The following is a 144,179-nucleotide window of genomic DNA, read 5'->3' as shown; positions in this document are numbered from 1 at the left end:
TTTAAAGCGCAATTAAAAATAAACATTAAAGAATTTTCAGATAATCAACAATCGTAAACGTCACTAGTAATAAAAGTTAGTCATTTTGGGAGTCTAGAAGAAACAAAATAACGTTTCAGTATCGGAAATAAAGAGTACAAACCAACGGCTTCCAGCAGACATGCAAAACTTGAATCAACAAAGTATGATTGATAGTGTTTTGATGTGACATCAACTCCGACAACCTACCGTAAATGGATCCTGAAACAAACAAAAAAGAAAATTTAGTAAATTCCATTCGAGGGAAAATTCAAAGTGCGAAAGAATAGCAACATTTCGATTTACGGTCTCGGACCTTCTCAGCATAAATGCATCATGGTCGGCAATCTTCTGTTCCAAATTACACGAACTATTATTAAATGCATAAATATCGTCACAGTACACGGAACACATAGATTGCTCTCTGCTATTATGGGAATAAATGAATTCGCACGAAGCGTCGATCACCTTCGGAACCCGAGAGACGTGAAGAATTACATCCTGAAAAACTGTGATCGTGCTAACCAGACTTCCAAGCTTTGGAAATTCGCAATTACGGCTCTGGAGGACGACGTGCAACCACAGCTTCCGCCGCTATGCCTTGTAATCAACGCAAATCGAACCATTATTGGCAATCAATGATCCGATAATAAACGTTTACTGCACCAGATTGCATGATTTAATGAAGCTCCACGGCGCGTAATTCGTTGATCCGAAAACGACAACCCTTTCGCTCGGAATCCGATGGTGAATAATGGAAAAGGACGCGGATGGGGTGGAATTGCGAGAGGAGGAAGGAGGTTTTATACTGTCTATATACCATCGACAAATTTTGATTTCTTCCCATGGGTGTGTTGAGACCCATTTTTAATTAGTCTGGCGACACATGTCACTGTCCCAGGGCATTTAACTTTACTCATCACCCATTGATGATGGTCGGACTAGACCAGTTGGATCAAATATGGATATCCGAAAGGTAGTGCAAATTATTAATAATAAGTTTGGTTATTTACATGGGAACGCAGTTGTACCGGTCAATTGCAAATGAATGTTTAAGTGAGGACTAAAATAGTCTTCCTGGACATGTTCCTTTTGCTAATTTATTTAATTAAGCGTCCGAAAATTTCAAGCCTAAAAAATTCGGTTATATCGAAACGTACGAATTGCTTCTTCAGTTGCAGAAAAATAAAATTAACTGCTCAAAAGTTAATATGGATGTTTTATTATTACTCCCTAAGTGGATTAAATAAAAAAAATAACCAAATTAAGAAAAGTGAATATGTTAACAACCAAAAAAAAACTAAGGAAGTAAAAAAACGATACTAGTAATCAATTTGATTATAATCAGTGCTAGATTACAAAATTCAAGAACCACAAAAACAATTTTCTATTAAATTACAGTGTTCATCCTAAGGCATTAAAATTTGAAAGCGTTCCGACTATTTTAGAACAAGAAGTAAATTTTTGTAAATTTTCATTTTGGGGATCATTTTCTTTTCTGTTAAATTTTCTATAAACTTTGGCAACACTAGTGCTGTTGTAAACGTATATTACGTTTTGCCATTTTTCTCAGAAAATGTAAATGATAAGAATTTACAAATTTTGGGGACAAAAGTAAGCGGTCTTTCAATAGAACCCCTATATTTTACTCTACAGGGTGATTTTTAAAAAACGGCAGGCGTTGTGGAATTTTTATTTATGAACCGATTTCAAAAATTTAAAAAACAAATTAAATGGTTTTTAATTTACTATAAACTGATTATTTTAAAATTTTTTGAAATGTCAAAAAGCAGCAAATAACAGAAAGGATTGGCAATCTTTTTTAAAATTATTGATAACAAAAAACAATAATAATTACAAATTAAAAAAAACATTACCTAATTTAATTAAAATACTGTTGAAACGCCATCCCGTTTTTTTCATTGCACAATTGACACCATGCACTTAGATTTTATTAACTTTTATTGCCTATTTTTTTGAATTTCGATAATTTTTTTTTAAATATTTTTTGGTTAAAAGTAGAACATATTACACATTTCTGAATCAAGAAAATTATTATCTTCCAAATTATACAAAAAACAAATATGGGTGCCAATTTAAAATAAGAAAGTTGAATATCGCGCAAAAGATACTAAGAAATTTAGAAAAATTCTAAATTTATCAGTTTATAGTAAATTAAAAAAAATTTAATTTGTTTTTAAAATTTTTGAAATCGGTTCATAAATAAAAATTCTACAACGCCTGCTGTTTTTTAAAAAATCACCCTGTATATGCAAATTGAAGATGACTGTCTATATACCTTACTATACCTAAATTGTATCATTCCTAAAATATCTCAATTTCTCAAAAAAATTAATTAAATTTGCAAAACAAAAAAAACATTTTTCCACAAAATTTTTTTATTTCTATTAGACCACCAAACCACAAAAAATTGAATTGTCACCATTGGAAAGCTTGCTTAAAAAAATTAGAAACAAAAGAGTAAAAACACTTGTTTTTTCTGTATTTTTAGTAGGAAATTGGTGTCCAATACATAAAGTTAACGTAAAATTTTATTGTACGTTTGTATTGTGCTTAATTTTCAATTAACGTGGCGATTTTGAAATAGATTATAGGCTACTTATCTCGGAAAGAAAATTTCACTTCAGTTGTGCAATTTTGTTACAAAAATCAAGATTTCTCTGAAATGGTTCAATTTAAGTATAGCACATTATACATAAAGTCACCTTTAATTTGGATGTAGAATCCGAAAATGCAATAATATATGGGTTGTTCCATATTAAATAAGCAAATTGACCACTACTTCCGGCATAACCGGAAGTGTCACAAATACGTAAATATTGTCATTCGATTTGTCTTATTCGATTATTTTAATTCCCAAAATTTCAAATTTTCATCTTTTGTAGTTTGTGAGAAAAATGTTAAAACGTACATATACGTTTATAACAGCTAAAGGGTTAAAGAAGATACAAATACAATTTGAGAAGTGAATGACTTTAGAAAGATTCAAGTGGAAGAATTTTAACCAGGAAAATTTTGGAAAGGTCCGAAAGATCCATTCAAAACATCAATAAATTATAAACGATCTAAATAATACAAATATGTACTTAATTAAAAGAGTAAAAAATAATAATATTCCTAAGGACGCTTTTGAATAATCTAAAAGGTCTGGATGATCAAAAAGAATCAAATAGTAAGTAAAAAGAAACATTTAGCATAAAAAACTTCAGTCTTTCAAGAGATGCAAATATCTTAAATAAATAAAGGACGAAGATAAATCTATAAATAATCTATAAATCTGGCCATTGAACATTAAAAAAATACAAAAACATAAAGAGAGACAACACAATTTTGAGACAAAATGCAGCAAGTAATTCCAAAAATCTGAAATAACTGAAACAATAATAGAGTTAACGAGAAACCGAAGCATTCAGACGTTCCCAAGAGTCTACAGATGCAGAAAATAACAAGAATCAAGGAAGTCTAAGAAATAGAAAAGTCGTGTATCCTCAATCTGCAAGGCCTCAAAATAAAATAAAGAATTTAGATACCTAAGTAACTATCAATTTGGAAAGATGGAAAATTTGACGTACGTAACTAGAAATATGAATAACGACAAACTGTATAACGATCGCAAGACATTTTGAAAAATCTAGAGAATTTAAAACATTCAAAGAGTCCAACGTTTTCAGAGAGTTTCTTACAAAATGATTCCATGAAAGTAACGAAACGAAAAAAAGCATTTGAAAAATCAATCATACATGTACTATTTTTAATCATTGGAAATCAGAGAAGCGAGCATCGACAATCTCTCTTCAATTCAACTACTTCCAGCCCTCATACATCACAGCCGCTGTAAAATAATTCTTTCCCTCCTCGTTTTTCACAAAATAACTCCTCGCTGGCACATAACTTATAATTTGAATCCGTTTAAGCAGTAATGAATCAATCACAGTCGACCTTATCTTCCTAAATACCCACGTAAACAAACATGTGTAAGCTACAAGTCGACACCTTATTTTCAGATGAGTTAAAATAAATCCCGCGGCTATCGAAAAACAGCGTGCTATCGCACAGACTGTTGTCATTGACAAAGTGGTGAACTGAAATAAAGCCGAGCAGCTGCTGAAGAACGACGCGACGCGCCCGTGTTTGTCTGTTAACTCGCGACATCGAGAGTGTGGATATGAAAACTATCCACGATGACATTACTTGAAACAACGCGATATCTTAAATTTTACACGTGTAGAACAACGGTTTGGATTGAGGTGACATGAAAAGCGGCGTGTTGCGACGATACGGGATTATGCGGTTGGAGGACATCCTCAAGGGTCCGCTACTTTTCTATCAGATGAAACGTCTTCGTACCCTCATAAGATAATAAAAAGCGCCCGATACCCATGGTATATTTAGTCCGTCCGTCACGTGGTGTGAACAGGAAATAGAACCCAGGGTGTCGTAAATCAGGGTGTAGGTGCGCAAGGCTAATTGGTTCCCGTCTGGGACTGGCGCCACCGCTCCTTGGCACTCCCTCATCGTCCCAAGATCCGTCCGTTGACCATTTGTATCCCTCATCCATCCATCAGCAAAGCACCACGGCGATTTGCAGGAAATCCAAACGACCTTTTCTCGACGACGTAATTATAAATTAGCATTAATAAAACGACGATCAGAAAACATAATGAAAATTATAACGTGGGGTCGGTGGCGGTTTCGTGTGTCGGCGAAATTAATCACGCAGCATACGAGTATGATTTTGTCGACACAGGGCTACATGCATCATTTACATAAATGTTTAATTTAAATTTTATCACCTAGCTTCGAGAATACGAAATAATCGCGAACGGTGCAAAAAGAGCTCTTGTTTACACGGAAATCATGTCGTTCACCTGCACCAAGACAAAGATACAGTTTAACAAACGCTCTAGTGCGATTATGGCTTTGACTTTTTAAATCGTTTTCAGCCACCTTACCGCAAACCCCCATAAACATAATAACCGGTCTCATCTAATAAATATTTTTTCCCAGCTGGTCAGTCTTACAAACCAACTCCTTAGATGTCTATATTTCGAGGTGATTTTGTTACTCAACTGACCCAAACTTACTGAAATTGATGATAAACGCAATTATATTAATTGGGGATTACTAAAGAAAAAAACCATGGATTCGAACATTTGGAAATTTGTGGAGTTTATAAGTCTTGACTGTCTTATTAATAGTACCAATTTAGAATAATTTAAACCCAAAAGGCGTATATTTAGAAATTTTTATTTGGACAACTGAAAATGTCAATTTTTTCAACACTGTAATTTCGTTATTTCTACTGCGAGAGGAGCGAAATTTATGCATATTGTTTCTTTTGTTTGTTTTAGTAATCACTAATTTAAAAATTTAGATCAAAAAATCGAATTTTTACAAATTTTCGTTTTAAGACCAAAAAAATGCCACCAATTTTTTTTAATCCTGCAATTGCTTTATCTTTTATGCGATTTCAACGAAATTTGTGGAGATTATCACTCTCGACTGGCTTATTAAAAGCGTCGATTTAGAAAAATTTAGACCGAACAAGAGAATTTTTAGAAATTTTGATTTCGAGGAGCAAAGAAAAATGTTTGTTTTTTAACCAAAAAAAAAGTGACCAAAAATTTTAAACGACCTGTTCTTCATTTTTAATGCCACTGTAACCAATTTTGTGAAGTTTATAAGTCTTAACTGTCTTATTAAGAGTTTTAGAAAAATTTAGACCAAAAAAAGAGAATATTTAGTAATTTTTATTTGGACAACAGTGAAAATGTCAATTTTTTCAACACTGTAATTTCGTTATTTCTAGTGCGACAGGAACGAAAATTATGCATGTTGATTCTTTTGTTTGTTTTAGTAATATCACGAATTTGCAAAAATTTTAATTAAAAATTCGAATTTTTAAAAATTTTCGTTTTAAGACCAAAAAATGTCACCAATTTTTTTAAGATCCTGCAACTACTTTATTTGTTATGTGATTTTAACGAAATTTGTGGAGATTATCACTCTTGACTGTCTTATTTACAGTGCCGATTTACAAAAATTTAGAGCAAAAAGGAGAATTTGTAGAAATTTTTATTTCGAGTAGTTAAAAAAAAATTACAAAAAAAAACTTGAACGCGGTTTAATTTCCACATTTTTGGTGTCACAAGAACGAAATTTGTGGGAGTTATTTTTAAGGTTAAATAGTCCATAAAAATTGTTGAATTTGGGTTAATTTTAATATATCTTTGTTAGCCATCATTTCTAATAACGGTATTATCTTTATTTTTGTAAAAATATTGTTAATTTTTTTTTAAAGTCTCTAATATTAAGTGAGACTTAGGTCCAGATAATCTAATTTTTCTTAGAAGCATAAAGAACCAAGTGTAAAAATATGCCCAAAAAAATATTTTTGGATCAAAAATTACGACTATTTCGCACGATTTGAAATAAATAGTCATCAATAACTCGCAATTCGCTTTTAAATTGCATATTTGAAACGAGATTGAGAATATTTATTGCGACCCAACCACACATTATGATTATGGGGGTTTGCGGTTAGGTGGCTATAAACGGTTTAAAAAGTCAAAGCCATAACCGCACTAGAGCATTTGATAAACTGTATTTGAAAAGAATATGCAACTGCGGAGGTTTTTCATTGATGGAAGAAATGTTAACGACGTAAATACTAGGTCTAGACCACGTAAGTCGTTTTTAAATATGAGGTTGAGCAACCGTTTGATTTGAACAGCCACAATGCCCTGACTCGTTTGAAAATTGATTTATAAAACTGCTTCAAACGGCTGTTAATTGATCAATCATTTTCTGTAACGGATGTTTGACTCTTAATGTTTCATGAGAATCCGACACCTGCCGGTGTCAAAAATGGGCTCCGATGACACGTTTTTTTCCCTTCTTTTTACTCAGTCGATGGAAGTGATCTTGATGGAGACGAGGATCTTACGCTTAATTAGCTACATATGTTAAGTATTTTGTTACAAGTCGTTTATTTTTCATTAAGTGTACACAAGAATGGATGTTTTTCCCAGAAGGCAACAGTTCTTACATCTGTAGATTTTGCCAAGGGGTACTCTGTGACATGTGACTGCAATTTGTAGTAACAATCCCAGCTGAGTTTGTATCGTGCAACGGACGATAAAAGGCAAAAAATGCAAAACCAAGTCTGTTATAAAATTCTAAGTTTTAATTAAGGTTTATCTAGATTTTCGAACGAAGGCGATAAATCAAAAATTCGGTAAACTATGCGGCAGCTATCGTGTTTCGCCTTCAATGTTGACCTCAGCAGGTGGGCTAATTTATCGGGTTAGATCTGGTGATAATTAGGTGGACTTTTTGCCGTTTTCATTCCGACCTAGAAGGAGGCGTTGGTGGAATTGACGGCTTATTCAAATTTTGTTTGATAGCAAGTTGGGCATGATCAGATTAAAGTCGCAAACACAAAAAGAAAATGAAATAATTACCACCCTTCATGCGTTTATAGTAAAATTCCTAACTTTTGGAAAAGGCAAATAAGTTTGCTTATCTCAAGCTCCCAATTTTCCACATACTTACCTACATAATTAGAGTGTTCAGGTTTTCGAGTTCTTAGGCTCTCAATTTTTAAATTTTATGACTTTAATTTTTCCGATTTTTAATTGACTAATTTCTTACCTTCAAGCTCGCAAGAACTCAAATCCTCGAAAATATTTTAATATCCCGAGTTTTCAAATTTATAATCTTCTGATTTACAATTTTTTAAATTTCTAGATTCGTAAAGTCTGAATATCTTGAATTTCAAGTTTCCAATTGGATTCATGTAAAAGTCTTATTCGTTTTCTCGGAAATTGAGGAAGTAATTAAGTACTGCAATCTAAGAAAAAATTAGAACATTTATGAACATTTATGCACTATCTATAAAAAATTCAAGAAAAATCTAGAATAAAGAAATTGTCTAGAGAATCTGAGACAAATACAAGGTGATGAAAAAAAACGCCCATGCTACCTATCATGTTGCAGCTAATTCTTTCCTGAGCCCAAAATTGAAAACCAAAACGAAATTCGTGCTTTTTTGACTAAGATAGATTTCTTTTAGAAAAATACCATTTCTTGGCTTAGTAGAAATTTTTTTAATGTTGTAACATTGTAAAGCTCTTAGTATTAGTTGTTTAGTTACGGAGACTGCCGATTGTAAACTTTTATTATTTATGATTTTCATCACTTTATATAAGTAAAGAGAATATAGAGAATGTAATTAAAACACGTGCCTAAATAAAGTTTAATAAGAGTATTCGTGCAATCTTAGAAGAAACTTCAAAAGATTCCGAAGAATATAAATACTTTAGTTAGTACAGAAAATCTAAAATATTGAGGAAAGTCGAAACAAAAGCGAAACTGAAAATCTGATTACATTTTGCCTAAATTCTAAAATATTCTAAATATTTGAAATAATTGACTTTAAAAATACTGAAGGATAAAAAAAGTGTGTATAAACATCAGAGAATTTTAGCAAAAACAGAAATACAATAAAATGTAGAGATAATGTAAAGAAAGGATCTAGAAATTTTAATGAAATTAATCCAGTGAAACTCAAGAATTTAGAGAAAATCTAACGACAAATCCGGACAAAATCGAAACACTCTAAAAATCGAACTTAAAAAAAGCAAATATTCGAATATACAGAGGATTTAGACAGAATTCAACAATTTTAATAAAATGAAATCGAAAAATTCTTCGATCCTTAAATATTTTACATCTCCTTACCTATATCCTCAAACTTTCTTAGAATTTCAAATTTTCTAAGAACAAAGAACATCACAATCGCAAAATCTTTAAGAAGCATTAAGAAACAGAATCAAAAATCTGATTGCAAGCTTTAAAATTTAAAAACTGGAAACCTAAGAGTCCTGGACCTATCGGAACTCGAAAAATTTAGATTTAACAAACCCAAAATTCTGAAATTGTGAAATTTAAAAATAAAATACAAACAACCCTAAAAGACGAATTAAAATTTTCGAATCTGAAAATTTTGGAGACGCTGAATACCAATTTTATGTTTTTTTAAACATTTTCTTAGTTTTTACATTTCATTTTTTGACATCACATGGTTTGAGTTAAAAATATGAAAACTCGAATCTGAAATCCGTAAATTTAGTTTGCCAATTTGGTAAATTGAGAACATGAAAAAGAAAGAAACAATAATTTTATTCGTTTTACAGTTTTTCTTTCTAGAATCCTGCGAAAATGACTCCAAAAGTTTGCCAAAATCTCTTTGCACGTGTAAAAATTGCAGTCCAGAGCAAAATGCGTACAAAAATTCAATTAAAAGATAAGAGCATCAGTAAAATTGTGTTCACCTGGCGATATCTGTGATAATTAGGAACTTGGCTGAAGTGTGTTCTGTTTAATATTCAAAAAGTGTTCTCGAAACAAGCTAAAACACACCGTTACGACGTAACCATTTGATACTTTGAGATTTTATTGCGTATATTATAAACATTTGGTCGTTAAAACGCCATAATTAACTAGTGATAATATGAAAGAATTAATTCGAAAATTTGTTAACTAATTAAGTGATATCTTTATTACCGTCGTTATCAGCATCACCGCTCGACATTTCCTAAATTCTAAAATTAATGTAAAGTCGAAGTTTTATCATTTTTATGTTGGTGACATTCTGGTTTTGAGTGGAAGTTGAAGTTCATTAGCAACCTACATAGCAAGCGCTCCCTGATAAATGCCACTTTGTCCTGAATGATTTATGCGACCACGTGTATTGCAATTATACACTAGTCGAAGATTTAATAAACTGAGAAATCAACTGGTGATTTATACTAAACGAAGAATAAAAATGGAGGTATGCATTTGCACTTTTGAATTTTTGTAACGGTCGATAAATTAGTCCTCTTTAAAGTTAAGTGGCAGCTCGCCAGGTCTTAATGCCGCGGATAAATAAGTGCCGAGTTATGCGTTAAGATATAGTATGTGTCCTCCTCAATGAATTTCTGGGCCGCACGAGAATTTCAAAATATTGCTACATCCACTGAAAATACGACCTCGGTCGGGATAGGGTTATTAATGGTTTTCTAAATTAAGACGACTTTTTACAGTCACATAAATTTCAGAGCCGCTCGGAGAGATTTTTTTTATTTTCAAAAAAAGGCTGTCGCAAGCATAGACAATAAACGGCCGACGAAGATAATTCGAATGTTTCTGAAGAAAACTGAAGCAATTCTTTCGCCTTTTCAGCACCGGAAGCAAGACATCCTTCGTCCTGTCGGAATTACCATACAATCCGCGCTCAATATTGAGTTTTAACCTACCCGTCAGATAATATTCATTTAGTAATTAATAGCATTGAAAAAAACGTCTCTGCATCGTTAATTCTTCGAGGAAATTGCGGAAGATACGAATCGACTTCTTGCATCGGCCACCACCGAGCCTCTTCTTCGACAAAGGAATTCGACGGATCCTTCAAACAATGGCTCGCTGATCCTCCCGCCTGATATGCTCTCGGATTGCATTAATTAGCATTAACTATAAATAAATAACAGTTTGATGACGTTTGTACAACGTGTTTTTACACGGCCGACGGTAACGCCGCAAATAAATTATCTACGCTCAAGAACAAAAGTGGGAAGCTCAATTAGAATCTCTTCCCAATTTCGACAAAGAAAAGTCATCGCCAATAAATAGACAACATAATTCCAACGCATTCCGTTTCCTGTGCGAAAAATAAAGTTTTTTGGAGTAGATAGGAGTTATTTGCGTCACGGCGAACACTCTCGCCCTTCAATCAAACACTTAATTCCGAGTCTGTTGTTTGACAAATTACCAAAACATCCACTCGTTCTTGGAATGCATCTAAGTCATCTCATTTGTCTCACGACACTTTTCAGCATTTGCGCCTGCAGAAAGCACACACGTAATAGCGACCAGGGACAGACAATTTAATCACTTGTCAATGTACATAAAGTCAGGCGAAAGGGATGTCGAAGAAAAGCTTCTTTGATGTGAGGTGCGACAATTTGTATTCTATTTTCGCAGACAGAACAGAAGGTTTAAAAAATAGTTGCTGCAAAAATGCAAAAACCGTGGAGCTTTTAAGAGCTTTTACTCAGAAATTGGACATTTTTTGTTTCAGCAAATCCTAATCTACCCAATCACAAATTTAAATTCCAAGACTAAAGCAAAATTAGTTATTTTTTAGATTTCACTCAGTAATTGGACATTTTTGGAATTAAAGACTTTAAAGATTATGTTGGTTTTTCGTGTCTCATTAATTACTATTATACATTATATTATTAGGAGTAGAAATTAAGCTTTTCTTATTAAATCCAGACAATTGCTGCGGCCGAGGCGATAGCCGAGGCAATGCAATCTGGATGAAATACAAATAATATAAATATACTCGTTGCTCGTCTCTATTTAACAAATTCTAATTAAAACACCTTTTGAAAGAGCTGTTCCAATTTTTATCAATATTTACGCTTAATTAACACTACAGTGAGTCTTTCATAACTTTTATAATCATTTGAGATTGAATTACGCCGAAAATTACAGAAATGTCAGATGAACAGAAATTTGAAATTGCTCTTAAATTGCACGACCGTAGCGGCAATGTGATGGTTTTAGTAACTAACATTATTGTATTAGTAAAATAATGTGAATATTGTTTCACAACAAAACCTCATTTCTATACAGGGTCCGGCAACACTTGTGTCCACCCCCAAAATCGTCTTTAATTTTAAAGACAAAATTTTGAAAATTTGCATACGCTCACAGTTGACGAAGCTCTAGAAACTGACAAAAAATTTGTTTTTTATCAGGGTTTGTTTGACGTCGCGACGCCTAAAAAGTATATTTTTTAGCGATTTTTGAGTTTTGGCGGAAATATTCGCGAATTCAAATTTTTTTCGACATAACTGTAACGCAAATATTTGAGTTTTTGTTTTAAATCAAATACAAATTGTGTTTAAAATTTCCGAAAAAAACGCTGCTTTATCAAGTTAGTTTTCAAAATTATGACTACGTTTACACCAAAATTTCACACGTCACTTCATTCCCCTGCATGAAGGTCAATTTTGATTAACTCGGGCATGTTGCACTTTATGGACACCAGAAATCGTTAATTAACATCGACAAAACGACAATTTCACCAAGTAAGACTTTTGCTACATTCTAAAGCGAACCAAAGGATAGATGTCATTTGTGACACAAGATGTTGACAGATGGGTGTAAACGTAGTTACCAATTTTGACGTAATGAAATTGGAAACTTACTTGATAAAACAGTATTTATCCTCAAATTTTGAATACAATTTGCATTAAATCTAAAATGACAACTGAGATATTTTTAACACATTTATATTGAAAAAAATATAAATTAGGGGTTGATTTCACAAACCCTCACAATTACCTAAAAATTACATTTTAAGGCGTCGCGACGCCAAAACTATCGGCGATAAAAAAACAAATTTTTGCGTCAGCTTTTAGAGCTTTGCCAACTATGAACGTACGCAAATTTTAAAAATTTTATCTTTAAAATTAAAGACAATTTTGGGGGTGGACACACCCTGTATAGGATGTTATGGATCATAATATGTACAAACATTTTGTGACGCTTAACGAAAAAAGTTATTAATCTCAAAAGTATAGATCGCTGAAATTTAAGGAGATTTGGTTACTTTTCCAAAAACCTTTTATTCAGAATTTAGTCCTTTTTCAAGTTGAAGATTCAAAATATATTAATTAATAGATTATAAATACCTACATCAATAAATTATTATTATTATTTAAACCGTCTGTAATCTATTATGTATTTCGGCTTCGCCTTAAAAAAAAATTCTAAAATTTATGTTTTTCGATATACAATTTTGCAATTTGGCAGAATTAATGTACAATTAAAAATTAGTAATTTTCTGACATTTCATAGCTGTTGCACTAAAATTACCAAAATTATGAATTTTAGCGAAGGAATTCTCATACTTCGACTTGAAAATATATTTTTTTTAAATTTAGGTTTTTTGATCTACAATTTTGCATGTTGGCAGAGTTCATATACGATTAAAAATTAGTAATTTCCTAAAATTTCATAGCTGTGAGTCTCAAATTACCAAAATTATAAATTTTAGGGAAGGATTTCTCATATTTCGACTTCGACTTTAAAATAAAAATTTCTAAAATGTATGTTTTTAGGTCTACAATTTTGCAATTCGGCATAGTTACTATGCGATTAAAAACTAGTGATTTCCTGAAATTTAAACGAGAGATTGAAAATGTCACTTACGTAATCAACTGAATAAATATTTGACCATTCAGTTTAAATATTTTTAAATTACGTTAAATTGTCCATATTATTGCTAAAAACAAGATAATAACTTTGTTTTTTAAAAAATAACAAACTTACTGGCTTTTAATGTTTTTCAAATTACATGAAACACCTACATATTTCCATGGAAACATTAATCTCATTAGTAATTTCCTCTATTTTCTCTTATTGTTACAAACAGAAATGCTGCATTTCCGTATATTTAACGCTTTATTAATATAAAATTGAGACGACTGTTAAACATTTTTTATTTCAACAATTTTCCGAGATTTCCTTTACTGGACGGTTTACATTTAGTGCCCAATTTTTGTTACATCCTGTGTATCCATTTCAAAATTAGGTAAACACACGGAAGATTTTAGAAATTTTAAATCCGACTGGTTTAGTGTTTCTTTCAAGACCTAAAAATTTTCGGGCCAAAGATGATAAATTTTCAGAAATTGTTAAATTTTGCTTCTTTATTCAATGTCACTACAGTGACTAGAGCAGGGGTTCCTAAACTGTGCGCCGAATAAAGTAAACAGGGGTGCCGTGAGTCGAGAACCTTCTAAGTGCGCCGGGGGCTGCAAAAGTTTAGGAACCCCTGGACTAGATAAAACTGAAATTGTAAAGGTACCACCATCAGCTAATTTTATTGAAAATTTTTGGTTAATATAATATCTGATATGTCTATCTAAAATTCGATGGTCAATTTACAAAAAAAAAAATCGTCTCAAACGATGAAAAAAGTATATTTTTTGAAATTTGGCGAGATGATAGATTTCATCCTGCTCTTTCAATTGGAATAAACTCAATGGCATTAAACGCCGTTTTCGCCCCTGAAAAAGCTCCTTAAATATCACCCCAAAAAACTGTTTTGGTCAATAGTTTATTTGTGAAGCAAACGTATATTATTAAGGCTTATTTTCGCAGAATTTCACGCTGAATCCAAATCCGAGCTCAAGATTCCAGTACGTCAACTAATTCCTAACAGAACCAACTAAAATTTCCGGTTGTCGACAGAAGGCCAACTTTCACAATACCTTCACAATATCCAATAATCTTAATGTAGTTTCAATATCTTTCAGATATTTTGAATTTTAATTTTATTTCCAAAATTAAACTTTATGCTTATTTCAAAAAATACATTTGTACTAGTTTACTAGTTTTTATGTCTTCATTAACGTTACATATTTTAGAAAAACTCTCAGATTACAAAAATCTTGCAATTTTTTGAGAAATTTCAAATTTAGAATTTGAAGAATTCAACCGATGCGATACCAAAAAGTCAAAATATTAAAAACAAAAAATTTAAGTAGGTAGCAAACAAATAAAACAAAAAAAAATAGTAATGATCCACAGAATATTATTAAAAAAATATCTAAAAGGCCCTAGAAGTAATTTTGACGAGTAACTATGAGTAGAGTTTCCGACGAGTCATTTCACCGCCTCAATATTGTCGCACAATTTAATACGAATTTAGCACACTTTACCGTATGTAATGTTTAATGTAGCAATCTGCTTTATCGGTTCGGCGATAGAAACAATTAGAACTTCATCAATTAATCAACCTTACAAGGCACCGCCGGCGAAAAATTACGACGTGCCATAAAAGTGTAGTAATTTCTCGACCAACTCGAGCCAAGACGTTCGAAATCAAATTAAATGCCAAACATTAAATATTTAATACACAACATTACGATACATCATGTAACGATTTATTACCATAAATTTAAATACTAATTTAAATGTTATTATCTGGCCATGATAAATCGATAAAAGCAATGTGCCCACCGCGCCGCGGTGGAAACTGAAAGAAAAAGTAATTTCCACGTACAGTTGCGAAAAAAAGGGGAAAACTTAGTAATTACAAGCCATTAAACTTTTTAAGACGACATATATTCTTATGTAAATTCCACTAATGTACTTAATTTCGCTGTGGAAACTCGCAGGGCGTTAGCTTAGTTAGAAGAAACACGTTTGAGTTCTCACGGACTTTCGCGGTAAATCTGTACCGGAATCCGGGAGGTCGTCTTGCTTTTATAAACTGCCGACGACATATATTTTGTTTAAGTAGTAACCGGAGACGACTCATCAGAAACGAACATCGAAAATCTTGAAATTCTACTTCGCAGCTACTAAAAGCGGAACGCTTTGAAAAATGTTGGAATGAAAACGACGCGCACGTGACACAACGGACACAAGGAAAAGGAATTGTTCAAATTTTGAAGAAATGTCACAAATATTAGCCGGAAAAATACAAGAAAACCCTCAAATCGGTATTTTCTACTTTCTTTCTCAAGCTTGCTAACACAACTTCTGAGCTCGCTAGAGGAGAATTTCGCACTTACATGGAACTAGTGATGAATGCGCAGCCATTGTCTCCTTTGCTTTTGTTTGCATTTTACATGACGAGGAATTTTGATTCCCACGATTTCCAGACTGGAGAAAAAACGGCAATTGCTGGCGTTTAACGGTCGCGGAAGCCCACGTTTTTGAAGTCAAACGAGATTTATAAGGCTAAAATGAAATTTAATAGAACTAGTTTTATATCGCAATGAAAGGGACATGGAAGAGCAGTGGGGAATTGCGGAAATTCGTGAAATTACTAAGTGAAGGGAACACGAAAAGTTTTGCGAGCGAAGCGAGCTATTCTTCGCAACAAGACTGAAAAGAGTCCGAACAATACAAGGAAATGCAGATTTCCCACAAATCCAAATACAGATTGCGGAAAATCAGAAAGACAAGACTAAATAAAACACATTGCGCATTTTTCTAAAAGCCCTAAATGTGCAAAAAATCCAATCGAAAGAAAATTGAGAAATTTTAATCCAGTAGATCTAAAGAGCATTAAACAATAAAAAAATCATATCCCATAGAAGGGTAGATAATAAAATATGTAAGTATGCAAATCTACAAAATTCAACACAACAAGACTTGTTGTTTTTTTTTAATTGAACCATCATGACCCGTTTCATAATCGCTTTTATAATTGAAAGTTCGATTGCCGTGGCAAATTGCATTGACACAAAGTCAACTTTTGGGGGGGCTTGTGGAACCGCGACTCGAACTTTACATTACATCTTAATTTTTCTTTTTCTTAATGACACGCTTATTGAAATTTGCCCTCTGCTTCATCATCCCAGCTCCCACGACAATTCCTTTTTTATTTACCTATTCGATGTCACTTTAATATCCAGCAGCTGTTATAAAAACTGTTTGGGTTTCGGCTGCGGCCGCGCTGTAATACATTTTAACCCGCCAAGCAAAGTTATTAATGTTCAAATCAGTGTTACTATGTTTGTAAATAGTTGAATTCCAGAGCAATTTATATATTTAGCAGCAGATTAATCTCTTGTCGCGTTCCTTCAACGAGCCGTTTTAATCACCGAAGATTTTCCTGTCACATCGCACCGTCTATAACTTAAAAATATGTTCGATAGTCGTGGAATATTTCTTCCTTTTTAAGTGCACCGGAAAGTGGGAGATTTATTAAAACGGCGGTACGTAAGGAATACATGTGTCTTGTGGATACATGAAATTTTACATGTGTTGGTACTTCTAGGATTTATTTCCTGTTTATAACACTCTGAATGACAAATTGAAATTGGTCAACAGCATTCACTTGACAGATCAATTCTGAAATAATGTCTGTGAGTTTATAGATGTAAATCGTGATTACTATTACACGTATCACATTACAAATTACATTAATGATTAATAGCTCGTTGTGAGAAGAAAAATGTACGTTTTCCGAGTGGTTCTTGAAAAATTTTGGCACAGAATGTCGATAGCGGTAGAGATAGAATCCATTAATTACTCGAAGTAGTTATCGAAGGTATAATTATCATAATGCATCCCTGATCTTCCATTACACTCCCATTAGATAAGAGCGTTTCGAATGAAATTTTTCCATGTAGAGATAACATCTTCTCGAATCCACCGTTTGATTAATTTGCATCGTATTTGGCTCCAGCTCGAAATCGCTACCACTTAATCATGTTTACTTTCCGTAAATAATAGCGTACCGCCTCTCGATTTCTATTGATAAAAATCCATAATTTATCGTTGGTTATCTTGAGGATTATGCACGCTCTCGGCAAACAGAAGCTCGAGACGCCTCCGTTGTAAACTAGCGGTCCGGTCTTCAAATCAACCATAAATTAAACGTTTCATAATTGGTTTTCAGTATTGTAATTAAACGTCGTGGCGCGGGGCAATCCTGATTTATTTTAGATTTATCGGCGGCGGTTACCGGGTCCGGCCTACTCTGATGCTGTAAACAAACAAGCGACATGCGCGATCGCTATCGCAGGACACACGCACGCAGGCGGCTACGGCGCCCATTTCCCTTCTAGGGCCAAGGCTTTACTTTATTGGTTCAGTTGTGGGTGCAGGAAACCTGACGCTCCTTTGGAATCCAAATTTTATTCGCATTACGAGGCCTAATCAGATAAGTCTTCCGCCCTTCATTATATCATCTGATAAGAGTCGCTGACTGTCGGAGGACCTGCTTACCGACTCTATCCACGACACAAGAAAGACCTGATCAGAGCTTAATTCTGATTATTATAATCCGGTGCCACACACGGCGAGTAGTTTTTGTTCGCATTTCAGGCAAGCGGCCGAGGAAACGAGAAGAAAAAGATAAAATTGAAAGTCAATTCGATAGCGACGGTACACGGTATAACAGTCCGCTGAAATTCGCTTCAAAGCAAAAATTCTGGATTTCAGGCGAGCTCACTATTACACAACTTTCCCGAATAACTACACCAAGTTTAGGAACGGTATATTCAAAGCCCGAGGCCTACAAGCTCGCTGCGTTTGACTTTCCACAAACTCAAAGAGAAGTTTGCCATTTTGTACTTCTTTGGTTTGTCATTATTTCATTGTTTTGGGCGGTGAGTTGATATTGTTGTGCGGTTTGCCTGGAGGCGGTTTGAAATGTTGGAGGGTTCCTGGATTATGTTGTCACAGGACGACTCCATTACCTGAAACTAATTGGCTTGAATTTTAACGAAAACCCGCAGAGGTGGTCACGAGAATTGCGATGTTTTTTCATTTGAATACAGACTATAACAGACTAGGAGTTTGTAATGAATTCGTTTTTTCGTACCTAGAAATATAAATACTGTATTTCTCATTTCTACTATTCGGGATAATTGGTAATATCCGAACTCATGTTTAATACAAAGAAAACGTAGACTCACATTTCACAAATCTAATCCAAAAAAATACTTAGTTGGTCAGGTTATGTTTCTGCTATTTTCTTCTTAATTTTTTTTTCATGTTGTTTCCTTTTCTTGTTTTATCTTACTGTTTGTTCTTGATCTTGACAATTGGTATTCTTAGTTTTCTATATTAATATTTGCAAAATATTTCTTTAATATCTGTTTATTGTATATTATTGTTAATTTTTCTCTGTTTGTCTACTAACACTAATAATAATTTTTTACTATTTTTCCTCTCTTTGTTTGTATAGATTCTGATTAAGGTACCGTCAGAAATTCTCTTTAATTTGTGATTCTTTCAGTTTATACGTCTTTCGGTATTGTTTATGCTCTTTATTTTGTCCGACATTTCATAATTATTTATTATTGATTGTTCTTTTCCGTTGGTAAATTCTGTGGTCATTTTGTGTATATCGGTGTATAAAGCGGCTATTTTTTATCTTTAGGTCATTGCCTAGGCAAGCTCTTTTGTCCTTTCTGTGTCTGCATGTACATAGAGATAACAGAATATTAATTTTAAAATATTGTCTACCTTTTTCGATATAATCAACATTTTTGATAAAAGCAACTTTAAAGAAAATGTTTCCAGACAGGGTGACTATATCGAATTTTCACTGTATTTTTATTTCACTAATATCATTTTCAAGAATAATCGTCTTTTGTACATTTAAGCCTGATGGGAGAATCTAATCGTGTCAAAATTCGAAAGTATGTATAAAAATAAAAAACTAAGCGAATCAAAAAGATCTAAAGAATTAGGAGTACCTATTAGTTAATTAGCACGCAGCAACCCATGACATGTCTTTGCTAAAATGATACGAACGAGTAACATTTTATTCCATTATAGTTATTTGTGTACCAAGGCCAAAAAGTGTTTCTTTTTTGGCCGAGCCTCTTTTAATTTAATATTTAATTTTACCCAAATAATTATAAAATTGGGGGTAATGTCGGTATCTTGATGTAATATGCAAAACTATGGATAGATGGCGCCACCACAGATCGGCCAAAAATGCGCTTTTGAGGTCTAAAAATTCCATTTTCAGTTTAAGTCGCCTAAAAAAATTATTTTGACGATTAACAAAAAATGCATTGAAGAGTGAATGTGCAAGAAATCTATAAAAATTGTTAAAATTTCTGCATAAAACCTTGAGAGGCTTGTTTTCAATTTATTATGTATGAATCTATAGTAGACATAGTTTCGGACATCACAGCCTACTGCGAGCTAATTAATTTTTAATCCCACTGTATTTTAGGTTTCTAGTTCATTGGCACCGTCAATAGACCAGTTAAAATTTTCAATTCTCCAAATTTGATTGTTCTGGTATTAAAATTGTAAATATTTCAAATTTTTAACAAAAAACTAAATTTTTAGTTCGCTTAAATCCAAAAATTTTGAAAATAGATCTTTTTTGTTGTTACTTTAGCACTGTTAATCAACAAGCCAAAATTATGACTTGTTTAAAACCTCATTGCTCGGATGTTAAAACGGTCAAACTTTAAAAGAAGATACAAATTTTTGATATCCTGAAATAAAAATTTTCAAAATTTATAGTTTGTAAATTTGAGATACTTAATAACCAAATTAAAATTAATGACCCCAAATTTAACTGCACCATTGCAAAAACCGGCAAACTTAAAAAATGTAAATTTGGTTTACTTTTAGAAAAAAATGACCTTTTTGCCCTATAATTTTGCACTTTTTAACAGTTAATAAAAGTCAAAAAGTATTATTAAAAGCGGTAAAAGAAAAAGTATTTCAACTTTTATATAAAAAACAATGTTTTAGTTTGCTCCAGAAATATAAATATATAAAATACGACCATTTCTATTTTCAAAATCAGAAATCTGTCAATTTTTTTTTCATTGCTCCTAAAAAGAAAAAATTGATTATTTTGGGTCACCTGTAAATAATATTATTTTTTTCCAATTTGTTAGATTTCCCTTATTTTTTAAGGTTTTAGTTCGGGTTTTTAATTAGTAATTAATTAAGACAATTTTTTTAGTTAATCAGAATTTAAATAAAAATTAATTTAAAGTTGCAAAATTAATTAAATAATTTAAAAATAAACATTAATATGTAGTACAATATTTTGTAATTATTTGAACTGCGTAATTTCGATTATTTGTTGAAAATAAGTGGTTTCAACTTAAACGAATTAATCAACAAATTTTGATTAACTAAATTAACTAAATCTAGAGGAATTCAAATAATCCTGAAAATCCTGAAAATTCCGATAATATTAAAAATGTAAAGGAGGTAGTGGCCTGAATAACAGTCTGAAGGGATAAAAAGGACCTAGAACATTATGACAACTCTTTAAAAATTTTAAAATACAAAGAAAATCCACTGAATTTAAGGAATTTAAAAAATATCGAGAGCCTCGAAAACTGACTAGCTAGAAACCGAGAAATCAGACTAATTTGGTAAATATGCCAGAAATATGAAATTTTTAAATAAACCAAGATTTTAGAGCTGTTTGGCAAATGTCTCCTTATTTTGTAATGTAAATATTTACCAAACACTAAAATTCGGAAATTTTGGATTTATTTTTTGAATTTTTGTGATAAAATCCAAAAACCTGAAGAATTGAAATAGAATTGGAAAATTGAAAAACCAAAGGAATCTGGAGAATCTTGAGAATATTAAAAAATTAAGGTTTAAAGAACTCCAACGCAATCAGTTTTTAAGAAATCCAAAGTCCTAAAAAAAGTCGAAGTAACAAAAAAACTTTGTTTACAAAAAATGCAACAAATTATCAACGTCACTGAGAACCCAGCTAATGTGTCTTGATTTCGTCATTTTTTGCTTTAAAACTGTCACTTTGACAGTCGTGGATGAATCAATAACACGACATGCCGAGCAACATTCATAGGCGTGTTAATTCTGATTTTTTTCCGCAAAAGGAAATTTTCCTTCGTTTCGATGTCTTTTATTTATGCTTTCCTTGTGCCCACAGGAAACCCCCACAAATGTTAGCACTTGAGCACAGGATGTGGCCAATTGAGATTCGAAGATTTTAAGGAAACTCACACTTCATCCGTCGCTTTCCGATTGAAAAAGTAAAAATACAAATCCGTCGACATGCTTTTACTTTTCTCTTTGTCGAGTTTGAAACATTTATCGAACGCGCATTTTGTGAGTTGATGGCCGGGCACCTCCGGGATCTTTAGCACCTCTTTGCCTAAACAGGGTCGCGCGTGGAGCCTGATGCAGATGTGTTTTGCATAAGTGCATTCTTGTAGGCTGTCAGGTCTGCCCCGGTCGACCGTAAGTGCATTTACATGTCGCCCCGATCCCAATATGCGCAAAAATATAGTATGCTTAGACATAGTACGACACGAATGGGAATCGATCACCTTGTAGCTCTGTCGGATGAGCCGTTGAGCTGTTAGTTATGGAGAAAAGTTGCGATTTTTTATGCTCGTCAACACGAACCGAATTTTCCGTAATAAAATATCCATCGGATGGTTTTTGCTTCCGCTGATACAAGCGGCGAATAAATCATTGCCTCTTCATGAAATTACCATCCACTAATGGCCAAATATCAGCAGTAACAGTACTCTGTCGTATCGATATGGTCGAGCATGATTAATAAAACATACGACTCGTACCTAACCCGAGATAATCTCTTGTTCGCATCCAAATATGTCTCTCGATAGACGCATCAAATTGCGGCCCGATACAAAGCCACATTAATTCAGCAAATAATGAAAGTTATATTAACGAAACAAACAGCCCAATTCGGAGTGCAAGTCGTAGCCAGTCGGTAGCAGATTAAGATCGCATCCCTCAGATATTTAACATAAATTTCGCGGCCTCTTTCAGTCTTTGATTTGTATGCAATTAGTTGCTGGAGATATACGGCGGTCTCAACCAGACGATCGTATTAACATATCCAGAGATCGCGGTCGTACGAAGACAACAAACTGTCGCGTCGGCGACGTCTCTGGAGGGTCGCTGTTTGCCGTATTAATTAGTGGGTGCACGTCGGACGCTAATTGTAAATTTAATTAAAGACTTTCTTAGCGGTTATCTGATACAGCCGAGAATAAGGAGAGTTGGACCGAAGAAACCAACAATTAATGGTACCCGCTGGTTTCTATTTGTAATTATGGAGACGCCAGTCGTGTTCTTGGCACAGTTTCTTTCCAAGAGATGTTTTTCGTGTTTTCCTCAAAGTGAGTATTTATTATTCCTCGAATATGTTCTATTACACTTTCACTAAAAGCTATTATTCTGCTATATCAAAATATTAGACAAATTTAACAATAACCAGGAGGATGTGAAAAAAAGTTTAAAAAAATACCAAACAAACAAATAAAACCAAAGAAATCTATTCGATGTATAATAGATATTTATTATATAAGAGTGTAAAGATGCAAATTATTCACGATTTTTGGAGTGAATAATTTGTCCTTAAACTCGAATATAATACTAGATTTTATCCAAAGCCTATGTTGGTTGCAATTAAAGCATTAAAAGAATTGACAGAAGTGACTGCAGTGACAAATTTTTAGCGTTTAGAAAGCCATCTTGCATGGTTGTCATGGAAATGTGGCATAATTTTCTTTAAAGTTTTAGAAAATAAAAGAGTACTTTATTTGTATAAAATAAGTGAATAAAGACTACTTTATTAGTGCGTTTTGGTTAAAGAAATATTTTCACTAATAAGTAGAAAAATTAACTAATGCAGAAATGGTGAAATACGGGTATTATAGGCCCACTGTAGTTCAAGTGATATTTTGTTTGCTTTTCTAGAATTCCCTACTAAAAATTAGTTCAAGAACACATCGAGGCATGCCGAAATTTTATCGCACGCCGAGTGGTTTCTCTCTGGAGGCATGCGGAGAATTTCTAGCATCGGAGTAGCACGCCTAGAGTTTATCGTAATATCGAAAGTAATGTCTACTTTGAGAGCTTATTTCACACCGCTTATTTTTTGAAAAAATGTGGTCCAAAACTTGTATCAATTCAATTTGGTCACTACTGTAGGTACTTATCCCAAAATGAAATCCAGTAAATAAACATTATTGGCCCAAAGAAGACCCGATGTGAAGATGATTTTTATATTTTAACATGTTAGCTGATGTACCATGCCAACTATTTTTTTAGTAACACCAACAACAATTAGGTTTTCAACATCAATCTTCTAACATACAGGGTGTCCCCGAACTCATGACCCACAGAGCAAGAGAGGCAGCAATACAGATGGTAAATTTTAAAACAAAAATTGCTTAAGTTTAATAGTATTGGAGAAAGGATAAAAATTTAACAACCAATCCCGGAAGCTTATTCTAGAGATGGAGTAAAATTTCCTAGGCAACGAGAATGTAATGTTCACCTGACCAATGGACGATAGTATGTGTCTATAGTTACCGATTTTCAAATTCTATTCAGCTTCCTCCGGATTGGCTACCGTTTTTTTGCCTTAACACGATTATTTTTTGAGCTAGAAATTTTTTTTTTCGAAACTTTGGTTCCGAATTGTTGTCTCCATGAGCCTTTTTTTTTCTGGGTCACGAGTTATGTAACACCCTGTACTTATAAGCAAGCATGAGTCAGTGACTAGATATTTACATAACAAGTGCGAAAAGTGCCGAATTTCGCACGAGTGGGAATGTAGTACATATCACAGATACCACATGAGTGCAAAAAAGCAATGAGACTCGCCAATAGATGTCTGCCAAAATGCAACCTACTAGGAAAATGGGTGAATTAGTCTTAAACAATTACGAGGAAATCAGGGAAAACAATAGAAAATCACTTGAAAATCAGTTGAAATCATTAAAACATAAGGGAAAACAATAGGAAATCAGGGAAAATAATTAGGAAATCAGGGGAAGTTAGACGAAATCACTAAAAAATCAGGGAAAAATATTAAAACATCAGGGGTCAATCAATAGGAAATAAGAGGACATTACTAGGAAATCAGAGAAATTCAGACGAAATCAATCACAAAAAAATCAGGGAAATTTGGACGAAATTACAAGAAAATCCGAGAAAGTTAGACGAGAACACAAGGAAAAAAAATTAACTTCAGAGATGAACCTTCCCGGGAAATCAGTGTATCATCAGTCTTAGGAAATCACTATGAATTAGAAGAATTTGTTACGAAATCAGAGAAAATTAGACGAAATAAAAAAAAATCCAAGAAAGTAAGACGAGATCACTGGAAAATTTGGACGAAATTAAAAGAAAATCCGAGGAAGTTAGACGAAAACAAAGAAACTAAAAGGCGTATGCTATTTTTTTTAAATATTAACCTTTGGTATTAACTTTCTTGGAAAATCAGTGTATCAGTATTAGGAAATCACTATGAATCAGAAGAATTCATTATGAAATCAGGAAAATCGTTACGAAATTAGGAAAACTTAGACGAAATAAAAAAAATAAAAAAAAATAGACAAAATCAATGGAAAATCATTAGAACATCAGGAGCAATCAATAGGAACTTAGGGAAAATCAGACGAAATGAAAAGGAAATCAGGGGAAATTAGCGAGGAAATAAGAAGAAGTTAAGTGAATACCATTTTTGACAAGTATTGACCTCTGACAAGTTATGTTATTAATAAGAAATCAATATAATATCAATAAGGAAAAATTATTAAGATATCTGGGACAATCAATAGAAAATCAGAGAATATTACTTGAAAATCAGGAGTTAGACGACATCAAAATAAAATCAGCTGAAGTTTGACGAAATCACAAGAAAATCAGGAAAAATTTGCGAATTAACAATTTATATAAATTTGCGAGATTCTGTTATATCATTTTTTCTTGCTATGACGTGATGCCCAAATGAGAGACTACACAGTGTGTCTTATATTTTTTCTTCTTTCATTGTAATAGAATTTGCAATGGACTTAGAAACCACGAAAGGCGCGGGCAGCAATGAATTTTCTCCGTAATACTCTTATATTTTTAATAGGGAAACCCGTTGGTTCTTTAATTTATTTTCTGTTAAACTTTTTATTCTTTTTTTTTATTTTAAAATTATCAGGAAAATATCCATTTTGCCTTGCGCAATTATTTCTAACAAAGTTTCAAAAATCGAAAAACACAAAATATGAAGTTATCTTAAAATTTCCTTTTCTAAATGTTAAATGACTAAATACTATTAACTAGGTGGTCCTCGGAATTCTGTGGATCTAATAAATAAGCAATCCCAAATTATAATCCAACGCCACGGAAAAGCGAGGTTCGCGAAAGAAGCGAGATCTACAGAATTCCGAGGGCCACCTGGTATACAATATATTTCCTACGACTTTCCATCTAAAACAAGCAATGAGACTCGACAATAGATGTCTGTCAAAGTCCAATTTTAAAATGAAATCCTCTCATAATAGAAATTAACCGAATAACGCTGGAATTTTAAGCCTAAATATCCTAGTGGACGGGTCAGTGTGCGTATGACTTTTCATAAATAAACATACGAAAACATCAACTTTCAGAGCAATTTAACCGTGTGGAAAATGCCACTATCATAAGAGGTCGTAGAAAAAATCGTATTTCAAGCTCGTTTAACTTTACCTAAAAAACAAAAACTTTTAGTCCACAATGTGACGACAATGTTGCTCCTTACAACACCGAAAGTGAAATCACAAATTTGTAACAAACTTAGTCTTAACCTGTGCGTCTATGACGACAAGAAGAAGCAACATTTACACCAGAATCCAACAATTTACCCAATTTCTTTTTATTGTTATGTAAACAAGCCGTAAAATCACCTTGACGCAGACTCGTTTTGTTTCTCTGTTGACTGCCTTGTCATAATTTCATGAAACAAAACCGAGTTTTTCCATTCAAGTCATATTAATTTTAATACAAGAATGTGGTTCACATGCTTTAATGGGTTGTTTGGGACGATAATAAATCAAATAAATTAGAAAAAGTTTAATAATTGGGATTTTCTGCGCGAACTCTTCGGCTTTATTTCAGTAATTTAAACTTTTTCGCTTTATGTATTTATCATTATCTGATGTTGATTTATAAAGCTCTTCCTTTTTCATGTCGCGCCAAACATTTCACACGGTGTGAAATTAATATCTGTTGGCTTTATTTCACGTTTACAATTTGCTCACTAGGCCGGATTTGTGTACTTGTTCCCGGATAATTTATTATCTGAACGCGATCTATTTGCAATAGGCATTTTTCCACTCCAATAAAATTGTTATCGAAGATTAAGAATTTATTGTCCCACGCGTCATAAAAACGTATTTATACACGACAAATTGTAAAATGAAGACATTAATATCTCGCCGGCGTCGGTTTGAAATTGTCAAAATAAAACACACCTCCTGAAGTTTATTAACCTATAAAATTCGAAAAGATGCGCGGGGTTAAAAATAAAAACTAGTTTAAACTAAATTAAAATAAAAACAGTTATACGTCTATAAGAGTACATTCTTTCTTGGCTCTCGCCAACAAATCAAACCGTTCGTCCTACGTGAAACTGCTCCTCGTCCGAAATCCAAAATAAATTATCTGCAAATTTTAACAAATGTTTGTTATTTTATATGCAGACGCCCACTCTATTATACCATAAAGTGAAATTTATTGCCGTCATTTTGAATTGCAAATGGGTTAAGTGTTTTTTCGTTCCATCTGAAATAAGGGCATCACCAAATACCTAGTGAAATTCCAATAAAACTTTTTTCGTGATTAATGTTGTTTGCTTCGACGTGTACATTTATTTGAAAATCGACGTTACTATTCGCATAAATTACAATATTTTATTGCATTTTATTTTCCTTCTAATCTGCGCTCGGATTATGATAAGGGTAGATTTACATAGGCCACGTCTGGAAATGATCGTGTCGTGAATGACCTCGTCCAAATTGTTTCACTCGGCAGCTTGCTGGCTTTTTTTCGGGAACGGGCACGTAAAATTGTAATTGAGTGTCTAGTCCACCATTCACCTGTTCTTATTAAAATGAAATGATATCTTTTGCATTGGGATTCTCTGTTAGAACGCCTCTAAATTGCCGTTTTCATATCCAATGTAAATTAGTTTCGTTAATTTGACATCTGTTTTATGCGTACTTTTATTTTTGGGCGAGGCTGCTCGGGCGAATAGAGCACCTTTCATTTTTTACTCACGAAAATTTAGACAGCTCTGCAATTAGTTGTTACCAAACAACGGCAAACTGTTATGCAACAAAAGCTAGACATCATTTCAGGCTGGCGAATACTTTCGATTCTTTACTCTTTTGGTTTCGTTAATTTTTTGCCTGGGTGAAAATCTAGTAATGGTCTAAAATACTATTGAAAAAAGAGAAAAACAAATGGCTTATAAATCTATTTTTTTTTAATTCCAGCAAGAGTTTAAGATTGTAGAAGGTCATTTATGACAATGTCCGCAAAAATAATAATTGAATACATAAATGGTTAAAAGTGCTAATTAACAAAATATTTTTTTTTTGAAAAAACGCAATTAATTTAAGTCCGTTTAGGTTGTAAGTACATCTTAAAAATTTATGAATTCATTTTTATGTAAGGTTAATTAACCACAACACAAACAAAAAAATAATTTAACGTAAGTTTTTTATTCGAAACTTTGTTGTCCAATTTCCGGTACGCAACATGAGTTTTGATCCTTTTTGGCTGTTGGGCTTCTCTTCTGTGATTTTCATTATATCTCGCGTGTAGGTTTTTTATTGTATCTAGAAGTATCCGTTTTTGTATCTTTACTTTCTTATAAGTTTTAAAATCTTTTTGTCTGGACACAACGACTATTTCGGTCTTCTTCTAAAAATTTTCGAATAGAGACAATATCATTTGAAACACAAGCATCTTTTCTTCATTTTCGAGATTGCTGACCACACAAAAACTTCTTGTACATCTTTTAGGATATTAAAGGGGCAACAGCACCGATACGTCTTTTTTTTTGAATTTTTTTATATGCTAATAAGTTAGAAAATTCCGTATAGCATTTTTGGCTTGCTTCATTTCTTGTTTTTTCTTTTTTAAATGCTCAATTAATTCATTAGCAATGACCACTTCCTTCTTAAGTTCTGGCGGAATATTTTTGTTTTTCAACACTTCCGTAATTTTTTTGTTGTCAGCCTTCATTGCATTTTTTGCACTCGGTGTAAACGACGTTTGAAACGCTCTGCCCTACGATCAACTTTCAATAATTTAATTTTTAATTCTTCATATTTTCTATACAAATTGCACTCCAGTTTCTGTTCTTCTTTTTTCAACCGGCAGTTTTTTTTGTGGACACTGCAACCGGAGGCAATGAGGTTTTCTGTTCCATTTTCTTTTGTTGTCTATATCGCCTTGTTCTTAATTTACTTAGTGCCCTTGTTCGTTTCTTCTGTTCTTCGCTCATCTCTTCAATTTTCCGCCTCTTTTTGAAATTATATTCTCGATCTTTTTGTGTTTTTATTTGTTTATCATTCTCTGTCATGTTTACACGCAGTCGCCTCTTTCTGTCACGCTCGTTTTTCCGTTTTTCAGCGATAGTTTTTTGTCGTTTCTGAAACGAAGGAAAACGGGGACCGTCGTTACAAGATATTTTAATATATTTTTTTAACCATTAATAACAATTGGAAATTTAGAACATGATTAGTTGAAGATACTATGTCTAGGCATGTGTTACACTGATATATCAATTATGCCATAACATCAACGAAATAAATTATATCATGCCGGACCGTTGTTACATTAGAAAACATATTGAAAAATTGTAGCAATTGATGCTATTACATGGTTACAATTACAAATAGAAAAAACTTACCTGTCTCGCCATGACTGACACTCATTAACACAAATTTGAGAAATATTAGTCACAGCGCATTATGTAATTTAATTACGTTAATGCACATCCAATACGAATTCTAATTATGTGCTATTTTTCTGGGTACATAAAACAATTTTTTTCTATTTCGCGTTCATAATGAAGATATTTCGATACGCGTTTGAGCGTATTTCGGTATCGTAATGGACCAATCTCGTGCCAATATTTCCAGGAACTTATATTTTTCTTAGGATTGCAGCAGACAAACCGTCAACCTGCCATCAACGTTGACAATTTTGATTTTAGTTTTGAAAAACCATGATAAATCGATCAATACACTATTATTTCTTGTTGCACTTAGCTTAATAATTCATCGGAGAAAAACTCTTTGGATGCAAGAGAACCAGCATGATCATGATCAACATATTCGCTCTCTTGGCTCTCTTGTGCTCCGGTAACCTCAAAACGTTACACCTGTCAAACTGACTGAAATTAGAATTGACTACTTCGATTTTTTTTCCTGAACATTTTGCAAATGCCAACTACCCTAAAATTCCCTAGATTTCGAAATCTAGTTTTTTCGTTTAAAATAAGGCGAAATAGAAAAAATAGCGTATGATACTTGTTCATAATGCTTGCCGCACTTACTACTTTATGAACGTGCGTGCGTGCGGCAAAATGTTCATTATGAAACGCGTTTTATAATATACTATTTTTTGACTGGCTAATATAAATAAAAACCAACCACTGTGGATTAAAACCAATATACATGTTCGTAGTTTACTATATAAAAATAAAAACAAAATTATAAAACGGAAAGTGTCTTTTATAGGACTTCAAACTTGGGAAATTTCAATAGGGACAGGGGACCGTCGTTACACTTTGAACAATTTGTTTGAAAAAATACCTTGAAGCTAATATAATAAATAACCTCTTTCAGTGTGATTATAGCAAAGTAATAATGTTGTTTATGACCCACTCAAAATTTATTTCAAAATTCAACAACGCAGCAAATAATTTTAACAGGAACATGATTTTGACCACTACTAGATTTTCCCCATGCGTTTCAAATTTGCCCAATTTCTCAGATGCTCAAGATTTCGATCTTGTCGATTCTCTTTTCACCAAATTTTAAGGAACTTTAATAAGAATCAAGAGGCATGCAAAAATCAGTGAAAGAAAGGATTTGCGATTATCGACATAAATCTGGATCTCAGGTCGAAATCTAGGAAAGGTAAGCTAAAAATTACAAAAAAAGAAGAAAAAATTTAAATGTCTAGAATTCGATAGATTTCAAAAATCTCAAAAAACATTAAAGAAAATTGTAAATGTGGCGCATCATATTAATATATTTCGACTCGTACATAATTATGGAATGCTATCACTGTCCCATCAGAACCCATGTCGCGCCCATATTTAATACAGCTACAAACATTCATTAATTTCCCAATCATCGAGACGAGCCGATAGCAATTTCGATACCCGTACACGAGCCGTTAATGAAACAAGGCCCTGCAATCAGCAACCAGGGGCGCCTCCAGAGGCAAGGGTAGCAAATGTGCAATGCTACAACACCCTCGGGTCTCGCCTACACCAAATCCATCATGCAGGTGCACGCAAAATTGAAATACGCAACAGGAACAAGAATCTCGGTATCGTTTTCGAATTTAGGGCGGAGATTTTGTTAAGAAATATTCGGATGGCGTCAGAGCCCCGCAATAGTGGGACTTGCCATCCATCCTCGTCAGCATTAAGGCTACCAGTGTTGCCTCATTACCACTGAAATACGAGCCGCGGCTTTAATAACACCTCTTGTAGAAAATAATTGGACGGGAACACAAAACGCTTGTTTTCTGTTAGGTGGTCTTCAGATATGGTCACAAATATTGTTGGTTAGGATGGCTGGACGGTGACGATGGGCTTAATTGCGGCCGCAAAAAATAGATTTATTGGAAGCTGACTCGGGGGTTCAATGAATCTGACTTGGGCTCTTTTTGTCGTAATTTGTTTTTGGTTCTCATAACTCTTGGTGTGAAAACATATCCGTTAACAAGAAAACACGATTAGTAAACCTCTGGCCCAAAGTGTCACTGTTTATAAACCAACAACACATGATGGCATGATTGATGGTTGAAGCCACGCTCCCACTAAAACTCCACCCGTAACTCCCAGACCATAAGTCAAAATATTAAATTACACATCGGACGTTAATAAACACCTATAATTACCCACATTGTGAAGAATCCTGAAAGCTTTACTAAAACGAAAGTCTCATCCAGAAGTTTTAATGTTTTCCAGATTTGTTCTTAATGTTGTTTTGACGTTGGTGTGATTTTGGTTTACGATTATTGCCTTCTAAATTATTTAGCGTTGGTTAAATTATTTCCTCGTTTGCTCTTTGATGTGTGTAATGATAAAATATACAAACATCTGGAAACAACTAAGTAATTAAGCGGCGAAACAGTTAACGTTTTATTTACGGATTTATCGGAGCTACAAACGCAAATTACTGCATGGAATATTTTCACCCCCCGACTTCGGTTATTATTCTATCTTTGTGGCTACAACCAACCGGAAAGGCACTAATTAGGTAGAGTGGTTTATGGGTGTGAAATTTCAGATGTGAAGCAGCCTGAAAATAAGATGATCCTTCATATTGTCAATCTGCAATTTTGTTACCATAAAAAAGTTCCTAACAATTATACAGAGTCCGGCAACACTTGTGTCCACCCCAAAAAAATTGTTTATAATTTTAAAGATAAAATTTTGAAAATTTGCATACGTTCATAGTTGGCAAAGCTCTAGAAGCTGACGCAAAAATTTGTTCTTTATTACCGATAGTTTTGGCGTCGCGACGCCTTACAAATGTAATTTTTAGTTAATTGTGAAGGTTCGTGAAATCAACACCTAATATAATTTGTTTTCAATATAAATGTGTTAAAAATATCTCAATTGTCATTTTAGATTTAATGCAAATTGTATTCAAAATTTGAGGAAAAAATGCTGTTTTATTAAGTCAGTTACCAATTTCATTACGTCAAAATTGGAAACTACGTTTACACCCATCTGCCAACATCTTGTGTCACAATTGACATCTATCCTTTGGTTCGCTTTAGATTGAAACAAAACTCTTACTTGGTGAAATGGTCGCTTTGTTCATGTTATTAACGATTTCTGATGTCCAAAAAGTGCAACAAAATTGACTTTCACACGAGTAAATGAAGTGAAATTTTGGTATAAACGGAGTTTGCCACTGCGCCGTCATAATTTTGAAAGTCACTTGATAAAACAGCGTTTTTTTCGCAATTTTTAAACACAATTTGCATTAGATTTAAAATAAAAACTCAAATATTTGTATCACAATTCGCGACCTGAGAACTATAAGGTTCTAACTAGCATTTGCATTAAATTCACCAGTGTTTACGTTATCAGTGATATCTCTTCAAATTATTAAGTATTTTTTTAAAAAAATGATAGGATCTATTAATATCATTTTGACTTGTTAAAATATTAAATTACTTCATTTTTATACTTGATAGAAAATGTTTAAAAAAAATCGTAAAACAAACAATTTGAATTTTCACCAAAATCACTTAAAACCTTATAATTCTTACGTCGCGAATTATGTTGAAAAAAATTTGAATTTGCGAAAATTACCGCAAAAACTCAAAAATCGCTAAAAATTATACCTCTTAGGCGCCAAACAAACCGTCATAAAAAACAAGTTTTTGCGTCAGCTTCTTGAGCTTTGAGCAAATTTTTAAAATTTTGTCTCTAAAATTAGAGACGATTTTAGGGATAAACACCCGGTATAAATACTTATAAAAAGAACTACGTACGATTGACTCAGCGTATAGAAATGTCATCCACGTGTCGTACAAAATTAACTATCTGAGGAAGTGACTAATGATTAATAATGAGTTTTATTCACACTTTTAATTGAAATGAAAATACTGTCGTCTTATTTTCTTTATTAGCAATGGTAATTAATCCACCTTGTCCTTCACCGTCCAGTAGCAGCAGTAAAAACAAATAATTTCAAATAATTCTAAAATGTTTTGATGCCCCAACATATTGTTTCTTCGTAGAGAATTATAACTGATTTTGTCCAAAATTCCATGGAGAATCCAAATTGTTTTTAACATTCTCGTAGGACAACCAACTGAATTATAAGAAAATGAAATTTTTGAAGCTAAATATCTCGGAAACTAGGACAAATAGAAAGTTTGGTTTTATCTATACTTTGAAAGGGCTAAAAAGAGTCTTGCCTCCAAACTGGTGTATTCACTATCTCTCTTCGATTCATTCACAACAAGCGACTCGACTTAATTAATGAAATATTTCCAAAAAGAATAGACTTCAATTTCTAAAATAACGAGCCGAATTATTTATAACAGGTAGTCAGATATTGCCTGTACTAAATAGATTTTAATTACGTTCAATAATATATTATCTTAATTACGAGATGGCCTCTTCGAATCGATTCGTAAAATAATAGGTGGGCGCGATCGCTTCCACTTGATATATCACCCTTTTTACAAACTGGTCGGTAAAAAAATTTAATTTATTTTATTTGGCCCCTGTGTGTGATTCATTAAAGGTTTGTGTGTTTAACGAAGCGTTTTAAGCGTTTTTTGCTTCTACGGTTAACCGACGCAAGTTCGGACGTAATGAAATTAACAGGCTCCAGCTTTTCGAAGCACCTAACATCGCTCTTCTCCAAACTCAGTTTTGATAACAACACGCACCGGTCCATGTTTGTTTTGAATTTTATTATTGTTTTAGCCGGTTTTGGGAGCGAAAACAAAGCGAGCTTTCGCGCGGGAGAACAACAACAAAAAAATCATTTTTTACCGGTTTGAACTTTCGAAAGTCTTACTCTGTTAATACAGATAAATGATCCTGTAACTCGAGCCCCGTCACGTCTAGACTGGCCGATTTTAATCCCGATGTGTCCAGGAGGCGCCACGAAAATGTCTGATTTAAAGCGATAAGTTTAAGCTCAAGACCAACCGTGAGATACCGTATTTCATGTCGTTTCCGCAAACAAGACCCTGACAGGAGGAATTTCAACGTACAATCGCGAAAAAGAACTTTACGTGCATGTAAATGCGAATATCAAAAGCAATAAAATAACACAATGCTAATATTTATGACGTTTGTGTTGCGTGTTTGATGAAGCTACTAAGACATCACGTGGACCACCCGCGGGTGCAGCTAGCACGACATCTGCTGAAGGAGTGAGCGCGGATTTCGAAAGAAAAATTAATTCATGATTAATGGGCTCTAATCGGGAGTTATTACCATCACTTTTCCAGGCGTTTTGTTGATTTGAGTTTAAAGCTAAACAAGTTACTTATCGCATTATTCAAATTGAAATGAACATTTTTGGCGGCTTGGTCCTCTGAATAAAATTTTCTAAATCTGGATCTTCTCTTCTATGGAGAATCTGTCTTCTCTTTTGGCAACTCATAAGCATAGCAATAAAACAGCCAAAATTACACATTTAAAAAACAATCTTTGATTCGCATATAAATAGAAATTTTTAAAATTTATCTCTTCTGCTCTGTGATATTGCCATTTAGCGCAATTAACATATTGGCAAGAAGAGTAATATCTTCAAACTGCATTGTAAAAATGACAAAATCGACAAAACTGATTGTTTTACCATTTCCAGAATTACAGGCTTTGAAAAAATGAAAAAAACTAAAAATTTGTGATTTTCTACAGCTAAGAAGGAATTGCAAAAAAAGTAATGTGTTACCATCTAATTATCAAAGTCTTCAAATTATCAAAATTATATCTCAAACCAATGTGGTTTTTTGGTTCGTTTAAAAATGAGCTTCTAAAATTTGTCTATTCTACTCTACAAACTTCGTCATCTGGCAATGTCAATAATAAGAATAACAGAAAAGATAAACTCCCCAAATCTCAAATGTACAAAGTTAAAATTACTTCAATAAGGAATTTTTGGTTCGTCCTAAAAATAATAGTCGTTATTTAAAATAGTAAGGTGAAGTTTAAAAAGTCATTCTTTATTGCATAAGTCGTTGAGAATGATGGTTTTAAAACAAGTGTTTCAAAACACAAATAATACTATGAAAAAACTTTTAAACGTACTTGTCTCATACAACGTTTTATCTACAACTGTTCCCCATTTCTAATTTATAAAAAATAAATTCAAAATTTTTCACAAAACAGCTACTTTTTGAATCAAAATCTGATCAAAATGCCTATTATTTTGCACAATCGACCACAAAAAAATTTTAGCTCCGTAATCTTATTATACAGGGTCCGGCAACACATGTCCAGCCCCAAAACCGTCTTTAATTTTTAAGATAAAATTTTGAAAATTTGCATACGGTCATGGTTGACTTTGAATTTTAGCTCCGTAATCTTATTATACAGGGTCCGGCAACACATGTCCAGCCCCAAAACCGTCTTTAATTTTTAAGATAAAATTTTGAAAATTTGCATACGGTCATGGTTGACTAGACCCTAGAAGCTGAAGCAAAAGTTTGTTTTTTATCACTAATAGTTTTGACGTCGCGACGCTGCTTTAAAAATGTAATTTTTAGCTAGTTGTGAAAGTTTGTGAAATCAACCATTAATTTAATTTTTTCGCAATATAAATGTGTTCAAAATATTTCAGTTGTCATTTTAAATTTAATGCAAATTGCTGTTTTAAAAATGCTGTTTTATCAAGTTAGTTTTACGTTTAAGTTAGTTAGTTTGCCACTGTGCCGTCATAATTTTGAAAACTAACTTGATAAAACAGCGTGTTTTTCCAAATTTTAAACACAATTTGCATTAGATTTAAAATAAAAACTCAAACATTTGTATCATAGTTAGGTTGAAAAAAATTGAATTCGTGAATATTTCCGTAGAAACTCAAAAATCGCTAAAAATTATACTCCTATTGTTAGGCGTCGTGACGCCAAAGAAACCGTGATAAAAAAAAAAACAATTTTTTGCGTCAGCTTCTAGAGCTTTGTCAACCATGAGCGTATGTAAATTTTCAAAATTTTATCTTTAAATTTTAAGACGATTTTTGGGCTGGACACAAGTGTTGCCGGACCCTATAAAGTACAACTGATAGAATTGTAAAATTCTTCATTGTAAAATTGCCAAAAATAAAAATTGATAGGTCCTCCTAAAATTTTTCTAATCTGTTCTATTTTTTTTTAATTTAACTCAATTAATAAGACTGATAATCTCCAAATCTGATAGCCAAAATAGTACAATTTTCAAAATTATAAGCTTTAATAAAACAATCTTAGTCTTCTCTCCTTTGAAGCAAAAGTTAATAAGTAACATTAAGCACTGTTAATAAGCATGACAGCAAAAATATTCGATCGAAATCTAATTGTCATAGCCATAAAATTGCCATTTTATCAAAAAGACTTTGCCTCCTTCAAAAGATAAAATTCTCCTCTATAATTTTGCCATTTTTGGCACAATTGATAAAATTGACAGACAAAGTAACGTCCTCAAATTTCATAACGATACATTCACAGTGTGCCCACACAAACTTCTATCTCTGCTTAGTAAAAATCACCAGTCAAACAAATTGCCAAACGATTTGATCAACATTTTGATGAACTCAAGCCAATTAGTCTTCCGTCTCGTTGTCACCCCTGCTCAACCTCCCGCTCTATTAATTCTCCACCCTCCAATCTAAGCTCCCTTTTTGGAACAAACGAGGGTGAGATCTATTGTTTTAAGAATTCAGTGATAGGCATCGACAGACCTCTCAGGTAAGATAGACGATTGATACGTCTCGACCGAGACAAATCGTTTGTTTTTGGATTTTTTCTTATTGTCTAGACGGAGAGGATTTAACTCCGAAAGACGCCCCACACTTTCTCAAAAACTTATCGGGTTACTTTGACATAATTGAAAAATAACCGGTACTAAAAGAGGGAAAAGTATTTTACCTTTCTGTTGACCAGGCGCGGCTCATCTTGGGCCAGTTTTAGTAGTTCTTGGATGTCACCCTTCGACGCCGTTACGTACCATTCCGTGCACTTTTTCGGCTCTAACTGTAACAATAACTTATGCATTTTATGTGACGGGTCTTTAGCCTCTCCTTACGGATTGACGTTTATGGTTTTTTGTTCGGACGGACAAAAAATATTACAGGTATAAAGACACTCCATTATGGTTCGGTAATGTATGCAAAATATCCTTGCGTCATAGAAATCTCAACAAATTTTCAAACACTCGGAGTGTAGATTACGATAAATCCTTGAAACGTGAAAAATACAGATATTTTATCATACTCGATTTTTTCAGCGTGTAGAAACTTGACACACATTATTATCGACGTTTTCAATTGAAAAAGAGGATTTATGTGTTCTGGTTAAACTTTGAAGCAAAAGTACAATGAGTACCGCCCTTGGTTTGTTTATTATAATCACCATGTTGTATTTAGACTTGAACATGCTTTATACTTACTTTATGCTAATTTCGCGGTTTCCGGAGTTTCTGCTTGATGGTAACTTATTTGCGTTTTAATTTAATTTTCGCGTCGAAACGATTTTTTTTGCTGGGTTAATAAACACTTTTAATTAACTTGACCCTATGTCGTACTTCTCAATGTAATAATATCCTCTATCAACAATTTTTGTGGGATTCAGATAATGAAATCTTTTGTTTGAGTACTATTTAATATTGGATTAATTTAAAAAAAAGCAAACACGGAATCTTCCAGTTGCAAGAAAATTATAGAAAAACTGGGAAAATTAGAAATTCGGATGGGTTTAAACTCTAAAATCTTCATAGAAGTCGAGGAATAATAAGACGAGAAACGAAAAACGTGGCAAAAACAGGAAAATGGAAGGAAAAAGGAAAGGCTTCATCCAAGGACAGACAAATACAAGAAGAAGAAGAGATTGTACTAACTTCCCAAATGATCAAGTCACGATTTCATTAAATTAAATGTTTTTCGGCTTTCGCACAATTAGTTAATCTAAAAACCAGTACTAATCACAGCATGTTAAAATTAATTTAAAAACTTATTACAATAAATCACTTAACATAAATTGAACTTAACTAATTAGAAAGATTCCTACCGACGATAGACCGTTTTCATATTAATTTCAAAACCCGTTAAAATTTTTCATGATAAAATGAAAGTACGTCCGCAGCGTAATCAGCACTCCTCAAAATTTGAAATAATTAGAGCTCGAAATAATAAAACAATTAATAACGCAAAGATACGTATCTACAAGTGTCCCCTGCCGTTTATTGTGGATAAACGTAACAAATTTAAATTGAAATCTAAGAAGTTTTCAAATACTCACCGAAGCGACCGAAGCGCCATCGTCCTCGTCGGTCCCCTGCGGACAAAACACAATACTAAACAAAAGAGCACCGTGTATAAATTAGTGGTAGTATGCGATAACATCACCATAAGTTAAACGGACCAGTCACGCCGTTTTTACTAACGAATTACATGGGACATTGAAGTAATTTGTCTGTCGGTACGCTAATCGATTTTGGTCGACCAGCATACCGACCTGATCTGAGTTATGAAATCATCGGAGTTTGATGACAAGGATGACTTATTCAGATGGGACCGTTCTCAACTCGACCAAATAAAATAAGAGTTCAATAAATGGAAATGCATTAAATGGAAGCGCAAATGGTGTTGCGAGACAATGCAAATAAATGAGGTCGGACAAAGTGACTTGATGCTGCGTTAAAACCGCTATAATTTCCAAGTTTTATAAAAAGTAGGTAGTCGTGTTAATTTTTTTGTTAATACGTCGGATGATATTTCACATGGTGTACTATTCCACTTTTTTCGTGCATTTTGCTTTTATGCTACATTACAACGCTTCAACACCTTCAACCGGTTCATTAATAAAAAGGACAAAATTTCGACATACGAGTGTTTTAACGCGTGTGAATGGCGGACGTGTATCAGTTCAAGTGGACTCAAATCTGGTTGGACGCTATCAAGATGTTGTTAGACACCGGACAGAATTGTTATTATTATTACATACATATTAATTTGTAATTATAATTGTATCAAATATAAACTTGTAAAGAAGCGAGCGAAAAAATAATTAATAATTTGAACAAAAAAAAATCAGAGAAGTATCTATCTAATAATAATGAATTCGTTAAACAGCATAAAATTATTCAATTCTGCAACACAGAAATTACGATTTAACAAAGTTTCTTTCCATTTGAAGTTTAAATAATTGCCACAATTTTATGTTTCTTAACAAGTTTGTGTATTGACAACTAATCACAGAATTTTAGAGTAAGAACTAAAAACGCATGGCAAACTCAAATTCAAAATTTACATTAAACTCTGTAATCTGAGAGATTTAACCTCGGCTTTAACCTTAAAGCAATGATTTCCTGAGACTCTTTAGAGACACATTTATTCAGTACGCCAATTTTAAATACAGAATTTTAGAACAAAAAGGAGCAAAACGTAGATACATTTAAAATAAGTACTTTCGACATTTAGATCAAGCTCTTCCATTTTAATTGTCTAAAAACGCCAATTTCCTAACATCAACTTTGTTGAAATTTTTTAATCTTGATTATTCAGAGCAATCAAAACTTTTGAATTTGAATGCTTCAAAACTTTCTGACCATGAAATTCCATTTTCTTTTATTTTTTCAATCTTCTAAAATTTTTAAATCTTTCAAATCCTTCCTTCGATGAATAAAATGCTTTCGATTTAGTATTTCCAATTCCATATGGCGTATGAGAAAATTACAACAATTTTTTAATTTATATTCGACTTAGAACATTTTCAAGCAAAACTATACAGTTATCAGATAGGTTAGTGCTGCAAATTATTTAAATAAAATTTGTTAATATACGGTTGTAGTTCATAGAGAAAAAAAATAATTTGCGATGTCACAGGTGTGATGCGCTTAATGTTTTTAATACCATTTTTCTATATTTCTGTGAATAACAAATCTCTGATTCCTTTTCCTTTAATACACAAATATGTGAACTATAGACAGACATTTTTAGCGTTTTTGCAATTAAAACAACCAATTCAATTGTGGACTGAATAATTTAGAAAACACAGAATAACTTGTTAAATAAACATTGCAAAAAATACTTTAAAATAATGTCTTTATCAACAACTTTTAACTTTAATTAGTGCAAAAACAGTAACATCTGTTTATTATCTACTTTGTATACAAATATTCAATTTTGAACTCCACAGTTTTGCTAACTTTTGTTCAAATATTGTCACAGGTGAATCAATTTTTTTTTTCTACAAACGTCACAAAAGGCCACTATTTTTTAGTCGTTTTTAGACAGTAAATTAGGCAATTTTGTTATAAGTAATGAAAAACGCTCGTTGACCATGGAAACACTTTTGCTGCCTCGGCAGAAAAATTACTTTTTGTGACTGTTTCTATTTGAGACTTACATTGTGAATGCCACTTGCACGATCTTTACTTTAACTAAATGTAAAAATTCCAAAATCCCGACCACTCGGCGCCACTGATATGCACAAAATAATTTTAACAACAACGCAGAGCATTTTTGTTCGTTAATAATTTACCTATGCATAGTAACCTTAGAAACCTTAGTAATCATTGGCGTAGCATGAAAATTGGAATCAATTTCTCTTATTTTTTTCTTCAAACTGAGATTTAAAAAACAAAACCTGTCTCATTCCTTCATTTACAATAAGCTGTACCTAGTGGATTTTCTTTCCGCCTCTATTTCAAATTCAGCCTGTATATTGGATTTTTAACTATATTATTATGTTTCGGCAAGTTGTTTTATTTTTTACTATATCAGGTTCTTCGTGTGAAACTACTAATTTATGCCTAATAAATTTATTAGATTCTTAAAATTCATACAAATTGCTTAGATTTTTGAAATATATATATATATATATATATATGTCGGTACCATTTTGAATTTAAATCTTTTTATAGATTCGTTAAATTGTTTAAATAATTTTAGATTGTCTGAAACTCTGAAAATCTAGAATAATTCTCATTAAAATATGGTAAATTGAATAGCTACATGGGTATGTACCGGATATTCCGCAGATTGCTGAACATAAAAAAATAACATGGGAATTTGAATTTAATTTTTTTCCTGCTCTCCCGAACCTCCGAATTAAATTCGGTTAATGGTGAATTGTGCTATAAGAGGGTCTTAATTCAAAATCCATTTTCAGGATCCAATGTTATTGCGGCAGTATTAAAAAAATCAAAAACGTGAACTTTCAAATTTCCCACTCGAAATTTCAAAGTTGGTCTTACTGAAAATTGGCGAGCTGTCACGAAATTGTCTAAACTAATCTAACTTTTAATTTACTTATGCGAGGATAATACCACAGGTAAACACGGACTATGGAAAGCGTACTTGAACTAAAAAGTTTGGTTTAGGCACAAAGGGACGTTACACAGTGACACATCTTTATTTCGCAATCAAACCAAGCTTTTGAAATTTCGAGCGGAAAATTTAAAATTTTATTTTTTTTAATTCCATTTTTTACTAATAATGCCGTAATAACATCCAAAATGGTCCTTAATTTTGAAAAAAAATCAAAATTTGCACACTTATGTTGAAAAAGCAATTTTTTTAGTACTAAATACTATTTTATTAAGTTAGTTTTCAAACGTCACAGTGAGATACTACGTTTACACAAAACTGTCAACAACCTGTGTCAAAATGTCATCTACCCTTTAATTCGCTTCAAATTACTTTTTCAGTATTGATTAACAGTTTTTAGTGCTTTAAATATTTTAAAGCATGAAATCTCCAAAAGAATGAGTTAAGTGACTTGTGGCAATTTGGTGTAAATGTAGCTTCCAAATGTCAGGTCATGAGTTTGAAACTAACTTGATAAAATCACGTTTTCTCCAAATTTTGAACACAGTTTGCATCAAATTTAAAATCAAAACTGAGAAATTTTTGATACTGTAGAAGATAATTTAAATTAGCAATTATTTTTACAAAAACTGGTAAATTGCTAAAAATTACAATTTTTAGGCGTCGCGATGGCAAACTATTTGTGATAAAACCAATTTTTTTCTGATTCTAGAGCTTGGTAGCTTGGTAAACCGTAGTTAAGTTAAATTAAACACGATTTTATAAGTGGCCACAAGAGTTGCTGCGAAATTCGTATAAAAATCTAGGGCCGGTTTACACAATAATTTAATTGAAATTTAGTTAATCTCGCTACTAATTAGACGATTGCTGACTGATTGGCGGAAACGCCATCACTTTACCGTGATTTTAAGTATTTAATCGAAATTAAAGATTTACTAACTTAGCTTTTGTAAATCGTAATTTCTCAACTTTTCGGGTTTCTAGTTGTCAGTTCCTTGGAGTTTTACGCTTTCAAACACTCAAGTTTTAAAATTGTTACATTCCGAAAAACTGAGCTCCTGAAGAATAAAATCATGATTTTGAAAAAATTAAAATCAAAAAAATTTGTTACTTAAGAATTTCAATAAAATTTGAAAGAATCAAACAAAATTCATTCTTGAGGAGAGAAAGAGATGACCAGAAACTATCAGTCAGTTGTGACCACCAAAAAATTAATTAGTACACAAGAGGACGTCAAGACCATTCTTAGCTGCAACATTAAAAATGTGTAAGAAGCAGAATTATGAGAATCCATTCTCCACGACTTGAAGTCCTTCAGACACAGAAGCTGAAAGTCTCAGTCAAGATGGGCAAAGACGGTGAAGATTTCAGTACACACCTTATACAAATAAATTTTGCATATTCATCTTGCATATTATTACCAGTAGGTGCATCATCAATTAAATGAGCAACATTATTTAATTAACTACTGTAGAAAATATTTTATATCGTCCTACCCATTTAATAATCACATCAAACTGTATATGAAAAGTTAATTTAAAATTTAATTTCCTAACGAAGGAGAAGATTTATGTTATCCGCATTTTTCACATCCTAGTTCAACAGCAGTAAATTGAAAAAAAATCATGTCGTAGAGACATATCAGTCATCTCCATACCCGTTAACACGTCGGTAAAACAGTCCACGAAATTAATGAACAATACCTCTTCCATTGAAACTGCAGAGAAATTATTCACTTCATATGCATACAAACGCACCAAACAGGATTTACGATGTTCCAAATTCGTAAATAATTTAATAATAAAACCGTACCTCTGTGGAATAATTCATGACTGGTAGGTACGACCCGAAATTTATTCGCACGATTCGAGAAGTGGCGGAAACGCAGCCGTCGATATTTGACCCGACCTCCCATGGTCAACCGTCCATTAATGAATAGCAACGTTAAATGGTACCGTGGTACGGCGGGGGGCATGACTGTCACACTGTCACCTCAACGTGGTACAGACGAAGAGCCAATTGATTTTATAATCTTTTCAATTTACTTCGTGTTATTGGTACGACACAATGGAGATGGACATGGCAGATAGTACCGAATCTTGACAACCCGTGGAGAGGATTTACCATGTGACGGAGCTTCACGGCGCCTAACGAAGGCATTGATTATTACGAATAATTGAAATTGACACTCTTCAAAGAGGTGATTTGTTATGAAGAGGAGATAAATTACGAGGTGGTACTACTATATAATTTACCAGGAGCGCGCTTTCTATCGGTTTTTCGTTGCAGGAAAACGGCGCGCATAAATAAGAAGATAACTCGAAATATGACTGTCATGACACGAGACGGCTATACGATCCTTGTAAATCGCGATTTTTTTCATCTGCTCGACGCATAAGTCAGAAGTGCTGATAGAATCTCTCTTTCTCTCAGTCCTTAATTTGTATTTGTTTCGTGTTGCGCTGAACAAAACGAAAATATGAAATATAGCGTGGAGAACGTATTACATTTATGGATGTTTGAACGCTTAAATATAAACGGCCATTAAGCGGGAAACTGTAAAAAATATTGAAATTTATTTCTCAGCAAAACATGCGATATTAAAAAAATTGATAATGATTTACTAACAGTTTGATAAACAGGGAGATTGTTAGAAAAATGGTAATTTCAGCAAACGTACCTACTACTCAACTATAATTATTGTTCAGGTGGTATGCTCATTTGCATGTAAGTAAAGTTTAAATTACAAACTGTTGTAACTGGACATTTCCTAGTAAGTAGCAGTCATTTCGCACTAACGAATAGAAGGATTTCATGTTTACTTTCTCTGACATTCTTAGACTGTTATGGCGTTTGAGAAACGCGAGAATAGATGAACGTAAGCGAGGAACATGAGCAGTAAATTGAAGCTTAATTGGTTACAGTGTGTCGGGTATTTGTTAAAGAGACAGAAAAATACTATTTTCACTAAAACCGACATTTATTTTCGAACACCAATTCAACTGCTGAAAATAAAAATCTCATGTCGAAGATAATCTAGAAGAGCAAACAAATAAAATGAAAGGTAAAGACAGAACCGAAAGAAAACTTAAGATAAGAATCAACATGTAAATAATGGATCCTTGAAAATTGAAGATTACTTTAATTACATAAAACTTTTTACTAGGAAAGTTTAAACTTACAAAAAAATTACCACTCTTCCCAAAACTGAAGTATTTTGAAGCATTTAAATTTTTTTTTTTTGAAAAATTAGACCTACAAGTCTTATAGAATCTAAGAATACCAAAAACAGATCCATAAAATCTCAGAATGAGAGAATCGATCCGCAATTTTGATAATCCGGGTTTTGTTCTATTTCAATAAAAATGGGTCGTGTAGCTAAATTGTGAAATTTAGCACAGTTGACAAAGTCAAAGTCGTATAACTTACAAATTTTACTATTTAGAGAAAAAAATCTGTCAAAATTACAGAAAATTAAGGAAAATTATAAAAAGATTTGGTTTATTTCAAAGTAAAAATTTCAATACAAATTCGAGGATCAATAGTCGAAAATAGAAAAATCCCAAAATTTGACAGTTTTAGAATTAAAACTGTGAAAATTACAGAATCGATAAAAGTGATGGAAACTTTTATTCATTTCCAAAATAAAAATTTGTAACATTTTTTTTGCAGCACACTTTTGAAGTTGATATTCAAGTCAAAAATAGTAAGAGTAGAATTTAGTAAAGTAGAAAGTATTGGTGCCTCCAAATTTTAGGATTTTAGGAGTAAAAAAAATTCCAGAGATTCGGAATTTAATATTGTTTATCTTCAAAATAAAAATGTTTAAAAATTATGTTTCTTGATCTAAAACTTTGAAATTTAATCAAGTCGCAAATTTCAATGATTTCGGATTAAAATTACAAAATTTCATAATAAATTGTGGAACGTTTTGGTTCATCGTTTCAAAATGAAGATTTCTAAAAATGCTATTTTTCACAGTAAAATTTTGCATTTTGCCACATTTGATAAACAAGACTAAAGAACTTAATTTTACTGCTCAACAATTGAAACTGTCAAAGTTAGAGTTCAATAAAAATTGTAAAAATGTTTAGCAAGTCTTAAAAATAAAATTTCCAATAGTGCTGTTTCTTCTTTCCACATTTGGTCATTTAGCACAGTTGATAGACAAGTTGAAAGTTGTAAAACTTCAAAAGTTCACCGTTTTATGAGTAAAACTGTCAAGTTACTAAATTTAATAAACAATGGTAGACATTTTCGGTTCGTTTCAAATTGAAACATCTTAAAAATTTTGTATTTTGTTCTAAAATTTTAGGATACAGCGCAATTGATAAACCAGTCGAAAGTATTTACAAATTTATCATTAAAATTGTTAAAGTTAAGGAATTTGAAACTGACAGTAGACTTTTGATTTCTCTTGAAAAACAGAATATAAAAAAATCCATTTGGAAAAGGAAGCGAAAAAAAATTGTCTAAGAGTCGAAAAAGACAAAGGAAATTGAGAAAGAAAAGAAGCAGAAAACAAATGTGCTATTCTGAGCCAAAAAGAAAAAATTAGGACAAAAGACTTTAACAATAAATAATTTTTGTTAGAATAATAACTATTATAATACCAATTTACAATTTTGCAATTTTGGTAATTTCCTAGAGTGTTTTGAAATGGTGTCCACTATAAGTCGAGAACAGTGTCGACTATTGGCAAAAAAGGTGCCCATAATTAGCTTAATGCTGTGGCTTGTGAATATTCAAGATTTACGAGATTTTAACATTATCTAGAGGTTTACAACTATTTTTACAACAAATTAAAGTTTTTCTGAGGAAAATGACAACAATCATACAGGCGTAGAACAAAAGTTCAATTTTATTCAGCGTTTTGAAATTGAGAAATCTGCTAACAGGGCCGGTTATTGGTAGTTTTCCCCTATTAGATCAATAATAAATTTCTGAAAAAATATAGAAAAGCAAATTCGTAGAATCAACAAAATAATTTGAAAATCTTAAAAAACATTAAGGCGAATATCTTGAGATTCTTAGTTTTAAGATATGAAAATAAACCTTAAAATTAAAAAACATTGTTATCGGAATTTCCAATTTTCAGATTCATAGATTTTCAAGACATTTATTTATCAAAATGTTGAAATAAAATGTTAAATCTTGGCGAAAAAAATATCAAGAAACTAGAGGCAAAGAATTGTCAGACAATAAGAACACAATAATATGTATTAGAAAAACGAAAAAAGTCGTAAGAGAAAAATTGAAAGAAGAAACTGAAATGAAGCAGTAATATTGCCAATGTTTAACAAAGAAAACTTGAGAAACTGCGAAAAATATCGTGGGATAATACAAAATATTTGCATCACTTAGCGGTAAAGAAAAGGTTAGAGGTGTTAAGAGAAATAGAAATTTCTGAGAAACTAAGAAAAAAACAACAATTAGAGCAAAATTTACTCTTTTAACGCTGCAAGAACTCTTACCAACTGATTTAATGTATGTAATAGATGATAACTCTAATTTAACCGAATGCATGCGTGGATAAACGGCTCACGAAAAATATAAATCGATAATCGGGGAAAACAAAACAATCTTTTTTACGTATACAATAGGCCCTCGAATTTAAACCTCCATTCTCCACGTTAACTAATGCTATTATAGCAAGTCGCCGCACATAGAATTAGTAGTTTACAAGTGTAGCATAATAACAGAATGGGCTCCACACAATCGGATGAAAAGAACAATATCCACGTGCCCGCTAACAAGTGAAGACCTCTGATTATTGTTAAGGAGCTTCTTCAAACATAATGGCTACTTGAGTGGATGGCATATCAATTAGCGTCGAGAAGATCCAACTCGCGGCGGCTCTACAATTCCAGCAAATTAATGCTAAAACAGTTTCCAATAAAATATCAGCAGCAACAAAGCAATAAAACCGAACAGTGAAATTCAAAATCGCGCAGACAACGATTTGTAATTAGGTAATAAATTTCATCGAGAACAAATGACGACAGGAATGCATGTAGACCAATAGCGAAAGCAATTTGTGAGAAACAAATTAAAATTCAATGGAACAGCTTCGATTCGAAACGGTTTATTGAATTTTCTGATTAGGCAGTTTGATGACACTTTAAATGTTACAACCAAATTGCACTGAAACTGAAAATGACGCTTCTCGAGCCCACTTTTCGACCACAGGTGCTCGTCGCAGCTGTGTCATTTGATTTGACTATTTTAACGAGTAAAAAATCACGAGACTAATATTTCCCACCGAACGAGTGTTAATATAAAATTCAATAAATTATCCGCATTAATCCCACGGGGACCATCGCACAAATTAATTTCCCAAATGTAAATGACAAAACAACAAACGCTCGTATATAGAAACTGACACCGTTTTGAATAACTGCTGTAAAATTTTAATTCATTTCATGTATGCATATGAAAAGTTTATGATTTAGCGTTGTTTAATTCAAGTGGGTGAATATTAGCTGAATAACAAGGGTGTTGAATATGTGGCGAATTTTTCCCGCGCGGGCTTTAAAGCTCCGACGATGGGGGCACCAAATTAGGTCTGGAGGGCGACCTCCTCTTGGTTGGATTAACACGAACCAAAACATGCATCGCGGAAAGGAACAAATTAATTAAAGGGAAAATGCTCAAAAACACAGGGGAGACTGAGCCATCTTTAAATTAATTATGACCGCATTTTTTTTAACTTACTTCCTTTGAAGTTGAGTTAATGGTAGTTTTACCACCTTTTTCATCCTGCTTGGTATTTTTCTCACTACTCCTTTTATTTTCAATGTTCTTTTTTAGTATTGTTACATATTTTTGATACCACCCCTTTCTTTGAATAAATGTTCCAAAAATTTTTGCTAGTTTTACAAAACTATAGTATCAACTGAAAAGAACTAGGGACGGTTAAGACAAGAATTTCATTGAAATTAAGTTAATCTCGCAACTAATTTGACGATTGCTGACAGTTAATTGACGGAAAAACAATCACATGTCACTTTAACATTTTTTTAAATTAATCGAAATTAAAGATTTAACTTAGCTAGTGTTTTAAAGTTTGATAATACAGTGAAATCTCTCTTTAGCGGACAGCAATGGTTCCAAAATTTTTGCCCATTTAAGGAAGTTTCCGTTAAAAAGAGAACTTTTTATTAACAAAGTACCTATTTGGTGCCGAAAGAAGAACGTCTGCATATGAAAGTGTCCTTTTAAGAAAGATTTCACTGTAGTATACCTATTATGTAACAAGTTTTACAAATGTCACTTTAGTTACGAGTTCGATTAGACATGAGCGGAATGACTTTTCAAAGTACGAGCGTCTAGAGTAGTTTATAAACGTGTTCCATACTATACTTTTTTTACGACATTAAACTCGAAAGCACCGAAACCACATATCAATTTCCAACCAACTGTCAATTTTATCAGTCGCTAACTTCAACTCGTGACTAAAATGACGGTGCCGATTTAATCAGAGGTAACGCGATCTGTTTAAAATGTCACTTAGCATCACTAAGATGGCAACTTAAAACCGCATTTTAATACGGAAGTAGAAAAAAATAGTTATTCATTCTGTTTCCAAATTTGAACATTTGAACAATAAATGAAACCTGCCATTCCAAAACTTTGTAAGTGCCAATTTACGAAAAAACAGGATTTCTTTGGGTTTGGGTTGTATAATGCCAAAACTATGTCTTGCTGCAAGAGGTTTTGCTAAACATCTGTTACATTTGAAATTATTCAAGGGTGAAAGTCAAAGCCTAGCAAAAATCGAGGTAAAAATCGAGTCAGAGACCAAGACAAATGTAGAAGAGCTCTTCAAAAGGAATCGAGAAATAGCGGGTGTTTTGGAAAGACGATTTTTGAAAAGTGTCCACATTAGCTAGACCTAAAATGATTTGACACGCAATAGTAGGTGGAAATTTGCCCATTTTTAACATTTTTGTAAACATTGATGATAAACTTTTTTCGATTTTCTTTACACTAACACATAATAGTATATTAAAAGAACGTGTTTTATAATGGCCAATTTGGTGCACAAGTTCCCGGTGTACAAAACAAGCCATAGGCACCAATGCCATTATAAAACAAGTCCTTTATACTATTTTTTCGAATTTGCACCCTTTTTTTAAAAAAAAAAATTAAATTTTCCAATTCTAAGAGTTTTCGTGTTACACGATTGGTAATGGTTTTGTAACCACGACTTGCCACTTGATTTTCAAATTCAATTTAAAATTTGACATTTATTGAGTTTCTGAATTTTCACCTAACCTCACAATCTGTATTCACATCTATTATATTTAGGTACTTATATTCTTGGCCGCAAAGGACAATTCAATTATATTTATACATTTTTTATTCACGCAGCAATTTATTAAACACGAAACGTAAAATCCGTAATGGTGAAATTGACCAAGAACTTGACAGGAAAAGGGTGACAGCCAGACCAATTAGTTCTGCCAATTCTTAAAAAACAAAATTTCCTACTTTTAGAGCTTTTATAGATAGGGGAGAGGGGGGCATAGTGGGGAACTTAACAATCAAATAGCCACGCATCTTAAAATAATAGAAATTAACAATTTTTTTTTACTAAATATCATAGACTAATGTATTGCGGATGATTTTTGTTGTACCTTTTTTGATTACAATAAAAAACTTACGACATGTGAGCATTATTTTGAAAAATGGGATTTGCCCCGCTTTGCCCCGCACCTAGGGGTAAAGTGGGGTACCCTATGGGAAAATCAAATTTTTGAATAACTGTGTACCTACTTAGAAAAAGTGACATTTTAAAATTACTTAGGCATCAATGCCCATTGCACATAAATGAGCAGGTTCATCATATTTAGCCACTACATTTGTATGACTAGATTTGAAAAAAACTTGCTCCCTAACTTCGCGAATTTTTTAACGAAAACACTGAATTTCACATTTTGTTTTATAAAACATTTAGGTTTTCACACTTTGTTTTATAAAACACACATAGTTAACTGTCAACTGACAACCAATCAAAACACGCTATTCGATTTTTTTCACGGCGTTTGATTTGAGCAGCAGGAGTGTTACCCCGCTATGCCCCGGTACCCCACTATGCCCCCCTCTCCCCTACCTATAAACGACTCCAAATTGAGTACTCTAATGGACCTATTAAAGCGGCAAATTCGAAAAATTTAATTCAGGTTATGGTAATGGTTACTTTAAAAATAAAACAGTTTTTTTCGTTTTCTGTAAAATTATTAAAATGGCACTTACGACGTTTTGGAATGGCAAGCCTCAAATATACTTTTGTTAGTATTCACGCATTTTCGCGCTGATTTTTCAAATTCCAACCGTTGAATCTGCATAGAAACTGAGGACTTTTTTGATTGGATTCGCACCACAAAGCAGTGCGAAAATTCTGTCAAATGAAGTATCAATTTAAAAATAATTGTCAAAAAGTCACTTGAAATATTTCTCGTTAAATTTTGCATTTTGCTGCGATTGTAGAAAAAATCTTATTTCTCACTAATGCGAAATGGATGTCACGGCTTCGTTGAACAAAATACATATTATCCACAACTCGTTGCAAAATCCTACGTTGTTATGGTAACGAAAATACTTTATTAACGCATTCTAAACGAATGCGGAAATAGCTTTGTTATAACAGCAAATTTGAAAAAACGAAATTTCAAAAAATTCAAAAATTGTCTTTTTGTTGTACATTTAAACTAATAGTCAAATCCGAAACAATAAATTAGTCAAAAAATTTCCGAGCACAGGTTCTAAACATTTCTGGATCCTGCAGGTTTTGGATTGATGACGTTTAAATTCTCAAAATTTTTACTTCTAATTAATTAACTTATTGGTCCACAGGTTAAGGTCAACAGGGGTATTTTCCATAAAGTCGGCTCTTTCCGCAGTGGAAAGTTTTAGGCACGTAATAAAATATCACAATCCGAATTATTACGAATGCGCATTATCTCGGTCAATATCTTTCCATGTCGACCCATTTGTATTTCCTGCTGCCAGAAAACATGTTCCTCGACAATAAAAACAACAGAAATACAGATCACAAAATAATTATCATTTCTATCTTGGCGAAAAATCTTCCACATCTCAAGACCTTTTTTCTCTCTCCGTTGGCCGGTGTTGTCAAGATGTTGAACATCCATAATAGAACCCGTTCTCTCTTTTCGATCAAACTTGTCGAAATCGCAAGTCATTTGACAGGCAATAATTGATATCATAAATACAACGGCCCATAGTGTTTCATACGTCATTAGAGCATGATGGCCTAACTGGGCACGTGGTTTCCCGTAAACTAATTTGTGATCTCAGCAGGGATAAACAAACAAATCAGAAAATCTTAAATAACTCAATGACTGAACACATTCTTGCAATAGGATCATTAGTCATTTTTTTTGATACGTTATCGGAGTGACTAGGTGTACTTTTAACGCTGATTACAAGCAAACGTACATCGTTGAATATGCATCTCGCCCATGTTGAATTAAATTAACAACGAGAAAAGTTTAGACGTGTTCCAATTGCAGATTGATTGTGTCAGAGAAATTAATTGCTATCTTGAAACAATACGAACAAATAAATCAATCTTTGTATTAATGAGTGGCTAGGAAAGGTAAAGAACGATACCATCTGATTACATTTTCGAAAGTACCGCGTCCTGAAAGACAGTTTTCGGCGACCTAAAATTAAAAATACCTTGTCAACTTTCATCTTCTCGCTCGCTTTCTGCCTGGGACTGAGCTCGTCCTCCATGCTCGCCATCCTGTTAAATTTCTCCATCCTCTCTTTAACACTAACAGTCTTCTTTTCATCTTCCGCATCTTCGTTTAATTTGCTTGGGGTTAACTCTTCATCACCGGACTTCAACCTGTCCACAGCTTTACGCCTTGGAGGAGCTTGCGGTGTGCCATCTTGTCCTGACATGATGGAACTCAACGAAACGTTATCAAGAGAATTTGTAGGAGAGACAACCGGAGGCGGAGGTCTATAAGGTGGCGGTTGTCTGTGAGCTGGCGACTTCGAAGGACTGTAATCCTGAACACTAAACGACGGAGAAACCGGAATGCCTAAGGATAACCATGGATCATTGGGGTACGTCTGTTTCGGAGATTGCAAGGAGTTTTGGTATTTCGTCTTAAGAATGAGGAATTTTTCGTCGCCTTCCGCTTTAGTTTGAGCTAGTGTGTTCACATATTTCTTGAATTTTATTCTGGCATCGTCTGGAGGAGGAAAACACACAAATTTAGTTTTTTACGTGGTTCGAGATGAACTCGTGATCGCGAACTGGTGAACGGCAGATAAAAGTGAGTCAACAGTTGGTTTGTTTACTAACAGATAAATTTGTTTAAGCATGTTATTATGCAGGTGATAAAATTTTGTTGTACAGGGTGGTATATGTAGCGTTGTGGCCATAAACTAATGCCGAATAAAAAAAGAAAAACTATATAGAAACCGCTTAAAACGTTAAAAACAATCAAAAAGAACTTCTTTTTACGGTTGTATTCATCACCTCTTTCGCTAGCGCCGTAATGTTATGCTACAACATCCGGCAACATTTATGGACATCCTCAAAATCGCCTTTAATTTAAAAGATCAAAATTTGGAAAATTTGATTTTGATTACCAGTTTTTCTTTTTAATCTAATGCAAATTATTTAAAATTGGGGAAAAACGTTGTTTTATTAAATTCGTTTTGAAAATTATGATGAAGCAGTTGCAATCTACGTTAACACCAAATGTTCATAAGTCACTGCATTCATTCGTATGAAGGTGAGTTTTGATTAACACGGCGTGTTTCACTTTTTGGACTCTAGACATCGTTAATTAACATCGAAAAAGCGGCAATTTTACCAAGTAAATACAATCTTAAGTGAAGTAAAAAATAGATGACATTTGTGACACAAGATGTCTCAGTTTGGTGGACACGTAGTTTCCAATTTTGACGTTATAAATTTCGAAACTAACTTGATAAAACAGCATTTTTTCCTCAATTTGCTTAAAATCTAAAATGACAACAGAGATATTTTTAACACATTTATATCGAAAAAAAATTAAATTTGTGATTAGTTCCGCAAACACTCACAAACCGACAAAAATTACATTTTTAAGACGTCGCACAGTAGGCTGGATACGAAATTCCTACACAAAACTCTCAAGTTTAATATTTTTCATGAAATTTGAAGATTTGAAGTTATTGATTTCAAAAATACACTCGAAGAAAAAAATTAACCGGCGGAAAAAATGGTGGATATTTTTTTTTTAATGTAGATAAAATTGGGTCTTTTTGAGGACGAATAGAACGAAGAGTTGGCATTTGCATAATATAGCAAAATTTCAATTAGTTCAGCTGTAAAGCTCCGTCCGCAAACCGTTGGAACACCTGTACCTATCTCTTGCAAATATTTTACAAACGGCTATCTGATAAAAAGATAAAAAATGAGAAAACATAGCTCAAAAAAAATTCTAACGATTTTTCGGTTCGTAAAACATGATTCTACACCATACAAAGTCGCGATGCAGCGTATTCCCTTCGTATCCCCCAGAGTAAAGATTGCAAAAACTAACTTTTTCGACTTTGGGCAGGTATTTTCGATTCTAGTCCACTGTGCGTAACGATGCCAAAACTAAAGGTAATAAAAAACATATTTTTTGCGTCGGATTCTAGAGCTTTGTCAACTATGTATAAGCGTATGCAAACTTTCACAACTGTATCACAATTTTAAGAGTGATTTTGAGTGTTGCCGTACTCTGTAGACGAAGTCTTTTTTACTTCAATATCAAATATTATATTCGCCTTTGCACTTTCCTGGTTTCTGCTTGTTACAGTTTTTCTCTCTTAGAACTTTGAAGCCAAAAACGCTACAACCTTTACAATGTCCTTATTTATATACAATTTTGACTTTCTTCCTTCCTCTTTGAACATTCGCCACAATTTTGAAGCCAGAAATTCTAGAATGATAATCGATAACACTAGATAACAACAAAAATAATTATGTTATTTTTTTCATATTTATCGAAATGTCATTATATTAAGAGAAAAAAAAATATTTTCAAAAATTTCTGTTTTCGTTGTTTTCCTCACTGCGAATTAAAAAGTGGGCACAAGATGACAATATAAATTTTTTGCGGATCTATTTATCTACGTAGGGAGGTGCTATATAACAAATAAATAAGTGAAACTCAAAATAATTTCCGCGACGAAATTTTGGAAAGCGTGTAAAGTCTATTTCAGCATTAAAATCTCCAAATCGGCTATGTCAAGAGCTCAATTTTTTTGTGGAAATTGCCTCTTTAGTCTAAAGACTGGAGAACTTCAAGATTATTTCACTAACTCCAATTTTTAGTTGCTGTTATTTTCCATTTGCTAACAAAAAGAACAAAAATTGTATTTTGAATTTTTAACGTAAAACCGCATTGTATTTTTGCAGTTTATTTGTTTTTTTTAATACCTGTTTTATTTTATGAATCTAATTGTTCATTTTCAAAAGCGAGAAACAAATGAATTTATTATTTTTCTTGGGGACAACTCAAAAAAATGATGTTTATATTCTTTAAAAGGAAGCCAAATTACAACTAAACTAAATTAACAAAAAAATCAGATAAATATGACTTTTGTAAAATTTTGTTACACAGTGTAATTAAATCGTCAAATAAAGACGTTCAGCCGTTAAATCCATTTTGATTTTTTTATTAGAAGAAAAATTTTCCTCGTCAAATCTGATATTTGAGATTTAGGAAATGTTTCCTAATAATTATTCAGAAATAACGTCAAATTATCAAACGATAATAATAATTGTTAATAACCTATTTTAGGCAAAAACTAACCGTGTGTAAACGCTCACCTTTTTAAATAATTGAAAATAAATAACCCAACAACCTACGTATTTAATACAGAAGGATCCAATACTCAAATAAATAAAACAATTTTTCAAATAGAAAAACCCCCCCATATGACAACATCGAACACAGTTTACGTTTAGGGGAAACGTTTTCATTGTAAGAAAACTTGAAAACATACCAGGTGTTCCAAGAATGGGTCAACCGAATATTTTTTAATAATGTGTTTGACTTAATATTCCCAATCTAAATCAATCTGAAAATATTGTAGCTTGATAACGCGGAATAAAAACTCTAAGAAATATTTGATAATAGGGGTAATAAGGGTAGCCCACCTAAGACTTTCGAGCCCATAACTTTTGTTCTTTGTGAACGGATTTTAATGAAATTTAAAGCCAAGATAACTCAAGAGGTAAAGGCTGATTTGGCATTATAAACGTCACCATTTTCTTAAAAAGATCAATTTTAACTTTAAATCATATTTAACATCTCTGACATTTGTTTCAATCTCTAGTTTTTGACATTTCTCATTTGAGGTTATTGTCAGATTATGATTAATTTCGACCAACAGAAGCTTATTTCGGCTCTCCTATGATTTGTTATTTCGATCTTTTGGGAATTATTGCAGCATTGACACAGAAACCGTTAGACTGTGGAACAATTTAAACTTGTTAAAAAGCAAGATCAACGCATTCATTTGTTATTTCAAAGCAAACAAAGGTATCATTGCAAAATCGATTAAAAAAATAGTCATTTTTAACAAAATAAAAATCAAGGCAAAATCGACTCATTCTCTTAAACAACATGAAGGATCTAAGCCATTTTTGGTAGATGGATGTAATTTTTTATACTTAATGTAATCGGAAACATTTTGATTAAATTTACCCTTTAAAAACATGACTAAAACAGCAGTTTTAACATTGAAATAGTTAACGTCAAATTAAACCTCAAGGATTCAATAATCTTCGTTTTAAAATCCATTCACAAATAACGAAAATATGGAGCTCAAAAGTCTTAGCTGGGCCATCCTGTATTCGTAGAATTATGGCACGCCGATTAAGCAATCTAATCTGTAGAATAAATATTGGATGACACATTTTTCGGTCGTTATGGTGTACGTAATGAGATCAATAACAAAAGAATCAAATCGATTTTTGCCATGCAGTGTAGTTGGATGAAAAGTCTATAGTCTCGGCAAGGAAACCCGACACTCGCACTAAAAAGAAAAACTTCACTGCCTCGAGTCATAATGTCATAAATGCAGTGAAAGTGATGAAATGCATGTACCCACATGCATGCCAACCTCCAGTTCACACATTTACTATCTTTAAGTATTCCCATAAAACACAATTTAGTTGATTTGATGATGATTAAAATCCAATCACGTTCCATTGACTCATGACTTGATTCCTATCACTCCACTATCATTATCATCGAAAAAATTCTACATAAATAAATACCTAACATTTCCCAGCCGACCACACTCAAAACACCACCTAATTATCACAAAACAACGGAAAAACATTTGAATTCCACAAGTTGTTGTCATAACCTCAACGTAAACAAACCACAAAACACAGCTTGCGTCGCTTTGTACGCGCTTAAATCATTTACCTTTGGATGCGGGATTCGTCAAAAACTCCTTGAAATGATGGACGAGGTCCCTGTTCTTCACAACATTTCCATTTTCTTTAAAATAATCGTAAATTGCCTCAATTGTCAAATCACTAGTTGCCATGATGCGCCACTAACTGTCACATTGACGTAGAAAATCACCAACGAACGCGATGCACGCAGTGCTGCCAACCCGTCAGTTCAAAAAGTGGCGCGACGGTAAATCAATTATCACGAATAATTTGTATTTGTCACTTCTCCATTGATTGCAAAATTTGGTGATTAATCTTAATAATTAAAAATTAATTCTCAATTTAAAGTTTAAAAACAAACAAAGTTATGCATGACAGGAAAACATGAATAAAATTGGTTTAGTTTGAATTGATAATTTTCACCTCGCTATCCTAACAATCAAAATGCACATTGACGCTATTACCGATTTATTAAAACTTTCTTATCACAGAAACAGGAATTGTGGTGAAAATAGTGACAAGAAGTGCCTTGCAATTAATTTCTTCCTGTGAGGGACTTTCCGTTGAGACTACTTTATCGAGTTATTTCGAGTTGTTTTTATGTGTGAAAAGGCCATTTGTGCAGCAAGAATGCTCGACAATCTCAATTCCATCTGAGCTCAAAAACTCACATCGCATTAATTGGCGAGTATCACAGATTAAAATAATTGAGGCCGCTTTCGATTTATTATTATCATTGTTCAGAACATGCGAATATAATTTGATCTTTCAGGAGGTCATTGTTTTTGACTTGCTTATTAACTGTGATAAATTACAAAATTATAAAGCAGAAGATTTTGACTCGTAAGATCAAACAGTTTTTGTAGAAAAATAGGTAAATATGTTAAATATTCATTGCATATTTTATTATTTTGTGCTTCTGTTTCTTATTCTCGTCTCTTGGTTTTATGTAGTTCCTGGAAGTGGTGTTTTTATTATTCTCACTTTTTTATTCGTGTTGTGTAAGGCGTTTTAGAATTATTTTTGATTTCCTTTCAATTACAAGACGAATTCAAAACGCAAATTCTGTAAGTACGATAGTTTTAAGATGACTTTTTGACTATACTAAATTACAAACTTATGGTAGAACAAGAATTAAGAATTTAAGTTTTTATTATAACAAACAAGACAAAAAATATTTCTAATTTCTTTTCTGTTGTTATATATTTTTTCTAATTTTTTTAGCTTCAGTGTAGTTTATTTTCCAAAGTTGTAACCATGAAAAATTTTAATTAATTCATCGTTTAAAAAATAAACGGATCTGCACAAAATTTGTCGGTTGGCATAAACTTCTCCTTTTTTCCTTTTTTGAAGACAGCACCACACGTTGCGGCGGACTTAATTTCAACTGAAATTACGATAAAAGAACAGACTTAAATTTGTGTCCGACTTTATCAGATCAAAATATAATATTACAACGGGAAATGCATTTAATTAAATATTTTGAAGCACATAATCAAGCGAGGCATCTGAGCCGTGCATGACACCTGCAATTAGTGCCGGTTCGAAGCTTCGCTAAACGACGGTCAGACCATTCTTTCTGTAATAAACTGGCCAGAGACTAGATCACAATCTGTCACAAATTTGCGAAAAACTGACAAAAGAAGCCGAGTGCATTAGATTGCGCAAGACGTTTCGTCAGTAAATCCTGAAGTTATGCTTTTATCGTTGTCGTCGTAATTAATTGCATTGTAGTGCAGTTTTAATTGTGTGCAATTTTTATCCATAAAAACATGCAATCTTGACAACTGCCAACGAACTGCTATGCATGTTTTATGCTTTATGTTTTCCTGTGGATCCATAGAATTGCAATTGCGTTTTATTTCCCTACTAGTTCTCATCCTGACAAATTGATAACATCTCGAAAAGATTTTTTATTTTATTAAAATTCGCCGTTTTGAGGTTTGTTGTTGCATTTACTGCGAACTTGTTTAGTAAGAAAATTAACATGAATAAACATTCATTTTAACCGACATTTCTTAATTACGTTTTGTTTGTGTATAAGTTTTTTAATTATGGTGCTTTTTTCTGTTAATTACTTCGTTTTAAAAAAAGTTCATACTCATTTTCAGTAATGAAGGTGGCAAATATACATATAAGTGGTTACCGGTGGTAATCCATTTGTGTAAAAGAAGGATTTAAGTAACTATTTCTGTTATCATACGAATTTACAGTAAAGCTTTAATAGAAACATCATTTGGAAATCTTAAATCCATTATCACTATAGCAATTAACCACTTTTAACGACTTGGCAAATAATTTAGATAGCATAATAATGAGGTGCATTTACTATTGTTTGTAAGCATGGCAGTAAACAGTAAATACTTAAGGAAATGTCACCGACACAATTTAAAGAAAACTAGAAAAAGTACTTGGCTTTTAATGTAATTGTCTTGTATGTTTAATTCACGGGCGTTTGAAGGAAGTGCCTACGTAATAACTAATAACATAATACTTGGGTTTCCTATTAACTGAGTAAAAGAAACATTATCAAACTGTGAAGCACAATAAATAAAAGCTTAAAAACCGATTTGTAAAGATAAATGCACAAAAGGCTTATTTGTCCTTGTTGACTTTAAATCACCATAACTGTAACTTTATACAATGGAAAACATTTAATAACTGCGGATGTGCAAAAATATTTCATTTTTATGAATTTTAAACCAATGATGAATAATAGAAAAGGTTTGTTATATTGTTTATTGTTACTTATTGGCACTAAGTGTTTGTGTGTTAATAAATTGAAGTTAATTTTTACATAAATGTTGGGTACATTGTACGAAAGGAATCGTGAATATGCAAAAGTTATAATTAGAATTGTTAAATGCACTTGGACTGCCTTAAATCATTAAATTTTTTGATATTTTACAACTAATGATGCAATGGAGTTAAATATGTATTTGAAGACATAAAATTCAAAAAAATCTTTACTACAAACACCTGCGAAACTAAAAACTTAACGTCAAAATTTACAATCTAAGAATTTAGAAACCTTGTTGAATATTAAGAGCGCAAGAACCGAAGAGCTTTTACCTTAGCTAAGAAAAAGAAAAAAAACTAAATCTTAAAATAAAAATTTGGTAAAAGCTTTAAAATTTTGGTAAAGCAACAATTTAAAAATATAGAAATTTGATTGATTTAACAACTGATGAAAATCTGGATGTGCCTGTTTTCTCTGAGTTATGAATTCTGAGACATCCTGTATGTTTTTTTAATCATTCAATTAGAATATGGCTATTATACCCGAATTAAATACTATACTTTATCTATAACACGATCACAGTCCATATTAATCAGAATTTTCACGAAATTGATTAATGTGAGAAATATGAAATATCTATTTTGACAAATTTTAAAATAAATAAAAAGTAAAAGTAAAAATACATAAACGTAACCATAGCTGTTTAATATTCAGGTGAGATTCATAATTCCACTTCTTGGAATACGAATTTCTTTATGCTTCTACTAACATCAACATAAAATGCATGTATTTTTAATAGCGGGTAAAAATAAAAAAAAAATATTCTGAAAACGTATAAATCTGCTAATTCGAAATTTGGTTAGCTAGGTGAGAAACTTTCTTTTCTCCGTGATAGAGCTGGAAATTTTTTTCTTCAACTTACACATACAAGTTCTGAGACAGCCTGTATATAAAAATTTTAGAACAAAACATTCTAAAATCTATATTTAAAATTGTGGGACACAAAAAAAATTGAAATTTAATAATACAAGAGGCTTTCTAGAATCAAATGTAAGAATCTTAATATCTAATAGCGCAATGGGCTAGAATATCTGAGAATCTAAAAGCCTGAAGAAACAAATTTTTTTAATCCTAACAAGAAACGGAGAAATGCTGTAAGTAGGATTTTAGGGGTTGAAAGCAACGTTTGTCGCTAGAATGGAAGGTACAGCCGCAAAATCCTTACAGATTTGTAGGAGACCGGTGTCAATTGTAACAAAATTTAAATATTGGTTTAATTAACTATTTAAAATTTTAAATTCATAGCCATAGCCCAAACACAAATCAACAAGAAATAAAAACAGAGACAATATAAAAAATAATCCTTACCTTGCAATATTTCCCGTTTGGTTATTTTCCCCAGTTAAATGAAATTAATGTGACTGTTTATTTACGTTTTACTCGGTTAAGCTAAGCTAGATAATGTATCTAAACTTTATTTCTGAACAAAATTTCAACAAGATGCCGTTGTAATAGGCTTTGTTACAATTGACACCGGTCTCCCCTACCAAAATTTTGCACCGATAAGACATACAAACCAGAATTAACAATGTTGATCTGACAATAGTTTGACAATGACATTTGTATACAATCTTAAAATAACAACAAAATAATTTTTATTTAAAAAAAAAGAAAAAACACTTTAGATAAATTAAATAACTTGTGTAAATAATACTTTTGATCGGTAATCTTTTTTGTGGAAAAGGTTGCTTTTCTTCTAAATACGCCCCAGGGATCGAAGGTGATCTCACATTTTTTACCGCATTAATGGAGCATTTTACGCACTTTTCTTTTGACGATTGAAAAATTTGCAAAGCAAGCATTCAAAAAACAAAAATTAAATTTTTAAGTTTTCAGTCTCAAATTAGCCATTCAATTTAAATTCGTGGACTCCTGGATTTACATAATTCTAAAGTTTTCTGGGTTTTACAATTCCAGTACTCAGTTTGTGAAAATTTTATATTTTTGAGCTCTCAGACTAAGAAATTCCAGTATAGGGTGAAGCAAATTAGGTTTTTAGGTCCTGGGATTCGTGAATTATGAGCTTTTGAACTACTTTACTTTCGTAATCATAAATTTACTTTTGATTTCTAATACATATAAAGAAAAGTTTACCTATTGTTTTAAACTCGCTCGTTTTAGCCCTTGAAAAATATTTAAAATTGAAATGGTCTTGGAATCTGCGTAACTGTCACAAACTAAATTAGCTACTAACACTACTAAACCGAACAAAAAAAGATTTAGTTTATTTTTATAGTTTCCATGTTATCGAATGAAAAAATTCGATGAGCTTCTGTCTAACAAGCTCGAAAAATTTAATGCTCCAAATACGCCGTGAATTTGAAAACACGTAACCGGTATGCGTTTAAAATAAACATTTCCAATAAATTATTAAAATGATGTACAATAACAAAACAATGTTGTAAAGTTTCCACTTAACAAGCCAGTAATTTTTATTGTAAATAGTTTTGTGTAAAACATTTGTTCGCATATGTGTGAGCAACTTTTTCCTTATGACATTGAAAAAAATAATAATAAATTAGTAAGTAGAATCCGCGTTAGGAAAACAACAATGAATTTGAGAACGCTTTTACGTAAACACTTGATTTATGAGGCAAACGACTTCATTTCCATACGTGCTAGTTTTTTATTTGTGCATTACTTTTTGGAATTCTTGGCCAATGTCAACACATCCATCGACGCATTTTCGACAGTTCGCGTGACGCCAAGAAATTATGTCAACTAATGGTATATTTCTGTAAATAATTCTGGAATTATGGAAATTTATATTCCATCAACAGCAAATGAAAACGTTCACACAAATCGTTCAAATTCTGGGCCGCGTCCCTTTCGACGTCACCTTTGACCTTATGTTCGATTAGAACGCCGAAATTTATTACGGAATTATAAAACATTGATAAACGATCGTCAATAAACGAGCAAACGTTTAAAGACAATAAATTCCGGATTTACATAGAAAAAAAATCCCCTTAAATTGAAATTTTTATGTAAAACGTCGTGATTTGAAGAGTTCATGAATTTAATTGAACACTATCGAAGATAATCCTAGGAACGACGTTCTTACCAAACCCGACGAATATTTTACGATTACTGTCATTTTTTATAAGGTTACACATCAAGAGGATTGGAAAATCGGACATAATTGCCACAATACCGTTATACTCTATGGTTACGTGAAGAAATCGGGTTTCGCAAGGAAAATGATGAAAACGAAGAGAAATTTATCGCTCATTCATAAGAACTGCCATTCATAAGATCAAATTCAACAATGTACCGTTTTGACCAAGGTTCTGGAATTTCGGCACGAAGGAATTTTATCGGGCGCATAGATTTCGAGGTCGTTTCTCTTTGCTAATTTTTCTTGGGTAATTTGCGGATTGTATTCAAAATAGGCGAATTTTGATACGTGCTATTGATTTAATTTTACGTCGAAAACTGGAGTTGAAAGCACTGAATTGATGAATCTGAAATTCCCACATTTTAAGAAAACGAGAATCTATGAATCTCACAATTTAAAAATCTTGGACTGGAGATAAAAACTGCGAGTTCATAGTATTGAAAAATACCAAAATTTAAAAAGCCCTAATAAATTGGGAAACTTGGGATAGAAAATGCTTAAAAAAAGCAGGATAGAAGAATAAATAAAACAAATTTATAAAAAAATAAATCTACATGACGAAAAAAATCTAGAAAATTTACAGAAAATATGAATTTAGAAAAAATTTAGAGAAAAAAAGATAAAAAATAAATGTATGCATTTTTAAAGCAAATTTGTAAAATCCAGTAAGATTAGAAGAAAACTTTGAAAAAAATATGTACTTACAAAGAGTCAAATGAAAATCTAGATAATTTGCAGAAAATATGAATTTGGAAAGAATTTAGAGAAAATTTAGATAAAAAGTAAATATAAAAAAATTATTTATACTTACATTTAGCGTAAATTTATAAAATCCAATAAAAATAAGAAAAATTCAAAAAGCTAAATGAAAATCTAAAAAAAATTAAAGAAAATGTGAACGTTGAAAAAATACAGAAAATCTATGTAAACTCTAATAAAATTTTGAAATTTTACAGAACATCTAAACAAATGGTAAAGAATACAAAAAAAACTTGAAGAATTTGAAAATTGATACCCTAAGGAATATCCAAAAACTGTTAAAGAAAAATTAAAACAGATTTTTCAAACATTTTAAACATTCCAAGTAGAATCAATAGGATTAAAAGAAAATAAAGAAAATGTAGGAAATCCAAAAGAAATCTACAAAATTTAAACAGAACCAGAAAGATTATCTAAGGGATCTTCGGAAAATATGAAGAAAATTTAAAATAAATTTAAAGAATCTATACGTTCTAAAAAGAATCTAAGAAAAAACAGAAAATTTATGAATAATCTGAAAAAATTTAGAGAATCAAAACTATCTAGACAGAATTTAAAGAGAATATTTGCATAAACTAGAAAATCTACAAAATTTAATCAGAATTAAATAAAAGTTTAAGGAAAATCTAAAGCATCTCTGAAGAATTAGACAAATTTTAAAAAGAATCCAGATGAACAACAAAAATTAAAAAGAATTTAGAGTATTCTTAAAAAACTAGAGGCTTTAAAGACTTCAAAAAAAATTATAGATAATTTACTAATTGAGGAGTAATTTTTCAAAACCATTTCATCTATTTCATAAATTTTGACAAGGGCTTAAAAAAACTATAATTTGATCAATTGTTTTCAAATTTACTTAAACTATTTTGGCATAAGAGGATAACACAATGTTTTTGCAAGACGTTTTTCATTGAATAAAAAATACACATTGTTAGATTTACCCAAAATAATCCCAATTTCACATTAAACCTAATGTCTCTCCAAAATTGGATTCATTGAGTTTTGGAAAATAACTCCTCAATTGTAAGTACAAATTTAAAAAATCTAAAATCAAAAATATAATAAATCTAGAGGCTCTGAAAAGAATCTACAGAAATCAGAAATCTACTAAAAATAAAAAAAATTTTTTAATCAACAATGTTGATCAGTGTGGCAGCGTTCACATGGAACCATAGTTACATTACTCGTTCATGAGCTGATCTGACTAACGCTAACAATACAAGAGCCAACGTTACTATGGCTTTGAATACTGAAAATTTACATTTTTGGAGGAACAGTTCAGCAATGTTGCCTTTTTTCTTATTTTATTTTGGCCTTACTGTAAAAAATTTTTTTTAACATTTTTTAGTACTCTGGGGGACCACCTAATCCCCCCCTTTCAAGGTAGTGCGTCACTTATGTTTTATCTATTTTTTTTATAAGCCTTACGGAATAATAATTTAATTTTTAGAATCTAGTAGAAATCCTAAATCTAAGAATTTCGGAAATTACGAATCGGAAAGCTTGAGAGATCGGTTTGTGTACTGAAAAAAACCTAAGATGCCAGAGAATCTCAGTACATGACATACTTAAAAATTTAAGAATTTTTAAAATTAAAAAACACCTAAATACCTGACGGTCCATCTAAAAGAACCGATAAATTTCAGAACCTCACAATCTAATGTAGTAGAATTTCAAGAAAAAAAATTGACAGGTAAATCGTATGTCTAAGTAAACTTGGAGTAACCTAAAAACACAAATTTCAAAAAACTTTGGGTTTTGAGAATCAACCTGAAAATCTACACACTTTAAACCTTTAATCCTACAGAATAGAAAAATATTGAACAATTCATAGAAATGTGCGTTTTTGCTGGAGATGAAATTTATCTGTACTTTAGAAGTTTGAAAAGTGTAATTTTTCATCCTTGATTTTTTCCTGAAGCAATCAAAAATTTGTACGTACAATTAGTTTACCTTTAGTTTAAAATTGTAGCACAAAAGAGTGGTCAAGTTGGCGAGTACCCCAATGAAAATATAATATCTTTCTCAACATTAGCATTCACCCAGCCAATATATCAAACCTCGAAGATGTTTGCTTTGCGGTCGAAACACGTCGGTTTTTCGAGATGGTGACACCGAACGACAAGATTCCCATTCACCTGGAGCTCGTCGCGATCGCCGCGTTCATAGAGGGGCTTGCTCTTGTAAACCGTGCAGCTAATTATAATAGTGTTCGGGGGGTTGGCACGGTGCATCACGGTGGGGGTAGAGGGGGGCGGTCACCACCGACCTCACGCAGTCTCCTCACGCTGCCGACGGCACCGCTGTCCTGCCAACACACACACATTGTTACAGTGAACCTTCCTTCTACCTATACGAAACACACTTGCGCTCGGTACCTGAGAGTGAAAAAGCGCGCTCCGAGTGTCAGTGTCGGAATCTCGTGAACCCCCGACGATTAAAATCCTGTTATCAGTGCGTTTAACGACGCCGAGGATAATAAATAAGCAATTAATCGCGCCAAGTATGAGGACTGTGCGTTCGGCCCGAAAAAGCCCCCAATAAAAACAAACACCTGTGGCATTCTTGGTGCGTCCCAATAAAAGTTTTAAGACGCGTCCTCCGAATAATGCGCGTTTTATTTTCGGCTTTGACGCGTTGTTATCGACCACCAACATCGCTTCGGTCCCTCGGTGCATAATTAATTAATTGTTCTTACGCATATAAAGTTATTCAAATCGAGTGGGCCGATCAAAGTGTGGGCGGCCAAGATGGAGGACGGTTGGGAGTCCCACGTATCCCCTTTGGTGATGGGCGTGGGGATGGGCGAACTGCAGGGGATGGGTGAGATGCAAGCGTCGTGTTCGGGACATGGCCAGGAAATGCCCGGAGATTTGAACATGCCGCACCAGCAACACCATCAGGAGCTTGCAGCGCATCCTGAACTCAATCCGCCCATTCATCAAGAGATCGAGCAGGAGCTAGGCAGGGAAATGGGCAGGAACGACATGCGGACTCATCAGGAAGGTTTAGGGGGACACGACGACTATTTCTCACATCAGGTACAAACAACACATTTCATTCTTGTCAACAACATTCTTATTCTATTTCAACAGTATGAAACTTTCATGGTGCGTAAAGCTTGGTCAAAATTTGGTCCAAATCGGTGATTATCTTTGACAAATTTTACGACGCTTCACCGCAGCACGTTGTAAAACTGTCTTTCTACGACGGCGTCGAAAATTTAAGCTTTTAACATGGAAATGAATGTATAAAATGTCTCGTTGAAAAACTACGTGTTGATGAATTTATTCCTTGCATGTGAAGAAACTAAAACAACAAGACGAAGTGTACTGACATAAAAAGGGCACAAATTATTGCTGGTAATTGCTGTTTTTGAAAACAGACACAATAATGAAATCTACAAAATCCCTACCTACGTAAGAAGCTTTATTTTCTTATTAACATATAAATTGACGACAAATTATGAAATAATTTTTAAAATGAATCAAATTTCAAGCAAATAAATTTTTAACACATTAATCAAAAAATTGCATTGTAATGATTTGACAGAATAACACAAGAAAAAACGTAATGAAATAAGCCTACATACATTTATTTTTAAATGAACTAATTGTTCAAAAGGTAATTACAGCGATATGTCAACGTCAAACACTACCTTGTGATTAATAGGTGATAAAAACGTCAAAAATAAAGTTTCAAGCTCATATCTTGACTTTTGCAGATTTAGGAAATTTTGCACAATTCTCGATTTTTTTATTTGTGTTTGAGAGAATAAAGAACAAAAAAAATACAATTAAAAATAAAATAGGGGTACAAATAAAATTGTTAAAACTGTTTGATTTAATGATTTGATTACATCAATATCAAAATCTATATTTTGACACACCAAGACAATAAATTACAGACAAAATGCTATGCTAATATTTTTTAGAGGACTAATATTGTGACATTTCGTATAAATTTATTATTTAATCTCATGTTTTTTTACGATCGAAAGAGATATTTTTATTGGATTTTAATACCAAATTATTATTAATAAAAATTAAAGTGTGTTAGCTGTTTCCTATAATTTGTCTTGTAGTTAAAATCTTTAAGTACAGTTTTTATTTGGTGTAGATATGTGTCAACGAAAGTTTAGTGCAAAAAGGGTTTAGGACGCATTTTAACAACGATATTGCGAAATTACTAGAAAATGAAAAAATATTTTCCGCCGTAGCATTTTTGTGCCACTCCCTCGCTAGAAAGTTACACATTGTTCTGTGCCTATGTCAGACAAAATTAATAAAATTTGATTTTTAGGATAGTCAGGTGCACCCTTTATGCGTTCTAAGTGATTTTAATTTTCTATTTTAAATCTTGCTCATTGATTTTATTTCAAGAGGCATCAGATTTCTTCGTCTCTTTAGCCTGCAAATGGTAGAATATTATAAAAATACTAATGAAGAAATTAGAAACTGAAACTTTAAGCTCACAATCAGCGATCAAAGTATGGAAAATATAGGTAATACAACAGTAATCACTGTAATAAGTCTGAGAAAGGTAGCCGCGTATTTTGATGATACACATTATCTCGAGGATGCAATTAATGTGCATACAGAATATACAAAGCAATTATCAATTATTGTTATTATGGTTATGTGCTCATGTGAAGTCAGGTGAACCCCAATAGACAAAAAAAAATTAAAATACTATTTGGAGCACATTTTACGATAAATTGCCGATTCAGATTCCTGCATACTATGTAAATGAATCTTGACTTGTTTAATATTTAATCTTGAGATTGGTTTCTATTCTTTTTGGATTCTCCAGGATTTTATAAGATTTTATAAGGATTTTTGTGATTCTTCAATGATAATGAATCAATCTGCAGGACGTAGGACAGCTTTGCGCTACTTGGAAAGCTCTGGAAGTTTTGTGGAATTTTTTTAGGATTTCACAAAGTTTTTTAGGATTTCCAAAAAAAACTCCAGGTTTTTAAAATTCTCTGTCTGAAGAAACGTGAAACGTTTTTTTAAGACTTTCCAAAGTTGTCACAAGTTTTCTTCAGGATTTTCTAAAGTTGTCTAAAACTTTCTACTACATACAAACATATTTTTTTAGAAAAGTTTTTTCTCGCTTTTTTAATAATTATAGGATTTATTTGAAATCTGCAAGGTCCAGAATATTTTAGGAATGTCTATACAGTCTCTTGAATTTTTCGAAAACTTAATTTAGTTAATGAAATTTTTTATAATTTTTTTACAAATTTTTAGACTTCTGAGATGCTCTGAAAGTCTCTAGAGTCTTTTAGAATTCGGTAAGAGATTCGATTCTTCCGAATTTTCACAGATTTATTATTTATATGTATGATCCTGCAGCACACTTATCAACATCTAAAATAAATAAGTATATGCGTAAATTAGACTTTTTTAGACTTCTCTGAACTCATCTGCTAAGGATCCCTTATAATTCACTGAAATTTTAGCAACTACTTAATTGTATTTCGTGGTTTGTTGTCTAGAGACATTTTCAAAACTTTGTTATTTTACTTAAAATAAATTTTAATTCAGGTAGGTTGCTATATATTATCCTTATTTTTTAGATTCACCAAATTTTTATAGCAGCAACTTGAACTTTTTAGGTTTTATTATTTCCATATTTTCTTCCTTTTCTTGATTGATTAGGTTTTTCCGAATTCCCAAATTCAGGTGTATAAAATGCTGACTCTATTCTAGGCTTTTAGAATTAAATATTTACATTCCGTAGGTAAATAATAATTTGTTAAACTCTTTAAAAGCCTCAAAACTATTTTATCTTTTTCTTTCTATTCTCAGGGTCTTTGAATACATTAGATTTTGTTTTTTTCTTACGCTTGTATTAAGAGTTTGTGTTTTTTATTAGGCTCTTCAGATCTTTCATATTTTTCTATCTTTGGGTCTTTAAAGTTTTTATTTCATTTTAGTGTCCCTAATACTTTGAACTCATTAAATTCATATTATTTGGAGCGTTAATATTTTTTTCATTATTTATAATTTTATCTGGTAAAATTGATGTTTTCGGTAAGAAATGTAATAATTGAGTGCGCTAATTAAATTGTAATTATGCACATTGGGGTGCATGCAATTATTAAAGTGCATTATAATAGGATCAAATGCAATGTAAAAACTTTGGATTTTTATAGAGGGAATTGTCTGCTTTTCAGTTTCCATCCAACTTGCCTAAAACGCGAACATCGCCCGCATTTCACTGAGCAAAAATAATTCCACTCCAAACTTCCCTCTAAAGAAAATTGGTTGGTTAGAATTACCCCACACAAAACTGAGAACAAGTTCAGAGTTTAATACACGACGAAACTGGTAATTACAGGTACCATGTAACGTTTAAACTGCTTGAAATTAACGGCAGTTCCCTGGAACTAGAAAACGGTTACAAACAGATAACATCGTTTTATACTTCTCTATTTATTATTATACAAATGTTAAAAAGCAATTAAGAAAATTCGTGACAGGTAGCTAACTTTGTTGCTTGAAATGAACACGTGTAAATGTTTTCGGTAATGACTGGCAGGTAATTAGAAGCTGCAATTATATCTACGACAAATTATAGTGTTGGTTTTGGTGTGTGAGGTTGTTATAATTTATAAAATAGAAGGGACTTCCGTGAGCCGTGTAAAATGGAATCCGATAGTGCGAGTTTCACGGCGGAAATATTCAGATTATTCTGAAGAGTCTTCTTGAAATGTTGAGAATTTGTAAGACAAGTGTCGACAATAATTTTACGTAATAAAACAATGTTATGTAAGTCGTAATTGTTCCAGTTTTTCAAACTGTGTCAGACGAAACATAACGTTCACACCAAAGAACCCGCTTGGTCCATGACGTTTCACCCTCCAATTAAAAATAATGATTTTAATTTACTCAGCAACCATTAACTCGTAGGATGTAGTTCACCATTTCCGATAAACAACATCGAAAAATCACGCAACGGTGATTGATAAACAAAAATAAAGAATCTAATTGCCATCCATGTTCGATATCTCTCGACATCTACAACAATTAACAATTTTTTCAGTCGACATTTTCTATTTCCTGAAATGTGTTGAACATGCATAGAAAACGAAGAGTGTATCACTAGGTCATCGCCGTAAAAAATAAAATAATTAAAGTTGCATGCTAAATAATTCCGTAGGAATCCAACATGTTATCTTACAATCAACATGTGTGTTCTAATCAAGAATGCAGCACTGTTCATATAATATTAAAGACAATACCAGCCAGAAGGCGACCCCGAATTCGGGACACGACAGAAGGCTCTCAGATGCAATTAAATAAAATTATTAAGGAAATGATCGAAAAATTCCCCGTGCTCCACTTTCCGAAAAGTCGAAAAGCGCGCCGAAAGTGAACGTCTTCGAATAAATTCAAATAATTTACGATCCATTATTTAGTGAGTTAGTGAGAAATATGAAAATGAAAACGTTGTTATTTACGACGACATTTATGATTCGAGTATGGACATTAAGCAAATGAATTGGCTAATGAAAGAAATATTGGCACTTTCGTATTAATGTATGCGCTTAAAATAAACATACAGCAATAGTCAGAGATAAGAATTTATTAATCGCTTATCGAAGAGGAAACAAGAATATTAATTTAATATCTTCTTAAAACTTGTTTCGACATCTCATCTATAATTTATAAGATAACGCGCGATATAAATATAGACACCTTTAAAAAAAACGAAAAGACATAATTTAAGCAAATGTCGATCTTTGTTTTTCCAGTCGTGGTATTTAGTTAAAATTCGGCCTCATTTGGAACTAAACTTTCTTCGGGCAAATGATGCATTTTTGGTGTTAGAATGAGTGTTTAAATGACAATTTGCATTACATAATGAGTACGTTTATTTACAGGTTTTCTCTTTCATTTATTTAATCAACGTGCGAATCGTTGCGTTTCTTCGGTTTCCTGCCTCTTACCCTCACTTGTCCTAACTATTTTGGTCGTATTTTATCTTTTAGTGGGACTCTTGTCTTGCAGTCTTGCTTTTGCTGGCCATTTAGTTTTCATAGAAACGGTCAAATCAATATAATTGTTTTTCAATTCTAATTTATTGATTAATGTTGATAACAATAAAAAAATGAATTTATAGGAGTTCTGATGATTCAAAATCTTCTTGTTTTGTTAATTTTAGAACTGTAACTTTAAAATTTACGGAGACTTTCTTATCAAGTGATTTTTTTAAGTTGCAATTTGTCAATTTCTTGTAAATCTTCTGTTTTTTTTTTAATTTTAGGACCAAAAATTTGAAATTTACATTAACGGAAGATATTACACAAGACTTCTTTATAAACTGTTTTAAATTTTGGAATCATCTATCCAAGAAAGGGATTTATACGAATTTTAAATTTTATGACAAAAGAAAAAATTTGAATCGTTCAGCTTCTTGGAAAATCCTCCGGTTCCGTCAAAAGCGCAACACCGTCTTGAAAGATTTTCTAGTTATGTCAACTTTAGGACTGTAAATTTGGAATTTACGGACGATATTACTTGAGGCCTCTTTATCAACTGTTCCAAATTTTAGAAATGTAGGTCAAAGGAGAAGATTTTTACAAACTTTAATTTTATGACGAAAGCAATGTTTGTAATTTTTAACTCCTTGTAAAATCTGCTTATAGTTCTGTCATTTTAGAACTATAACTTTGGAATTTTCTGAGGATATTACAAAAACCTCCTTATCAATCGTTTTAAATTTTGCATTTAAAGGTCCAAGGAGAGGATTTTTACTAATTGTAATATTTATGGCGAGAGCAAAATTTGCAATTTTTCAACTTCTTGGAAAATTTTTGCTTGTAGTTCTGTCAATTTTAGAACTGTAATTTTGGAATTTGTAGAGAATATAAATCAAAACCTTCTTATTAACTATTCTACATTTTAGAAATGTATTTAGGAGAGGATTTTTCCAAATTTTAATTTGACGATGGGAGCAAAGTTTGCAATTCTTTAACTTCTTGTAATCAGCTTGTAGTTCTGTCAATTTTAGAACTTTAACTTTAGAATTTTCGGAGACTATTACTCAAAACCCTTTTATATCCTGTCCCAAATTTGGAACTGTCGGTCTAAGAGGATTTTTACAAATTTCATTTTTTATGTCGAGAGCAAATCATTCAACTTCTTGTAAAATTTTTGCTTTTAGTTTTGCCAATTTTAAAACCGTAGCTTTAGGACATTACACGAAACCTCTTTTCAACTGTTTCAAATTTTGATATTGTAGATCCAAAGAGAAAATTTTTGCACATTTTGATTTTAATACAAAAACAAAATTTGAAATCTTCTTCTTCTCTTTGCAAAATCTGCTTGTAGTTCTGTCAATTTTAAAACTATAACTGGAATTTCCTGAGGATATTACAAGAAACCTTATCAATCGTTTTAAATTTTGAATTTGAACGTCCAAGGTGAGGATTTTTACTAATTTTAATCTTTACGGCGAGAGCAAAATTTGCAATTTTTCAACTTCTTGGAAAATTGTTGCTTTTGGTTCTGTCAATTTTAGAACTGTAATTTAGGAATTTATAGAGAATATTAATTGAAACGTCCTTATTAACTATTCTACATTTTATAAATGTAGGAGAGGATTTTTCAAATTTTTATTTTATGATGAGAGCAAAGTGTACAATCGTTTAACTTCTTGTAAAATCTGCTTGTCAATTTTAGAACTTTAACTTTGGAATTTTCGGAGACTATTACTCGAAACTCCTTTATAATCTGTCGAAAATTTTGGAATTGTAGATCTAAGAGGATTTTTACAAATTTCAATTTTTATGCCGAGAGCACACTTTGCAAATCTTTCAACTTCTTGTAAAATTTTTGCTTTCAGTTTTCTTAATTTTAGAACCGTAGCTTAAGGACATTACACGAATCCTTTTTTAAACTGTTTCAAATTTTTATACTGTAGATGCAGGGTGATTTTTTTAAAACGGCAGGCGTTGTAGAATTTTTATTTATGAACCGATTTTAAAAATTTAAAAAACAAATTAAATGGTTTTTAATTTACTATAAACTGATGATTTTAAAAATTTTCTAAATGTCTTAATATCTTTTGGGCGATACTCAACTTTCTTATTTTAAATTGGCACCTATATTTTTTTTTATAAGTTGGAAGATATTAATTTTCTTAATTCATAAATGTGTAATATGTTCTACTTTTACAAAAAAAATTTAAAAAAAATATTAAAAATGAAAAAAATTAGGCAATAAATGTTAGTAAAATCTAGGTGCGTGGTGTCAAATAATACAATATCGTTATTGTAATTTCAAAAAACAGCAAATAACAGAAAGAACAAGTTTTTTTTCAACAAGATGGGGCTACACCTTACAATGCACAATGCATTTCTCGTAGGTGTCAATTGCGCCATGAAAAAAACGGGATGGCGTTTCAACAGCATTTTACTTAAATTTTCACAAATTTTAATTTTTATGGCGAGAGCAAAGTTAGCAATCGTTCAAGTCACTTTTTGTGTTTTTGTTCCAGCTGTTTCATCTAAGCGTTTTCATGTTCTCTTCCATTTTTATTTGAACTTGTTCCAGGATGTTTTTTCAATGTTTTTCACTTTCTTGTTCCTGTTGATGCTTCTTTAGTTTGTTTTTCTTCCACTCTTCTTCCTTCTGTTTTGAAATTTTCTATCCTTTGGTTTTCTTCTTCAACATTATTTCTATTTTCTAGGCTTTCGATTTTTGATTTGCTAGCGTGGCTGCGTTCCTTTCGTGCCACACGTCGCCTGTTAAAGGTGGTTAAGTTGCTTTCAAAGCCGCCGAAAGCAATACCGCAACTCACCAATCATATTTAGTAAATCGCCATGTGCGTTTATATAATCTAAAACCCATCAGACGAGCTGTCTCCCGATGACTAATTAAAGAAAACGTGACAGTCCCGCAGTTTATGTTCGATTATGTTGGAGTTGCACGATATGCATATGGAATTACCTAAGTATGACAGATGGGACAATAGAACACAATCTGCGTGGTTGAACAGTGGCGCGTGTTTCGACTTTCGTTTCCATTTTGTACGTGGAATATTGATTCGAATCTTTTTACAAATATGCCTACGGGATATGTAATGACTTGCTACAAAACACAACTTCATTAATTTATGCTGTGACAGGTGCGATATTTAAGACTGTTATTATTTTTATGGTTACAAAACTGTCGGGAGAGGAAAAAACAAGCTTAATTAATTTAGATCGCTGCTAGGAGAAATCATTTGGAGGTAAATAAAAAGCAAGGAAGTCTGTCAACAGCTTTGTTTTTATAGTAACACTTTGTGGTAAAATTGTTTCAATTAATTCAATGAATGGACAATTTATGAAACATTTATGCTCAATGAAAGCAAATTTATACTCAGTTTACTTTTACTTTTTTGTATTGTTTGTTACATTGACACATTGATAATTACAACACTTTGAATAATTAATTTTTTTGGACGAACTACAAATTTTACAAATCTGCTGTCACTTTTAACTCTAAAGCAATTAAATCTGGAGGTCTCGTTTCTTTGGACTTTTTTAGTACCTGTTTTTAAAAAAAGTAAAATTTTAGGACAAGAATAGAATTTTACAAAAATTTAAGTAATTGCAACGCTATTTTCTATCAAAAAAAATTGAACTTGTCACAGCAATAGACACATTTATTACTTGTGCTTAACCATGAATCAGATAGCGAACTAAAAATTTTCAATTTGAAAAATTACACAAATTTAGATAAAAAAAATTGAAAAAATATTGAAAACGAACCAAAATTTTACAACTTAACTTTAGTAGGTACTTTGTATGCAAAATTTGGAGATATTACTACTCTTGACAAGCTTAGTAACTCTAAAAAATTAAAAAAAAATTGACAAAAAAAAATAAAAATAATATTTTTACGATTTTTTTTCTTGATGTGCTTTAGTGCTTTAGAAGCTAAAATAATAAAATTTAGAGAGCTTAAGGCGGCGATTTACCCAGAGCATTCTAGGTTTGCTGTTTAGTTTCTCTGCTGTAATCTTATTATCTTATCTTTTTAGCATAGCATTTTATTAGTTGCACTACAGCTCAGAAAGAGTAGACATTGGAGACAGCGATATAGAAAAAATAATGATAAAAAATAATAATATAAAAAAGAAAAACAAAAAATATAAAAGCAACAACAAACCAATTATTTAATAAAACAAAAAACAAACAAACATAAAATTAGCCGAAATTATTAAAACAAAGGCATTCCTTTGTCGCAACGCGAATTCACAAGCTCGGGTACCAAATTTGTTCAAGTAATGTTCCAAACTACAGTGAAACCTGTATAAAAAGGAATTGCAGTCCGATGTTTACGTTTAAGCAGTTTTCCGTTTTATACATTTTTTTCTGAAAGCATTGACAAGTCTTCCGCAAAAAATTTCCGGCCAACAATTTGAAGCTTTCAAATTTTGATGTTCAAAACGTTCGGCGATAAATTTGGTTTCCAATTATAAAAGTAGACCTGATACATATAACTAGTTTAATTACTTCTTCGTTCTTGGTAGCACAAATTTTCCGTAATAATTTTTCGTTAAACTGATTTTTATTTTTTTTTTCATATTTAAATTGAGTTATTAATTGTTAAACACTTAAATTATCACATTCTTGAACTCGGTGTAACTCTATTTATTCTTTTAAAGTGAACATGTTTTTCGTCCATCCATTCATTGCCCTGAATTCTCGATATCTAAATTTTTATTTGGAAGTAAAATTCGTGTTAGCTATAATAAAAAAAATATAACCTAAAACCTCAGCTGAAGTACAATACGAGGTAAACAATATAAACAAGACAGTCAGCGTGTGACTTGTTTTTTAAACAATTCCCAATTGCTTCTAAGAAAATTTAAAAGAGTAAACAAAAAATTTCCCTTTTAAATATGCAATAGTCCGTTTTTTGGCTTCCGTGTTTGCGTAAATTCTGCTGTTTTTTTAGAAGTTTCAGGTCTTTAAAATAGTCAATTTTGTAAAAATCCAAACAGTTTTACAATAAATATTTAAAATTATAAAATAAGTTATAGTAAATACAGACTTAACATAGAAACCGATCTAAAAGGCAAAAATTTGAAAAATTAGATGCTGTAATAAAATAATTCTAAATAATATCGCCCACATTTGATAAAAAAAACTTTCAATCCCTTAATAAATTAAAATTGCAAGGCGAGAATTATGTAACGAATACCGGAAAGAAGGTAAAAGAAGAAAAACTAAGTGGAATGTGCGATGTATTTGTCAAGTGCTGTATGCCCTCGTTCTAAAGAATCTGTAAATAAAAATTTACTTCTTATCTAAGTGGACTGTGAATGAACTGAACAACAAACAGAAAAACTTGATGTTGTCTAAATTCGTAGTAAATCATAAATAAAGCCAAGACACAAATCATTTTTGTTGTTCCTGACACTTTGGCCAATGGTCAACCTTTAACAAAGACATTTTTACATCAAGTAATCTCTTCAAATTTTGACACAACGTGAAAGTTATCCTATCACATCTGTTTTAATTTATTCTAATTGTTAAAAGTGTTATAGGTGTATTGCAAATGTGCGCTAGCATTGGCACAATTGAACCAATAAAAATGCAAGCAAAATAATAATCTTCAGCAGATTTTACTATTTTTAAATCTTTAATTGACCAGTGTCAATTTTAGACTAAAAAAATTTTTTTTAGATACATACAAAATGTCCGCACCTTAAAAGGGAGTAATTGTGGTCCTCCAGAGTACAAAAAAAATGCCAGAATCTCTGTTTTTACAGTAGGACCAAAATAAAATTAGAATAATGGCAACATTGCTGAACTGTTCTCCCAATAAGTTACATTTCGAGGCTTTACTTCTTTTGGCATGCGTAAAATCTGTAAATTTTGGAAGGAGAAAGAGAAATTTTAGAAAAAATTTTCTCTTTGATTTGCACGCATTTTTTACGACGAAACTTAATTGAATCCAATAATGTGGGAGAGCTGTTCTTAGTGTGCCACTGAGCAATACAACAACAAGATCTCTAGAAATGATGATTTTGAGTCCAGCGCACATTTTTCTGGTGAAATCCTAAATTTTTGAAATGGCATCTAAAAAGTGGCAAATAAAAAGGCATTGCCCGTTTTAATTTAGTGAAACCATAACGCGTCTAATCTAACGATTATCCAGCCATTATTTCGTCGTTAAAAGGGTTCAACTAAGTGGCCTAAGTGGATATTCCAAGTTAAAGAAGCGCAGGTGTCCACTGATTATTTTAAGTTGGCATGCAAGGGATATAGACCTGTCCACTCCGGAAGTCGGTTAATTGCGTCAATTCTTCCACAAAACACGTGTGTTCACGTGTGGGAAAGTCTTAGTTAAAAAAGCCGGTAAACATTCTAAAATATGGTATTTTTAATTAGCTCGAAATTCCGCGAGGGTCAAAATCTATAAAATGTCGCATTAAACATGATTTATCGGGTGGTCCAGAAATTCATTCAATCAGTTCGTACGTGCGCTTAATGTCACATAAACTAACTTTTTAACCTTGTCAAATATAACGAGAGTTGTTAGTTTGCCAAAAACAATAGCCCCTTATTCGTTCTAAGTAATTGAAATTATATTGTGACGATGAAAACAATAGGCGGCTATAAATTCGACATAATTCTCGTGTTTTCATGACTCCTTTCCGTTAAATTGAGAAAAATTGCGACCCAACAGTGTATACGGGTCACCTGCGTGAGAGCTGCGGAGTCATAAATACCGGGTGTTCGTTTTCTTTAACATTGTACCTACAAGATTCACCATATTTAAAATCTCGTAAATTACTCAAATATCGGTAATAAATACCGAGTGTTTGTTTAATAACCACCTTTCAACCACATTGTTCATCTTTATTTATTTTTTATGACTCAATAGACATAAAGACTGGAACAGCGATAATGATAATAAAATATTATAAAATGATGTTCGTCTTAAATATTGCCGTAATTAAAAACGTACCTACCTATTAGACTCCATCACAAAATTTGTTTGACTATATCAACAATCATAAAAATAAAATGTGTGATACTCATAAAATTACATAATCGAGAGCCGCCTGTGGCCGTGATTTTTATGTTTGATGGCAATTTTAGAGACTCCGGCGACGTCTGCCATATTTTTAATGGTTAGGTACATCAACTTCTTTTATTTTTCTTGTATGAGTGTTATGTGATAATAAAATAAATTACAGGTGTTCGTTGTGGTGGCCAATGAAAACCGACAAAGAAAAGAAAAATGTGAATTTGATTGGGTGGGTGGGTGTACAAAATGATCTTTTATAGTTGTTTTATAGGTGATGATTAATATTTTCGTGGTTTTAATTGGTTGGGAAACTGTCCTTTTATTTATCCACTTTTAGTCAAGAAATGGATGTGAACTACACGTGTTTCAATGCTTTCATTATTTTCTGACTAATGTAATTTTAATTTATTCATTCAGAATGTGACAGCACTGCTGTGTGAACACGTGCAAGTCTTTCAACAATTCGTGCATAATTTTAAGTGTAAGTTCTAACTTCTTTAACTTCTATAGCATTTTTTATTCTAAATTAATATGAACCGCAATTTAGAAAAAATCTATTGAAGCTTATACTTCTAGTAATTTTTAAGCCAAAGCAACTAAATTTGGAAGTTTCTAAATTAGATTTGCATGCTTATTAACTCTACCTAATTTCAAATTATACATAAATCAGAAACGACAAAATATTAAAATTTTATTTTAAAGTTAAACCATAGATTTTTGAAAAAATATCTTAAGGGCTGTAACTTTTGTAGTTTTAATGCCACCACTAAATTTGAGGAAGTTAGATATTTTGAGCAGCTTATTACTTGTGTTCTTTTTTAAATTGTAAGTCAAACAGGATACATGCTAGGATTTTTTATTTATGAAATGAAAATTTCCAAACAATTTTATTAAAGTTTGTAACTCTGGTAATTTTAATGTTACAACAATCACATTTGTGTAGGTCACTTATTTGAATCTTGTTACTAACTGTACCAAATTTTAAATTATTTTTGGAATTATTTATTTTTCGGATGAACTCAAACTATGAATTGTTTTTATTAGGGGTGGTAACTAATTTAAGGAGGTTATTTAACATACTTTGACTTACACTCCCAAATTTCAAAATTATAGAGTGAAAACAACAGATTTTGGAAATATTTATTTTTTTCATAAATTTAGAAACTGAAAAAAAAATACTAAGGGTTGTAAATCTGGAAATTTTGACGTCAAAGCAACTAAATTTGGGGGAATTACTAACTTAGTCTTGCTTATTAACCGTGCTTAATTACAAAAATATACAGGGTCTGGCAACACTTGTGTCCACCCCTAAAATCGTCTTTAATTTTAAAGTTAAAATTTTGAAACTTTGCATACGCTCATAGTTGACAAAGCTCTTGAAGCTGACGCAAAAATTTGTTTCTCATCGGTTTGGTTGACGTCGCGACGCCTAAGAAGTATAATTTTTAGCGATTTTTGAGTTTTTGCGGAAAAATTCGCGAATTCAATATTTTTTCAACGTAACTGTGATACAAATATCTGAGTTTTTATTTTAAATCTAATGCAAATTGTGTTTAAAATTTGCGAAAAAAACGCTGTTTTATCAAGTTAATTTTCAAAATTATGACAGCGCAGTGGCAAACTACGTTTACACCAAAATTTCTCAAGTCACTTCATTCACTCTTATAAAGGTTAATTTTGATTAACACGGGCATGTTGCACTTTATGGACACCAGAAATCATTAATTAACATAGACAAGACGACAATTTCACCAAGTAAGACTTTTGTTACAATCTAAAGCGAACCAAAGGATAGATGTCGTTTGTGACACAAGATGTTGACAGATGAGTGTAAACGTAGTTCTCACTTTTGACGTAATAAAATTGGAAACTAACTTGGTAAAACAGCATTTTTTTCTCAAATTTTGAAGACAATTTGCATTGAATCTAAAATGACAACTGAGATATTTTTAACTCATTTATATTAAAAAAAAATTAATTAAATTTTATCTTTAAAATTGAAGACGATTTTGGGGGTGGACACCCAACCAAAAGATACAAAATTTAAATTTTTTAATTTTGGAAATTAAACCAAAAATTTCTGAAGAAAATAAACGTGGCCGGCAACACTTGTGTCCACCCCCAAAATCGTCTTTAATTTTAAAGATAAAGTTTTGAAAATTAGCATAAACGCATAATTGACAAAATTTGTTATTTTATTAGAGTTCGTTTAGCGTCGCGACGCCTAAGAAGTATATTTATTATCAATTTTTAAGTCACTTCATTCGTATTGCACCTTTTGGACATCAGAAATCGTTAATTAACATCGACAAAGCGACAATTTCACCAAGTAAGACTTTTGTTACAATCTAAAGCGAACCAAAAGATAGATGACATTTGTGGCTCAAGATGCTGACTGATGGGTGTAAACGTAGTTCCCAATTTTGACGTAATAAAATTGAAAACCAACTTGATAAAACAGCATTATTTGCTGAAATTTTGAATACAATTTGCATTAAATCTAAATTGACTAACGAGATATTTTTAACACACTTATAGGTATTGAAAAAAAATATATATCGGTTGATTTCACAAACTCTTACAATTAGCTAAAAATTACATTTTAAAGGCTTAGTCAACTATTACCGTATGCAAATTTTCAAACCTTTAATTTAAAGACGATTTTGGGGGTGGATACAAGTGTTACCGGATCCTGTATATCTACAAAAATAAAATTTTTAGAAAGCCGTTGCTAAAAAATTATAATAATTTATTAATCAACATGAAACAAGAATTTCAAAAAAAAGTTAAAGCTTTTAATTTTAAGGCAACAGCAATCACATTTGGAAAAGTCACTAATTGTGACAAATTTCAGAAGTCTACAGCAGAAACTGCAGCAGATGAATAAAAAAAAATTATGTTACCTATAGAATAGACCTATTAGAAACGCAACTCATCTTTTTCCGCGCAATACTAATGTCAACGGGTCAACAAAAATTTCGGAAATAATTCGAGCAGAAATAAAATATAAAAAATTTAGTTATCCTTTAAAAAAAACAATGAACTGGTAAGGCTTGGTTTGAACTAGACCGTCGAAACTCGAAAGTTTGTCAAAGCCACTATCATTGTGTATTTACAAATTGTCCAAAATACATGAAAGTACCATTTGTAGGAAACTTTATTTAAATGCTTCTAGTAACAGAAATCGATTCTTCAACGCTGTAGGTGACGTTATGCTACCTCCAACTGACAGCAACTGTCAAACGTCTAATTTAAACCAAGCCCTACGTTTTCATTGATTTTGTGTTTCAAGGATAACTAAATTGAATTTTTTTAATCATATGGTATGCCTAAAGCAACTTTTCTTGTATTTCTTAATCTCGCTTAAGAAAATTTCTGCTGTTGTCATTGTCGCTTCGAATTTCTGGTCATACCTGTATTATGTTGGTGGCAACTGCTCCGTTTTCCCAGTATTTTTTTAGTAAAAACACTTTTTGCATTGGATGCAGATATTTCATTTGAAAAATGCGAATCCCTCATCATAAATATGCAATCTAAGGCAAACTTGTTAACGTTAGCGATAAGCAAAAGCAGCAAAATGCTTCAATGCAGTGTAAAGCCCCAAGACGTTACACTAACACATGTCTGCATTAAAATTAATTAAAAGAATTTGCATAAAAAGCAATTAAATAGTCGGAATACATTAGTGCGCATATATAATAATCGACAATTAAACAGAACCAAAATTAGATGTTATGACACTTTTTTATCTCTTGTTCCCATGAATTTTAACAACATTAATTGAATGTTGGCGTATATGTATTAAATGTTCGTACGACCGAAGTAATAAAGTATCATTTCCATAGTAATCATCTTATAAATTAAAATAATTAAGCGTCAATCATTTCAGATATGTGAGTACTTTGATTTTATCTCGGATTATATAATTAAAAGAGGGAACGCCATTGTTGCTTGCGGACGCTCAAGTTCGCAGAAAATGTTGGTGCGGCCGCGACGACGGCAGTTTTATTTTAATGGTTGAGTTTAATTGCATTATTTAAATAACCCTCTTTTAAAATTATTATGGTCGAGTAATGTACGTGTTGTACGTTTCCTTGTGTGTTAATCTAAGAATTCTTGAAGGTAATAATCAGATGGCATGACGATAAATTATTACTAATTAAATGGACGAAATTTATGGGACTAGGAACAAATAGCCTTTTTAACAATACATTCATACATAACTAGGACTAAATTATACAAAATTCTGAAACGGGAAATATTTCGCTGCCTATCCTAAATTATATTTTCACTGTTAAATTTATTCAAGATTGTTTGTGTAGCACTCGTGTTTTTTAACTACTATATAATTAGCTTATCTATTTTATACTCAAAACAAAGATTATTAATAACTATTAATTTAACTATGTGTAACGAACGGTATAGGCACTAAATTTGAAAGTGTAATACGGAAGCAACACAAATTGTTTGAATAAACAACGCGCAACACAAAAATCATATTTTACAATAGTTTGTCAACACAATTGTAAGTGTTTTTCTTAAATGGCTATTTACAAAAATAAATAATAATTAACTCCTTTTAAATAATCAGTAAAGCAAGAAAAACATGCATTTCATAATCATAATTTATCATAGTTATTTATGTAACTTTCCAATTATCGAAAAATGTATGCCTTGTTATCAACAATGTGAAAAACAATTTGTTAAATAGCATGTAGGTAAATTAATAATATTAATAGGTATACATTAAAACTAAAAAATATTTACTGGATCAGATGGAATGGTAGCGTAGTGTCGCCTCGGGTAATTAAATACCATTGGTAAATTTTTTGTTAACTAAAAATCTGTCTTGAATAGGAAATAAAACGAGGTATTCAGTGATATTTTTTACATACTTTGGTTTTATGGTTTGATTAAAGTAATACAATTGTTTTAACAATAGTAGTTTTCAAATAATTTTGGCTAATTTTTTTTTTAAGAAAATGCATTTTGTTAACTTTCAGATTGTTTGGATCTTTCAGAATATAAGAACATATTTCTTTTCCATTTTTATAAATTAGAAGAAATTATATGTTAATAGATATTTTTAAAATCCATAAAATTTGCGTCTTTCCTTACTTACCAACTTTTGATTTTTGTTTTTAAACGTTGTTTTCTAATTTTTTTAGAATTTGATTTTAAAACGTGTTTTATTCTCTTATCCAATGTTATAGTTATTCAGGATGGCTCATCTAAGACTTTCGAGTTCATAATTATAAACGGATTTAAATGAAATTTAAAACCAAGATGGTAACTGAAGAGGTAAAGAATGATTAGGCATTGTAGACGACACTCTTTTGTTAAAAAGGTTAATTTTATTCGTCTTAATTTAAATTTCAATTATTTCAAATTACTTTTATCTTATAAAATGGCAATAATAACAAGCGTTCTCTGAAAATCAACCGTACAAAAAGTCCAATTTTCAAAATAAAGGGCAAAAACAAAGCCAACATTTCCAAAAACTACAAAATCATCTCCGGCTATGAAATCAAGGTCAGTTTTGGACATTTTTGACATTTGTTTCAGTCATAGTTTTTGACATAGAAACCGTTAAATGTGTAGCAATTATTAAAACTTGTCAAAAAACAGTTTCAGTGCGGGTGCACAAAAGCAATTACCACTAAATCGTTTCAAAAAAATTACCACTTTCAATGGTAAAATGGATTTATTCTTAAACGGCAAGAAGGATCCAATTTAACCTGATGGTAAACCTTTTGAATACAGTTACCCGTTAAAAAGGTAATTAAAATTGCATTTTTAACGTTGAAATAGTTTAATTAAGTTTAATTTTGTTTGACAACAGGAATCTTTGTTGCCTCGTATGTTAATTATGCCTTTCGTAAGTAAGATGTAAAATAATCCACTACCATAATAGATACTACATATAAGAGTAAGGAGGTAAATTATCCACGACAACAAATCAGTAATTCTTCAAATCGTAGATCAAAAAAATAAGATTTTTGGAGTGAATACTATTACACTCGAATGAAATACTAGATTTTATCCAAAGCCTCTGTTGGTCGCAATTAAAGCATTAAAAATTTGACAGAAGTGACAATAGAGACAAATTTCAGAGCATTTCTAAAGCTATGTCTGTAACATAAATTTTTTATGAGTTCTAGAGGGTAATAGAGTACTTTATCGGTCTCGAATAAGTTAATAAAGACCATTTTATTAGTGCATTTTAGATTATAAATACTTATTGTTTACAATTTTCGTTGAGATTTTCAGCTTTTTTATAAATTTATAAAGTAATAAAACAAATCCAAAATCTGAAGAGTTTAATATGAGAATCTATTAGAACTGAAATGTAGAAAGAAAACGTTACAGTTCTAAAACAAGAGGAAAGAACAGAATTAATCGAAAAAGTCGCAAAACTCCAAAGGATCTTAAACTTGTAAAGAATACCAGACAATTTAAAATTCCAAGGAATCATAAAAAAATTCATAAAAAATTCTAGAAACTTACAAGAATCGGATAAATTACAGAGAAATCTATTGGGAACATGCAGAGTGGTGGGTAGCGAAATCGACGCCACCGTTCATAGTGGTCAGAAATCGCAATAATTACGCGGTTTACATTTTGCGAACCCATGTGAAAATGTGAAACAGCGTTTAGAGGGTTTTGTGGTTATTTATAAAAAACTTATTGATTAAATATGGACCACGTCAGTTGTTTTGTTGTAAATTCTAAGATTTTGTTGTAAAAAAAACTGTATTAAATGTATAGATAGCCATTAATTCAAGCGGTACTACTTATTTGTTTGAATAAAAAATCTATTTGAATTCTAAAATCAGGAAAACCAAAACTTCATTTTTAGCTTTTATTAGCAGATCAACTAGGAATCCGGACGGTACTACTTAACCTAAAATGTACCTACACGATTAGATTATGTTTTACTTTAAATTTTCTTAATTTTATTTACTTAAATTAATTAATTCGATTTTAATAGATCAGTAAAAAATCGGGTCACGTCTGAATCACTTTACAATCACACTATATATTTTTTTAATATTCTGACAATGCTATTCTAATAATACAAGCAGAGCCAACAAAGTTGCAGATGCTAGGGTGAGCCGACGTCGCTAAAGCCTCATTTCCACGGTCCGTTCTAGAGAGAACAGAATTTGATTTACGATGGAATTTGAGTTATTGCACCATATTTTGCGGTCAGAAAATTTGCAAATCCTATTGCACCCTTGGTTTACAATCCTCTGTTCCGATTCGGGCGGACAAGCTGGTTGAAACGCCGAACCACCACACGGACTGCTACATTTGATCGTAACCAAACAGTTTTAATTACTCCAAGTCTTTTAATTTAAACACTAATTTTTTATCATAATGTTTAAGGTTAACTTATATAAATGTGGATTCATTTTAATAAAGATGGCGATAAATGCAGATGAATATATTTATTTCCTGCATTGTAATTTACAGAATCATTGTATGGAAAAAGGTGGATAAATACAGGTAGGTTTCTTATCTATGTAAGTGGATTAACCCTTTTGAAGTAATTGACAGGCCTCTATATTCTTATGGATTTAGTTGGGTTTATTACCTGGAGAGTTAAATTTTTTATTTGATCCTGTAAATTAAATCTGCTAAATAGATTTTAGTAGAATTTACTTACACAACATATCTACGAAATAAGAAACTTGAAGGATCAATGAAATTAAATAAATTCTGTACTAGTTCAACTCAACGAATCATCTTGTCTGTTCGACATCGGTTCGACGGACATTTCAATACAAAACCAAGACAGAACGGACAGAACCAACTTGTTCGTCCGACGTGTTATAATTTTTAGGAGAATTAAATAGCCACTGATCAAATACGTTACGTTTGATATTTGAGAATGACCTTAGATCTTATCATTTGAACTTTTTTTTGGCCATTTCAAAAGTAATAATCTGAAAACTGCAGCTACTATTTGATGTTAAATAACTTTCATTTTTACCAATCAATTGTCAGCAATCATGAAGTGCAATTAAAAAAAATTAATTAGGTTCTCTGCGTTTCGTCTCGGTTCTCTGTCGAACTGTCCGGTGCGTTCTGTCTTGGTTCTGTGTTGAAATGTCCGCCGAACCGATGTCGAACAGACAAGATGGTTCGTTCGTTCAGTTGAACTAGTACAGAATGTTCTTAAATTTGTTTCATTTTATTTATACTTCAAGTTACTTATTACGTGGATATGTCAGCTATGGTAATTTTGACTAATATTCAGAAAATTTAATTCATAGAACAAAATTAAAAATTTAAATCTTCAGGTAATATCTCTGACCAAAATCCAAAAGATTCAATTCATAGAACGCAGACCAAGCATACAAAAATCCCTGTTTTTCGAACGTACAAAATAATTTCATAAGTTAGGTTCATTCTATGCGGCCAATTTTATTACTGTGCGTTCTGTGTTTTGTTCTGTGTTGAAATGTCCGCCGAACCGATGTCGAACAGACAAGATAGTTCGTTCAATTAAAGCAGTAAACTTTATATTGTAGGTAAATTCTTATATAAACCGTGGTAAGTCAGAAAGTCAGAAAACAAAATTAAAAATTCAAATCTTCAGGTAATAAGTCGGACCAAATCCACAAAAATACTACCTGTCGGTTTCTTCAAAAGGGTAAATCCTCTCACAGAGATAAGAAACCTACATACCTGTATCCATTCACGCCTGTTTTCATACAATAATTTTGTATATTTCATTGCAATATTTAGCTTGATGTTAAAATAACTTCTCCACCAGTAAAATAATGTCAGGAATAATCAATTGAAATACAGTAACATTTTTTTATTCCTATTTAACGAGATTAATTATACAAAAATTCTGAAATGCATTGTTTATTGGAAGTTTTCTCCAAAGGAGCGGCTAATTTCAATTATTCTGTGCGTTCTGTGTTGAACTGTCCGGTGCGTTCTGTCTTGGTTCTGCGTTGAAATGTCCGTCGAACAGACAAGATGGTTCGTGCATTTAAACCAGTACAGAATGTTTATAAATTTATTTTATTTTATTTATATTTCAAGTTACTTAGTTCGTGGATATGTCTGGTATGTTAACTTTCACTAATATTCAGAAAATTTAATTCATAGAACAAAATTAAAAATTCAAATCCTCAGGTAATAACTGACCAAATCCACAAAAATACAGACCTGTCGGTTATTTCAAAAGGGTAAATCCACTCACAGAGATAAGAAACGTACCTACCTGCATTCATTCGCGCCTGTTTTCATACAATGATTCTGTACATTTCAATGCAGGAAATAAGTATGTTCATCTACATTTATCAGCATATTTATTAAAATTAATCCACATTTATATGTGTTATTTACCTGATTAACATTATGATAAAAAATTAGTGTTCAAATTAAAAGAATTGGAGTAATTAAACCTGTTGGTTATTATCAAATGTAGTAGTCCGTGTGGTGGTTCGGCGTTTCAACCAGCTTGTCCGCCCGAATCGGAACAGAGGATTGTAAACCAAGGGTGCAATAGGATTTGCAAATTTTCTGACCGCAAAATATGGTGCAATAACTCAAATTCCATCGTAAATCAAATTCTGTTCTCTCTAGAACGGACCGTGGAAATGAGGCTTAATAGTCTTGGAGAATTATTATAGAGAATCCTAGAGAGTCAAAGAGCTGCTTAGATTAAGTCGATCCAAATTCCAAAAAATGTAAAAAAATCTGAATTGTTGAGAGGATCAAAATCTTAGAAATTAGAAATGTTCAAAGAAAAAGAAAAAATTGAAGTGAATTGCAAAGTGGGCAATAAAAAAGTTAAAAAATAACTAGCAAAAATGTCTTTATCGGAGTCTCGTCGGAATCGTTTTACAGTGTCGAATTGTTCAAATTATTTGAGTTAGGACTTTTATTATTCTTTCCAAGTGGATTCTTTAAAAGTGTTCTGATGAAGTTTACAAGTAAAACTGAATTTACGTGTGAGTTGTGATGCTGATGACTATGAATTCTCTAAAAGAAGGCAACATTTGACCATTTTCCGTAATAACTTGAAGTAACTTTTGTTGTGTGTGATTCGAGCAAATCGAAAAAAGTCACTTACCAACCAATCGAGACAAAGTTGGGATATTTTCAGTGAATTACACATTTTAAACAAATTAATTTTTGCAACACCTCATTTTTAAAATGTGAATTGTTTACATGCAGAATAATAAATGAAATTTTCAAATTTAACAGAACATAGTTAAATTAATAACGAGAGTCCGGGGGGTTTTGCCCCATTAGAATTTTGAATTTATTTTTGCAGAATTACAATTTTCAACGCTAGCTGATGTTGTGGTGAAGAGTCCACCCTGTATTGTGCGCTCCTACAAAAATAAACCCTTTCTTACATAATTACAATAAACACATATTAGAGATTCCAGCGAACTCATTTTGCCAGTCATGACCCAACTTCAGTTTCTTCATTATGTAAAATCATGGTATTGTTACAATCAATTATGTACCCACGCTGTCTCCCCAGTTGGTATATTAAATAACCACTCTAGTAGCGTACTAATAAATAATCTACATAGTAATTTCTCTGCTTACGTTCATTCGATTAAATCATATTTGACCAATGACAATTCAAACATCATGACCATGAGACAAGATGCGTGCCAACCAAACGAAAGTTTGATAAGAACATGCATGTAAAATGCACGAAAGTGCATGTGCCAAGTGATTTCCTGTGACATGTTTTAGCGTTTTGTGTTTTTGCAAATCATTATTGTTGTTCCAGTGAACTCGACTTTGCCTCGTGCCATATTTCCAAAGCGTGTTTTCGATAGTTGGATTGGTTCTCTAGTGCGGAAAAAAAACATTTCCGGGCGTTATTGAAATTGAAGGACTTAAAATGGTGATGCACTGCGTAAAGAAGGAAATGAGATTCGAATTCAAGTAACATTGAAATTACCGATTTTTTCGTACTTTTTTAATCAACTTCTGGAGTGAAATAATTTGTTGTAGTTTCGGTTTTAAAGTAACCTCAGTTGACATATACCTAGTAAACATTTTATGGCTTAAGTCAAACCACCCATAGCAATAAAACTGAGTGTTGTAAACTGCAACCGATAAATTTCTAGGTTGACCGATGGTTGAACAGGCCCGGACTCATTTCGTCTCATTTATGGTCCCCAATCGCAAGGATAAGTACTGCCTGGTCCTCCCATACATAATGTAGCCATAAAATTTACTAGGTGTATGTCAACTGGGTTTACAGTACATCAATCGAAAGAGCAGCTAAAAATCTATAAATGGGTCAAATCTGACGTCTACAAGTCAAATATTTTCGAAGTTAGAGGCAGAAAACGAAAAATTAAGATTTTTTACTAGTTTGAGTTAGAAATGTATTTCTTAAAAAAATGAAAATTTCAAAATCGAAATGAGGCTGGATTCTTGCTGTATTTGTGAAATAGATGTCAAAATACATCAAATAAAAAGTTTTTATCAAGATCCAACGGTTACTTATGAAGAAATCGGCAGAAATGTGCATGAAATTCCCAAAACTCGTCGAAAAATCACATAAATTTGAAGTCAATTTCTGCTTTACCATTTCCAATATTTTTCATTCGGGCTTGTGATTTTGGTAGTTATGATGCTAAAGCAACGAAATTTGGAAAGATTACTAGTTTTAACTTGTTGACTGTTTATCGTAAAGAACAGTTTTTTTGAACAACAGGGACGGATTTTAGAAATTTTTATTTTCAAGTCGGGCCAAAAATTTCCAATATATTTAAAGCAAACTTATAACTTTAGTAGTTTTAACGCAATGAAATTTGGAGAGATTTTTATCTTTAACAGGGGCAGGCAGTCAACTGTACCAAATTTCAATTTTTTTTAACAACAGGGACGGATTTTAGAAATGCTTATTTCAAGGCGGGCCAAAAATTTCTAAAAACGCGATTTTTGTCTAGAAAATTCTGTAATTTAGCATAGTTGATTAACAAGTCAAAAGTAGTAAAGCCTGTAAATTGTACTCTCCGGAGTCTAAAACAGTTAAAATTACAAAATTTTATCGAAAATGACCAAAATTTTTGGTTCACCTAAAAATAAAAATTTTTAACAATCCGCTTTTTGCTCTACAATTTAGTAATTTAGCATAGGTTAATTAACATGTCAGGAGTAGTAAAGCCTCCAAATTTTACTGTCTGGATAGCAAAACTGCCAAAGTTACAAAATTTTATCGAAGAGAGCAGACATTTTTGGTTCACCTAAAAATAAAAATTTCAAAAAACGCGGTTTTTCTTCTAAAATTTTGTAATTTGGCACAATTGATACGCAAGTCAAAAGTAGTAAACCCTCCAAATTTTACTGTCTGAGGACCAAAACTGCCAAAATTACAAAATTTTTTTTGGCTCACTGGAAAAAAAAATTAAAAACGCAATTTTTTTTTCTCTAAAATTTTGTAACTTGGTACAGTTGATTGACAAGTCAAAAGTAGTATTGTAAAACCAGTTGACATACACCTAGTAAATTTTATGGCCACATTATGAGAGGACCGAGCAGTCTAATCCTTGCGGTTGGAGACCATAAAAATAGGCGCACGCCTATTCAACCATCGGTCAACCCTCTTGTCGGCTGCAGTTTACAACACCCAGTTTTATTTCTAAGGGTGGTTTGACTTAAGCCATAAAATGTTTACTAGGTATATGTCAACTGGGTTTACTATATTAGCAACTCAGATATTATCTCACCAGACCTTTGAAAACCAGAGGAAACGAAGACCAGTGAGCTTCTTAAAACGTCAGCTCAGTGGCATCATCCATCATCACCGCGCTGATAACAACCTGCCAAATCGTGTTTAGACTAAACACGAACATAGTGGTCACTTTTTGCCAACTACCTGAGTTGATCCCAGTCAAAACCGTCTTATCAGACGAATATAATTTGCAAAATCACCAAGCGTGTGCCAATTACAACCTCATTCTTATTATTCGCAAATTCACACCACCCAAGTGTGTGATTATTCCCCGCGCTTGTTTATCTGAAAAATAATTCTGGTAATAACACCCATTAAAATGCATCAAACATTACATACATTGAAGGGCCAGGTGTTAGTTTTTCCCTATATCCATGCGATAATCTCTGATATCGAGCTTACACGATTATATTAAAAGACAATCGATTGGTGAAAATGTGTCAGATTCGTTTCAACAGTCCCCCAGTCTTTTTACAGTTCTAAATAATAGTATCGTTTATAAGTAGCCGTAATGACACAGGAGACCTAACCTGTGATTATCTGAAGGAACCATTTTCATAGAACCCTCCATTAAACGGCAGGTGTCGAGAAACTATTAATATTTCAAATTATAATTTCGATTTTATGGTAAAGTTTATAAACTGCGCTAAAAGGGCACAACAAAACTGCCGATTTAATTAACTTATTGCGGCGTTTCTTCATTTGCATAAGAGCATAATTTTTACGGTTATGTCATCATTAGAAAATTAATAAAGACGATGGAATTTATGCTCGTCTGCGGCAATATCATCAATCTTAAACCTACGAACGTAAAATTTTCGTGTTTTTCCCAACTTTCGAGCGGCTGTAAAGTTGGCCCTTATTTGTACCACTTCCAATAAAAATCCGCACCACAAAACCGTAAATGTCACCGTTTTGTTGCAGATGGTAAATTTTGAATTATATTAGCATACTTCCGACGGCGCCAACCATAATCTTTTCTACCTGCGCTGGTATTTCCCGTTTCTATCCCATGGTCTTAGCAATGATAGGAATTCGGAATGACAAACTTATATTATGAATAGACTGACAGTGCCCCCTGCGGTATACAAACAACCCCTGGGTGGATAGAAATCAATTGTTTATAATTCCGGTTAATTTGGACGGCTGGCGAAAACTGGACGCCTTTAATTAGCTCCGGAATTTTAAATAAAGGGGTTTCATATTTCTAGCGGATTAGACGGTAAAATTGAATTTTTTAAAGCATATCTTTGTATAAGTAATTTAAAGTGACGTTTCCGGTTCTTGATCCGACGAGACGATCTAAATATTCTAATCATTTTTTACAGCAAATGAGATAGTTGGAGGTTACCAAAGTTTTTGGTTCAGAAAATAAATTAGCTTCCACTTTTGATGGGGGATCGATAAGGTTTTTCTTTATTTACTGAACGAACCGATTTTGACAGGTGTGAAAAATATGGCTCGATTGTCAATAGTCTAAAGCAGAAAATAAACACTTTACAATGCCACAAAAATAGAAAAAAAAAACAATAGAACTTTTAAGATTTTTGTATTTTGTGGATTGTGCTGATACTCAAAGTTTATAATTTTTTTTAGATTTTCTAATTTAAACTTCTCGATTCTCTTGGTTTCTGAAACTCCCGATTTACCTACCTATCATTTTCACAAGCTTCAAATTTTTCAGACCCTTTTTTTAAATATTTCTATTTTCTACAAATCTTAAAATATGTAGTTTTAGATCTAGAAGATCGTTGCTCAAATGCAATTCTGTGAATCTTTGCGAATTAAAAAATTCCTCAATTTCAATGAATTACTAGAATTGCTTCGAACTTTTTCAATTTTTGAGATCTCCCAACTTTTTTAGTTTCAGTTTCTAAAATCTTTCTCGTGCGGTTAAAAAATAAAATCTTTTTTCTAATACCTCAAAATTTCTAAATTTTCTAAAATTCCAATTTTTAATAGACCATAAGAAAATTGATGTATATTTGTATAAAAAAAACGAGATAAAGTCGTCAAAATGCTGGTTTTTCAATGAGCGTAAAACCAAAAAAAATGTTTTTCCCCGGTGCGAAAACTCCGATCCAACCAATCCGATGTCAGCGATGTTTCAATTTCAGTGGTCTATTTACAATTCAAAACACCGCCTAATAATATACCAAAGTACAAGCCGAGGTATTGTCTTGCTTGAATTCTACTTACAGGTTATTAAAAAGCAGTTGGTCGTCATTTAAATTCCAGAGTAGTTTCTCATTGTTTTCAATGAATGGACCTCCTCGCTTTATAAATAAGAAATTATTACAAACTCATTTGTTGCTAGTCCAAACAAAGGCTATTTTCAGATAACAGATAAAAGAATTACAAAACGTTCGTGTGTGAATTGATGTTATTGTTGAAATTCCAAACGAATGAACATAAATCAGAGATTGCTTCATCAAAGATTTTCGTGCATTTTTTCTTCCAAGAGTAGCGAAATTAGCATAAAGTTCCTACACAATCTCTTTGAGGGTTTAAGTGGAGGAACACGTTCTGCGAATTTTCCCTGGTGGCGGAGATTTCTACTTGGCATAGTTTCTACTTTAGAGAAAGTACACTAATCCCTTTGTACTGCAGGATTTACAGAATTTTGTCAGCGTTCGTTTACATGAATTAAAACATAAAAATGATAATCATCGCCGCTGCACCTGGCTGAAATTAATATTAATATAACGAGGAAAAAACACTCAATTTGCATGATACAAAGACGGACGAAAATAGCACGAGGGTCGTATTTCTTTCATTGTTTCTAATTTTAAAATGCCAAATAGTCGTACTTTACAGTTAGTTGTTTTCGATCATTTATTGCTTACAACCCACTTAAATGCTTACCGTTTTATGGAATATAAACTTATATTGTTAACTTCCTTTGCTCGTAAAAGTCTAATAAATAGGCTATAGGCTATATTTTTCACGTCTTTTTTTATAAAGTGAATATTAAGTTTCATTGTCTGCTTTAAGGAGGAGGAAAAGACGCGACGCAAGTCGTGGAAACACAACACTTCGTAAAATGTCAACAATTTACCACAGTTCCATAAGCTACAATTATTATTATAATTCTTATCAAGAATAATAATTAGTTTTTAGTAAAATAATGTAGCGATCAGAATTTCGTTGTAATTTTTAAATTGTAAAAGTCACAGATTATGTAAAACGCTTTGTTTATAATAGCAATTTATCGAGTTTTATTATTGTTTATCTGAGTAATGGAGCAAAGCAAAGAAAGTTTTTTGAGAGTGGAAAGGAAATTGCAAAATGCGTTTTATTGTCGCACAAAATGCGAATTTTTTCTCCACAAATAAAAACAAAATAAATCCATCAATAAATAAATAAAATCTCGTAATTTTATTTTGAATTTGATGAACAAAAATTTGCTGAAATGATTGTGCAAACATGTTTTTATAGGTATACGAATTTCAATTTTAACTTAAGGCCAAGTAAGAGTCCACTTTTTTGGTAAAGTTCATGGAAAATGAATTAATGAATAAACAATTCCTAGACTCTGCGAGTTTAATAAAATTAACACTTTTGATCGTACATTTTTGTAAATTTAAGCCGCGCAGTAAAATTCTTTCCATATTTATTTTGTTAAACATAGAGAGGGTTTCTTAACTAGAATAAAAAAATTTAGCTTTTAAACTGCATAGATAACATATTAAATATGTAGTGTAAAAATCAGTGTAGAAGTTTTTGAGTTTGAGACTTAAAAATCTAGAATTTTATGAGAACCTACCAATCTCAGAGAAATGTAAATCTGTCATATTAACTTTCAATGCACAACAAGAGAATTTACAATTTTGCTCTTTTAAATTGTAAAATCAAGGAATTTAAAAATTAAATTTTTAATATGTGTATCTAGAAAACCTAAAAATGTAAAATCTGGTCTAGTACCCGAAGAAACTTATCAAATAAGAAAAGAATGAAGGAGAGGTTGAGAATTAGGATCAGTGATCATTGATCAATGGGATAAACATAACATTTCTTTAAACTTTGATGATGATAAAATAATAAAAATAAGTTTTTAAATTATTGTAAATTAATTAAATTATTTATTTTCATAATTTTGGTTAATTTAGAAATGAGAACTTAAATTAGACTATTTGAATTTTTTTAGTAGAATCTAAAGTTTAAACGATAAGTTACAAAATCGAAAAACTTGTGTGCCTATAGATTGAAAAATCTTTACTATTCTGTCATAGTAGATATTAAATATTTAACGTCAAATTTTTTTGCAAAATTACGAAAAGTGTTCCCAACTTGAAGACTTGGATATAAAAATAAAATTTAAGATAAAAAATTCTCGGATTTTTAATTAAAACTGATTTCGAACTTTCAGATGCCAATCATAAAAAAAAATCGATATTTTTAATTGCAGTTGCGTGGTTTTTAGCGTTTTCTTGGTCCTGTTTATATATATTTATTTATATACCATGAAATGGCACACCAAAATTTTGTTTTAGAATTTGGATACCTAGGATTACAATAAAAGAAAAATTACTCGAAAACATGAAAATAGACATCAAAAGCATATAAAAACGATCAAATCAAACTAAGTAAACTTGTGCATATTTTTCAACTAAATATTTATAATTGAGTTCTAAATTGTAAATTGATTACCAAAAACGAAAAATTATGTAGAAAATAATTCTTGTAAAAACTGGACTCAAACAAATGGCAATTGGAAATTATGGTACCCACTTGGACCACAGGTAAAAATTGCCGCCCCATAATGTCCCAATTTTTGTCGTAAAACTATTCATAAAGTCAATCCTCCCCTGGACTTTATGCAAATTAACTAAAAGTTGCCACCACAATTCATGCCTCTAAAAACTGTTAGTTAAATTACTAGTGTAAACATATAAGTATATGCCTGCATCTTTCACATGACAGAATTGCTTTACAATTTATGAAGTAAGTTTTTCTTTATTTTTACTCAGTTGGTACACCTGCGGCTCATATAATTTACCTGTTGTAGCTATTTATAGAATTTTGTCACAAAAACGAAATGGTTCGAATATCCATTAATTACAACAAATTAAGATAAGGCCGTTATCTATTATTTGTACTTCACTAATGGGTAATGACTTTGATATTTTCAAGGAAATATAGTTTTGAATTCTAGATAAAAAATGTACGAAATGAAAGTTAAATTCAATTTGTAGAATCCAGGTAGCGCGCTATAAAAAGATCGTGAAAAGCAAAGCTGCCATTCATGAGCATGTACCTTTATCATTCGTCCTCTTTTACGTTGTCCATTTAATAAACATATCTGAGCATATACTCTCGTATCTTTACTGTTGTAAAGACACATGTGACAATCCAAAAGCAAACGTCCCGAGGTGTAAAGTGACTTTCCATGTAAAAACCGTAGCATCATTCGTCCGAATCAGAATACAAATGATGCGAGCGATTCATTCCGACAAACACCTTGTATCCAATAAATTCAGTTAGCGTTTTTGTTGTATAGAAGTGGGATTTGTCCGGATCTGTGGAGCCCCATAAACAAGATAGTCACGCGTGTTTCCCCTCATTTCGATCGTTCGAGGCGGGGCGATCCGCCCAAAGGCCGGCGTTCGAGGAGTGGGGCTCCAATCCCAACTCGCGCTGCGCTCGAAACTCCGGATTTTCCATGTAGTTACTGGTTGTAACAACACGCCACGCCCACCGGCGCGGGCCAAGGGGGTGACGTATTTCCGACGAGTTCACGAGTGGTTCGCCGTTCCAGTCGCTATCAGATCGCTGTAGCGCATAGTTCGTATAGTGTTTTGTTTTTAAATGTTGTGACGATGGATTTGCACTCGTAGATGGACGACATGTCATGGGGATTGTGAGGTGGTACGGATCTGTGTGTGGGTGACTGTGTTTTGTTCGGGTTACATTAGACTGGGACTGTGCAATGGCAGCGTACGCGCAATTTGGGTACTCGTATCCGGCGGCATCACAGGTACTTAACTTCTAGTTACTATAGTCACCTCGAAAATTGTACAGTACGCGAAATATACAGGTGTTCCGATGAAAAATGTCCTTTTCGAGCCAAAACCAGTAAAACTGTTGAATTAGACAAACGGCTCAGGTGGTTGAGAACCGACGGCACCTGCTCGCGCGGTATCAAAGTGTCACAATTTAACATCGCAGTGTAATTCTTAATTCAAAGTGCGCGAGCAATTAATTTTGGCCCTGAAATTTGCAAATTTTCAGATCTTTCAAGTAACGCGTTGAATTTTAATGCAGCTTATTAAAATATTCTATTAAAAGTCTCAACGTAAAATTTATAATTGGCCGTTTGCTGGAATGCAAGTTAACGATTTTTTTTACTATGTAATTGCGCCTGATTATAAGTAGTCAATTACCAGCGTATATATAATCAGTTAATAAGGAGTAAACGACGGAATTCAAATTTATACGAATAAAGTAAAAGTTTTATGAAATTAAAAATACCTACGGAAAGGTTAACATCTGCTTTCATTAAAAATACAGAAGGGGTTCATTATAAGTGTGCGCACTCGCTGGCAATTTATAAAAAGTTGTACCGCCGTGGACCGACATAAAATTGAGATAAATATCCACAAAAGTCATATTTTAGAAATTTTGTGTAACAAATTGGTCTCTGGAGAAGTTTACCTAAAAATAATTATTTCTACCTTTTGTTACTCACAACCTTGCTTGTAATCTTGGGGTTCGGACTGATTGAACTCAAAATACAATTTATTATCACTTGATACGGAAATTGGAAAATCTGATTGAACGATTGTACGGAGGTGCACTAAATTGAAAAACGCTTTTTATGTCACCACGGGGGATAATCTCTAAACGATTGCAATCTGCGAGTTTTAACCAAAAAATCGCAGCTTTACTAAAAACGTTGGTCCAAAAATTGCGCCTTCTTTGACAGTTCAATAATGTCGGGATAACGGGAATCAAACCACTGAATAACAGGCGCAGGATCGTAGATTTTCATAAAATTTGTTTGCGCAACGTGGATTCTTTGCGCACATGTTCGACAAAGTGACAGTTTTAAAAAAAATATGCCAAGTTGCGCCGATATAGCAAAGTGCTAAATGCATTTGCACATGCGATTATTGCATTAAAAAACTTGTGCATTTAAATAAATAACGTGGCTCTATCGCGATTATCCTGGAAAGTTAATTCTAAAACTGTAGCTGGACTAATAATTTTGCTGTTGCTGCAAGAATTGTAAAATTAAATTCAGTTTTTGAATTGGAAAAATAGTAGAGCTTCTTCTAGCCCAATGAATTTGCTGTGAAAATCGCGCTTTACATTTTTTTAATTAAAATCGTAGTTATAAACAATCCAGGAAGCCCAATGGAGGAGGAATATCAAAGAATTACGTCTATTTTAAAATACACAAATTACCTAATAGTCATTTAAAATTCGAATTAGAAAAATCATTTTTTACTGCATGAGTGCGTAAACACGAGTTTTATGAAAAGTCACAAATGCCATGAAGAGACTTTTTATGCGTGTATCTTACAACGTTTTTTTATAAATTTAATTTATAAAAAACATAATTGTCACTAAATGTCAAAATAAATAAAATTTGGCAGCTGATTTGTCGTATCTAAGCAAACAGTGTGTAATGCGCAGAGTTGACCAAACTTTTAAACCAAAATTTGTTAATAAAATGCCAACTTTTTGCACGATCATAGATACCTTATAATATTATAATCCTTCACAGATGTTGGAAACCAGAGTTAAATTATTATTGGGTAAAAAATGAACGTAACAACTGTTATATTCATAACCAAATTTTCCAAATGTTTGCCCCAAATTCAAGTTAATTGCCCGATCAGGGTGAGCAGATTAACTTCAGAAATGTGAAGGTCCCTAAATTTGCATCAAATCTCTCAACCTGTGTCTGACTTGAATGAAATTTGATCTTTTTGTGACTATGTTTGTCCCGTTATTTCGACATTCCAAAGGGATGATTTACACTTGTGCCTCTCTAACAAAGAAAGGGGTGGACAACTTAGGACGTGTCTCGCAGGCAACGACCGTTTTAAAGTTGTTGGTAAAAGCAAAAGTTTTACCGACTTTTCCTAGAACGATGTGGGTGCTCTCCCCATTAAGCCACAAATGCGAAACTTTCTCGTTTTGACGTAATAAACACGTCCATAAATAAATCTTTGGAATTTTATCAAAAAGCTAATGAAGACGACAAGAAAAATTTACACCTAATGAGTCTAAGATTACCATTATGATAGTGTCTTATAAAGATTATTAATTTGGCCACCGTGTAGAACAATCTTGCGCAATTTTAGGTACAAGATCGGTCGTTTCTGCCATTTGTAATTAAATTCATTTAGATTAGAATGCATATTGGCGTTACATGAGGTGGAGATTACTGAAGTAACTCGCTCGGAAACTGGTTACGAGACCAATGCGATTCAATGAGGCGAAATCGGGTGCGTACGGGTGTATCAACATTGTGAACTACTTTCATTAGCACTCCGGTTATTAAAACTAATAAAGTTGTCAACTAAATTACTAGTGTTTCCTTATCTTAATTTAAGTAATCTAAATTTAAGTAATAATTAACAGGCAGACTTTAATAGCTAGGTACTAAGTGCACCGCAGTAAATAACGTTGTCACTGATTATAATGGATGAGTGGAAGAACTATTGCACTTTGTATTTACTATTTTTAAGTGGAATCCGAGGCGCTTTTCTTGGTCTGGAGGTAAATTGTTAAGAAGATCAAATCAGTAGGATCTATTTTGAGACCATCAGTTATATTATGTAACCACCCATCATTAATTAACATTTCGCTCTATCCTTCTATTTTTTCATTCTTGGAAGCCGCCAAACGTCCATCCGAAGTAATTAGCGATCACTATTGAACTCACGTGCGTATGAAGAGTTCTGTAAACAAAAGAAGGCAGCAAACATTTGCCTAGCACTCTTGGATTCGCCGGTAATATCCATCACGCCGCTTTTTCTGAAGTCGCCGCAAATGACGTCGCTGAAGCATCAACGTATATTAAATAATACAGTATCGCTCTAATTACTTTACCCGCATGATCTTATTTTGGGAGACGAGTTTATTGGACAACGGGAAAAATATTCAAGGGACAAATTGTTTGTTTTGACTGGTTGAGTTTACTCGACTTCGGGACTACATTTCTCAAGAAGTCTAAAAACGGGTGCTCATTTTTATTTGGAGTTTAAAAGAAAACACTTTAGGTTGAAAAAATCGCAACACGTGTTTAATCATACAAAAAATTTATTTCAAATTAAATAAAAACTGCTTTTGTGGAGAAAATAAAGATCAAAAATTAATTTGAACGGCCCACTTTGCTTAAAATTCCTCATTTTCGAACTGCATTGTGCGCCTTTCACCGAAATTTGGGCTAACATAATTTATCGAGTGAAAATTAATTAGCACCTTATTTTAATAAATTAAATTCGCCGTCTGCTGCGGATATTCATCATCCAATTACCCAGTAAACTTCCGCCAATTAAAGTCTGAAAGAATCAATCGGTTCAATTAAACGTGTTTATTACCTTTGATTGCAATTGTCGCGTATTAGGTACATTGTTTGCACGTAGAAATGAATTTTTGGCAGTTATTAAAACCCCGTAAAATTATTCGAATTTCCGGCCTGCATAAAGTTTCGTAATAAAACCCATTTTTATATCACCATTTCGTCTCGTTTGGATAACAAAATGTGGAATTAATGTGAAGAGGTTGTACATCAATTTCCCATTTCGCACCAAACCTCACTTTATGCCACATTACATAATGTCGTAATGAATGATAAAAATATAATGGAACATCTGTTCACGAGATTTTACGCAAATAAAATCAACATTACATGTTGATAAACCACTTTTCCAATAAAACTCATTAGCGAGGCTTATTTTTGTAAACTCGTTGTTACCAAGTCTTTTTTTCAGCTGTTGGTTTCCGGACAGCCGACGACGAATTCCGGCTCCTCTCCAGCCTCCGGTGGCGGCTCTTTGAGTCCGGGCGGCTCCGGGAGTGTTCCGGGCGCCCTGTCACCCGGTGGAACGTCTTCTTCGGGTCCTACGCAATGCTGCGAGTCCGGAAGACCTCTAGTGACCGATCCAATGACCGGTCAAAGCGTCTGTTCCTGTCAGTATGACCCTGCGAGATTGGCAGCCTTGCAATATCCTCGAAGTGTGGGAGTCTACGGCGCGCCTTATCCTTCCACGGACCAAAATCCTTACCCCAGTATAGGCGTCGAAAGTTCGGCATTTTATTCCCCCTTGGTGAGTAGATCGTATTTCACTTTGTTTGCTAAGATGTTGCAGTGTTTGGGTTTATGCTTGTACGATATTTAAGATGTTGTGTCCACGGTGTAAGAGGTTTTATAATTAACGAATGGAGTTGAGGCCCATTTTCAATTAATTTATATGAAGCGAACACCTGTACACTTCCGGTTTTAGGTAACCGGCTGTTTTACTAAATTAGATTAGAAATGTGATAACTGGAGCTGAGGTAAACGAGCTCTGGCTCTGGCTCTTTGGTTTTTTAACTAACTCATTTTACTCCTTTTCGTATTTTTTATTAGGTAATTAGCTATGTGTTCCACTTATTATTTGTAAGCATTACGGTCCTGCTCCACCAGCAGCCATCGCCCAAATCCAATCTAAATAAACAATTTTAATTCAGACATAAACTTTAAACCATCAAGCGTAACATAAACCAAATTAACTCCGAAGAACCACATAATGGAATGTAAAAAGCTCCAGTGTAACCCCGTCGGTATTCCAGTTGACTGTAAAGCGAAGCCCTTTCTTTTGTCTCGTTTTATCGACGAGATGATCGCATTATCCACGAGTACGGAGTAATCAGCGGTAATCAAGCAAGCAGTCGAAGAGTAATTACGAGCTACTATTGGCCACGCAGAACTCGCTGCGCACGCCACACATCGTACGATAAAAATTATTGCAAGAGAGGGTGAGAAACTGTTGAATGAGGCCGTGGCTTATCTGCATTCAGAAACAATCCTCGGACTTGTTTCGATTAAACCGCGAGTAGGTTGGCCGAGTACAAATTACTATTTGTATTGATCCTTGTTCAGGTGTGATTTCATTTCATTCTCTATGATAAATGGCACTCTTCTTATCTCGACATCTGAAATCTTTAATTACATGGCGTACTGCAGCTTGAGTATTGATTATGAATTTACAACTGCAACTACCCTCTAATAACGACAGATAATTAAAAGAAAAATGCATTAATCACCCAGCGACAAGTTCGTGTTTTCGAACAGATAACGCATCGAATTCACATTAATTTTTATTGTGTACACATATTTTTAACGAAACTAGGCTTCCCTCTTAAAAAAGTGAATTTTATTAGCTGTAAATTATCTTTAGTACACTTGTTCATTGATAATATTTGTGTTTATTGTAGTATTACGGGTATTTATGTTTAATGACGTTTGATTTATGTTGTGCATTAATAGCTACATTATATGTACTTACCTGCCTAGTTAATCTGGAATTGTCCATAAAAGTCTCCTTCAAAATGCCAATTGTTGACGGGCACGTTAGAGATTCAAGGCTGTTGCCGTAATTAAGGAGACAATGTTTGATTTTTATGGTAAAATTCTTGCCATGAGTATATTTAATTGTAATTCCTCGTTTCCTGTGGTGGTTTCAAGTGTAAACATTCTGTGGAAATTACGTGCAGGAGTGAACGACGTTTTTTCGTGTACGATCTAAAAATATACAGAGGGTTGCCAAAACGGCGAGTGAAGCGAGTTTTTTTATAATTTCGCATCTCTACAGTATGTCCTCGGATTGAGTTCATAAGAGGAAAAAAACCGTTATTTTTCATTTTACAAAAAAATTACACAGGAATACATAATATTTTTTGCTTAATTTAAAATAAAAAACATCTTTAATTAAAACTTTAATATTATCAAGCTGTGTTCATAAAATCGAAAAAAACAAAAAATAACGAAGAACTTTTAAATTTTTGATTTTGCAAAAAATGTCAAAGGAATGAAATTTGTTCCTTAACTCAACCAATTTCCACTATTTGATTGACCTATTACCTTACATAGTTCAATTCTAACTCGTAATTCTTTAAGACTGTTTCGAATTTTCTCAATTATTGTTAAGGATGCAATCGCATTTCTTTTCCAATTTTTTAATACTTACACATTATTGGGTAAATTTTTCTTTAATCTTTAAGGCACTATTTGATATTGTGAATCCCCAGCCTGCTATTGTTTAAATACGATTACAAAATTTAATAAATAAAAATAATGAAAAAATTAATTTTAAGAATACAAACTAATAATTTTGAAATTTTAATTGCAGATTTATTTGTTTTGAAATAAGCAAAAAATGTTATTTCTTTGTGATTTTTTTTGTAAAATGGAAAATAAACTTGTTTTCCCTTTTGTGAACTCAATCCGGGGACATACTGTATATCCCTAAATTTACTTGCATTTTCTCATGATATTTAAATTACCTACTCAACTAGTTTTGTTTAATTTTGAATTCTTTGCACTTTTGACTATTTTTGAAATGTTGAAAAGCATAGAAATCTACAGCATACAATATCAAAATCAGAAAAATTTAATGATTTGAACTGTCTTCAAAGAGCACAGAAATCTAGAGAATATCTAAATTTTTAACGATTTATTTCCGAAACTCAATTTTTTTCATGAGACATTATGTCTAAAGTGATGTCAGTTCTCAAGACATTGGAATGAGGAAGATTCCAAGATCATAATAATCTTAAAAATTTAGAAGAAATTGACTTCAAGAGAAGCTACAAATAAAAAATTTAAAGAATAAAGATCTAAAGCTTACTAATATAAACAAAAAATGTAAAATTATATGAGTAGTATTTTTAAACATAAATTCTAAAATCAATCTTGTTTGTTCAATAACGTCGTAATTTGAGAAGCCAAACAAAGAAGTTGAACCTTTGCAAATTTTAAAATTATTGTAGTAGAATAAATAACTAATCTACAAATTTATTTTTTAATTTATAAAATTTTTCCTTGAAAACCAAAACTTTCTAGTTCTGCCAATAATCTGCCAACGTTATTGTTTAAAAAAAATCATTAATAATATCGTCGGCTTAATGTGTCCTATTTCAATTTTTGAACAAAATTCACTTTTAATTTTATAAAAGGGAAAAAGGAAAGAAAGGAATATCGTGGAATTTCAGTCACCAAATTTTCAAATCTCCGAGTTGAATACATAAATGTAAAAAATCAAGATTTGTCGATCTCTATTAAACAAAACAAAATGGACCTAGCAGCTTTACGCGTTAAGCCGACGATATGAAGCAATTTCTGAGAATTTTTGAAAATTTTAATTTCTTTAAAACAAAAAAAAATGTAATATTTTTGGCTTGTTCAATAAGGTTGTTTTCGAGATGCGGTGCTCAAGGTCTTAGGGAATCAAATTGTCTATTTTTTATTTTTTTCTAACGATAAAAATTACACCTTTTACCACTTACTTGGAACTCTACTAATGAAAATATTCACCTAAAACAAACAAACCTTTTATTGTTGCTAAGCAATCAAGATTACATTCTGAATTATCATTAATCAAGTGGCGAACTGGAAGTTTTGACCAAATATTCAATTAATTTTATTTCGAAAAGGAAAAGACTTTTACATAAAACATTTTTTATCAATTGATTCTACTTGTTTTCACCAATGACCGCCTTTTCTTTGACAGTATATTTCATAACCACCTTGTAATAATCCAATTAATAACTGATTTACAGAAGTCTATTTGAAATTTCAATGGTTACTTTAAATAACGAGTATATGCACAACGGATATCAAAATTAACACTTTACGCCTTGGTTACTGTTGTTGAAAATTTGACTTTACACCTACGGGCTGTAAAGATAGAAAAAATATCTCAGCGGCCGTAAAGTTACCTAAACAATACGAAAAAGTGCTTCAAATTGGACTTATCTGTCAAAAGTGTCAAAGACTGGGAAAGCATTTTTTCATGGTGTTTAATGAATTACGAAGTGCGTTGTGCATAAAACGTTGTACGCATTTCTGGACGCAACAGCGATTACACCCTTTGGCGAATTAAGGCTGTCTCTATCGTCGGTCCTCAATATTCTTCTGCGGGCGCAATATATCTCTTTTGGCCGTCTGTACGTAAATAACTATTTTGATGTCCGTCGCTCGTTTGCTTACATTCAAATTAAATTTTCTCTTTTACCTAACATCAATGAAAAATAAATAAATTTGGACAGATTTTATTAGGGACGCAACCATCAAAATGTAAAATTGAAAATCTAAAAGATTTTGTTTCAAGATTTTTTATTCCTATTGGACTGGAGCATTTGTGTTCTTTGAATTCTACAATTGTTTTAACAAATCCCGACCTACTGCAGCAACCTTGTTGACTATTCGATTTCATAAAAGGACCAAATCGACCTGTAAATCTGTTAAAAAAGGTAATAAAACCCATCAAGTAGCCACATCATAGTCGCGTTGTGCAGACACGTCTAAACAAAGCCCCAAAATAAAACATTACACTTCCTGTGCACTTTATCACCTAAATTTATCGCGGTATTATTCAGTATCCATTGTCCACTTCTGCCATCTCCACCCATTCTGCTTACCTATACTTCCACGTTTCCTCGTTTCTGGAAAAGCAGCTTTTTGTCCCATAAAGCGCGTGATTTTATGGTTTTCATACCCACAGACTTATTTATATCATAACCACGCACTTACTTCCTATTATTTAACAAATACAGCAAAAACTCTTCCACGCCATCAAGCAGTAGGTTGCGTGACACAAAAAAGCGAGCGTTTCTTCTTGCAGAATGTTCTACATACAGTGTTAGCGTTGTCGCCATATATACTCATGTCGCGGCTGGAAATAATGGATGAAGTAACTAATTATATCCGTTGTAAAAGGCTGTTGGACTTGAAAAACAATGAAGTCGACCACGACATGCACTGGAAATTTAATTTTCGTCGTCGTGCCCAACTTTAAAAATCGATTATCTTCTGGCAGATGCCAATCGACAATTTTTCCGTGTAAAACGACAATAGGCGTGACAGGTCATAGGAATTCGTTCAACTCTGTTATCGGTAATTCTAAAATGATGTTGTACAAGACGAAAATTCGGCTTATTTCCTTGCAAATTGATATTTTCGGTTATCATGTCGAGCTGGATTCGAGAACAAAGGTAGGAATGAATTTCTTGCTGACTGGGAGCTTGTTCCGAAAATTAATTTATGGTTTATTTTCTAAATTTACAATTCTAATAGCATTTGCCTTGTAAATGCGTTGTTGCGTAAATAAATTATTATTGCTAATATGTGCTCATTTGACAGCTTAATAGTCCGACTGCTAATAAATATAACATAACAGACGGGAATTTTCAGTTTTAAATATAACTGTGTTTTTTTAATTGTACAATTGAAACCGGGCTATCTCCTTTAAGATCGAATTTGTATTCAGAAATCTAATACACTTACAGCCATTAATTCTATCTATCGTAAATTCTTGCATAAACGCATGTTAACAACACAATTAACACATAGTTACTTAATATATGCGTAACGGAGCCTCATTATCTTCTCCAACAATTTTTTTCGATTCTGAAAAATCCTATCGATCACCCTCCTACTTGCTTCCAATTTTCATTCTCTCTTATCAGTCGCAGCTAATTTAACTGGTAGATCGTTAGGAGTAAATTTTGAGGTCATTAGAACCGATCCCACTACAGGTTTTTCGATAAAAATTAATGTATATTGGAAACACTAAACTTGTCACAACGTAAATAAAAAACATGTCGAACAAATTATAGCACAACTTTTCCACATTGTACTTTCGTCATAAGAACATCTCGGGCCTAATTAACGTCGCAATAAAATTACACAAGTTGACTTTCTAAAAGCGCCGAATTAGAATACAATTGCGACGATTTGTTCCCGCGACAAAAATCCAACTCGTTCCTGTTTCTCTCACGAATAAATCGATACCGATGGCGAGCTTCGAGGTGTTCGAAACCACATATTTATGCAAATCTAAGAGCTTTCAACAGCTTTGAAAAATTCAATACTAATGAGATGAGATTTCGCACGATGGAAAAAATCACACCTTTTTGGTCGATTTTTTGCGCGGCCGCACACAGGCGACGGACGTGACGGGGATTCGAAAAATTTCGACACGAGGTTACCTCATTCATTCCGGAGATAATTAAATGCCAAAATATTTCGGATATACAGGTTTGCTTTATGTAAACATAATCCTATTATGGCGACATAACTGTCAACGTCGAACATGTCGTGGAGAATTACTTAAAGAAAAACCGGTCGCAAACGTAAATTTCGCCAGCGACGCATCGGAGAATTTTTTTAAGACTTAACAGAAGTGTGGAAACGATTTTCGATTTTTAAACGTACAAATCTGATTAGAAGTGGCGCATTTTTACTTGTTGGGTATCACAGATGCTCTTGGAAAAACTCGTCGAGTAGGATAAGAAGTTGACACTATTCCACGTTTGTAGAATATCTGAGCGTCGGTTCGCTTTGATGTTATTCTTGAAGAAGTCTCCATGGTATTGAATGTTATAACATACAACATTGTTAGAACGGGTCTGCATGTTGCTATTCTTCGAATTTGAAAAGAGAAAATCAATTGTTGTTTTTTTAGCCGTTGTTCTAACTTCACTTCAGATTTATTCTGTTTTTCTACTTGCACAATTAATTGTCTGGTTTAATTAGGTTTTGTATACTCTGTACCAGAATTTTCTGTTTTAAACTACCATGCTAAATAATAACATCTGGTTCAGTTCTCGTGATTTTATTTTTAGTTTATATTCTAGTATTGATATTGTCATGTTCTCTTCTTCTTTTGTTTTGTTCCTGTTTCCTTTGTTACAGTGTTATTAGTCTTCAGGTTTTTATGATCTTTTTTTATTGTTATCAATTTTCATCACTTATTTGTTAAATTTGTAACTTGCCTTACTTAGATCCAATCGCCTAATATACAGAACCTTAAGTAAATCTCTAATTTAGATTAAATATTTAACATTATGTTGAAGTGACATGTGACGGTTTTTCCGTCAATGCAATGTCAGTAATTATCAAAATCTCAAGATTAACTCAGTTAAATTATTGGGGAAACCAGTTCTTGAATAGTTCATTTTTTAACATTTTTTTTTTCATTTCTATGCTCTTATTTTATTTGATCAAGCCCTAATCGTCTGCCCATGTATTTTGCTATTTTCTTTTTTATTCAATATTTCTTAAGATATGAATTGCATTAAAAATTTAAACAAAAATTTTTCCCTTTTTTTAGTTTTTTTCGGACCCTTTATTTTTATTTTTTATTTTTTTGGCACTAGGAGCATGAGAAAATATTCTATCTTCAAAAATAAAGAGATGGTACTACTAATAAAATTGCTATTTACGAAACTAGAGGCAGAAGTGATTTTTTTTGTTCCTAGCCTTGACTATTGTCAGTTAAATAGTTGAAACCTGGCGACATTGCTACTTTTAACTGATTTATTAACTGGGCTAGATAGCAGAATTCTAACCCAACAAACACAAATTTTGAAAAATGTTCTTTTCAGAGTGAACCAACATTTTTCAAAATTTTACTTCAAAACCTGTATTTTTGCTTCTGTTGGTTCTAGATCAATGAAATTAAGAGGGGCTGCTATTTTTAACTCGCTTATTAACTGTTCTGAATTAGAATATTTGGGCGCAAAAGACTAAAATTTTTAAAATTTTTATTTTTAGAATAAATTATAAACTTTCAAAATTTTACATTAAACACTGTATTTTCTATTCTGGTAGCGCTACAGCGATGAAATTTGGGTAAGTTACTACTTTTATCACATTTATGGACTGTGCTAGGTTGCAACATTTTAAAGTAACAGACACACTTTTTAAATTTTTTTTTTAGAGCAAACAAAAATTTTTCAAAATTTTACATAAAAATATGTATTGTTGGATCTATTAGTGCTATAATGGGGAAATTTGGGCAGATTGCTACATTTAAGTCGTTTATTACCCGTACTAAATTACAAAAGTCTAGGGTAACAGATAGAAACTAAAAAAAATACTTTTGCGACGAGCGAAGGGCAAAACAGCAATCAAAACGCATAAAAATTAAGATTTGACAAGATTTAACACAAATTTTGACAGTTTTTGTAACTTTATATGTATAGTGGCAGAATAAAAAGTTGTTTAAAATAGTGCCACTTTGCTGTTTGACACGATCACATTCTTTCTTAAATTTTTACGAATAAAAATTTTAATTTTTTTTGTCAAATTGAGGTTCAGAATTGGTCACAAAATGAAAGCAGAAAAATGTTTCCTGTTTGCTAAAACTTCCAAAATCTGCGGTTTTATTTTCTTCACTTGACGCATTGTTACTTCGCAGCATTGTGAAATTTTTTTGCAAAAATATTTTCTCCAATTTCGAGAATATTTGCTTAAAAATAAATTCTCAAATTTTTATTCGTAAAAATTTGAGAAAAAATGTGTCAAACCGCCTTAACAGTGAAAAAAATTAAATTTTAATAAATTACAACATTAAATTTAGTTTGTCTCTCGAGATTTTTGAGTTTTTGTAGATTTTGTCTAGATTCCTATAAGATTAACTTTATTTTCATCTCATTACATTCTTAGATTCTCTTTCAATTCTATTTCTTAGTTTATGTGTTTATGAGATTATTGATTTTCTCTTATTTTTCCCCACATAGTGTATACATTTTCATATGATTGTTTTTTTGTATTATATTTAGGTTTGCCATGCTTTTTCTGCAGATTCTTCTTTGATTTTCTAAATTTTACTTAAAATTTTTCTTTAAGGTTTGTAGGGCTCTCTGTTGGTTGAATGAATACTTCCGGTTTTTAGGTTTGCAGGAGTTTATTCTTTACTTTATGTCCGGTTCATACCAACAAGATTTTCAAATATTCTCTCACTTCAAATTGTTAGGTTGTGGATATTTTCTGTTCAAGTTTTCAACTATATAAAACCTGAAATAACTTTTCTTGTCGTTTTCATAATTATTATATCGTTTCTACCCACCACACATAAAAATGCAAGAGCAAGTAAAAATAATATAACAAAACATTGATTGTCTGATCGCCTCCATACTTTTGTTGTTTGCCTAGCCAGTGTAAATATTGATGAAATGAAATTATAATGAAATTGATTATTTTATCCGACTTTTATTTTACTACTGTAAAGTACCTGAATATATTTACATCACATTTAGTGTTTAAAATATCCATGTCGATTTGCAGACGATTTAGATACAGAATTAACACTCAACTATTCTCTGATAGCTCATTGTCAATTGATTATCAGTCGCTTTTCCTCGACTTAAATAAACTTTTTGGTTGTTTCTTAGTAACGCCACGCAATGTTTTAATAAGTTAGCTGCCTATAATGTATTTTCCCAATAAATAATTTTGCGCTCTTTGCTCTGGAACAACGGAGAATGTGAAATCTACAGTGTGGGCTCTGCGGTTAGTAGATAATGGCATGAAATGAACTTTTGTTATGTTATTGTTTACACGTCTTTTTTATTGTACGTTTAATTAACAAGTGGCAAAAATGGATGTAAGCAAATTGAATAAAACCAACGTGTCGTCGGTTTAAACTCCGATAAGAACGATATAACTGACAATGCGGTTTTATTTATTATTTTCAAAAGTTTTAGCTCGTTTCCTTGGTGTTATCGATATCACCGTTGTGTTCTTTAATTTTTTTTTAAACGACTGTTTTGTAGGTTGTTTATTTAAGGGAATGCATCACCTGGGACGACAATCACGCCGCTAGTGATAACAGGAATGTTATCGTTGTTTGATTAGGTATCGGGCGTGATTGAATTTCTTTGTCGGTATCTAATGGCGACATAACACTGATTATCATTGACAAATTGTGTACCAGCTTTGAGATAACTATAAATCATGTTTGTCCAAAAATGTCATTGGATTATTCCGTTAAAATGGCGATCATCGCGGTTGCAGAATGACGGAAAACGAACACGCAGATGAGCGGATTAGACCCAAAGGGGTGCTTCGAGGGCGAAGGTGGTGACGTAATGAGGTTTACATAATCGTGATCATTTGGGGGAGAGAAAGAGCAAAGAACACGAAAACAACAAAATGTCCTGAACAGGTTGAGAAAACAAGCTTTCTTTCTCCCGGTTAGAGAAAAATTTGGATTAAATGACGTCTCTTTGCAGAGTAATCCTTACGCCCTGAAGGACGCAGGCGGTACAGCCGCAGACATGTCTGCGTGGACCAGCGCCGGCCTCCAACCCACAACGGGTTATTACCCCTACGACCCGGCCCTGGCAGCGTACGGGTAAGTTCTGCATTTCGACACCTCTCTTGAAAATTTTGTTTGCCACGACCAATTTGCCTTATCGTTGATAAATGGATTTTGAAATTTGATGGATACAAGCCGATTATAATCGACCGGCATCAAAAACCAATAAGGAAATGTTTTGTGTGAGAACACGTTTACTGAAAAGTTGGAAATAGCAAACGAGTTGTGTTCTATGCGGAAGTGTGATGGTCGATAAAAATCGCCGCTGTACGAGTTGACAATTTTTACGGAAAAACGAAAGAATTCATTTCTGGTTTTTGTATTTTTTTTAAATAGAAGTATTGATTTCGTGCTTGGGGGAAATTATTTAAAGCGTGCTGGATGAGGATGCTTTTGATGAATGGAAATGTTGCTTTTGATTGGCATTGATAGGGCAAGCAGCGGAGAGTCAAAAAATTATTAGTTTTACCTAATATTATGGGAATTTTTACGTTTATGAAAATATACAATGAAAACTGGGAAAGTTGTACTGGTCAGCTTGCTCAAATTTCTAAATTTAATAACTAGCAAGGCGTTTAAAAAATGGATAAATGAGGCAAATCCAAACTTTACAATTTTTTATTAATTTTTATGACTCTAGAATTTATTAAAGTATTTTGGAAATATTTATATTATATTAAACTCAAAATTTCCAACGTTTTCTGTAAAAATTCGTTTGATAATTCAACACGTGTTTTGAGAAAAATACCCGCCGGCATAAGCGTCGCAAGTGGAAAATTTAATCTAGATAATTAATAATGATAAGTTCTAGTTATTGCACTTTTAACTTCTCATTATTAAAATCGAGTAAAACTGTAAGTAATACATCAAAATTGTGTTACTTGTTTTGGCTCCACTTGATGCGACGCCACTGCCACAGCTAAAAGCGGCGAACAGCTGATTTGTACGCCTGCGCATTATGAAATTTGTTGGTGCGCATCCGTTTGTTTACCTACAAATTAGACGGGTAATACAACTGTAATAATTTTCAAAATTTTAGGACGATTCCAAAATTACAATGTTTCTTTATCTAAGTTTATAATTTTGTCGGTTTTAATGTGAAGGAATTCTAAAAAAAAATATTTTTAATAAACGCTCCAGAAAATAGCTATTTTACTGGCTCAGGTACTAAAATGAGTCTTTTTCGGACCCAATTTCATAAAATTGACATGACAATTAATACAGCATTGTGGTTCAATACAACAATTAAACAACTTTAGTTAATTCTATAGCTACATCAATATGAATGAATTGTTAGTAGTAAAGTAAATCTAACACAATTTTCTTCGCTTTGTCGGATTTTTTCAGGATTCTAAATTTTATGCAAAAAACGTCATTTTTGTGTGTTTATTTTAAACAATTTAATAGTTACTGTGGTGGCATAGTTAGCAACTTTAAATGACAATGGCTATCGGTTATCGGCTACGCCTCGCCCGTAAACAGCAACGATTTGTCCGCAAGGACTGTATTTTCTGTACTTGTAACAAAATAGATATTTATGGACGATTGTTTTTCATTTTTATTGCTTTAATATTTTAAGCTTAAGAAAGATATTTTTGAAGTTTTTGTTTTACGTCTTACTTTAAATTTTCTATGTTTGGTAATTTTAATAACAATAAAATCAAAATTGGGAAAAAGGGCTTATGGAGGCAACAATTCTGAATCAAAATTTTGCAACTAAAATCGGTAACTATGGACATATACTATCATTCATTGATCAGATAAACATTAAACTGTCGTTGCCTAGGAAATTGGGATAACCTTTTATCCCACTTATACAGGGTAATGAAAAAAAGGCGCCCATGAGTGGAAGTATCACGTCCTTTTCACTTAAATCTTCTCAGAAATCAAAGCAAAATTAATTTAAACCTATTCCTCTCTACAATATGAATTTTTTTCAAAGAAAAAATTTGGCAATGCTGCTCAACCCTTTCTAATAAAATTTTACATTCGGCTGTTTCCGTAGGTAAGCAACTAATTTTGAGAGCTTTACAATGTTGCAACATTGAAAAATTTTCTATAAAGCCAAGAAATGGTACTTTTAAAAGTTGAAGAAACTTGGTTTATTGCACTTTTTGTTCTTTTTTTTGATACAAAATATCATAAACTGTAAAATATGTAATGTCTAACTATGAAATTGTTATAAAAAAATTATCTAGACAGTGTTTAATCGTTTATGAAAGAAAGCTTCTATCTTAGTTAAAAAACCACAAACTTTGTTTTGGTTTTCAATTTTGGACTCAGGAAATAATTAACATGACAGGTAGCATGGGTGCCTTTTTTTCATCACCCTGTAGAATAAGCTTTCGGGATTGATTGTTAATTTTTTATCCTTTCTCGAATACATGTATTGCTGTCGGCACTCTCCCTTGCTCCTTGGGGCGCCAGTTGTGGGACACCCTGTATATAGAAATTTTGTAATTTTTGTAATTCGAACGGACCCAAAATTTCCACATTTTACAGTATTGAGACTAAAACATCGAAAATTTTAGGATTTACTTTCTTCGAGATGTTCACTGTGATAAACTACAATTTTAGAAAACATTTAGGTATTTTTAAGCCGAACTCCAGATTTCAGTTTTTATTAAATTCCGTCAATTTGTCAGTTTTAATGATAACTCAAGCTAAACCCTTGAAATTTAAGGCGTTTAGGTTTAGGTTGCAGTTTAGGTTGAAATCAACTGGTTAATTTCACATTAAACTTTTCTCATTTCAAGCAAACGAGTAAATTTAGACAATTTAAGCTCAAATTCGTCTAATATCCCGAAATTTAGGATTTTGAGAACTGGGTAATTTTAACAGGTTGCTTCTCTTAGAACCTGAAAGAAAGTGTCCCATTTCACAATCGTACGAAACAAAGAATCTTGAAATTTGAGCACTGAAACCTGAGAACGAATGTGTGTTGACCCGGTCATTCATCGATTTTTTCCCTATTAATATTTCTTAAATCTTTAAGTAAAAATCGCCATGAAAACAGTAAAAAATTACTCAATATCACTGATGAAAGTGGGTGTCGGGCAACTGTAACCGAACAATGAATCGCCGTTATAGAATGACTTCAATAGAATTGAAATTGATATAACAAAAAGATTTTTTGGTCAATAAAATTTGGCGGAGAAATCATTACGTTCTCATGTTGTAGACCTACATAATGTAAACATTAACATATCAATTTCGAGCACCTGTCCTCATGCAGGTGATTCCGATAATTTTCACTTAGGACACAATTTTTTCCTGAATTTCAACATTTATGGCATCGGTCGTCACAAAACAGCATCTCCAAAATCTCCGGCTATAATTTTTCTTTTTTGTCGTGGGATTTTTTCTCCGACTGGAACCCCCGCGAGGAGACATTGTCCTGTCGCCACAAGCCGAGATTCTCACGCTGAAGGATCGATGCCTGTCGCAGCGGCGTCTCTCGACTTTCTTACATCGCGAGCATCCGTTTAATTGCTACATGTAAAACTCGAAAACACTAATAAATTAAATGTCTGTTAACAGAAAAATATAAAATTCTCCTGTTGTTTTATGGATTCATTACCAGACCAGTTTGGCATTCGAATGCGGGAGCGTCCGACCGTACCGAAACGAAAAAAATGACTTGATGGCGTCAGTGCCTTTTTATAGCGCGGTGGCTCGAACGACGATAACATCTGCGATCTGCCATTCATTCCCTATTTAGTGTCGATCGATCGGAAACGACCGAGAAAAATTCCCGAAAATCCCTAATTGCTGCAACAAGTCCGCGAAACGAACGCGATCAATTGACTTCTGTTTACTGGAGTATAATGCCTGTAATTTAGTGAACAGTGGTTAGAAATGGGATTTTTTATGGAGGCCGGAACGGCGTGAGGCGCGAAACCCTCCATCCATCTTTCGGATCCCAAGGGTCTCTCCCCCGGAATCTTCCCGCAGAAAGATTTACGCACGCAGAATAAATATAGAGTGGCGAGGTTTTCCGAGACTGGGGGCTGAACACTTATATAAAGTGGATTTCGAAATCATATCCATCAAATAGTCGAGGCGCGAGATTGACTCGAAAAACCGGTTAAACAAATCGTTAACATTGGCACCCTATTAACGGTCTTACCACCTCACAATCTACCTGGATTTAATCAAAGGTGAAAATTAGCAAAGAAAACTCTACTAATCAGCGGATTTCGTTATCACCAATTTGGTGTTTTACTTGTTGAGATTGGTTTACGTAGGCATTTACACGTAGGCTGTTATATTATTACCGATTATCCAATTAAAACAGCGACAATTGAATGTTTGCCTTATTATGGCTATAAAAATTTAATTACCAAAGTAGAATCGTAAATAGTTTTAAATAAAAGAAAAGGCAAAGCTACGTAAGTTCATAATAATAAATTAGAAACAACTCTGACAGAGACATTTTTAATATTAATACTCGGCTACTATTTTTAATGGGTTACATATTTCTACATTAGAACGCTATTTAGCGAAATATATTTACAGTTACAAATATTAATCGGTTTGATAGACCAAAAAAAATTTATGCTTGAGCCACATCCATCAGCTTGTGTCAAATTTCTTGTTTTTTAGGTACAAAGTCTATAAAAGGAATAAAGAAACTGTACTAATTTTTGGGCCGGAGGCTTATTTCCTTATAAGAGCATTAATATTATTTTTAGGCGACTTAAACTGAAAATAATATTTTAGTAAGTCTTTTCTGGCCGCAAACATTTTTGGCCGATCTATGGTGGTGCCATCTATCCATACTTTTGCATATTATATCAAGATACCGACATTACCCCCAATTTTATAATTATTTGGGTAAAGTCAAATCGGCAAACTGCTGTAAAGTGCAACAAAGACGTGTTGAATTATTGAAAATGAACATAGATAGCAGTGCTGCTGCAACAACATCAAAAAGCACATCAAATCTAATTTATACAAATTGTGAAGCTACACATGCCAAAACTGCAAACGTAAATAAAAAAATATGAACTTTTCTGAAGAATTCATAAATATTTACAATTATTCAGTTATTATAAATTATTAAATCAATAAATCATAAATAAAAATTAATTAACTTGTAAATTTAATGATTTTGCCTAAAAAATCTTGTGTGCATCACGGCCAAAAAGTGCTATTTTGCCCTCGCCTTCTTTCTCGTCTCGGCCATTAAAAAAAGGCTCGACCAAAAAAGAAACACCTTTGGGCCTTGGTACACAAATAACGATTTTATAAACCACCACTTCGATGTGTTATAAAAAAATACTTTTTATTGTAACGTACCCACGTAAACACACGACAATTGAACACTCAGTATATTAAATTCAATAATTTCATACAGTTAATAAACAGGAGGTAAAAGTAATAACCTCTTATATGTATATTAAATTTCATTTTATTGACCTGTCACTAGTTACTTACAGAATTAAAAAAAATAGTTCCATCGAAAACTAAGTTTCTCAAAAAAAACTGTTCTAACATTTTGTACTTTGGCACAGCTAGCTAAGTACAAATTAATAAAAAAAAGTAGTCGGTTTGAGTTTAGCTTTAATAATCGTAATACATATTGAATAAACAATTTTTCGCCGGTTCTAAAATTTTGGAAAGAACCTGAAAATCTAAAATCTTACGCCTAAGAAACTATGGCACTAAAATCGCAAAATCGCAAGAATCTGAGCAAGAATCTAATAATTCTAGGACAGTGGGCGCGGATCATGGCGCAATTATCTTCAAGTGTCTTAATTTTTTAAATTTCTTTTCTCCAGACTGCTTAAAAAATTTTATTGTCTTTTATTATTAAATTCCGTAACTTTGGCAGATTAAACTCTTAGAGAGTGAAATTTAGGGTCAATACTATTTTCGACCTGTTAGTCAAATGTGCTAAATCACAAAATTTTAGAGCAACATTAAGGAGTAAAAAAAAATTTTTTACAATGCAAGCCAAAATTTTTTACTATTTTCAATTAAATTTGGTAACTTTGGTAGTTTCAACCCTAAAGCAGTAAAATTCGGGGGCGTTGCTATATTTGACTATTTTATTAAGCGAAAAAAATGTAGACCAAAAACGAGAATTTTTAAGAAATTTTTTCTCAGGATCATCCCACATTTTCTACTGTTCTGTATTAAATTCTGTAACTTTGACAGATTTAATCCTGAAACAGTAAAATGTAGAGTATTTGCTATTTTTGACTTGCTTATCAACAGTGCCAAATTCTAAACTTTTAGATCAAGAAATACAATTTTTTTAAATTATTTATTTATTTGAGTCGAACCAAAAATTACAGACGTTTTATACTTAATTCTCTAACTTTGGCATTATTAGCTTCAATGCAACAAAATTTGGAGGTTTGCCTACTTTTAGTTTGTTTGTTAATTGTGCGAAATTCCAAAATAATTAGAGCAACAAACCGAATTTTTGAGAAATTTTTATTTTCAAGACGAAACAAAAATTTGACCCGTCTATTGAGTGCTGTAATTTAGAAAATTTCAGACTTAAAACAGTAAAATTTGAGATTTTCACACTATTTTCGACAACTCTGCTAAACTACAAAATTTTAGACCAAGAACCAGAAGTTTTGAGATTTTTTTCAAGACCATCCAAAATTTGTTATCGTTTTGTAACTATAAAATTCAAAAATTTTAAATCTCTGTGACAACCTGTAAAACTAAAACTTGAATTATGAAAATCATGGAAAATTAAGAAACTTGAAAGTTTTAAAATTCTGAAATCTATAGAAACTGGCCACTGAAAATTTTAAAACATAATAAACTAAGTAGAATTTAGAATTTATTTATTATAAAAATGTGAACGGGAGCAGCAGAATTTAAGAATTTTTGAGCGGAAAAACTTTCTAAGTCTTATAATTTCAATAGTCAACAGTTTAAAACAGAACTTGAAAGAAACTGTTTACCACACGCAACTTAAAAAACTGTCGTCCGAGCATGGTAATGATTCTAATGATCAATTAACATTAGAAACAGAAATCGTCAACACTCATATTAATAAAGTAACAGTAAATTATTTTCTAAAGCCGTCCATAGAAGAACGTGTCTGTTCCCACACTTCCGGCATCCGCGAAAATCGCACAAAAACACCTCCACATTCCCATGTAGCTCGCTCCATTTTCTTGCACTTCCGTCTCTCTTACAATCTCTGCAACAATCTCGCGATGTTAATAAAGTGAAAATGTCGTGTCGGTAACAATTGCATCGCATGCACCCCATCCACGTTCACATTTCTCTTGATCCTTCAAAGATAATAGTTTTATCAACGGACATGCTAGGATTCCGTTCTTCCTGTTGCCACGTCGCGTGTACGGACCACTTTAGTTCAACCACATCGAACAGGTCCGGATTGCGCTGTGGCTAATTCCCGGAATGGCTTCAAGACAAAATGGCTGAAGAGGGAGCGCTATTGATTGGCGCGCTGTCGCGGCGTCGCGGCGCAGGTGGCGGCTGCCATCGCAATGCACCATTTGTATTTATAGTCGATAAAATCGGTTCCGCTCATTTCCCGATTCATGGGTGAACGCCGCACGCGGATACGAACCGGTTTCAGAGTGCTGTTGCCAACATTGACATTACAAACAATGATGGAGAGGGGGAACGGGAGATTTTCACTAAATCTGGTGACTTTTGGGCAGGGGACGGCGAATCACGAATTCATGAGATAAACTGTAGACGTGCAGGGACGTTTTTCTGCTAAAGCACGTCGTTTTATCCTCCCTCAAAAGAACCTGCGGCCGCGATACACCTAATGGGTTAAAAATCGTTTGGAAATGAAACCCGAACTTTCCGGCTTGTTGAATGACACCAGCTATAAAGATTTCTAATTTAATTATTCGCAGGGGCAATTTCTTTCCGTTATTTGCTCTCCACGCGTCTCTTTTTTCTGCCTAGCTGTCAAACTGATGTAGTGCAGCGCACCCTCTTCGTTTCCCCTACGGCGGGATTTGATTACGCCTAGAGTGGTTTCACCCCTATTAAGTTTGCTACTTTTTTCCGATAGACAAGGGAAAGGCGGCCACCGATGTCGATAAAACGGAAAAAATAAAGTTCTCTCAATTCTAAGACATTATTGATACACATCGCTGAGCGAGCGATTGCTTACTTCTTGTCCGCCCTGTTGCGGCCCTTTTCGATCGGAAGGGCTGGAATGGCTTTTCGAACATTTCTATCGATGCGGCTCGCCCTCGTGCCTTTTTGTTTTGAAGTTCTTAGATCTTTGCTGGAAATTCCAGTTTCTTCTTTGAGAAGATTTTAAAGTTGTCAATTTCCAAGTTTTCCGAGTTTTAAAACTGGTGAAAATTGTATTCATTTTTTGACGTGAGAATCGAACATTTCGCAGAATCTGAAGCTCTCAGGCTAAATCTGGGACTTTTACATCGATTTTTTATTAATATCGATTTCACCAAAAAACATCGATTTTTAATACATGTTTTTATTTTCACTGTATTATTAAAAATCGATGATTGCGGTTTCGATGTATGTATTTTATTTTACACTCTTGATTTTGGTGATATTTCGTTTGATTGGTTGTAAATCTGGGAACATCAAGTAAAAAAAATCGATGTTGAACTCAATTTCAACAAGAGCTCAATGACATCGGAGAAAACATCAATTTTGAAAAATAGTAAATAAAAAACTCAATATAGACTAGTTTACCGTGAAAAACAAAAATAAATAAAATTATTAATAAAGCAACAAAATAATAAACAAATACGAGAAAAACAAAAACAAATAAAATTTTTAGTAATAAACAAAATAAAAAGTAAACGAAATATCACCAAAATCAAAAGTGTACTTACATCAAATACTTACATCAAAACCGCAATCATCGATTTTTAATGATACATCGAAAATAAAAATATGTATTAAAAATCGTTATTTTTTTGGCAAAATCGATATTAATAAAAAATCGATGTAAAAATCCCAGATTTAATTGGTTATCAACGTATAGAACCAAAGTAAGGCCGGGATTTACTTGTGCTGCAGTCTAAATAAAGATTTGGAATTTAATTCAAGGGAGTAATATTTTTGAATTTTGTTAATTCTTATTAATCTCAAATTTGTTTTTTTTTAATAATTCATTTTACTTATTATTTTATTTATTACTAGGTTTTTATTTATTTTTGTTTTTCACAATAAACTATGCTGTGTTGAGTTTTTTATTTACTATTTTTGAAAATCGATGTTTTCTCCGACGTATTGAAGATCGATGTAATTGTGCTATTGATGAAACTGAGTTCAACATCGATTTTTTTTACTCGATGTTTCCAGATTTAGTAAATCTAGGACTTTTACATCGATTTTTTATTAATATCGATTTTGCCAAAAAAACATCGAATTTTAAAACATACATATATATTTTTATTTTCAATGTATCATTAAAAATCGATGATTGCGGTTTCGATGTTTTATACTCTTGATTTTGGTGATATTTCGTTTGATTGGTTGTAAATCTGGGAACATCGAGTAAAAAAATCGATGTTGAACTCAATTTCAACAAGAGCTCAATTACATCGATCTCCAATACATCGGAGAAAACATCAATTTTGAAAAATAGTAAATAAAAAACTCAATATAGACTAGTTTATTGTGGAAAACGAAAACAAATAAAATTATTAATAAAGCAACAAAAAAATAAACAAATACGAGAAAAACAAAAACAAATAAAATCTTAAGTAATAAACAAAATAAAAATAAATGAAATACATACCACCAAAATCAAGAGTGTACAATAAAATACATACACCAAAACCGCAATCATCGATTTTTAATGATACATCGAAAATAAAAATATGTATTAAAAATCGTTATTTTTTTGGCAAAATCGATATTAATAAAAAAATCGATGTAAAAATCCCAGATTTAATTGGTTATCAACGTAGAGAACCAAAGCAAGGCGGGATTTACTTGTGCTGCGGTCTAAATAAAGAATTGAAATTTAATTCAAGGGAGTAATATTTTTGAATTTTGTTTATTCTTGTTAATCTCAAATTTGTTTTTTTTAATAATTTATTTACTTATTATTTTATTTATTACTAGGTTTTTATTTATTTTTGTTTTTCACAATAAACTATGCTATATTGAGTTTTTTATTCACTATTTTTCAAAATCGATGTTTTCTCCGATGTATTGAAAATCAATGTAATTGTGCTATTGTTGAAACTGAGTTCAACATCGATTTTTTTTACTCGATGTTCCCAGATTTATCTCAGGCTCTCAGGTTGCCCTCAAGTGATTTATTGAAGGTTTCAGTCAATTCTGAGATTCTTTTTTCAGTTTCATAGGCAACTATCAATAAAGCTTTAGGTTTTCGTGTTCTAAATTCCTCAGAAAACCAGCAATAGGAATTGTAAAATCTAAGAGAATAGCAATCTGAAATCTGAACTAATTCTTTCGTACGAATTCGAGAAGTTACAAAACCAGCCAACGTTACAATTTTCTTACATCCTTTTACATGTCTCCGTCTGAGAAACGACGTCCAAAAGCCAGAAAAATTGCACTCGTACAATTACAGTATCTCAAAGTTGCTCGTAATCCCGAGACCGCCACACTGAAAAATTCCAAGCAAAGTTCGTTTTCAATCAGCACTTGTAAAGTTTTCCGTCCGTTGCCAATTTTTCTTATCTCTTTTCAGATACGGCGCCGGTTATGACCTGGCGGCGCGACGGAAGAACGCGACCCGCGAATCCACCGCAACCCTCAAAGCTTGGCTCAACGAACACAAGAAGAATCCTTACCCGACAAAGGGCGAAAAAATCATGTTGGCAATTATCACAAAGATGACTTTAACACAAGTGTCGACGTGGTTCGCGAACGCGCGACGAAGGCTCAAAAAAGAAAACAAGATGACGTGGGAACCGAAAAATAAAACGGACGATGACGACGACGCTCTCGTTTCCGACAGCGACGACAAGGATAAAGATGAAGAGGATAAGCGCGATGAGACAGGTGAGTGAGTGATTTCATTTAGAGAATGAAATCGAAGGGTTTCTGATCGCGCTGTATATGACATGGGCAAAAAGCGTGGAAACGACCGGCAGTTGTTTGGATTTAAGCTCCTAGTTTAATTTCATTGGGTATTGTGAAGCGTTTTCTGGTACACGCTTTATCAATAATTTAATTATAATTTTTATTGAGCCAATGGCGTTTGCTGGTTTGCAATAAAATTTTTAATTTATTAATTGGACGGGGCTGTTATTGCAGCGCGCTCGCGTTTTTTGTGTTTTCGTTTAGTCGATCTAAAATGGATTTGCTTTTCCTGCATTTCGAACCGTTGTAAACACAATTAACGCTCTGGAAATTGTAAAATGTTAAATTGTAAATTTAGGAAAATTTGTCGAGAAAATGTGCAGACTTATTCAAACTGTAAAATGATTTTAATTGCATACAATCCTCAACAATTTTATAGTGTTCTAGATTGATGGATATGTGAGATTAAGATAAAATAATTAATTAAAGAATTCATAACAATTTTTATTAACAAGAAGGAGCGTCAATCTGGTGTAATTATAATGTAATAATACAATACAGTAACGATCAACATTTTCCAGCGTGCTTGTCTTGTAATAATTTCAAATTACCATTCAAGACTTCTTGCTCCCCGTTACACCGATGCAATTATGATATCGCAAAGTGTCAAGTCTCGCCTGACTTCTTTTTGATTTTTTCCAGACATGCATGGTCGAATAAAATCGGAACGCAACGGCAAAGACCTGGACGACGACGACATGAACGACGACGACCGCAAAGACGACATCCTGGGCAACAACATGCACCACATCCTGGGCAACACTTTCGGAATGAAACCCGAAATGAAATCCTCCGATTGCGGCGTCCCTCTTCCTCCATCCAAACCCAAAATCTGGTCGTTGGCCGATACAGCCGCTTGTAAAACGCCGCCCCCGCCACCACCAACTCAACAGCAGTGGCTGGGAAGCAACGGTTTCGCCTTGCCGAGCTCGAGGTACGGAGGGAGCGGATTTTTGCCTAGTCACTGTCAACAGGGGTTTCCGGACGTCCAGACGGATACGCCGCCTCAAACACCGCCGAGTATGAAGTTGCCCAGTGTGGCGGGGAATCTGTTGCCGGGGCAGGGGCCGTGCATAGGCTCGGGGGCGGCTAACACGGGCTACTCGCAATCGGGGTTCTTGGGGGGTTTTGGGAGGCTACAGAGTCCGCATCGGCCGCCACCGCCACAAGGAGCACAGATGGCGGCGACGACGGATAACGCGGCCTTCAAACCGTTTTACAAGAGGTAAGAGGGATTCACATAATTACAATTTATAAGCGCGTCCATTACATTGAAGGATGAATTCATCACGGGGCTTGTAAAAAGCACTTACAACTCGAAGGAATTCTAGATATTAACACTATGCGCGTGAACTTTCGAACATAACTTGTTTATCGGAGTTTATCGATTCAATGACGACATAACTGTGTTTTTAAGAAGAGGTGCATTAATCTTTGCTTTTTATCATCAATCTCGGAGTAGGAAAAGAAAACAAGCTGTCTACCTTTGTAGCAACATCTCTACAAACATAAAACAATGCGCGATTCCTGAGTTAATTAAATAATTATTATTTGTGATGCGCCACAATTAGTTCCTCTTGCAAGAACTTCCGGAATGGAGAAAAATGCTTGCACGATATGATGATTGATGATGGGAGATACGACCCTTCAAAAGCCAGCACGAGGTTTATTTTAATCGCGTCGGTTCTTAATTGAATGACACTTTTAGGTATCGAAAATGTCATCGATTGGTCTTTAATTTGTCATATTACGTCGGATGGTCGAACGGCTAGACAGCTCTCTTTTGATAGTTGGTGGTCCAGATTCAATTTATTAATTTAGAACAGTTGGAACATCTGCGTTGTAATCAGCGAATTAGTTTTTGATTTAAGAGATGTAATAAATAAATGCGCAGGGCAGAGCGTTGGAAAAACTGAAGACTTCCATTCATTACTGCCCACAGTCCGTCCGCGCCCCAATCAATCGTCCCTCGTCTCCTCTCCAACACCTCCGTTTGAGATAAAGAGTTCTGTTCCCATAATTATGGCACATCTCGTTATCTCCTTTATTCTAATTCAAGTTTTTTTCTTGTTTCAGCTCCCAAAGCATGAACGGAGGGTTCGTGTCGCCAGTGTGAGCCGCTCCCAGCTGGACCTCGTCGACCCATCGGTTAGGTAAGTGTAATGTGCCCACGCTCGACTATACTGAATGAGGAATGCCCGTACTCGCTATCGCCACCTTCTTGACATTGACAAATGATGCGAGATTCTGATCAGTGAATGGGAGGCCTATTCTTGAACCGCACGAGATGAGTCGTATACGAGTTGCCACCGGTGACTTGACGCGAACGCTAAATCCGCACGCTCGAGTCCGAGCGAAAGCCGTATTTTTGAACCGTGCGAATCGAGACGTATAGTATTTCATCGGTCTTGATCGGACTCGCTCGAGCGTTCGCGTCAAGTCACCGGTGAGAACGCGTATACGACTCGTATACGTCTCAACTCGAACGGTTCAAGAATACGGCTCTGGGTCTCTCGCAGACCACTAACTAGTCTGCGGTACGCAACTTACTCAATCGGATAAACCTGTCCTGTTGGCCTGCTGAGAATCCATTGTTTTAAATCAATATCTTCTCTACACACCCTTTCTGGTCTCTCCACTGGGTCTATAGGTTGCACGATGTGACATAATGCCTTTCGAAATTATTGATTAACAAATTACCGTACCAACAAACAAATCAGGTCCGTTAGTTTTGACTGACACCATTTGTCGCAGTCAGGGAAGAGCGATGGGAGTCTTTAATGAACGTTCTTCCTCCAACTCACGTCTATTTCTGTTGCAGATCCGAGCGGCCGCCAGCCTCCGAACCAAGAAATGGGCAATGTGCAACAAATCTAAGAGTGGGTGTGTCAGAGTCGCCCGTGAAGCGATCGCAATCTGTTGTATATTTGTGTAAAAGCATTTATTTATATCTGTGATAATGAACAAAATGTCTCCCAAAAGTGACGTTGAAGTTTTCGGCAATGAGACTTTTGAACAGTAGTTTCTTGACAAACTAGAAGAAATTGCTCGCACCTACGTTTGTAACTTGTTGTGTATCATCACAAGTCAGGCTAGTTGTATTTCAGGATTCACCTATTTTATTGTTACGTTCTTTTAAATAATTAGAAAATTGTTGTGTATAATAAAAGTACCATATCATGGATTTATTATTAAAACTAACCTTTATTTTGTTGGCAGCTCGCCTAAATTGTACATTATTTTATCTGTTTGTAAATAGATGAGTGTGTATAGAAGGATATAATAATTATAATTGTCTTGATTAAAATATTAACAGAGACTATCTTAACATGTCGTTTTATTCTCATCCTCTCCCACAACACATGGGCGTGCACCCTTCGACACTAATGTTTATTAATGACAACAGTTATCGAATCATTAGAAGCTGTCTTTAGCATAAGCCGGAACTAATGACACTGTCCGGAATCCCCGGAATCTTCTATTTCGGGTCCTCTTTGCAGGTGGTGCAAAAAGACGCAACACAAAGAGATAAATTGTCCGCGATGGTCGTTTATCGTTGATCAATAATATAAATTGGCCCGATGCGATTATATATTTTAATTGTGCGGACAAGTGGTAATATTAATGAGGCTCCGGGAGAGGGTTCGTCCCACACGCGCTCCAGGTAGACCTGCGTTTGGGTTGGAAGGAAGCACAGTGTCCGATGTAGATTTCATTGTTCTCTTTTAAATATTTTGACGTTTATTATTGATATCTATAACAAGAATTCAAATCAACGATCTGATCCCTGGTGTGTATGTTGTGAATAAAGACAATCGTGAATTATAGTGACAGATGGCACAATGGAATTATGCGTGGCGATTATTAATTTTATATTGCGATAAGACAAACCGATTTCTACCATCGGAAAAAGTATCGAATTATGTTGACATCTTATTTCAGTTTCGTTCTCGTAACTGTCATCTGCAGTATTATAGTGACCGTGAATTCGTAATAATAATAGGAGATAATTCTTTGCTGTTCAATTGACAATAAATTGAGAGCGTTCAACCACATAATTTGATCGGCACTATTAAACCGTGAGCATGCATAGTGTTCGCAATTGTTATGATTTGTATTGTTGATTGTTTTAAAAAATCAAATGTTTGTGTGAAAATTTAATCAATTGGACCACACCTAGTTAAGACAATAAGGTATGGGAATTAAAAATTTGAATTCACATCATTTGCCGATTTTTCTCAATTAATTTATTATGCTCAAAACTATCTGCATCGATTTGACAAATTCACAAAATATTACGTTGACAGTTGACAATTAACTTGGCAGAAATCGATAAAACGTTAAACATATCTCGCTCTCATTTTTTTTGTATCATAACAGTATTGGAAGCCTTATAATCCTCGCGATGCTCGGATTTCAAATTGTCATTCGTGGCTGTCATGACACACATTACATCCTTGGTATGTTAATAATAGCTATTACAAGTGAATTGTGTGTCAGGAATAAATTAATTTGAGGACCAAGAGCAGACACTGGTAAAGCTGGCCATTTAAACCAATGATTTAATAAACATTTAGAACTAAACATTGTTTGATAAGTAAAACATGCAAATTCTTCCATTAAAATCAATTTAAAAGAGTACTAATATGGTTGCTTATAGTCTTTTTTACAATATGTTTACGAATTTACAGAAATCTTCAAAATTTACTTAGGAATGGCACTGCTAGGAGCCAGAAAATTTGGGGTTTAGGTATTAAGAATTTGTAAGCTGAGCATCTGGATATCTAGAATTTGGATGAGAATGAATTTATATAATGTAGGCATATGTTGAATTTAAGAACGGAATTGTTTGAAATTCTAATATCTTTGAATTTAGAACCTCAAATTCATAGTCCACATTCCCTAATAAATGATAGACATTAAATATGTAAGATTGTTTATGCACTAGGTATATTATTGAAAAATACAGGGTGTTTTTGAAATACACTACCAAAAAAAAACGGTAATTGGTGAAGACAAGTAGAATCAATTAACAAAAAATTATTTAGGTAAAAGTTTTTTAGTTTTCGAGATAAAATTAATTAATTATTTGGTCAAAATAGAAAAAACGGTCTTCCGTTTTAGGTGGATATTTTCGTTTGTGGTGCTCCAAGTAAGTAGTAAAAAAAGTTTTTTTTAACGATAAAAAAAATTAAAAAGTAGTCAATTCGATTTCTTAAGGCTGCCAAAAACCGTGTTTAATTTTTGGTAGTCTATTTCAAAAACACCCTGTTTATACATTTTGATAAAAAAATTATGCAATAGCGTTTTCAAATCATTCAAAATAAATCTTTGGATTTTCCATGTTCTTTTTTTGTATGATACATCAAAAGTTTTCTAGATTGTATTTTTATTCTTTTATCTACACCTCTTTAGAAATTAGGCAATTTTTGAACGTAGGTATTTTAGTTTTATTGCACACTTTTTGCTTAGATACGACAAATCAGCAGTCAAATTGTATTCATTTTGATATTTGATGACAGATGATTTTTAAATATCTGTTTTTATGAATTAGAAATGGAAAACAATCGTAGATAAAATGTTGTAAAATACAAAGATATTTTATTTTTAATTTTAATATTTTTAATTTTGCATTGGAAGGATAAGTTAGTAGTGTCGTCACCATATCAACGTCGGAAATTTTTGTAAAGAAATTGAATTCAATAGGCAAATTAAATACAATTTTTGTAAAAAAATTGAATTCAATAGGCAAATTAAATACAGTGGAACCTCGATTAACTGGGTTCGCGATTAACCGTACCCACTTAATCCAAAGAAAAAAAAATTCAGCCATGTCAGTGAAATGAATCTTCTAACCTTCAGTAAACAGAAAATTTTAGATTTTCATGACATCCTCAGTTTAAGAAAAACTAGAACTGACGTACGAAAAATAGTGTTAAACTGTAAAAAAACAAAAACTTCTTACTTTAGCCTCTAAAAACTTGGTAACATGACATCTACATCGATATACGCTAACGTAGTATGTAATTTGCTAAAAAAAGTTGTTTCGATTAACCGTGCTTTTCACTTATTCGTGCGACCCTTCCCTTCCATTAACCCGCATAATTGAGGTTCTACTGTATCTAAAATAGCATAAAAACTCGTTTTATAACACTTAAAAACAGTCGTGCTGGAAACCTGGACTCGTGTTTAACACGCGTTTTATAAAACTTGTTCTTTAATACTTCTATATTATATCTTAATTTACTGTTGTAACAAAGCAATTTACGCATTCGTTTCGAATGCGTTAATAGCCATTTCCCTCGTAATTTTGCTTTGCGGTTTCCCCCTCGCCATTTCCACATCGGATGCGTTAATAGCTTTGTTACCGTAGCACCGTCGGAAGAAACAGCTATTTTTGACACAAGTTGGTACTGTTTTACTCACTAGGCGTGGTTTGTTCAAAGAAACTAAGCACGTCGTGTGCGTAACTATTTCGCACGAGTAAGAAACAAGATTTTTTCTACAATCGCTGCAAAAATTACAAAAATCTAAGTACAAAACGATTGTTAACTTCAGTGCTTTATAAAGCACATTTTCGTTATTTACGTGGTGGTGCCATCTATTAGAAAATTCAAAAATTGCAAGTGACGTTATCAAAGAATTGTCAGATGTGTCAGATGTTAAAAAATCTTGTTACAAATCTCACACTGTAAGGATTTTACGTCTATCAAGTAAATGCCGGCTTCGCCTGCCACTTACAATTGCTCAACTGTAAATAACTGTTACGCACTCTTATGACACTTTTACGCACTCGTATACTCTTTTATGCACTAGTGCCTAATAGCGTGTGGTTTCGGAATTAAAATATCAGTCAATAGATAGCGATTATACCTATAGAGAAAATTGTATTTGATATGCAAATTAGAAAAAATAGCATAAAAAACTCGTTTTATCAAACTTAAAAGCACTCGTAGTAAAAGCCTGGAGGACTAGTGTTTTAATAAGAGTTTTTTAACATACCTACCTACTGAGGTACTTAAGATTATTTCGATTCATTAGATTCTTCAGATCATTAATCTTTTGAATTCAGTAATACTTAACCAGGCATGTAGTATAATTTTTTTTTGGTTCTTTGAATCATCAGATTTTTAGATTTCTGCGACTTTTCCAATTCATTTGATTCTTTTAATTTTCTATTTATTACGTTTCGTTTTATCCTAGAATTCTATATATTTGTTCTCTTGACTCCTCCTAATCTTATTCTCGATTCTGGTAAATCAGGAATTTAAAAATTTAGCTCGTAGAGATCGTTTATTTTTCGAATGGCTGTGGTTCTGAAACCCTCAATCGTCTTCTTAGTGTCTGGCCTCCCACATGCGTTTAATAGAACTTAAGCCCGGACTCCTAGGTGGCCAGACCATAGTCCTGGCGATTTGCGGAGGCGCATTGTCGTGCATAAACAGAAACTTATCGCCTATAAATGGAGCATAAGGAACAACCTGTGGTTCTACTATTATTGCAATGTAATCACGTACATTAATTTCACTCTCAGGTACGATCTAGCAATTGACCTCTAAACGCATAATAAGAGTTACCTGCTATTAGCAGAGTGTGAAATAAACATGTCTAAAAGATCCACCTAAAAAATAATAAAATGCTAAATGGCCTAACCAGTAAATTTACAAAAGATAAAGCTAGATACATCTGTAGATAACCGTGACAAAGGTTATAGTTAGTCAAACAATAAGGTAGTCATTCTGTAAATGTCATAAATAACCCGGCAAGTGGCGGGGTGGACGTCGAGAAGCCCCCCGCAGCACAGTGGCGGCGGAGCCCTGCCTCGTGACACCGCTATATTCCCGACTGTTAAACGTACTTCGAAAACAACCATAACTGATTACGATCTCACTCGACTTTCTCCAGTTACACCGGTCACAAATTTGAATATGTTAATTTTCAAGTATTCGGATGAAATTTATAGTAATGTGTTTGTGGGGGTTGGCGAGGGCACGACGCGATTGAAATGGGGTGTCGACACGACTCTGTCATATTTAACACGGAAAGCTTAATCTCGGCTTTATTTTTACCTCTCTCTTGTGTCACACGCTACTTTGTTGCCACTCCATAATAACTTTTATCAAACGTGGGTATTGTAATAAAATAACCCTTAAACTGGAGATCTCGTGCTGACGCGTACCGATACCATAAATCTAGATATACTAGCAAAAATGGACAATTATTATTACTTTTCATATTTTACAACTTTATCTTATTGTCTACACATTCGTTCCTATATTTCAACGTCTCATTTTATTTCAAGACAAATTAAAAATGTCGTAAACTACATTTGGTGTGATTCTGACTGAAAATGTATAAATATGATTTATATTTAGTTCTTGTGCTCGTGCTTTGCCTTCCCTTCCACTCCTTTTTTCTTGCATCCTTTTATGAACATTTTTATGATTATTTTGTTTTTTATTTAGCCTGGAAGCTCTATATCTCCAATTTTTTTTTTAAATTTATCAGTATGTGTTTATCCATCTCCAACTGTATTTTGTAGAATTTTTTAAAAATTAACTGATTGAAATCGTTCCGGTTGAACATAGGAAACGCACTTAAGTCATTTAATTTTTTTACAGATTATTAATTTTTAATTTATTTTTTGCATTACAAGCAATAAAATGAACTCTTAATTGTATTAACAATTAGATTTAATTCACTGACAATGAAATCAAGATTTGCTAGTCATGAATACATTTCGTTTAAGCAACTGCAACGCCTTAAATATGCATATGAGAGTATAATGTGCTGAGATAGGTTGAACTTACTTCAGATTACTTTGTGTCAGCGAAGGACTTTGAATCGGCTTGACATAAAATCAATTACTTTTGCATGCATACTTAATCTTATATATCTTGTATAGAATTATGCAGAATTTGTTGAAATTCTGGAATTTTATAATTTTTTATAATGTTTTTATTGGATAACTCGCAGGATTATTTTGTGGTATTTGTATTAATCAGAATTTTCTGGGCTTTTTTCAAGATTCTATTTTTTACAAGATGCTTTGGAACTCTTTAATTCTGTAATTTTTTAATTGATTTGAAGAATTCCGAATTTTCCAGGACTACGTGTCATCCATTTAAGAATTAACAGAAAAAATACGGCATTGCCTAGAAGTTGTAAACTGTAATACACCTTTTAAAAATGATGTCTAAAGGTCATGTAGGACTATTTCTACTAGCCGCCTTCTACCGTGATTTGTTTGGATACATCGGAATTTGTAGAAATTCTTTTTTTTAAATGCACATTTGCCTTTTTAAATATCAACAAAAATTATTTATGGTATGATATATGAATCATTTATTGTAACTGAGAGTAAAAAAATAGGGGCCTAAAAGCTAACAAAACTGAACTAATCAAGTTATAAACAACTTTTTTTTATGTTTTAAATAACCTCTTTTTCCTACAACTGTGCGATTTTCTGATTACCTGATTACCTAATTAAAATTACTTTAGAAACATTTTGAAAGAAGCAATATTTCAAATTTTATTTTTTATAGAAATTTATAACTACACTATTGCAGTGGCTGATATAAACCGAACATTTGATTGAATCTGAAATGTCAGTTTCTTGAGTATCGATCGAAACAGTGCTAATATCTAATTGTTGGTAATTAGGATTGAGTTCCTGTTTTTAATTCTAAACGCAATTTTTTATTAAATATTCTATTAAAGAGTTAAAATAAGTTAGTTTTATCATAGTTTTTCCTTTATACTTCTGGTTTCATGTTAATAATTTTTTTTGCCACTTGGCTAATAGTAAAATTTTTCCAAATCTTTTGCACAGCTCAACAAACAGCTTATTTTTCCATTCCTGAATGCATAGATCATGGAAGCTGGAATTTATTCACTTGCACTAGAAACTTTTTTAGAATTTTGATAAAGCTCGATTAGTTAACAGTTTGGTAATTTTTTTCTTCAGCTTCCACTGATAGCAAAGATGTTTAAATACATAGGTACCTGCAACTAGGATTCTTAAAACAGAAAAATAGAACCTGACAGCTCGAATGAATTTTAAAATTAGAAGCTTAAAGGACTTATTTCAGTAGAATTCGGTAGAATTTTTTTAAAATTAGGTTCTAGAATTTTTTTGATTTCATAAGAAGATGTTTATAAATGTTTCTAGCATCAAGGGTGGCTATGAATTGTCAAAGAAATTTGCCGCTCCTTACAAATGTGTTCAACTGACATTTGCAGTTAACCTCAATCAAGAGCAAAGTTAATTTTGACAAAAAAAAACTGTTCTAATTTTGGTTTGAAACCTGAAAATCAAAACTTGGACACAAAATCGTAACTGAAACGTCGTTGACATAAATGACATTTTAAGTATAGTTAAACATAGTTATATTTACTATAAAAACAAAGCGGCAAAATAGTACATGGCAGGAATTGAAGAGCCGCCCTTGATGCTAGAAACATTTATAGACACCCTGTATAAGGCTTACTCAGAATTAGCTAACATTTTAGAGAATTATGAAGTTTTTTGTTCGATTCAGGATTATCTTAAATTGACTAGTGTGTTTTTTTTTATCTCTGGTTAAAACAAAGCCAAATTCTCTGAGACACTTTTGTAATTCTCTGCGGTTTTATAGTTTTTTGTTAAATTTTTTAACTTAATTTACTAGTTTTTAAGAATTACCAAATAATCTAAGATTTTTGTCATTAATCAGGATCCTGTTATTCCTTACAACAATGACTTTTTTGAGATTAATATCTTTGACTTGCTGTGCATGACTTGATTCAACTATGTGGCAAATTAAGCAGTTGTCCAAAAAGACAAATAAGAAAATTAATTTTTAAAACGATCCAAATTACTTGACTAAATTTAAAAAAACGTGCAATTATTAAAAAAATTAAAAAACAAATTCAAAAATGAATCATCGAAGTGCTCAATAACAGTCTTGACTGCGTTCCAGCCATTAATCAGCGTAGTCTATTAAACTGATTATTCTCAGACTCAAATAGAAATCGTCGATTAAGAAATCTAATAATTAGACATTGAAATGGCAAGACTTAATGAGCCGTCAAAACTGACAAATTATCATAAACAGGTTAAGAATAAAGAACTAATTGAGATTTTATCACGTGACCTTGTTCTTTTTTTCTCGTTGGGACCTATTATCTGCTCGATTCCATCTGGCTAGCTTGGAATTGCCCATACTGACGACATAATCTGTCAAAAGGAATAATTCGGATGATTAGTTTCAGGCGACGCACGTTAATAAGACCAATAAGAACTTGATTTTCACTTCACACCGTTTTAAATGTAATCGAACACTATCATATAAAGCAACAAAGTTGCAGAAATAAAATGTGAAAATGACACAAACTCAAATTTATCGTTACAGTTATTAAAGTGTTTTAATTTTCATTGGCTTCGAAGTTTATCATTCCTCAGCTCGTCTGCCCTTCTTGTTTAAGTGTTAAATTGATAAACAAAGCAATAATTTGCGCCCGCATTATTATTAATCGCGTTAATTTATAAGCTCACTGTAACCTTCCTGTGAAAAAGTTAAATAATTATTGGCTAAGACAGGCTTACTCGTTATTTTCTGTTTACGATGAGGCCGCCGACTGCGCCAGAACCGTGCTACAATTGATAACCTGGAGCGTTTACAGACAGAGTATATTATAATAAATATCGTGATCGGTCTAAATCTTAATTTGGAGGGTTATGTTTGCATTGACATTTTTTGTATTTTATGGCTTATTTTAGAGCAAAGGGGCGAACGATGGGGGGCACTTCCTTCCTACCGCAGGAGGTCTCCGCAGGAATTCTTAGAAGAATGCTCGGACCAGTCGTGGTTTTCTCTTCGGGAAAGATGACCACAATGAAAGTTTCATGTTTTGCCAACGGTTTATCTCATTATCGCCCAGTGTCCTATATATAGGACAGCCAGTTTACAATTTTTTTAAGGTACTTTAGAATTGTTTTTTCTCTATGTTTTAATTTTTACCATAAACTACTGACTTTTGACTTTCCATTAACATTTTTTTTTAAGCAAATGGTTGTTTCAGCTTTTAGCAACAAAAAATTGAAAAACCCCGGTTTTCACTTCACCGTATTTAATTTTTTTGCTGTAAAATAATAAACTGAATATATAATTTGACTTATGGATTATTACGGATTATTACATGTAAGGTTTATTCTTAATTAAGCCACATATTTTGAACATATTTTCTGCTTTTTACATAGTAATAATAGGTCGTTGCTAAATTTTCTGGACCAAGCAAGAACTTCAAGAAGTGACCATTCAAGATTCGGTGATAATCGCGATAAGAGGAAAAAAGTGGAATTGAATTGAGCACGAAAGACGATGACATTACGAGACAAAGTCTAAGGTGGAAACCCGCCAGAAAACAAGAAAATAAAAAAGAGTACAGTTTATCAAACGCTCTAGTGCGGTTATGGCTTTGACTGTTTAAATCGTTTATAGCCACCTAACCACAAACCCCCATAATCATAATCATAATTGGTTGGGTCTCACCTGGCTTAAAATGAACCGCAATAAAATATTCTCAATCTCTTTTCAAATATGCAATTTAAAAGTGAATTGCGAGTTATTGATGACTATTTATTTCAAATCGTGCGAAATAGTCGTAATTTTTGATCCAAAAATATTTTTTGGGCATATTTTTACACTTGGTTCCTTATGCTTCTAAGAAAAATTAGATTATCTGGACCAAAGTCCCACTTAGTAATAGAAACTTTCAAAAAAAATTAACAATGTTTTTACAAAAATAAAGATAATACCGTTATTAGAAATAATGGCTAACAAAGATATATTAAAATTAACTCAATTTCAACAACTTTTATAGACTATTTAACCTTAAAAATAACTCCCACAAATTTCGTTCTTGTGACACCAAAAATGTGGAAATTAAACCGCGTTCAAGTTTTTTTTGTAATTTTTCTTAGCTACTCGAAATAAAAATTTCTACAAATTCTCCTTTTCGCGCAAAATTTTTGTAAATCGGCACTGTAAATAAGACAGTCAAGAGTGATAATCTCCACAAATTTCGTTAAAATCACATAACAAATAAAGTAGTTGCAGGATCTTGAAAAAAATTGGTGTCATTTTTATGGTCTTAAAACGAAAATTTCTAAAAATTTGATTTTTTGATCTAAATTTTTGCAAATTAGTGATATTACTAAAACAAACAAAAGAAACAACATGCATAAATTGCGTTCCTCTCGCACTAGAAATAACGAAATTACAGTGTTGAAAAAATTGACATTTTCAGTTGTCCAAATAAAATTTTCTAAATATTCTCCTTTTTTGGTCTAAATTTTTCTAAAACGCTTAATAAGACAGTTAAGACTTATAAACTTCACAAATTTGGTTACAGTGGCAATAAGAATGAAGAACTTACAGGTCGTTTAAAATTTTTGGTCACATTTTTTTTGGTTAAAAAACAAACATTTTTCTTCGCTCCTCGAAATCAAAATTTCTAAAAATTCTCTTTTTCGGTCTAAATTTTTCTAAATCGACACACTTAATAAGGCATTCGAGAGTGATAATCTCCACAAATTTCGTTAAAATCACATAAAAAATAAAGAACTTACAGGATTAAAAAAAAATTGGTGTCATTTTTTTGGTCTTAAAACGAAAATTGGTAAAAATTCGATTTTTTGATCTAAATTTCTGCAAATTAGTGATTACTAAAACAAACAAAAGAAACAACATGCATAAATTTCGTTCCTCTCGCACTAGAAATAACGAAATTACAGTGTTGAAAAAATTGACATTTTCAGTTGTCCAAATAAAATTTTCTAAATATACTCCTTTTTGGTTTAAATTTTTCTAAATTGGTACTATTAATAAGACAGTCAAGACTTATAAACTCCACAAATTTCCAAATGTTCCAATCCACGGATTTTTTTCTTTAGTATCCCGAATTAATTTAATTGTGTTTATCATGAATTTGAGTAAGTTTGGGTCAGTTGAGTAACAAAATCACCTCGAAATGTAGACCTGAAAAAGAGTTAATTTGTAAGACTGACCAGCTGGGAAAAAATATTTATTTTAGGTGAGACCCAACCACTTGAGGGTTATTATGTTTATGGGAGTTTGCGGTAAGATGGCTGTAAACGATTTAAAAAGTCAAAGCCATAACCGCACTAGAGCGTTTGTTAAACTGTAGTGTTAGGGCACTCACAAATTTACCTTTCTCTAAAATCATCAATTTTCATTTTTTACAATTACTTTTGCCCCTAGTTATTACTAATCGTTTTTAAATATTTTATTTTTTACATTCACCACATCATTTTTTGTATAAATACTGTTAGAACCGAATTCAAAATCAGAATTACAGTAGTAATCGTAGCTCACAGTTATTGTATCAACTAGTAAGCCGATTGCAAGAAAGACAAGTAGTTTTCCTCAAAGGAACCCCAACAGTAGTCAAGTGAATTAAAAGAAAGTGATAAACCTCTGACTCCTGACCTGGGGGAGTGTTAACAAAGTCTTTCACCTCTTATGCATGAATTCCCTCGAATATCTGTTTCGTGTCTAAACTGTTTTATTTTTTTATTTTTCCATGGCAATTTTCGGACTGATAAACCTAATGAAATATGACTTGATGCCCAACTAGAATGTGGCAAAAAGACAAAGTTTTCCTTTGTGACTGCGGACAGACACGCTCGTTTGTAATATAAACAGACAAGTCCTAAAGGTCATTTCATTTTCTTGGCATTTAGCCGATGATTTTTTATTTTAATGTTGTGTTATCAGTTTCTTCCATTTTTTTGTTTTGCATGAATATGGCCTAATTTTCTAGCTTCTAGCTACACGTGCGACAAACTTGTCAAACTTAGTAAATAAAACATAATAATTGTAATGGTAGCAATATTTCCCCCTTTCATGTCCGGGCGAAGCAATAAAGCTAAATTAGTCCCACAATTTCGGCATTCTTCCTCGCAAAACGACATTCACCTATAAAACTTACAAGAGCCATAAAAAATTCAGTAGTTGCCCCTCGAAAAAATCTCGATAATAACCTCAGAATAAAGTGGCATAAGCACGCAAAACAATAGAAATTCCAAAATAGTCCATCAGAACATGTAACAACTACAATGCGGTGGAGTCTCAGGGGCCGGGGCGCCCCCGGCCGGTGGCGCCGGCTGCATTCCCCACGTGCCCCGATAAATCACGGAGCCCCCGCTAGGCGTCTCACGATCGCACAAACAATGAAACAATGGGGGAAATAAAACACGGCGACATCACTTTGTTTATTCCGTATAATTGTTGGCGTGCATGTCCGAAAGGCCGAGACGCGAGATTGATGCGAGGGGGCCATGCTTTTTATAAAGGTGAAATTTTGCGAACATGGACAAATGGGATTTGTCGACGGATTTTTTATGTTTTTTCTGGATGCGCCTACTTTCTCTGAAATTCATCATTTTTTAATGTAGGTAGACAGTTGGACATTAACAACGGTGTCATCGATTAACAAATGTGTTCCTATCTGCAGGTCGCTAAAAATGGTATCCAACACTTAATATTCTTCTCAAGACGGAGAAATTTTGTTGGATTGTTCCAGTTTAAGCGTGCCCTCTTTGTATTTATTATTTTATTATTTATTTATTCTCAATTTTATAGATCAATTGTATATCATTTATTCACAAGCGATACCTTATTACCATATAATACTACTGTTTATAGACGTGTTATCATGAGGTTAATAAAACACTAATGGCTTATGTCGTTTTTAATTAAATCATACTTACTTAATTCATTTTTTATTAACTAGGTGGCCCACCAAAAAAGCGAAGTTCATCGAACGATATAGTGCGGTTATAGCTTTGACTTTTTACACCGTTTACAGCGATTTTACCGCAAACCTTCATGACATTAATCACCCTCAAGTAATAGTTTGGTCTTATCTGCATTGAAATGAACCGCTAAGCAAAACGTATTTTGAAGAATTCCATTGTTTTGATTTGTAAGACTGACCAACTGGGTAAAAATGTGTATTCCGGTTCAGATCCAACCACTTGAGAATGATTATGATAATGGGGATTTGCGGTAAAGTAGCTGTAAACGATTGAAAAAGTCAAAGCCATAACCGCACTAAATCGTTGGGTGAACTGTAGTTAACTATTTTGTCATTTAGCAAAAATGTTTTTTGTGCCGTCCGATTTTTACAACTTTGATAGAAATAATCAATCGTGTTTGGCAAAATACAGTTCATGCTGAAAATTTTATTTAAAGAAAAAGTAGACCAAGAATAATAAATAAATAAAAGCGAATTTTGGGCTTATTTAAAAAAAATTCCTCTGTGCCCTGGCATAAACGCGGCCCTTTGAATGCCCCGCATTCCGGCAAACTACGCGCCCGAATACAAAGTTACCTTTAAACGTTTAAAAAAATGTACCGAACTTGACGCAAAAATTTTTTTATCATGGTTTGTTTTGCGTCGCTACGTCTAAGAAATATAATTTTAAGCGATTTTTTTTAACATATCGGTGATACAAATATTTGGGTTTTAATTTTAAATCTACTTCAAATTTTGTTTAAAATTTGCAAAAAAACGCTGTTATATCAAGTTAGTTTTCAAAATTATGTCGGCGCAGTGGCAAACTACGTTTACACCAAATTTGTTGCACTTGATTTAACATTACTTTAATAATTTTGATCCAATTCTTTTTTAGCATTTTGATTCTTCGACAAAAAGTTTTTAATTTTTTTTAATAAATATCTTAAAAAATAGATACTCATATAACAAATGTTTTCTATATTCTGTTTTGAATTCCAACTAAGTTTCGTGGTGTTTAAGATTTAGCTTAATTTATCTTGGGAATATAAAACCTTGTAATTTAGTGTTAGAATTCCTTTGACCACCCCTTAATTCTAAATTCTTAAAATGTGCTAATTTATTTTGTAACCATTGCATTGCAATTTGAAAGTCTTTTAATTTTGAAATGCAAAAGATTTGAACAACAACTGGCAAAATTGCAAGTATTATCACATTAAATAAGGATGTAACTGTCAGTGATAGTTGTTTTCAAATTTACCTTAACAAATTTTTTTTACAAAAGAAAAATCTAAATTGAACACTTATTGCATGAGTTTGATGGGGTTGCTAAGACGCAACTCTGATTTGCAATGCCGCAAGACAACATGCAATCAGGCCCTTAGCTTTCATCATTGGAATGCTAAATTACACATTTACAAAAGTTTGCCGACTTGATTAGGGTCAGGGTGCAGGGTTTTTAGGAAAAAGACTTCAAGATTTTGGGGCAGTTTGAGAACACATTGAGAACTTGCTACAACGTACATACAGGGTGTTATGTAAATGAGTACTTTTATTTCGGCTAGTAGGTTAGTGAGGTCGGAGAAGTGGTGCTGTATTGTTTTATCTTCGCTAAAGTCTTTGATTTAAGAACTGGATGGCTTTTAATTAAACTAATCAAAAAGATATTCTCAATTAATTGTAAAATTCAAGAATGTAAGTCGTCTGTTTAATGAAATGAATGATGGTGCATTATTGTCATTATTCTTGCTGGCGTTTATAACCTTAAAGGGCTGATAAGTTGTCAATAGTCACTTATTATGTCTATAGTATCTAAAGCAGATAAAATTAGAATCGTCTTTTTGGTCTGAAACGGTAAGACCCCTGCAATATTAGAAATATCGAAACGCTCTATTTATTTTGAAATTAAAAAATGTAAACTGTCAAAACTGATACTGCAAAAAAGCAAACTCTGTCTTAAAATTAAAGTAAATATAAATTACAGAAACATAGTTTATCTTCCTTGATCAGCCATTAGTACTTATATAACCTTAAAGTTATCTAACACCCTGTAGAATCTAAAGATCTAGAAAACTCAAAAAAAGAGAACTAAACAGAATCGAAATATGAAAAACAAATTAAAACAGAATTTAGAAAATTATAATAAAATCCAGAAAAACTAAGAAAAAATCGTCATTTAAGTTCAAATTTAGGTGATTTTTGGATGAGTTTTGCAGAGTACATAGAAGTTTCTGCCGATTTCTCCAGAATTAATCATTAGATCTTGATAAAAACTTAAATGGATATAGAAAAAATCAGTATTTAGCTTTAAATTTAAGTGAGTAAAATGTACTGAAAACATAAAACATGTATCAGTATAAAATCTAAAAAGAATTTCAGAAAAATGTGTAATGAATTCTAAAAATCTACTATTGATATTGCCAATCAAACTTTGTTCACAATCAGTTAATAAAGCAGTAGAACAATCTTATATCGGCCATTAAATAACAAACTCATCCTCAGTTACGTTTCTAATTTTATGGCGTGTCCTTAATTGTCACTTTGACAGCTGCCAATTTTGAAGTTATTGGATGGAAATTGTCTTCAACTTCAAACATAATGGCCTTGTGAAGATCTTTCATTAAAATTGGCACAAAATTCTCAGTTTGACAGCGTCAATTGCTGTTTCTTCAGTTAAAGACATGACTTGAAATTTCAAAAAACCAACTGAGCATGGAGTTTTTCATCGTTGTATCGCAGAACAGACTACAGTAGTGTATGGATGTCTCATTTTAATAGACCCAGTATTTTCTCACGCGCCCCGTGCCTCAACTGACAAAAAATAAACAAAGTAGGCGTGACATCCGAAATGAAAATGTACAAAAAAACAGAAGATGTTCCCCTGTTTGTAGCACTGCAAATGTTTCGTACCTTGATGTTGATAATAATTTTTGTGGCTAGACTTTGAAAGGCGTCCTTACTCCAATTAGGTCCATGGATTTATTAGAAGTTAGAAGAAATATTTTTAATAGAAATACATAATATCAACTGTGGTTTTGTTTTCTCCCATTTAACAAAACCGATTTATTCTAATAAGGCAAGGCTTTTTAAGGACCGTCTATCAAGAACATATTTTCTGCGTTAATTGAACACTAATTTAAAGCCATAACAAATTCCACAGAAATGATAATCAAGTCCGCCGTCCATTAACAAGCTGTTCTTAATTTCGATATCAAAACACGTAACATTATTGCTTGTAATAAAACTCGTCTCTTATTTCCACTAGTTTCCGATAAAGACGACAACATGAACTAAATTTGATACTTATCAAACAAGTAAACCTCGTGCTATCAAGAACAAGTCGAAGGTAGTGAATCGGAGGCATCAAAACATATTATGGTCGAGTTATTGAATGCAAAGACATTATCTCTGTTGTGTACGAGAATCGTGATCAAAACGTATTCTCTTCCGAAGCCGGTAGTAAAGCTTTATATTGGAGAATCTGGTTTCATATGGCCAGCTTTTACTGCCACTTTTGAGTTAATAACATAATAAATTTAACATATGTGAACAGTATTTTTATTGCTCAAAGGAGATAATGATAACCGCGATGGCATAGTAAAAGCTTTTAGTGAGCAGTTAATGATCTGTTTTTCAACATTAAAGCTAAGTGTATAAATTATTGGAATTAGATTCGTGGAACTAATCGGACGATTGGTACCAGAAAGAATGTCGTACTATTCCCCAACTAATTTGATATTTTTGCAATGCTATCACGACCGCAATAAATCTCACTTGAAGGCTCATTTTTCGTTCATCGGTTTGTGGAATATTCTTGTTTCCGTGAAATTTACAAAAGTGACAGAGGGTGGAGCAAAAAGAGACTTCCTGGCGTGTAGCAGTTGCAAAGATAACGACTCGAACTACATGACCATTTACCGCCCACTTGGTAACATGCGAACAGGCACCATAATATGACGACCGCAAATTTAATCATCTTTACGGGTAATTACCACGTTCGAACATCTTCATTTTTACAACAATTTCATCTCTAGCTCCCAAAACTATTCACAGGAAGCCGTTTAAATTAGGTTGTCATCCTATTTAACTGCAGAAAGTCATCATTCTCTGTCAGTCGCGCTATTATTCTTATGTAAGGCCCGACTATCCCGGCTCTGACATTATTGTTTGTGTATTTACACAAGAAATCTCTGTTGACAAACATTTTCCTACAGAAATTTCACGGTGGCCTCTCTGCATGAGGTCTTGTGTTTCACACAATTGTAGCTGACCCAGAAGAACCATCCCGGGTGTCTTCCACCAGGGATGTTTTCATTTAGTTTGGCAAAATGCTCAGAGACGCGCAGCTAGATGCGATTTTGATTTTTCGTAATTAATTCGTTTACAGCAGATGTTATTTAAATATTTCATAAAGTCGCTACAAAATTATAATCGTGATTAAAACAGGTTATGATTGATGCTGCGACATCAGGGTGACGCTCAGACTCGAGAAATGCTTGATAAATCGTTGTTATAATTGATTTTCACATAATTATTCACAACGTTGCATCTGTGCATTGACGTGTATCGATCTTGTCAAGAATTTGTTCAATCAATGATAAATTTTTAACAGAGTGCCATCGTTTTCAAATATTTCAAATTTTCCAGGCAAATTTTGCGGTTTTTTTCGGATATTGGTGAGGCAAATTTAGCTAAATTCTTGACCTAATTAGCATTGTATGAAATATCTAAAACATTTTTTGAGTTCTTTGGCAAAGTTTAAGTAGAACGACGACACTGATCAGAGACGGATTTAAGGGAGGACGCCCCGGGGACCTCGACTTTACACTTTTCTTTTATTGCAATTTTAATTCAAAAATATAAGAAATGAAAATGGAAGAAAAATTTAAGCAAGACTTGAAACGAATTTACTCAAAAAGAAACTAAGAGGATTTATAAACATGCTTGAGAAGATACTGAGACAATCTATAAAAATATATTAAAAAATCGAAAGACATGAAAACAAGAAAATAAAAACAAATCTGCATAATAAACTGAAAAATATAGATTTAGACACTCAAAACAGGAAAATCTAGAGAATAAAAAGACTAATTCAAAAGAAATCTAAAATTTGTCACTTCTTGGAAGAAATCTAGAATTTGTCATTTATAGATCCAACTCTAAAAGCTAAAATGTCTATCAAATACGAAGAGGAAAATGAAAACAAATCTGCATAATAAACTGAAAAATATAAATTTGGACACTCAAAACAGAAAAATCTAGGGAATAAATAGACTAATTCAAAAGAAATCCAAAATTTGTCATTTCTAGAAAAAAATCTAGAATTTGTCATTTCTAGATCCAATAACTCTAAAAGCTAAACTTTCTATCAAATTCGAAGAAGAAAATAAAAACAAATCTGCATAATAAACTGAAAAATATAGATTTAGACATTCGAAACAGGAAAATCTAGAGAGTATAAAGAAACTAATTCAAAAGA

At 32.6% G+C, this 144,179-nt stretch overlaps 2 protein-coding genes across 4 annotated transcripts; one reads left to right on the top strand and one right to left on the bottom strand.

Annotated features, from left to right (window-relative positions):
• Nucleotides 1-112: 112 nt before the first annotated feature.
• Nucleotides 113-57,266, bottom strand: LOC148178199 (uncharacterized). 2 transcript variants are annotated; one of them, XM_088029184.1, is made up of 5 exons: nt 57,098-57,266; nt 52,344-52,867; nt 38,605-38,640; nt 37,237-37,353; nt 113-240 (listed from the first exon to the last, which is right to left on the bottom strand). In XM_088029184.1, exons 1-5 carry the CDS (start codon nt 57,219-57,221, stop codon nt 211-213), a joined length of 831 nt encoding a protein of 276 aa, XP_087885310.1. In that variant the 5' UTR covers nt 57,222-57,266; the 3' UTR covers nt 113-210. The 2 variants fall into 2 exon arrangements, with proteins under 2 accessions (XP_087885310.1, XP_087885311.1); XM_088029185.1 differs by having other exon boundaries at nt 123-240; nt 37,237-37,341.
• An 8,762-nt stretch (nt 57,267-66,028) lies between these two features.
• LOC148178198 (homeobox protein caupolican-like) lies at nt 66,029-126,227 on the top strand. 2 transcript variants are annotated; one of them, XM_088050908.1, is made up of 7 exons: nt 66,029-66,787; nt 101,471-101,806; nt 111,759-111,880; nt 122,505-122,818; nt 123,542-124,124; nt 124,976-125,052; nt 125,721-126,227. In XM_088050908.1, exons 1-6 carry the CDS (start codon nt 66,497-66,499, stop codon nt 125,013-125,015), a joined length of 1,686 nt encoding a protein of 561 aa, XP_087907034.1. In that variant the 5' UTR covers nt 66,029-66,496; the 3' UTR covers nt 125,016-125,052; nt 125,721-126,227. The 2 variants fall into 2 exon arrangements, with proteins under 2 accessions (XP_087907034.1, XP_087907035.1); XM_088050909.1 differs by lacking the exon at nt 66,029-66,787 and adding an exon at nt 97,256-97,500.
• Nucleotides 126,228-144,179: the final 17,952 nt, after the last annotated feature.

Source organism: Gnatocerus cornutus, chromosome 2, assembly GCF_029298725.1.
Source record: "Gnatocerus cornutus isolate USDA-ARS CGAHR chromosome 2, icGnaCorn1.1, whole genome shotgun sequence".
NCBI classification, from domain to species: Eukaryota; Metazoa; Arthropoda; class Insecta; order Coleoptera; family Tenebrionidae; genus Gnatocerus; species Gnatocerus cornutus.
Note: the sequence above shows the minus strand (reverse complement) of the source record. Positions and strands in the feature narration are given on the sequence as shown.

Excerpts from the sequence above, each read along its gene's own strand:
- LOC148178199 (XM_088029184.1), bottom strand. The coding sequence starts at position 57,221 with ATGGCAACTAGTGATTTGACAATTGAGGCAATTTACGATTATTTTAAA. Across the intron at positions 37,354-38,604 it reads ATGGCGCTTCGGTCGCTTCG|TTATTGTTACAGTTAGAGCC; the intron begins GTGAGTATTTGA and ends AAAATGCATAAG. Across the intron at positions 241-37,236 it reads CGCGCCTGGTCAACAGAAAG|GATCCATTTACGGTAGGTTG; the intron begins GTAAAATACTTT and ends TGTTTGTTTCAG.
- LOC148178198 (XM_088050908.1), top strand. The coding sequence starts at position 66,497 with ATGGAGGACGGTTGGGAGTCCCACGTATCCCCTTTGGTGATGGGCGTG. Across the intron at positions 66,788-101,470 it reads ACGACTATTTCTCACATCAG|CTGTTGGTTTCCGGACAGCC; the intron begins GTACAAACAACA and ends TCTTTTTTTCAG. Across the intron at positions 124,125-124,975 it reads TTCAAACCGTTTTACAAGAG|CTCCCAAAGCATGAACGGAG; the intron begins GTAAGAGGGATT and ends TTCTTGTTTCAG.